The following is a 140,621-nucleotide window of genomic DNA, read 5'->3' on the forward strand; positions in this document are numbered from 1 at the left end:
GATTAAACCGCTAGTTTTTGACCGTATACTGACTGGTGCCCATTACTTCTATTTATTGTAAAAATGTGTTTTCCACGTATTTAGGAAAATTTTTAGGACGAAAGCCAAATTGTCTTCAACCGGACATTATCGACGTGATGCAGGGGCATATCTTGATGAAAAAAATCATCCATAGAATAGAATAATTCTTTTGTTTCCTGTGAAGATATCTTATGGATAATCTACGCCCGAGGAAAACGGCTATAGTGGAACTTTGTTGATGTTTGTGAGCCCACAGCTCATCGTTATCAGCAGCGCGTTACCGCAAAAGTTGGAATATCTATGATAGGATAAATGGTAACAAACAAACTGATCGAAATTATTTTGCGGCGTAAATATTAATCATATCTAAGATAGCCGGATGATCCATAAATCATAAACATATATGTCGCTGTATCGATAACATAGATGTAATAATAATGTTTACGAATAGTAACATGCACAATGTTGAGTGGATGACACTGAAACATATGTTGGATCTTTTAATCAAACATGTAATGGTAATGCCGCGTTTATGAACAGAAATTGCAGAGTGCGCTCTGCATGCGCTTTATGCTAACTTGCGAGTTGAATTCTCGAGGTGTCCAAAAGCTAAAGCCCTTAAACAAGTTAGGTAAAATTTTGGACATACCATCTAGGTAGTTTGATCTCTCAGTGTTGAAGACGCACAGACTTTTATTTTGCCGTTTTCATATTAATAGTACTTTTTTTGAGAATTCAAGACTCCATTGATGCCCCATGTATTGTACGGCGTAAGTAAAAAGTCACCCATTTACATGAATTAGAGTAATGCAACATATCATACGTCAATAGGAACTGAACCGAAAATGTGTACACATGAAAAGAAGTAAAAAACGGCAACGATATTTACCTTATTATTACAGAACAAGTTTTTAGATGCTGTTAAGGTATGTGGGTAAGCCTAGCGAAATTAGCAGCTGCTTTAATTAGTAGATATACCATTAAGTAAGAATATTAATGGTCTTTAGCTAAAAAGAATTCGACTAACTTTTTTGAGGGTCATGACATGATAACCCGAAGGATATCTGAAACTGTTGCAACTTCGTAATAAATGACAATATCACAGAATACTTGGATATCTCTCACGGATCATTTTCTCAGGGTTGATTTTTAGCCATGCCCACAAATCATCATTTGCAACCGCGCTCTCATTACAAGGGACCGACCCAATGAACATACAAGATAGAAACGCCCCGCGTGAGCCGATGAAGAACGTAAACGGGTTTGGATTCGTCACGGAATTACTTTTGCACAAAAACGGCCACCGACAGCGGATCTGCGTGTTCCAAGCTTCGCATTTGATTCCTACGTAACGCGACGCACAAATACTAAATATTTAATAACATATCAATTATATAATGTATATGTTGACATCTATTATCGAAGTTGATGACGATTTGGTGTTCACTTTTTTTCTTTTACGAGTCGTACTTCATTTCTACTTCGAGTAATAACTTGGCTAAGTACGCATAGACCACATAGCATCTAAAAACTTAACCCATGATCGGCTCCTTGAAACCCATAATTTTATTGCGTTTCATAGGAAAACGATGAGCCTAATTTAGATTGTTTAATTTCGTACCAGCGTGCTTTGGTATCCCTTTCAGCTATTCTTACACGGCCTAGTAAGTAGGCTGAGCGTATGAAAAGATTCTCAGCATTGGACAGGTAAAAAGGATGTACACCTGCGTTTTAGGCCCAGTGTCAAATATTAAGTTTGTATGATTCGATGGTTATCGTTAGTATTTTTTTTGATAAAACTATTTTTTGAAAGTCAGAAAACTTATTTATAAACTACATATAATCTTATATTTTAGGGTTATCCTTTTGCCAGCAACATGAACTCATGTATGTCCGGTTCATCTAATATCGCTGTGTGATTTTGCGGAAGCATCGTTGTGTCAGGAAACTGGATCCGATGATGCTGGCTCCGAATTTTTATACACGACCTTGGTTCAGCAAAGACGATGTGCGTGTGATACTTCGCAGTTTTCAACTTACCATTGTTGTTAAAATATACTAAGGAGACTAAAGGGCTAAGTAAAATCTATAAGCGACCGATTGACTTTGAAGGTATAGATGGTTCGTTTTGATGAACAGTAGGACATCTGGCTGTTGGTCAGTCTGACGCGTTATCGTTTAAACAGAATGTCTTCGAAAAATATTTCCGTGATTTGTAACATTAAGATAACCGGTCGTCCTAATACTCATCGAGCTATAGAAGTTGCGTCTTAAGCAATCTAAATGAGCTCATTTAAATATCTTCGGGAGTGTATCGTAGTGGTAGGCAGCTTTAAAATATTAAAGTGCAACTCAAAGGAAATGTCTAAATCTTTGCAAATCTGTTTGGAAAGCAACTCGAGGTTTTCAGCCCCATGCCATCGAAGTGTTCCCAGACCGTGTGATAGAGATATTAAACAGAAAAATGTGGATGGTCGAAATGTTTTTCGTATAATAAATGTGTTGTTAGTAAAAACTAAAGACTCTGTACTTTTTTAGGGCTGCAACTAAATACAGGGTCAAAGTACATATTTCTTTGCAAGAACGCATTGGGTTAAAAAATCCTGTTTGTTCGGACTATCCTATACGGCCCTTGAAGCAGGTCGCTCTCTTATTTTCAACTATTACGAACAGTGTCTTACTTCCTTAGAAAGTGCGCCAAATAACTTCCACCGATAAAGTGAAAATGCGAAGTTTTTATCGAGCAAAACTTCACCTTTCGTTATGAAGTAATTCAATAAAGTTGCAATCGTAACTGCATTAGTAAGTTAGCCCAGCTAGACAATACTGAGTACGATACAGTCAGCCTGACCTGCTGTGAATGATTAAGTGGAGTGTGTGTTTAGAATCGGGCTCGTCAATATGACGTGCAATTACATAATTAGTCATAATTCTTTTGTTGGCCCTTGCTAGTAGTAATCAAAGACACAGTGTCCCAATATCAAGGTAAGTGTTTAGGAATTTAGAAAACTAATTCAAGAGATTTTAAAGCTGCTACTAGAAGGCGACACTTCAGAGTTTTTCCCATACCTATATATATATTTTGGAGTACCTATATGTTTGGTTTCCCGCCATACAGTTACATAACGGATCCGTAAAGGAATTCGGCAATCCAACATGGAATATCACTCCAGTCCTAACAATGATGCATACTTTACCCAGGGTTATTTTCGGATCGTTCGCTGAACACGTTCCTATTTCTCTTTGTTAGTGACCAAAAAAAGACAACCTCTTGTAGCATAAGAATGAAACCTAAACTCGAGCGTGTTAACATGTTCTCCTTATTCGAATTTTTTTAAGCATGTTGTCTTCCATAAAGGTAATAGGCATGCACCAGGATTGAACTGCTTTTGTAAATTTAGGACATGCATAAACTTCAATTTTATGCCGAAGTTCAAACATTCCTAGCCCAAGTTTACATTGATATTTTACTATTTTATCAATAGCCTATCAATACCTGCAGAGGCACTAAGTTAAAGGCATGAAGTTTTTTCCGCATTCCGGTACGGGTAACGTCCCGCTGTGACCTAAAAGTCTAAATTAGACATTCGCTTCGCCCATTAGTCATCATCAACCCCCTACCAATTCACTGAGCTTACTAATCATAAGAACAGCAACGTTACTGATAAGAAGAACATTTCTCACGCTTTTGCCTGTAGTTTCTTTTGTGCTTTGGTGTTGTTTCAGTTGTCTTACCCAGAAGCACTCCTTAGTTCTTTCCAACTACTCATCAGACAAAAGATATCGCATCCTAGTATCAAGAACAATGTTGTGCTACTGTTATTGCGGTTATGTTATTCAGGCTTCCATACCTTCATGCATTCATTCATACATGCCCCCACGTGATGGCTGCTACCGTTGTTGAAACTAAAGCTACACTAAAACAGCAACGGCAGGAGTAGCTACGCAAGTAACAGTTCCTATCGTCTGTCCTGCGAGCAGGCACCCCTGTTTGTCGCCCATTCATGCATCATGCCGCAACAACAGCCGCCCGTCGGCGCCAAGAAACGAGAGACACCGAAATGTCGGTCCGAAAACGGGCGACAGGCGTGCTAGAGACTGGAGGATTTTGCTATGAGGAAAGGTCTGTGCTGTTCGGAAAAACAGCACGAGCTACTACCTCTGCAGTTGCCAGTAAGGACAATGGTGTGCAAGTTGCGAATAGGATGGATAAAACTATATTGGGGGCTAAAGATAAAGGAGAGGAAAACGTGATTTCCATCAAGGGAACGACAGGTCGACAAGGCAGTCTCGTTCTTGTGTGTCGTCGTTTGCCACTGTATTCTGGTACGTTATACCCAAACTACGCCACGAAGAACGGGGGGAAGAGGTTCATTTCGTTTCGTGAAAGAACAGGACAGGGGGCCGGCAAACGCAATCTGGGATACTGGGGTAGCCACGACATACACTGAGAGAAGCTAGACAGGGTGTGTGAGGGGGCAAGAATTCGGAAACAAGGGCAGTCGGCAACATTCATTGTCGGCAGCTGAGTGTTGCGGAGAAGAACGAATACGCAAACACGCGTTCCCTCATATAGAGAAGGACATACCTTACGCATAACCTATTCAATAAAGCTTCATGAGGCAATAGCCGCTATGTAAGAAGATACACCCGCAGCGGAATTGTATACAATCTCGTCCAGTGGTCGTGATGGTGATTGTGGTCGTCGTCTTGTTGCCACGACCGGAAACGATGGTCGCTTCTGGTGTCATCAGAACTCAGGAACCAGGCTCTCCTTCCATAGACGGAGTAGTCAAAGTATCGTCTTCTTCGCCATAGCGTGTCATGTGTAGAAGTTATAGAATATGGCAACTGGTTCATTACCTGATCTATTATCATAGACCACGGATTCCTGCTTTTTTATAGATTTAATGTGGTATTTTACCACTGCGGTGCATGAATATGTTTGCTTTTTATTATTCTCTTTATTATCTAATAGTTCAACTTCTCAAAAGATTTTGTGTACGGGCAATAGGAGGCAAGGATACACTAAAAAATAAGTTAAGGACAGTTTCTACATACAAAACAAAGCTGATTGAAACTTGAATTGACAAATCTTGATGAAACGCACAGATATTTTATAGCTTAACAGCGAGGACAGTGGCCAATGCTTTCCTCGTTGTAAAAATTGTGGACTTTATCAAAAATTATATTCTAGGTCTATATAAGTTGTCTACAGAAAACATTTAGCTGCATATATGATTGCACGTAATTGTGATGTAAATTCAAATGAAATTATTATTATAAATTCACAAATATTTAAAGCCTGCTCCTCCCAGATTACAAACCCTCATATGATTCATATGTCGGTGAATCGAACGCGACTGTCCCTGCCTTTGCATGTCTCATACGGTAAATTTTCGCTAGAAAAGTTTTTATCTACAGACTAGTTGTTGATGTTTTTCACTACTTTTCAAAAAGTCATTGGACCACCATATTTCTTGGAAAACCACTCGATTATATACTAACTGGAAGAAATTCTCATCGACCATATTCCCAATTATATTCTTGCCAATTATCTATTCTGGTAGACACTGAAGCTGGTTTTTCTAGGACCACATTTGACGCGCAAATAAGTTCAGTACTATGAAACTAGGAAAGGTTGGTTAAATACGCACCCAGCAGTGGCGCTAGAGTTGAACACCGAGGTTTCTTCTTCAAAAAACTCCAACACTCACGACACCTGGTGTTTAATTGTAAAACTCTAGTTAGTCGAAGACGCATATATTGACCTTTTGACCGGATCACGAACAAAAAGCAATATCCTTGTCTCAATGGTATTTGATGAATGTGTAATATTCAACTAGACTGACTAGTGTCTAAGTCACTCCGCTAAAGCTAACTAGTTAAAAACAAGTAGAAACACCATATTTAATAAAATATATTTATGCCAACAACGTCGACAGCATAACAGCATAACAGTTAAAAACAGAAACCAGAAACTCATATAAATTTGGGCAGCGACAAGGATTAGGTTCTGTAGCGAAAAATTTATTTACAAGTGGGGTAGATCGTATCAATGTTGCACATATTCACATCTGTTATTCTACGAGGGATTTCTAAAAATTTCACTAACAGAATAAAACTTACCTGTTTGATCTGTTATCATACGTCCTCTATGACCTTTTGGTCATTGTAAATACACCTTTCCCTTTTGTTTTTTGACACCGTTTGGTGAGTGCATCTAGTCCTAGCGTCGTATTTTACTCACGTGAGTTAATGTAGTAGCGATGTGATTCTCAATTCCTATACTTCTTTGATTTCATAACTAGAAAGTACAGATGTTTCTTTCGTCTAATGCAGGAGTCATCTCTTCTTCGGTAGAGGTTTGCATTTGTTAGCAGGTCTTGCACGCCAGCGTAATGATGCCCCAATCCTAACATCACGATTCTCATTACCAAAGTCAAACGACCGATAAGGAACATGAAGGAGCATCCAGTTCGATCGACTCCTAGCTAAATGCACATACGACATGGGCCAAATTTTTAGATTAACGCTTCAGACAACGAAATCTTTTAAGATAAACGAACTTTTCTGCAAAATAGAAATAACAATAACCAGTGTAGAAAATTAAAAAAAAAAAAAAAATCTACATCCGTTATGAACCCTTAACGTCGTCATCCGTTACCGAAATATGCCCAAATGCACGATCGCATCAAAAAATGTTCTCCAGTTGCGGGAGATGATAGCGCGGGCCAAAGCAGATCGGGAGATATTGCGTCTTTGACGTCAGGATAATTAATGTTACGTGAGTAGCATACAAAATATCATCCAGGCGATGTCTTATTATCTGATATTGACCAAGATGGTTCACGGTGGTGTCCACTAGAGAATGACATCTAAATATAATTTTGTCCATTTAACATAGTACAATGACACCCTGTATTTAAGTTTCGAAATAGCTTATGATAGGATGATCTGATATTTACTGAACGGGTGCTATGTCCTCAGTTTGATTATTCCGAAACTCTGAAGGCCCAGGCCAAACGTCGTCTGAGTCATTACTGGTTAATTTGATGTTTGAAAACAACAATTGTAAACTAAGAGTTAAATTGGTTTATTTTAATGAAATCAAGTGTAGCCTAATAAAATGTGGCTAAATGATAATATAAAAAATAAATCAAAATGAGTATTAGGGCTTGTAAAGGGCTCTATTCTTACAATCGTTACATAAAGCTTACGTTGAACTAAAGCATGCGTCCTGTTCCATTATTCCTTTTGCTTTTCATATAAACATACGTAGCATCGCGGGTCCTAGCTAATAGTACTGATGCAACATAAGCTGTGAACACAGTATGATAAAATAAACATAGTTGGATTGATCTTCGTTATACGCAGCCGATCTTTAAGCTCCAAATTAATATACAAGTCGTTCGTTCGCAAAAAAGAAACGCACTATCCAACTGGAGCCTGCGTAGATTCGCCCACCTAAAGTAGAAACAAAAGTGTTTCGTTTGAACGATTAAAACTATATTGGACTACCAACGAACTTATCTTAAAGAAGTCAACTTAACCTGTGTGTTGCTAGTTAGCGGCTGCGTTCTAGCGAAGCCGTAGCTACTTCCTTCCCAAAACTTCCGCAGAGGAAACATTTAGCATAAGAATGTCTAATTTTTGCCTCGTAACTTGTTTTAGAAAAAAACTTCGCATCTACAATCATTGCAGCTCAGCCTACTCAAGTATATGTCTTTAGCCCATCTTAGGAGCTCTTCATTCTTCAGCACATCAATAAGCACTCTTTCCCTAAAAAGATAATACATACATTTTTTTTTTTATTTATATAATGGATCTTTATATCTTAGCATATCTTACATTTTTAAATAGGCTTTCCCTGAACTGTATATGTAAACATTAACACTTCCTTCATTTTCTTTTTTTTTTTTTTCGATAGAATGCATAGTTATAAATAATGTTTTGCACGAATTTTTTGTTATAGAAATAAAAAAATTAATATGTCGACAAAGAACGTACATACTACTATTATATCTCAGCAGTTTCTAGGAAAATTCTGTTTGGAACGCAATTCTTTCCCCTTCTAGATTAGGTTAGCACTTTATCTCATCATCATAGTTAAAGAAAGTGTGGAAAAATTGCCAGCTCAAGAATTTACTATATGTTTTTGATACAAACCTTAGTAAGCTGCCTACTTCTAATGCTGTTTGAAAGACATCCCACCATATCTAGCAGACAAACAACCTGAGAGACCCTGAAATGTGTGGTACTTAATGAGGGACTACTATTTATTTTGGTAATACATAATACATCTTTTTACTTTAATACTTGCGTTTAGATTAGTTTCTGCTGTTACGTTTCTTGTTTCAGGTATGCTACTAGAGCAGATACGTGGGAAAGTCACTGCCTAAAGTGTGTTGCTATGCTATGTAATTATACGAAAAATGCTTGCAGGAATATCATCCAGCATTTATTCAAGCTTTGGCTATACAGTAATGCTGCCCTGTGAGCTTTCGGATTCTTCTAAAATGATGACAATAATCTATTTCATTAACGTTGCCCCTATTTTTTTAAACATTTGCAAAACTGTCATCAGTAATTTCGTGTAAAGCTTCGATTAAAAACCTCAACGTGGTAATCTATTGAAAGAAGCGTTCTGATCTATGAATTAGGAATGAGTTCCTACAAAAGCGCGAACAGAGGTCGTGTGACACTCTCAATAAACTTCCTTTGGTCCACTATGACACTTCCTCGTTCGCGATCGATCCATGCGTCGGGCTCGATACCTATCCAACGTTCTTTTACGCCTTATGCGTAGTATTCCTGATGAATAATATTTTAATTTAAATGCATTTGTTTACCGACTTTTAGAAAAATTGACAATAATAAAAAACAAACCCTAGGTTTCTAATTAATTAATTATGGCCGGTGAATCAAATTTGAAAAATTACTCTTATTCGGTAAAATTTCATTCTCTTTACTGTCTTAGCTTTAGAATGCAAAGGCAGGCATACTATTTTACAACCTTCCAAATGAGGTAGGCCACTTCGAGGTTGTTGTCGAAATCCTTCGTTTAGTCACAAAGGTTAAAAGCTGTGATCATGATGTGGAGGAGCAGAGACACCTGCGATACGACAAATGTCGTTAATAGAAATTCTTTGAGGACACTTATTTATTATATATATTTTGTTGGTATTGTATATTCTATGAGAAGCTTCCGCTCGGATAGAAAAGTATTCTTGTTTTTAAATACCGATATTGAATAATAACGTGATTTGCATCATAAAAAGAATATTAGGTATGCTGCAGATCATGGCTGGCCATTTTCAAGGCAAAAGATAACTAAGTTCTAAATGAAACAGCAGGTTTGGAATAAATAAGCAAGGAAAACGAAAAAATGCCCCATGCTAGACTCTGTTTAGCTTGGGCTTACGCTTTCTCCTTACTGGTCCGCACCAAACCCTTAGTTACTAAAGGCAAGCGGAGCTCGACGTCACGGCGCAAAAGGAACGTCTATTATAAGTTGCTTTTGTTGCTTTCAACAAAGAGTAGTGATCGTTTCTCGGAGATCAAGGTATTACCCCAGCCAAACAACTTTCGTAGTGATAGCTCTATGATGGTAGTAAGCGGAATCGTTTCAGGGAAGCTCGACAGACTTACTCTAAGCCGCAATGGCCTATATATGCAGCACCCATGGATCTTAAGGCAGCTCTCACTCAGCACCGAGAGATATAGTCCTGGAGTTTTTGGCAAAGTAGGTGTTTCCCTCTCAAAACTCTCAGACATTGGACAGCTTAAGCACGAAGTGATGGGGAAATGGGGAATTTGTATTCGAGTCACGAGTCAAGGCCCATGCCTTTCTAACGCGGAGAAAGGGTCAGCAAAAAAAGCGAGAAAGTAATCTAAACCCACTGAAAATGTAGGCGTGAATGATAAAGTATATCTGAACTTGTGCACAAAAAAAATTGTGAGCATTTAGAACATTATGAGGTGATTAGAGGCTTGAGCATAGAGCGAAAGATGCTTTTCAGAAGAGGGAAAATGTCAACAATGCCTGGCTGAAGGGATAGATATGGATACGAGCTTACGAAATCCATAGATTCCGTAGTAGTGTCATAAAAGTCGCAAGGGCCGAAAGCTACGAGGCACTCTTAGCCTAGAATCGACAAAAAAAATATTTTTAAAGCTCTCAACAGCTGAAGTATAATCGACGACGATGTTGCGGAGCTTCCTCCGATGCGTTAAGCCGCGGGTCTGCCGCGAGAATCTATCTTGACCCGCTGTAGTTTTCTGCCTTGCTTGAAGGCATGTTAACAATATTCAAGGGGCCCGAAGAACTTCCAAAGTATTTTTACGCATCTGATCACTTACGGAAGCAGTCGAAACCAAAACTAGCAATCTCTGCAGAGCCTGGCTTAACCGTAAAAACCCAGTAAAGCTAGATGTGATGAAGAAATTCAGAAATTTACATGCGGTGGGCACTGAAAACGGAACCACCTTCATGAGAACCATCAAACGTAATTTAGGTAAACTGTATACGTATATATATAGGCATGTTTTTCTGTAATTTAGGTATATGAGGATCATGGCTGCTTGTTATTTCGATCCCGTATATATATATATATAACCACCTGTAGAAACTAAAAATGGCAATAGACAGTTCATGGTAAAAAGCAGTGCGTCGTATTTCGTCAACACGTGTCGGTTAGGGCGATTTATTTTCTTTTGTGTCCTGTGTAGTGAAAAGGGAGCGTGCGTTCCAAAAAGGTAGCCTTTAACCTTACTTAATTACCCGAACCTAGTCGTGACATCGTTACCATACGCTCCAGGCACGTCTGCATAATATAAACGTAGGGTTGCTTTCGTTTAAAAACAATGGTAGCCCCGATGAGGAAATCTACTCGCATAGAGGAACAGAAACCTGTAACAAATAAATTGTGTTGTGGATCAAAGCGCTTGCCCTATCTGAACTTCTTAACTTTATCACCGCCACAATCGCTGTGGAGTTTTTATGATGTAGCTCTGCGGAACCAGTCCAGTAACTTCTTTTTTTGCACCAAACCTGTAGTTCGACATAATGAGGGAAGTTCTATGGTACCGTCTTAACTCCACTAAAAACTTTCGAACAATATCTTTTGGGGTTAAGTTGAAGCTTACCTTGACTCCATAAATACAGGATACATATGGCTGTCGCGGCATAGCGGAGGTCTGCTAGATCACTTCGACAAATATTCTGCCTTGTAGCAATCATTATAAACCCTATGCATTGTGCTCTTTTATATACAAGAAGCGAGCTAATCCTAACCGAAAACGATGAAAGCGAATTATAACACGGGTTTTTTTACGCTCTGATGTCGGGTCCCGTTTACTTGTAGCAGACGGAATCCTGGCCAGCGAATGGAAAAAAATAGTAAAACGAGTGCCAGAGCATAAGCACTCGCTAAGTAGCACGTCGTATCTTGATCATGATATTGTTTTTTGTTCTCGGTCTTTATTTGACCCAATTCTGCTACCCACTTTGATCGTAAGCCATTTAAAGCCAAAATAACGTCCCATACGGAGAAATCGGCTGCAATGTTATCTCTCCTTGCAATGCTAATTTCGGCTTAGGCTCCTAAGGTTATGATAAAGTGTTTCACAGAAATGATGTGGTTGCTGAAAGGCGATGAATCTATTGACGAAAATAAATGTAAACGTATTTAATGTCAATGTTAGCAATCGATTTATCAGTGTGAAAAAAATTCAGCATGAGCCATTAGGGAGAAAAACATTAAACGGAATGACCGGGTAAAGATTAGCCACGTTGAAATACTGCACTGCAGTTGGATACCTTGGATAGTGAATTACCTATAAGTCAATACTGGTTTTCACTATTGCTACCCGCGATAAACTCATTAAGGTAGAGCTAGATAAACTCATTAGAGCTCTCGGTCTTGACGAAAGCAATAATCGGGAAAAAAAAAAACCAGTAGTAACTGGGAAAAACAATAATCGGTCGCGAAAAAAACACTAAATATACAGAAATTACAGAAGTATCGAGACCAGTTTTGGTCAGGTTGGGCATTTCGTTAAATCGCGAGAAGTGCTGAACGAGGTCTGTGGCAAGAATAACTTTCTGCAGACTGTCATACACTTCTTGTTTTTTCATTTGGAGACACGTTTGTCAGGATCTCTGCTTATTAGAAAGGAGATCGATTGCCAAGTTATGAATACAGTGCATATGTATTTATAGTAGAACTTCCTGCAGATGCCATGAAGAAAAACGTTTCTCTTCAGTCATACCCGTTACTTATAGTGGACAAATTTTGTTCATAATACCACACGCTCGAATAGCTATGGATTCTGTCAAAGTATATTATTTTGCAAGTAAACACATCAGATTAATTTCTACTACAGGAAACTAGCTGTCGGGGTTTTATTTATTCAACTGAAAATACTTACCATTTTTCTATTAGACTAAGGTGATACTTTTCTAATAGAAAGGGACCCTGCACAAAACTACGTTTAGCTGTTTGTAAAATGAGTTACCGAGAGATATTTTTCGTCGTTACGTCGTAGACTATAAACAAGAACTGTTAATAACATATTATTATATCTGATAAAAGTTCTGACCTTGAAGCCTCGTGTTATGTTCGATGCACGAGCAGGAAGAAATGAGTCGTCGTAGATCATCTGCACTTTCCGTGTTCATCAATGATGAACAAATGGTAATCCTCGTTATAATTATAACGTCATTATAATTTCAATATAATGACCTCGAATTGTTGTGGTACCTGGATGGCCGATGTCATGGCAAAGGGCCCCGGTGACGAACGCTATTGCTCGAGCGTTATTGTAAAAACAATAAGTGGTAGTTTTCACAATACGTCCTTTGTCTATAGGGCTGAAGCTACTCACGTACATGACATATATAATAATGGTAGTATAACTAAAGACTTCATTCTTATAGACAGGACAAACATCGATCTCATCTTGATGAAACATTTTACTCGTATGTACAATACAAATTTATCGATATCTTACTTATATCGTACGGCTACTTGTACGAAGTTCTATTTAGAATATATCACAGAAACCTATCACAAGAACGTAGACGGACGTTTACAATTATTTTAGAAGTTGAGTTAAAAAGGCCGACAGTCGTAAAAATGCCTCATTGCGGCAAGTGACCTCAATGGTAATGTAATTGGCCTAAACAATCGAAAGTCAATCGACAATCGAAATATTCTTCAAGAACACATTACTGCATTAAGTAACGCTGATATAAGAATACAGCATGGATTTCGTCGAACAGAAAACACAGAATTTTACTAGAATTATAGAAATATATTTACGTTTTTATATATTTATTGTCAATTTGTACGTTAGGTTATAACATACACACAGGCAGTTACCCTACTATACTATACCTAAAGCAACCTCGCAGCCTTTTTATTCGAACTATAGCAACAGAGCAATTTCATATATAGTAACCGCCACACTCTACAACCCGCTCACATTCCTCAGCCATTATATTTATTTTTTTTACCGCCATAGATCTTCAGGTCCAATGTTGAGAACTCCTCCGGCCAGGCCTCAGAACCTTTCACTTGGATCGTTTTGGCGACGCCCTCTGCTCTGCATGGCCTGGCATTGTTATAAGCGAAATGGATTTTTTTATTCCATAGCCTTGCTCAATCGACGTTACTAGATCATGTTATTACCTGTCTCGTTTCCTTCCAGTTTTACGCAACATGAATAATGGCCTTCTTCACCACCATAATCACTTACGATAATTTTGTGTTCGGATCTGTTATGACGGCTGTGTGTTGCTAAGTGTTTCTTTTTAGCGATGCTGGAAACAATGGAAGTCGTGCTTCCTTGTGCTCTTCATTCAGTTTTTGAAGCATCCATATTGAAAATCACTGTCATTTTCCGATCAACTGATACGTGAAATTACACCAAAGACTAAGTTTATCTGACAACGAATTTCAGCTTAAGAGACGAAGTGCCGTTGACGCTTGGGACCATGTTTCGCTTATTATTGACAGTTTCGACAAATTACCTGAGTATTTTTTAAGGCCGAATTGCCTCGTGAGCGAATAGGCAAAGTGTGCTGCTGCACTGAAGCCATGTATCCACTTATGAAATCGCAGGCCTTTGTAGTCCTCCTTAACCCGTAGGACAGAGCTGTCGAAGTCATCAAATGTACTTAAGAATGGCCTGGCATAGTGTACGTCTAGTCGCAACAAAAGGCACGTATAGCATAGGTTAAAAAAAAGCACAGCGTTCGAGTCAGTTGGGAAAAATAGCTTCACTAGCTACCCCAGACTCGCGTATTCGCTTGAAGGTCTTTCTGCTGTTAAATCTAACATATGGTTGGAATCTCTGAAACATGTTTTTTTACTTAGATTAACTCCTTTCGTGGAATATATGTCGTCGAGAATTTCACCAACTTAAGCATGATAGGGTCAATCTTTCTCAGTACAGGACGGTAATGCGTAACATAATAGAGTATTGACCCAGGTTTATCAGTTTTCGTCGTGGAAGATAGCCGAGTTCGTCGAACGGTTGCCTAATTGCAAGGTTCATAGGGGAGCGATATTTAGATATTCTGAAATACTTTCTATAATACGTATTAGAAGGCTGAACCTATTGGCTGTGGGCATTAGCGACCGTACATGTGATAATTAATAGCAATAATTGATATTCGCTAAGTTCCGAAAGGTGTTATCATTTAAACATAGCCATTGTACTAGTTAATAGAGAATAGTGCTAAAGCTGCTAAACGCACAAGAATAGTTGTGCCAGGGTATTCGATTTTTCTTGGGCAGCTGTTAAAGCAGCTCGGACGCCTTCTGAAGCGCGGCTCGCTCATACCGAGTGGATAGGCCTCAGCGAGCTTCATGATCGTGCCTATTTCATGGCGATTTACATAGCTAGCCTAATAATCTAGAAAAAAAAGAAACAATAGCCTGATAAAACACGTCTTTCTCTATTTGCTTAGGCAAATGCTGGCTTTTCTATCACTAAGTAGTCTTTAAACGTCTCAACAAGAATTCCATACGTTCAGCTTTACATTTAGCTTGTCCATAACGTAGCAGGATTGCAAGCTTAGTGATCTGTCTGGCGTACGGTCAGATAAAGGACTTTTATTTGTGTCTTATCTGGCTTGCTCAGGGAATCCTGCATCTATGCACATTGCAATGATACAGATACGGCATTGAAATCCACTCTAAGTCCAGAACTCGCGTACAGCGCGTACAGGTGTGTATATACATACGACAACAAAGCTTTGCTATTTAATGTAATGAAGAACAGTCGCAATAGGTTTCAACTACGCCAAGACGTACGCTATGCTGAAGAAGAGAAGGACAGATCGAAATGGAGATTCCCAGGATGACGCTGATATATGTGACCACAATCATCACCCGAATAAGAGCACGCCATGCTTCCGTTTTCGCAGTGACATCCAGTCGCGGTCTTCAGAATACTGGGGATCCGACGGTAGAGACGCCCGGTGATCGTGAACCTAGTTTTTCGGCTGTAGGAAGTTAATACAAATTTGATGTTACTCAAGAATTAATATTATTAACTTACGCTGACTGGGGGTATATTCGAACACATGTATGCGCATAGCAGTAGATAGTGTATTGAGTTGGCACCTAGGGAACACTGTGCTTCAGTCACAAACCATATCAACAAAGCAACGGAAGCCTTTATTTACATACTCCTCTCACATATTCAAGAATATATAATACATTAATTGTACACAATGAAGGAGCAAATCATAGGGCCCTTTGCCTCTCTCTTTCTTTGAAAAGTAGAAACGCAGTGATACGGGATAGCCAGCCATATTTGGAGATCTTTCCTTTTTTCTACAAATTTTCCTACAAATATAATAGATTGTGTTGCGGTTACTAATTAACGAATATTGTTCATTATTTTCCAGTACTCATAATATATTTTTCATCAGCAATGAACTTTTACGACTGCAACCTTGATACCCAGTGCCTTAGTCCCAGTCGAGTAAGGTAAATTTAATTATCGTTTGTATTTAATGGAAAGTGGCACAAGCTAGAGGTGCTTATTGCATGCTTCATCTATCAGAGTTGAGGTCATCCAAGATTGGGGACACCACTATTAAGGAAAGTCATTTAATCAATACTGCTCATCTATATCTTCTAGCTGGGTATGTGCATCAAAGTGAATACATCAGGGGCTTAATGAGTAAATTGTTGCACCTGATCCCCCCCTCCCCCCAAAGTATTTTCTTTCGTTTCAGTTAATACTAAAGCACTTCCGTAGATATCTGAGTCTTCCTGATGCTCGGCGAGATCACCTTTCTCGTTACAACTCTTCATCTCAGCTCGTTATTGAGCAGGGAGCATTTACGTGAAAAACTAGATGAAACATTTGCATTCAAGACGAAACTTCAAAACATTCAAAACGAAGCATAGCTTAAACTGAAGGCACAGACTGAATGTGCCTTTCATTGGAGAGTACCTGATGTAAATTGTAGTATGTACGTGCGTGCGTACAGATGCGTTTAGCCAATAACTAAGCCTAAACATTTAATTAGATTTTTTTAATGATTTCGTATTAATTGTAAGAGGTCTTACAAGATAAAAAGGTTGTTGGCCTTTCCTAGCGCCAGTTTAAGTTAGGCCACTGGATTCTAATAGACAATCTCGTGTTTGCTCAGCCTTCGCTGAAGCCACTATAGAAGGTTTTCTGTAATGTGTGTCGTAAGTATATTACATAATGACGTTATCGTCAAAGGTTGCTTGTCAAAAACATAGATACATCCAATGTAATAAACCTTGTCTTAGTTTCCGGAAGAACAGTGCGGACTGCGTTTTGTAATAAAGCAGTTCAACCAAAAATTATTCCATATCTGACGAACATATACGTATATGTGATTATCTACATTATCTTCTAACACTTAAAGGTATACCTTAAAAAAATATATGGTATCATCACAAAAGAGTCACAGTATTTTTTACTAACTAAAATTTGTACTCAGATGAGAACCAGTTTGTCAACCTTCGCCCGTATCGGCTTTCTGCAGGCACATAGTTAGCGGTAAATAAGTTGAAGGATATTTCGGTTTTTTTCAAGTTACTTGACAAAACTATCCACTTATTGATCTTTTCATCAAGTTAAGCATTATTAGTCTAGCAAATGTAGAACCGGCAAGTAATTTTCACTCGGACAAAAGTGATTTTGATACTGCGCACGGAAAACATCAATGAAAACAATCTCCGTCTTTTATATTATACAACTGAATTATAGCGGAGACTTTGTGGAAGTCTATTATACTAAGTTACTAAATTAAGTTTCTAGCTGCTTAATTAGCCGGTGATCATTATTTCTGGGCCGATTTATGGCAGATTATTATTTAGAGCGTAAAAGAAGATCAAATAGCTTTGACATTAACGACGAAAATATGCTACGTGTATAGTTATTGTCTCTCATCTTGTCGGTATAAAGATGACGGTACAGTCACCGTGCTTTCATTTCCAATGAAAAAGATGTTCATACCAACGACTAGATTAGTTACCGACAAATCTACCATTCTAACCAGACCTGTTCCGGGTGTACACGTTAAAGAATGTACACTATGGGCATTTGTGTGTAGATTTAGTCATCATGGAAAACTTTGACGATTCAGAGGTAGAGAAAGGAAAACGGTTCGACGTCAAGAAACGTCTAAACAAATTAACTGAATTATCTCACTGATAGATCACAATACGACAGTTCGCAACAATAACCCTTGACGACCCCTAATTCTCGGCCTTCAGTCGATACTAGAGAATTGTACCTCACGTTGTTGATTTCTAGCGACCGCGCCTGCAGAAGGCTGTAAACGCCAAAGGCCTGACGCCCGAGTTGACTCTCAGTGTTAAACTATGCAAAAAACATGGTCGTCTTATATGACGAACACACAGCTATACACCCGTCTAACTATAAACATTAAAATATTGATGACATGAGGGAGGGGCAAGTGAAATACAGGCACAAACCATGCGCATTGTTAAGGCGCAATGGCTTAACAGCGGTTGTAGGAATTGTCTATTCTTGCAGCGAAAGTGGGTAGACCCAAAGGCCAAGAAGAGGAGAAAATGCATTAGAGGGCTGCAGCGGTGTTCCAACCGTATTCGCGCACAAGCTTCCACGTGCCAAGAGAACGGTATACGATGAACGAACACAGTTGTCGGACGCTTCAGTAAAGGCACTAAATGCTCGAAAGTCCTTCTCAAAGAACAAACCTTGCATTACCTTGTCTTGTCAGGGTTTAAATCCCTTCTGACAGTTGAGCTGAGAAGAAAAACCAAGGTGAGATGAAAAAAAAAGGACACGTCGCCCTCTCCACGGAAACAGGCCTTGACTGAGCAGTTCCTGAAGTCTACTCGCACGGGAAGGTGCTGGTCTCATGATGCGCTTGCCCTAATCTTGCATAATACCATTGATAACTTTAATTAAAATTGTAATTTGGTTGCCAATTATAGATTGGAAAGGGTGTCCCGTCCCATGTTTGTAATCACTGGAAATCTCTATCGATTGTGGTTATATTAATAACTTAATAGGAAAAACAAGAATGCAGGTATATGTAATCGAACAACTAAGTGAATGGATTAAACTGAATCTGCGTTTATCTAGTAGTTATTATAAGTAAACTAAAGTCAACCGGCAGATACCGAAAAAACCTATTTCCACTCATGATCAGGAAAGTCTTAAATTAATTTTTCCTCTGAATTCCGGGTGGTTATACTACACCCTCTTATCTACAGTAACGCTGGCCTATTTACGCTGTATACAAGCGAATATTAACTAAGTTTATTTACAGCTGACTTTAAGGAGAATCGCAAAGCATGCTAATTTGCCCTCAAATAACGAAAACCAGTGCAAAAAAGGGAATTGCTTACCACGTTTGGTCATCTGCCTGGTAAAAGACAGGGTGTTCTACACGTTCTCAATGTCGTATGCTGCCATTCATGAAGGCTAGTTTTGGACTTCTTTTCGAACGCTCAGTTGTTTTCTCTACGCAAACAACTCCTCCGACTCACCTGTGGTATGTAGGACCTGCATCCGTTGCGAATCTAACCGGGACGGGCCCTGCTTGGCTTCTGACAGATTTTTAAAACGGCGCAGCTGCCACACACAAACAGCCCTTGGTCTCAATTATAATTCCTTACTTTTTTACATTTTGCTAACTGTTCTCACTGATTTTGAAATTTAGTAGTCGGATCATACCGCTCCTAATTTCGAACACTTGACTACCCAATTTTATACGACGATCTATTAAAAGCTTCCCAAAATAATTATCGAAGCCAATTAACTCACCACATCGTGCAACCATGCGCAAAAGGGGTGATTGTTATTATTTGAGAAACGCTATTTCGATGCTGAAAAGTACGTCAAGTTTACGACAAAATGTCCGATGTACCACACTTATTTAGAATTTCGAATCGCGCGGACTTATATAAGAAACCTGACAAACAGAAACGGGAGCTTTTATATACCGTGATCACCAATGTGCGCTATTTATTGGATAGCAGAAATGCTTACATTATTTATTAGCATAAAACTTTGATACAACCGATACACCGATATTATGTGATAGTATCAATAGAAACTGGTTGAAGAAAACTGCCGAATTATTCACTAGACCCTAGCTTTACAATACAAACCAACCAACCTGTTTTTGCGTTACGGACGGACTAAGCTGTTCTTTTTTATCTTTGGTTCTTTCCTTCGTAACCTGCCACGTACTGCCTTCCACCTACTCTGTTACTTCCAAGAATATATGCCGACAGACGCACTCTCTAGTATATATCTCAATCGTCACCTATGTGTTCATATTAGGGCGTCTTCGTCTTTTTCGACGAAAAAAAAACCGGCGGACAGAAAAAGAAATAGGGAGCTCAAAGTGACAGTCTACATAAAAATAGGCTCAATGTCAGCTAATGTTGTGCTGTTCAGGTGAGAAGATTGACATTGAGGTGAAGGATGCGCCTGGCAATTCAGGCGTCCTATTGAGATGATGTATCCCACAAAGCGAGTTCCGCTGGCCGATGGGTGACATATGTCAGACCCTCTCTTCTCTGGTGCTCGAAACGAACGCATGGGGTGTTACATTTCTTAAAAAGGATCGTACATTGTTGAATTTCAAGATAATTCGAGGCAATGACGAGTCGCGTCGTTTTCATACTGGCCGTAGACCGAGCGTTGCTCCAAGGAATCACTTTCATCAAGTCAAGCACACACTACCCTTTGCCATGAATGCGACACGTATCCACAGGAGTATGTGATATCCAGGATTACTTTCTGTTATGTTCCGGGCTTGGAAATCCCGTTTGATCCTGTATAGTAGTGCGTAATGTCTAAGAACGTGGAACAGTGGTACAAAGAAGGTGTCAGTTGCGACGTTTGCCTTCATACCACAGAGGTCTTCGTTTTATACAGTAATATAAAATCTGTTTGGCCCTGCCTATTGAACACAAAGCTACCGAAAGGTGTTTTTAAACATGGACAGACGCACCAACTGACGCGCTTCATCAAACAGCGTCCTTTTTTTTGGTATGAACTAGCATGTATAAGTGAAATGTGATTTCTCATTACTTCAGAAAGCAGCTCTCAGTGAATGTTATCGATCAATATTTAACAACAAGCCGTGTCGTAACAGTGACATCCCATCTACTCATTTGCAGATTAACTTAAAGGGGAATCGCAGGCGGTTATGTAGCAGAGGCGTTAGTGGCGCAGTGCGCGACAAGCCACTTTCATTCCTAACGGCTTCCTTATCCCTTTTTAAGGCCTTGTTCTTTGCCGTCGTTGGAAATAATAAACAAGTACAAGAGGAGTGAGCCAGTAAAAAAGCAAAAGTTGAATTAAAACTTCGCTCGCCTCGCACCCAGTGTGAAGTTCCATATGAAACGTGGTGTGATGATGTCTGGCGGAAAATGACGACTGATATCTCCCTTGATTACGCGTACATAACAGAACAAAGTCGACGATGAAAAAGCTTGTCTCTTACACTTCGTTCGCGTGCAATTTAAATACTCAAATGCAACAAATTCCGATTCGTACGTTCGTGCAAGAACACATCCCATCCATCTGTGAACGCTGCTTAATAGCAACGGTACAACCAGAGCACATTGCTGTTTCCGTGACAGGGATGAGCTGTAACGGAACCAGAAAAATACAGACAGTCGCTAGGTTAGACGAAAAAGGCAAAGGTGTTAGTTTTTTTTTAATCGGAAAAATGTCACAAGAATGATTTTGTTTGAGGTCAGAGCGATGATTATAGAAAACTAACCGCGAAAATCACTGGAACGTTTGAAGACACTAATGATGGCACTTAGCGCGAGCGGGACAGTGAGAAAATCACTACGAAGTATATGTAATTGTCGCAACAAGGTCAGGGACTTCGCTCAGTGTGCTTCCATGAGGTAGCCTCGTAAATACTGACATATGCGTGTGAATAAATGGGAATCCTCGGTTCGCACTCGTTAACAAGCTCATAAAGAAGCTGATCTGGCGTGTTCAAGTTCCTCTCCAGCTACAACAAGTTACTACTATAGAACAATCGATAAAGGGGCAACTTCCAGTGACTCGATGCATGACAGCCAATGTGCAACGACAGGCATGTTCGCGAAGCTGCCACAAAAGTCCACCACAATTTTGCAACATAAATCATTCTAGCGTTATTAAACCTGGTAAAATAGGTAAGAGAAAAAGGCTGCATGGTCACCCTAAATAGAAATCGAGTCTCAGTTGGACAACAGTAGCTGTCAAAACTTTACTTACTTGGTAGAACACTGTAACAAGGCTTCGACCTTATGGTTCAGTCCATGACCTCATACTCTTAGCTTAGTCTCATAATAATTAAAAAGCTTAAACAAAATTCTAACTGGTATAGTTAGTAAATGACACTTAAGCGATACAACGTAACACTTATGAAGCGATTTCTGTTTATTAAGTAGAAGAATACGTATAATACATGTAGACAGTGCCGTCTGAAACGGTCCTTTTCTCACCTTAACAGCATGCTTATTCATCAGTTTTGCTGATAATTAAATAGGGCAACAGAGAATCCTTATTCGGTCGGTGCTTTACCTGCTCAGTTGAGCCGCAGCCGAAAGACGAATTAAGTTCGAGTGGAGCGGTAGAGGGCGCGGCAAACGGCCTTTTTCACAGCCGCGTCATGCGGTCACCTCTTGGCCTGTTGTAAATCCCTATCGATGTAACACGTAGTTGCATAGAGTCAATACATTCTATTGGCCGAACAAAAGTCTAAAATAGAAAAAGAGAGCGCAAAAATATACCTCTTCGGAAAATTGACCCAATTCAATTCAGGTTACTGGCTGCGCTATTCCCCTGCTACAGATTGAGTACTTCAAGATTATAATGAATGCTAAAAAAAAAACAGCCACCAAATAACAGGAGCCTAGGGAACAAAGGTCAGGAAAGCTCTCGAGTTACGTAGCCCATCCAGGTCACATACAGAATAAGATGGCAGACATCATGAGGAACAGAATGACAGCTTAAAAAGATAAATATTTGGCGTCAAATATCGATATAATAATAATCTTTTCGGTTGAGTGGGCTTTCCGTCTTATGCGGGCGGGAAGAGGACGACACAGTATTTAGACGGGGAGGCTCTGAACCTGCTAGCTTTGGCAGACGATTCCGTTGGCCGCGTAGCTGCTTTTTTGTTTGGATCAAGCCTCCGTCGTTGTCATGTTTCGTCCCGCTCGTTGCAAGGCCGATACGTCGACTATACGGGGCAACAAGGTTGAATGGAAGAAAATGGGAATCAGGAGCAGTGGCGTGTCAGCGGCTTAGGCGTGGTAGGTAGTGAGGGGTCTTTGGTCGGCACATGGGTTGCTCTGCTATGTATCGTGCGCAGGGCCAATATTTCTCCGTTCATTCCTTCTTTTGCAAAAAAAGGCCTGCATTTCTACGTCACTAGCTTCGCTTAGCTGAGGGCTAGCCGGCTGGCTGATTCGCTTGATCTTCGTCCACTATGACTTCTGCTGCCGACTCCGCCGTACGTTCCAGCTTACGCCAATCTTTTGTAGCATAAATATCTAGCCGTCGTTGCCATCTTGGGATAGAGGAGACGCGCGGACACAGCGAAGACATATGCTCCCACACACAGGCTTCACAAGAGATGAACTGAATGCGACATTTTGTATTCAGGTTGAGTGTTTGTTACGTTTCCTCCGCTTGCCGGCAACGGTTAGCTCATGGCCGATGCACACACACACACACATCCACACATATCACCCTCATACAGAGATACAGATGCCTTTTCTTTTCTTGAAGCCTTTAGTCATCCCTTTTTTCTACACTCTACTGCTCGCCCTGTTGGCCTTTTCTTGCTTTCCTACTTAGTTCTTTGTATGCGCAGCTATCTGTACACAGTGTTTTTCAGTCTGTTGCTTTTTGGCTGTTTCCCGCTCGACGGCATTTTTCGATATTTTCTTTATCCTTCTGTTAGGTCCTAAAAACGAGATGCACACATAATTGTAGGGCAGCATGGACTGACGTTCCACAACGGAATAACCATACGTCCTCCCATACAACGTCAGCATCAACACGTGTGAAACGTATGTGTTTTGGGACAACTCCTCTATTGCAAGACGATATTTTCTCCCCACAAATCGAGCCCTTACTTTTTTTTTTTTGGCTCCTCGTAATGTACACTAGTTCTTTTACTTGGTCTTCCCGTCCGGTAATATTTCTCTGTTTTTTTTTTGATCGGCCGTCAACTCTGCCTGCTCCATTTCAAGCAACGACGATCTATCAACACAACGAAATCATTGTGTTTCTGCCTCTCCTCAAAATTCTCTACTGACTAGAACGTATATTGCGTCTTGTCGGCTTTATTTTTTTTACTTGTCGTCTCGTTCTCTGCACGCAGTTTCGACCGAACGTTCTGATAGAATACGGTCTATCGCATAGAATGTAAATAGAAGTGTTGCTGAGATCTGACAGGTTGCGGTGACGCAGTCCTTGTGCTTGTTATCGAATACATCATCACGCCCTTCCTCCCGTCCGTTCCCGTGCAGTCAACTTTTTCATTCAGTCATCTTTGGCTAGAACTAAGATATGCAGCAATGGTGGGAATCATGAGCAATAGCGCTGTGACGTTAGCATAGACGTATTGCAGAGTATATGCTAAGGGAAAAATAAATCTAAACAAATGCACACGTTGAAGAAGGAAGCTGAACTATACAATTCAATGTGTGCAGTATCAACAAACAGAATTTGTTTGACAGTATTATTCAACCATGGTTTATCATCGATTTACTTAGGTATTATATAATATGTGCTTGTCCGGAGCTACTGGACGAACTGAGAAACTTGAAAGGTAGTCAACTTCTAAATCGTAATAGCTGCAATAAATACGTGGCCACATTACTCACGCATTGACCGACGCTCTGGAAGTTTCCCAATGACTGTGTAGTTGTATCGTGTGGTATCGTACCTAACCTCGTTATCGACAGTTTGTTTGAGAGAATTGACGGTAATTTGTGCTACTTTATCTGTCGTTCTCTTCAAGGCCTAAAAGCAGTTGAGGTCCTGCAGTGCATCTAAATCTGAAATCTATATAAGAACTAGAGCCATCGCTCGGCATTGTTTTCTTCGATCTAGGCCATGATCGAAGCGTAGCGATTAAGTTGTACGTTATCGCTGAAGGAGCACGTTTCGTCGCGTCGATTGCCCTTCAATACATCCGTAGAGCTTTTTCAGAAATTCAACGTGTCTGGCACCATTGATCTTCTACAATTCCGCTAATATCCTCTAGTAAATTCTCCCGATATCTTTGGCAAGTATAAATATCAACCTGCTTTTTTATTTATTTGATATTGATACTGAAGTCACCTTCTCTCCTATTTAAGACTATCTTCTCGCCTTACCTTTGTTTAATCGGCGGTACGTACTAGCCCACGTCTCGTCTGTGGTGACCGTGTGCTCTAGGTGGGTTTTGCCATTTGTACGTATGCAAATAGTCTCTAAAATAAACTACACATGATTCTATCTATTCTAAGCTCGGTGTGTTGTGAGAAATCCGCCTTTTATCTTCGTTGCAATCTTCAATCAATAAATTCTACTTACGCGTTCACTTTTGAAAAACCCAAACTTATTCAATAAGCGTTGATTTTCAGAGGTAAACATTCATTTATCTTTGATAACACTTACTTAGCTTACAGTGATACATAGCTATCGACTTGGCATAGATATTTACTAAATTTCATCTACTAGTCATGCACAATTTTAAAGTTACTACCACTCTTTGGATCCATCTAATAGTGTGGGACAGTATATATTATATTATTGCTTTATATCTTAACTAATTTATAGTGTACTTAACTTCGCTAAAAAACGTATTGAAGTAGCGTGGATGTCAGACCGAGGAAGTGCACTTGTTGACTCCCTGATCGTCGTGGTAATGTCGGAAACGATCTGAAAGCCGGAGGCTCGGGGGTGCTCGAAAGCGAGCATCGCTTTCGTTAGGCTTTAATGAACAAAATCATTAAAGCTGTTCCGAGCTGATAATTGTATTTTGTGTCATGTCCATGACGACAGATCACTACAGCAAGCATCGTCGTTTCATTAAACACATTTTTCGATGTAAACGAATTTATCTGTCACGATACATTCACATTAGACTTTTTATTGTTTCGGCTAGACGATCAGACACTGCCAATCGTGTACTTGCCTGCCTCGAGCATGCAGATTACGTTCCATTCAACAGTTCATTTGAAAATCAGACATTTTTAAGTTTAACCGCAAATCTACGACAGACAGGGCGACGTGCGGGACTTATAACGGTTGAAATTTCGCGCACGTACAAACAGAGTTCGAAATATAGCAAAGCCGGATAGCAAGAAGTATGAGTGGGGCGCTCGACGGGAGCGCGACCGCATTAAGTACTGAGATAATTTCGAAACATTGAAAAAACTACAATTGAAGGAGCAGTTCTTGGAACTGTTCCATTTGCAGGGCGAAGTGAAAAGATTCTATAGTACAAGTTCCCAATTAGCCGACAAAGATATCACTCATTGTTTAACCTAAATACACTGAATCTGGAGGCAGTAATTTTATCAGATACTAACGCGACGATTCGCTGAATCTGTGACAGATGGACAAATTTGACACTTACCTTATAATAAACTAGCGGCTAGTCATTAAATATCTCGTTCACGCTCTTTAGAAAGTCAGCATTCTGCACATCGGCGCGGTGTCCGAGGAATAGGAGCATTTAGGCACAGTCGCACATCATTAACATAGGCCGCGCGTTCTTTGCAGATACGATAAATAAAGGGTAAAGAGAAGCGCCTCAGGAGAATTTTTCGAAGAGCGGAAGTTAGAAAGAAAGTTGTCACCCAACTCGAAATGCCTACGACTATTATCAAGATAGAGTCCGAACGACGGACTTGACACAAAAATTCTATCAGTTCTTACTTAAATATACTCTTGAAGAAACTGCATATACTGAGGGTCGAATGGTACGCCATGCAGCAAGCACGGTAACTGTTTAATTTTCTAGTTAAGTAAGTAGCTACCGTATAGACGAACGTCTAGCGAATGGTTAACTTCTGAACCGAGGGATTTTTTTAGAATAAAATACAGCTATTCGTTTTTTCAGCCTACTGCATTTGAACAACTTGTTTTCTTATAATACTTACTTTCGGCGGCAGATTTTGCGAAGTCTTGGTAATATTCAATAGTTTGTACAAAGTAAACTCGATTTTTTATACGTTTATTGTAGCGCAGATTTCCAAGGTCAAATACAATAGACGTATTCGCACAATCGAGACAGCAAAGATAGTAAGACCGGCCTGTCTGCTAACGGAAAAACAGATCGACGTCACCAGACTGTTTAAGGCCAGCGTTCAAATGATTCTGATACACGAAATTCGACCCTTTAAGAGGACGAAGATCTCAAGACTGAAAATTGAGTTTGATGGAGTTTGTTCTTCGATCTGCATCGAGTGCACTTGGGCCCGTCTCGAAAACTCTGTAGGATAGAACATAGGTCTCGAACAAATCGACTTAATGGCCCCGACGGGTTTGGCTTCATGAAGACGAAGATCGATTGAGGTGTTTCACACCCTTTGTTTGTGGAAGGGGGCTAGTATTAGGAGAACTCAATAAGAAGGCTACTACCAGCAATCCTGAAAGCTGCAATGCTGAACATAGAATACTGCTAGAATGATTACGTAAGATGCCCAGTTTGATGTCAAAGCAAGCCATGGGCCGTCGTTAACTTTAAACAATGTATACAATTTTTGTATACATTGTTTAAAGCTGCTGTAGACGTTTGAGATAAATAAAGGAAGCACATTTACCATTAAACACTAGTAAAGTAGGCTATTCCGGTTAGATTATAGATGTCCAGCTACCTGCACGTATGGTTCACATGTCGGTTGCTCGGACGTTAAAAAAAATCGTACCATATGAGGTACTTGCTTAAAATCTAATTAAAATGAAAAATGATGACTAATTTGCTAGTCAGTAAAATGCCTTTTCACCTTCAAAATGATTACTTCCGTAATAAGAATTACAGACTGAGAATAACAGCAATGCCATCAGGCTCATGTACAATGCGAGAAAATTTCGGTCCACGATCAGTTCATTTAAAAACTGGCCAAAATAATGCCGTGAGGCAATAAAGATATAGTGAAAAAACAAGGCGCAAACAGGACAATTTCGAACGTAGACAACCTTGTGTTACAATTCTAGTTTGTGATTCGAATCGAAGCTTAACCACGGAAAAAATCATATGAATAGAGTCGGCTTACTACAGCTATACTGAAAGCAAACGCATATACTTGTTGGACGTATAACTTTTCGCACATACTTTTATTAACATTTTAAGGTATAAATGAGCTTTTGAAAGAGCCTCAAGATATATACAGAAAATTCTGAAAGCACCTTAGTTCTCAGTTGGTAAGCGCTATAACCGACTTAACGGGCGCGGCTTGTCTACAAACCGTGACAGTTCTCTAAACCGACAGGACAACACACAATAACCCAAGTGCTTTTGTTATTTCCTGCTCAAAACTCCGAACTAATTGTTATTAGACCTGATCCTCGTAGATCTACATTAAAGTCTCTTAGTCGTTGCGTTTCATTGCTAGTCTCGAGAATTGTCGTTCCGCTTATTTTTCTCCATTTATTGAACATTACTGACAAGGACATATTTCAATAGGACAAGTTTTATTGTTCAGGTCGAGAGCGGTTAAATTTGAAAAAAAAAACAATACGTTTCACTGTGACCGATTTGACCATCTCAGGAAGCTGAATGATTGAAACATTCGTTTGATGTTAAACATTGCCGCAGTAACATAGGAACCCCCTTACTTAACTGGTGTAACCTCCGTCACTCCGTCATGTTTCTTGAAACAGGCATGCACCACATCGCTAATAGAAGGAAGCATTGCTTACTTACTTTAATGGCTAACTAGCTTTTCAAAATACACAGTGAATAAAATAGAAATTACATTATCCAATTTTTCCCAACGGTAATTACTCACCCAGCCTGCTCGGATGGATGTATGTTATATGGAAAAATACGTTCGTGGACTTCAGTCAGGCCGTATCAATTTAGCGAATTTACTATGTGTATTTTGCTAATGGCAAATGTGTATGAATAGCTCACGCGGACAGATTGGTATTTAACTCTTCGGTGTAATTTTCCCGATGCAAATCTTATTATCACTCTTCTTAAATCAATATTTAGGATGCCTTTCGAGTACTAGCATCGGAAACACTTCAGCCCAATTCAATTTTTATATATATACATATATACGATTGCATTACGTAAGAGTTACAAGGAAGATACGCGCCGGCGTTTCGGGCGGATGACACGCCTTCGCAGAACACAATTTGCCTAAGTCTTCCAGCTCTTTTGCCTCTGTATCCGCAGACAGAAAGATGAGGCTGTTTCTTCCATCAAAACGTTGACATGTGATATGTTACCCCTAGTTGACTATTGACTTGGTACCACATATATTTTTACTTAATACATGTATGATTTTTTTGGCTAGCGCGGTACAATGCCGCTTCCTGGATGTTTGTTACATTGCGGATCTCCATAGGAGGCCGAGAAGTGGCTAAGTTGCGTAAGCAGGCAAAAGGCAGTACACGGGGCTACGCTATAATTCTCATGTTCACTGAAGCGGCACATTGCATAAAAAGCGGTGATCAGATCGCTCATAGTCCACCTGGTGGTATCCGGAATTTACATTCGAACGGAGTGACCAGCGAGCAGGATCTTCAAGTAGATGCTGATGTCGGAGCAGAACTGGCTAACGAGGGAAGAAGGCAAACGGTGAACGATTCACAACCTTTACGATGAACCTAACAGTTGTTAACTACATTCTAAAGGTCTACATTCATCAAAAATATAAATATATCATTAGAAAAATAACAAAAACTCAAGAAGCAAGGTGAAAATATCCTGACAGATCGTACATATTCGCAATGATGTTCTTGATCTTTCTGGCAATTCAAGCATCAGCTTATAAATATGTCGTCTTTCAAAGTAATCGAGCACCGCATAGAAAACTGTTCCGTTAAAAAGGCACACATCGAGAGCGCGCATGAACCAGTATTCTACTTCAAGCTAGCTAGCTAGCTTATTGAAGAGTTAACTCGAATTTGTATTATACAACGTAGGTGCTTAACCACCTGTATATGTAGCGCGCATAGGGTGTCTCGCAGTGAACAGAAAAGAGGAGAGGGGGAGGAGGAGGTATAGTGTTCATGTTCATACGTGGCGTACGAACATGAACCCTATATTGTCCTTGAGTTTGGACAGGGACGCATATAACGTCGCTAGTACATTGACACACTTATGGCCGATATGAATACAGATTAGGTATTATGTGTTTTTTTCCTCAACGTCATGTACGTTTAGAAAATCACAGCGTTCTGTATCCTATTGTGCTGCATTCACTCGTTATATTAAACCTATAATGATTATTTTGTTACGATCGAACACCATGTATAAATATCGTTCATTGTCCTTTTGTCTGCCTCGTGATACAGATACCTCCATTGTTTTCTCATCGGCTTCAGCTAACTGTACCTCTTTTGTTTCTATTTTTCTGCCTGTTGTTTTCCTAGATAACTTGTGCGTATGCGTACGCAGAGTCACCTTGGATTCGTTCTCCTCGACACCGACGCGTCTTTCGTCACGCAGTGGGTGGATTTATTTGACATTGGTTTCCGATGACCGCGCCACATTTCCTGCTTACCCCTTACCTTGTTGCGGTCTTACCTCATATGCTGTACCGATGCTATAGCCGCCGTCGCCATGCCTGTCTCTGCAACTCCCCTGGTTTGCTGGACCTGAGCAGACTCGAGCTTATCTGAGATGCTTTTTCAACACTACTCCTATCTTAAGAGCTGAAGAGGACGTGATCGGGGAGCCCTAGCCGTCGTTGAGCTATATCTACTAAATTCATTCCTGCTTGCCTATTCATGCGGGGCTTCTGCATGTGTATGAGTAGGACAACCAGACTGAAGTCATCATGAGACCTCCATTTCACGACAACAGTGGCCATCAAGTGGGGCCACGTCCAGTGGTCAAAGGCAGTCTGTCGATGCGAATGGCTTATCGTAGCCAAATGTAGGGCGCTATAAATAGCAAGAAAAATGCAGTCTGCCACTCTGTTGGCACTTTCAACCTGAATCGTCAAAATACAGATAAACAAACAGACATACAAATGTACACAAAAATCACCTAGTAGTCCATCCTACCGGCCTGGTGATAGAGGGATGTACGTCTTGGAGGCAGGAAGAATGGTATTACTAGGTGCACCCCTATCGGGTCACTACTTCGTACTACCTGTCTATATCTCTGTACGTAGCATATAGTAAGCTGTTTTCCGATGTTCCTCACGTTCATCGTACGGGTTTCATTCGCGATTCAGATAGATGACAAAATCAAATTTATCCGCCCTTCCTAACCGAACCCCATCATGAATTAGAACATGGTCTCTAAGTAAAGTTATCCAAGAGGCCAACAACAGCTGACGGTTGGTGTTCATTTGTTTACATGATAATACCTTTCCGTAATACAAGTGCTTTATTTTGAGCAATTTATCTATATACACAGTCAAAAAAAGTCAGAATGTTTCAAGCGTTTAATTACTTAGATAGTAGAGGTTCTAACTGGGATCGGGCCTGTAGGATAGCATTGTACTTTATCTAAATGTCGCGAAGTACATCAAAACAGTTCGAATGTAAACCAAATCAAGGAAAAAAATTGCCTTACTGTATCTCTATTCATAACAGTACATGCAGAAGTAATAAATAGGTTTACCAAGATAGATGAATGGATTTAATAGATAGTTCTATCTTAGGTACCCGTTCCTACTTGTGCGTCAAATGGACAAGTTTAGAATTCTTTCATCCACATTATAACAGAAAAAAATCTCCAATGTGGGTTAATACCAGTTGATGTTAGATTTCTGACAATTCGTGCTTCCCTCGCCAAACGAGTGATGAGCGTGAAAATTAATTATTAATTACATATAAGGCCTTATCCCTTACATATAAGACAAGCTGTGGCTAGGAAATCAGTTCCGTGCCCCCTTAACTTAATGTAAGTTAAAAGGTATCCGTCGTGAGGATCTCGTGTTCTCAGGTACGGTACGATTCTTAGTATATGCGTGTCACTTAGTATAATTATTGATTGTATGAGTCAAACCGATGCCCATGTTACACAAAACAATGTTATGGAACAACAGGGTTTCCAGCTTTGTCTGAGGATCGCCAAATTGAACAATTCATTTGAATCGTCGGTATTTATAATCGATCGCTAGTAGCTTCTCTAGAGCTACCTGCCCTATAATTACACCTGTTCGAAGATACAAGACCTTGTTTTTATAGTAGAAAAAACCTTAGGGGTCATAGAAGGTGCGACCAACTAAGTAAACAGCCCAAAAGATCTTAGAACATGAATAAAAAAAAAAACTCCACTGAAAGATATATTGAAGGCGTTCAAGTATATTAATTACATCTATATAAATATGACAAAGTTAGTCTTGGTTACATCCGAACAATAAGAAGTGTTTTTAGAACAAAGATATGTTTTTACGGCAATTGGGGGCTAACGCATTACGCAGAGACCTAGGTGGTTGCGTGCTACTGTGGGAATTATTAAACTCTGAAGCCCTTATGCTTAAAGCTTGGTTCTAAACCTATCCAAGTATTTCTTTTATTCAGAGCTTGCTGAGAAGGCTGGTAGATTTGTGAATCGAGTCCAGTGATCCTTGTGCAGGATTCTCAGTACTGCCGATCGCGGTAACCTGGCGCGAAACCTTACACTGCTTTCCTCTGACGTAGTCAACCGCACAGCAATGTTTCATATACTCTCGCTTCGTTGTGCCTCGAGCACTCTGAATCTACCGTTGTCTATCTCATCTGGCTGATAAGTTGTTCCATCCTTTTTCTCTCTAGTGCCTTCTTTTCAACTAGTATATTTTTGGCCAGCTGCTCTCCTTTATACCATTGTTTAGTCGTCTCGCAAACGTACTAAGCAAACCCGCAGAAACCGCCGCTCATTTCCAACTTGCATTTACTTATCCGGTTTCACACCAGTTCCAGTGCAAGGCAATCCACTAAAATGTGGCTGGCATCATCGTCGGCATCGTTGGTACAGTGCACCGATATCGGCGAAGGTGCCTGGCCTATTTTACGCTGAAACTATTGAAGCTCTCGCGCCCCATTAGGGGCTAACTGATGTGGAATATCCGTTCCTGTTCGGCCGTGTCGATTTAGTCAGTAATTATCGGAATTATGCCTTTGACTGTGGCTTCTGAATTTAAATGGGGTATCATCTCCTTCTATTTCGCTTTTCTTGCCAGGCAGTCATGCTCACATCCCTCGGCTCGTTTAGAATGCGAGAGGAATCTTTATATAGCTCTCGCCGTTTGTGAACTTTGAAGTCCAAAGGTATCATACCTGTTAGGATCACGAGGATAGTTACTTAGTTACAGCCCTGTACGCCTGCGGGATACAAAGTGCCAAAAATACGCCGGGCCTTTCGAGCAACTTCATGTTCCTTGTGGCCGTCGACGCTAATACGAACTAAACTGAAACTCTACAACGATGGCATGTAAAGCCTGCAAAGCAGACAATAAATTTCACTTCGTCGTTTTCGATTTTCTGCTGCGTGCTGTAGACAGCTTATAATCTAATAACAAGGTCTAAATGCAGAAGTTTTCAACTCGTTGTAGCACACTGCAATGCCTGCTAATATATTGTGAAAAAAGAACGATAGCTGAACCCAAATTAATATATTTGAAATAAAATTTATAGGGTCGAGATCTATCGTCCAAGCTAATTACCACTTATTATTTAAGATCTGAAGAACTATTGCATTAGTCTAGATATCGTTATCAAAATGCATCCCACGATAACCAAAAACAAAGTGGCCATGTTTTGCGGGCCTTTTCCATCGCGCGTGGCTGCCGAAAATCATAACAGAGAAATATAAACGTTCCGGTTAGTACCAAGATTCGATGTGTATCAATTTATTTGCGGTCAGAGAAGTTTATCTATCTAAGGTGACTTTCCCCGTTGGACCTACAGCAGAAAGTTATAATGGCTGAGTGTTTATCAAGTCCTAGACCTGATTTGACATAGGCATGACATGCTCGTTCCATGAGAAGGAAGGGAGGCTGCAAAGTCTTGTTCCAGTCGTTTTTCGGCGGCATCCTTTGCGAAACTTCAAACGGACAATTTCGCCCTGTATACTACGAGTATAGCTGGGAAGGATCATGACGTAATGACTAGACAGCGGCGCTAAGAAGAGCGGGACGTACATAGCTAAAGGTGAAACAAGATGCTAACACGTGCTAGTCGTGATAATCCCTGCTGCTTTTGCGGTGCAGACTGTTGTGTTGCAGAGATTTTTTTACTACAGCAACGAAACTGAGTCCATCTTAAAGCTCCACATTGAAGCCTGGTATATGAAGGTGGATGCCGCAGGACGAGACCACTTCGTGGCACTAACGTGGCGTATGTGCCTACTATAGGGGCACATTACAATTAACAATGTTAAGTCGGCAAACGAATGTGGCTATTAATTTGTAATTTAAAGTAAAACCGCGCCTATTGTCTAAACTTTAATATGAATGGAAGTGATTATGATCTGCTGCTACCATCAAGAGGATGCATTTATCTCGGCATCTCTGCCGAGATCGCAGCGCCCCTTTAGAAACGGCGTTACGTAGGCTGTAAACACCGCCATCTTGACCAATATACGGCTTCAGTCGAACCATGATCTATTTAGGGAAAGCGGAAAAAATCAGCATTTCTTGTTATTTATGACAGTTGCATTATAAATGAGGATTTTTATTGCATTTTAGTGAATTACTAGTTGTTTTCCGATTCTGAAACACATGCATCTTCGTAGCGAATCGCTATGAACATGTAAATAGATCAAAATTTATTAATTCTAATTAGCTATTAGACGTAATGTGTGTGAATGTATATTGTTCTATTTATGGAGACAAAAGGTGCTCGTTTTAATTTTAATAATGTTACCAGCTTATCTAAAAATCTGATATCTCAAGCGCTACGCTTAAAAATGCACTGCTAGGAGTGTTTTTCGGCCGTTTAGGGAAACATATTTTGTTACCGAACAGTCGTTATTCTGTCAAGTCATGGTACGTTCTATTATATAATGGCAAACGGCCAATCAGCGAACTCTCGAACACGTAAATAGGGACAGATGACAACGACTAGAACAAACGCTCGCCCGAGTAGACGCGGTTTTAGTCACTGTTGTCCTCTTACGTTTCCGCTTCGTTTGATATTCGTACAAACATTTACGGAACGTTAAGACACAACGTCGATCCGCTGTTGTGTCTTTTGGTGAGTTCCGTAAAACTCTCAAGACGATACGATGCTATTTCGTGTTTCTAAATATGTTCTTATTGATGCTATCGCTACGGTCACAATCATTAAATCTTCAAGTACGATGCTACGCAGTAAAAAAAAACAAGCATCAATTGGCAAAGCTCATTGAATTGCACATTAATCGATTAAAAAAGGATCTAATTTTTACATCGATTGTTTTTTATCAAAGAGAGAGAGAGAGAGTGCATAGTTTTCCAACAATGCTTGATTTGAAATTAAATATACAGAGCCACTCTGGGTCTTAACGTATGTAGAACAGATGATTTCGATTTGCCTGCAATACTTTCTTGCTGAACTGTGCCCCGGTATGCGTCACTACATGGAAGTTTGCGAAGCAGAACCACGAATCATCGAACATGTACCATTGCCATTTATATAAGATACGCAGATGGGGTCATAATTTACCGAATGATTCCTTTCTGGCCTTCAAAACGGTGTTCGATTTTTATTAAGCTGTAGTATTATTACATTTATGTGTAGGTAACGGTCATGTCGAAACCAATCGCTAGCGTTCTGTATCCGCTTATTCTTTATTATTACTGCCAATTCCTTTACTGCTGTTGTATCTGTTGTAGACTCGGTTGGAAGGGCTGGAGCCCTTATTCGCCTTTCAATAGAATTGTGATAAGAAAAACCTAGCAACGCGCAAATCTATGTCTGCATCTTGCATCTTTCTCTCCGCAGGTGCGTATTCGAAAAGCGACATAAACGGTATCAGCTATAGGCTCATTGTGAACTGTATTATTTGGCTGACGCGCAGAGTGCGCATAGACGAACCCCACTTGGGCAGATAGGTCATAACGATCAAAACCTTTATCGGTTGTTGTTTGTTCAAGAATATTCCGTGAACAAGCAGTAGCTCGCTCTGTGCAGACGCACGAGGCGTTTCAGTTGGTCAGTCGATATCAGCAACGACATGTGCGATTGGAGTTTGGCGTTTGAGCGTCCTCAGCCGTCAGTCAGAGGTAGTGTGTCGGGTCTATCGATTTAGGCAATATACAATTTTCAGGTTAGATAAGTGTTCAAACAATAGGTACTAAAGTCGTGACATTTTAGGAGTTACAAAGCGTTGTAATGGCCAGACGTACGGCATTCCTAGAAAGTCCTTAAGAGGTTTCTCTCGATTTAGTTCGGTGATGTTTGTTTGTTTGTTCTTATACAACTGCTTAAAAGATAGCACTCAATTAAGAATTGTTGCAAAAAATTCATTTATTTATGTAAAATATCTTGAAAATGTATTTTAATTGCATCACGACAAAAATCGTTGGCCTCCAATAAGGCTTCATTCATCTACTTTTCATCCATAAGATGTGCAGTTAATCAGTTGCTTCAGACTAAATTACCATATAATTAATAATGTCTTTAAAGTAGCCCTTAAGTCCGTTTGCACGATCCTCGTTTTAATCAACCTGTTAATTACAACCATCAGCATCATTGCCCCAACATGTCAGGAAACTCCATATATATATATATATATATATATATATATATATATAATGCAGCAGTATACATACATATGTCAAGCTTATGTTGACATACGATTTATACAAAATCGCTGGATTCCTTCTCTTGCCTCATTCCGTGGAACTTTTTTACAATTACTTTAATTTAGTAAAAGTTTAATTTTCGTGACTGTTCAGACTCATTGAGATATGAACAGTGAGCACCTGTGTTCTCAGGAGTCGCGTGCATTACGCCCAGTACCCACTTCCTTTATTAGCTCACCGTTTGGTTTGAACGCTCAAAGCAGCTCAAGTTCCCGGCTTGCGGCCTCCGACCCTTCTCAGAGCTCGTTAAGATGTGACAAACGACACCAAAAAACGAACGCTATCGCCGTTACCGCTATTGTCGCTACTGGAAACGGTACTCAGAGTTAGCAAACGGCAGGCCCGCGATTTTCTCCTTGACACTTTGTCCTTCAAGCAGAAAGCAATGTCTGCCGTAATCCGTTCTGTTGATGCCTGGCAAACTGTGTAACAGCTTACTTTACAGGGCAAAGTGCGCTTTTTCTCTGAAGTTAATTACGTTTATAGTGTATCGTATATTGAATATGACAATTCGACTTGGAAGGCCAAAAAGGACAAACGTACATGGAAGAATTATGAGCGATCCGGATCTAGAAGAGCAGCAGGCTGAAGCGCATATAACTAAATCTCGGAGGCTGCAAAAAAATGCTATCAAAAAAAAAACAAATGTATTCTACACAACCATCGTTTTTGTCTATCTTGTTTGTGTATGGATGTTAGTGAAGGGGTAATAATGATGACTGTTTCGACAACAGCATAATAATAAGTCACAGCCTCGGTGTGTGTGTGTGTGTGTGTATGTGACTAATGTGTCCTATATCTTGGTCCTTATTAACAAAGAAAATAAACAGACAGGAAAATGAAGAAGAATAGTAAGAACCTTAACATCTCACTTGAGTTATACATAGTGTCGCTTGGGTCTGCTGCTGGTCGAGTCCACACGTTTACTCGTTGCCTACGGCGAGTTAAGCAACACTGTCAGTACGAGTACTTCTCTAGCTTCTCTGCGCCACGAGGCTGCATTTGGCTGTCGCAAGTGCGTATCATTAAACAAGACCGAAGAGGTAAATAGAAAGCAAACGGAAACTTTCGGTAGCGTAACCGGAACGTGGCGTTCCTAACCTGCGATGGCCTAACCATGGACAAAGTGTCGTCTCCGGTACGAGAATTCTCGGCACGTTCTGTGTAGAAAGAATAAAAAGGGATAGCAATCGCATGAGATGAACGTTCCAGGCCAGCGAGGCTGATGCTAGTGGTAGAATAAAACATATAGAATGAAGGATCGTCTTCTCGCTCCCCCCTTTTCCGGAAATGAGAAAATGGCGATAGACACACTTTTTGCGTCTGCGAAAATGCCATCTAAAAAGGCAGAGGAAGGTGGGAAACACAATCGTGGAAACATAGTAAGCCTGCAAGTAAGGGTATTATGGAAACGCGGATCCGATGGTCAAGGACACCTAATAATTCGGTTGAAAGGTAGGGGTAACATCGAAATGAGAAAAAAACATCCTCTGTCTATTATTATACTATTATAGACGGGCTCAAACTCACTGGAAGGACCAAACACCTAAGTTGCGAATCGTTTGTACTGTGGTGAAAGGCTCAATAGGTATTTTTAATCGTAACAAGTATCGTAATAACTGCTTTCGTGAAACAGGGTCTAATTTAACCCTTACTACAACTATATACATAGAATCCCTACATATCGCTCTATGCGGGATGTGACAGGACCGATGTTCGTCTGCGTCACAGGAAGCTCCTGATTTTCTATCAGAGTAGCTTAACCTTTGACGTTAATTCAGAACGATGGCAGACTTAACCATATAGCGATTGACAATGCTCGTTATGGTACCATATCAGAGTCGACGGTAACAGGCTTACTTTCCAAACGGAATTTAATAGATACAATTTACATTGTGTAGCCGATCCTGTAGTAAGCTTAGTGGAACGTCAGACGTAGGACGCAACCTAAATTTTCTTTCCATTTAAGCTAGGTAACTACATCAGCGTTATTTGTCGCTACGGGATATTTTAAATGCTTTGTACTTAAAACTACCGAATTTTACATTTATTTATTAAAGAGTATGGTGGCCCTAGTCACCAAGTCAATTTGTGGTTAGAGCTTTTTAGAAGGGACTGACGTCACTCGCTAAACTTACTGTCAACAGATATTTAGTACCATAGATATCCCTCTAACTTCAAGACATATATATGAAAAATACATGTTATTCTATCACGACGCCAAAAGCCATATCAGCGTTGGTTGACATATAAGTATAATAAATATATTTGAAAATACGTTTGGTAAGTTATTTATTTAATATATGACTAACCTTGGAAGAAACACATAGTGGAAAATATAATATATACACAAATAATATTTTTTCAGCAAATCATTTTTAAGGTAATAAACAACTGATCGGACTATCAGGAGCAATTTTTATAAAATTACTCCTCAAAGGTGCGGCTCAAGGATGAGTCTCTTTGCTGCTTGAAGGTTATCTATATATACATACATATATAAACCCTATAATAATAACCTAATATATAAAGTACTAGATTTCGATTGATAACTAGTCTAGTGTGGCTTTTTTTATTAGTGACCTTCGGTCGTATTCAGGCGAGCGTTATATATGTTTGTCGAACTTTCGCTAATTTTTAAATTGTATTTGTTTGCACAAATAACCGGTCCATACGTATGAAGACTATAGAGTTTTTATACTGCCAGATTGTATCACTGCTTTGTTTGCACTGAAGACATTTTTAGAATACATGTCTTTTTCTTTGGGATTATGGGTGTGTTTTACAATCGATTCTAAATAAAAGTATGCCATATGGAGATGTACAATGTATCAAGGAAAAGATGTCCTAGAAACAGCTGACGATGTGTTCCTTAGCTCGTGTTATAAGATACAACCGGCAGTTCATTTTCTTTGTGTGTGTGTGTGTTTCATTTAAGATTAACTTACTTGATATGTAACTTCCAAGTACTTATAAGTAATAGCCTGTTCCACATACAGACGGTTTGTAAATGGTTATTCCTATTATCATCGTACGGGATCCCAAAATGGCCTCAAATAAATCCTTGTCCCAAGCTTGAGAGATGTGCTCATTTATCATGGCGTTTGACATCTAAATCAATCAGTATATAGTCTTGCCTATTTTGAAGCAAAGATCATTTACATTGAGTTAAGAGGTGATTTTTATTAGTAACAAATTCCATCATAACCTTTTTACCGATAGATTTTTGGGCTCGTGCGTAAACATCATTGTTAGGGGGCGAGCTAAATTTTAAGGCGTTATTTGCTATAAAGCTATACTCTGCATCCACGCCTCTACATTAATAAAATGTATATTAATTAGGCCCAGTCTATACACTATTGATAACTGAGCACATCCAATTTGGTTATTACGTATTATAATTAGAGAAATTATTCTGCTTCTTGGCTCATTATATAATACCCTAAATTGCTTTTCTGAATCTGTTCCCCTTGTCGTACAAAGCTCCTGTCATATTTTTCAAATATAACGTATATCATAATCTATATACACTATATCTATCTTACAGCTATATATAGCTAGCTAAATTGCACTCGATGGCAAACCATAGGCCATGTTAGGCTATATCGATCTGATAGGATAACGTTCAGGAAAAAGCAGTCTCTAACGATAGCCCGTATCGAGAGATTAAAAATCAGATCTTTTTAGAGCGTTACCTATGAGTTTCATCATGTATACGTTCAAATGGTGTGATTCGCGTAAAAATTGAGATAGAACAGTAATTAGCACGGCCATCATATGGATTGTTGGACCATTGTCAATTTGTTAAAAACCCTTTTCAAGCAAATGCGACTTTTAACTCAATTGAATCATTTAGTGGTCATCTTGTTACTGAAAAATTTCTACCTTTTTAATCTGAAGATCAAAGACCTTTCCTATATCCTACTTTTTTACAAATACGGATGTTCTTCCTAGAAAAGGAGTCCAGTACTAAAAAACGTTACAACGCAGAATCTGCTATAGCAGATGATGCAGTGGCCACTGAATCAATTATCTGGTAAAAAAAATATACATTTTGAAGCTTATCAGATTTTCATACGTTCGTTAGCAATATTTTGTTCAACTCAGATAGATCAGCTTAGTTCTCAGATAAATGTACATCAAAGATGAGTACATAATGTCTTTTTGTTGTCCATAATTCTATTTGGACTCTAGATAAGCGCCTAAATGATGCAATGGATCTATAAATATGTACAACTTATACTCTGTCATCCACATTATACCACGAAGGATCAGACCTATTAGAAGCTCGCTTTTGTTTTTCTGATACTGCAGCAAATGCTGTACGGGTCGGCCTGAAACGCACAAGTTAGGTAATCGCACGGCATAAGAAGCCTGTTGTTGTTTACCGGCCATTAGTTACACACACACACACACACACACCCTTATTTCTAAGACAGCGGCCCGTTTTTCGACGACCGTTTTTACGTCTTTGCTTTCCAATGGAGCAACAATCGCCGGCAGTAGATGTGGTGGCAAGGAAGTGTTGTTCGTGCAGGTGGGAAAATGTCCCACTTACGGCAAATCTTTGCTAGTCGATGCTTTTTAAGCAACATTATATGCAGACGGACATACTGCGATAAAAATACTCGCCGATGTTCTGCCAAACGTTGCCAGGGCTTAAGCTTGTTTCTTGCATGCTCAGCCCACAAATAGATACAATAGATGGCACTGCCAACTAGCGAGCAATACAGAATCGATACAAACTACTAAGAGACCATTGGGTTTTTCGTTATCTAAATATTACGGGATACTCTAGATCAAATACTGTGATTCGGTATCTGGTTAAAATTGGTGCAGTCATACGAAACACCATAATGTTATGGGGTGTGAAGTTCTTTTGATTGTTCACAAACTGCGCAACGCTTGCCTGACTCTGCTTTTCTTCTCAAGCTCTCATAGAGAATAATTAGCTGATCTATACCGGTTTATATAGATATATCTAGCCTTTGAACTTGTTTACTATGGTTATGCGGAAATTAGCTAGAAATAGAAACGTGTCAAAGGGAACTTCAAGTATAAAGAACGCGACGGTAGGAAAAAAATATTCTCTTGAGGAAAGTCCTATCAAAATATAGCGCACAGACAAAAACAAGGGCTTTTAAGAATGGCTTTTCTAATGCCATCGACACCCTAAGGTACCAATCAACTATTAGCTCTGTCAGTAGAGCAAATGCAATAAGTATCAAGCAAGCTATGACGGTTCATACGTTTCTCTCTTTTTTTCCTCGGAAACAGAGCTAAGAAATACTATAGTACGAAGTTCCTATTTATTTCCATTGAATCAGTCAGCTGAGGAAACTAGTAAAATCATATTGTTTGATATCGTGGTAAGGAAAGCAATGGTTACAGGATGTTGTTTTTTATTGTATTAGATAGGACAGCTGCGTTTCTAGCACAAATGCGCAAACTTATTAGTGGTAAAAGTTTTCAACTAACTTCACGCAGCGTTAACGAGCTCAATAACGTTAGGCATTATCCATATAGACACAATGCACAACGTTGAAAAAGGTAGCGTAAACTATTTACTGTCGTTCAAAATATAGCAGCAGGACTTATATTTATTTATAAAGTATTATGGTTGTGTTTTTTTGTTTGTGCTTTACAGCTGCTTTCTCTAAAAGTTGTGCAATTCTTGAATCCCTTTGCGTATACACTGTCGTTGAAGAAGCGTGCCTATAGCGCCCGACTGCAGCCATGAGGTCCTGAAATAAAATGAGGAATTCCAACTGAAGTAAAACTTAACACTCGTATGACTTCAATAATGAATATATGCACAGTTACGTTTGTTTCGAATGAAATCAATGTTCATACAGCTCTTGAAGTATGCGTAATTGCTTTCTACGAAGCCACGAAAGAACAGTGGTGCCAAGAAATTTCAGCCGTTGAAAAAACAAAAATGTATGGATGCATAAATATGATCATTATTCTATTGTCGACAAAACCCGAATATCCCTAGCACAAGCTGGAAAAATATCACTATATGGCTCGGATGAAAAAAAAAACGAGTGTTTTTGCTTATATATTCTCCTATCGGTCTCCGAAACGGAATGATCAACCTGCGAACTCTCATTCTATACGCAAGGCGAAATTCTGAAGATATAAGACTGACTGTACCCTGCGCCCCCACGTGTGCCTATATCAACTGCGTATGTGGATACGAAAAAATCAAAAGACAATCTGGATGGGCACTCATGTTTCTTTTGTTCAGTGAACCCCTTTGACGCTTCATCATGTTTGACTTTGTTGTTTCGAGCATGCAATCCTCTCTTTAATTTGCATTTTTCTTCGACGGCAGCTTGTCAAGCGAGCTAGTGATCAAAAAATAGCTACAAAGTTAAGCATACGGTTGACAAGTTACAGAAGCCCACGTCCGGTTTTATAGAGCGTGATGATCCAATGGCGGTCCTAGGTCGCTTCCGAGGCGAACTATGCATCTTTTCGGTATGTGTATGCGTGTGCATCTGCTCGTTTTAAGGGCAACGCTCCTACTCCATTTTGCGAACCCGAATTATATTACAACTTGTATTTGGGAGATTTGTTTGTTCCCTCTCGTTCACAGACACTCAATGCTTCATCTTACACTGTGTTACCTTCCCGCTACGTTTTAGTCTCACGTGCCTCATATATGTTAGTGTGTGTCTATACAATATACGTTCATATACACACTGAATATATATCAGGTAGTGCATGAACAAGCTTCTGCTTGTACGATGGTAGGAAGCAGCTAGATTTATCAATAACAGTAACCTGTTTATGGCTAAGCAAGTGGGCACTGGAAGACACGTCGGATGAGCTGGTCTTTCGCTTGCGGGCCGCTCGCTGGGGTGAATACTTACGCTTATTAAGGTACAAAATAAACTAGCTCTCGTGAAGCTTAGTGCCTGTGTAGTAGCAAGCCGACTCGTGTCGGGTCGGCTCTTTTAGCCCATCTTGGCTTCGTTGCTCGATACGTCGTGTCCCGCTTGATGTCATACTGATGTCCTGCTTTTGGAAAGCAGCGGGAGATGGTAGCGGACGGGGATGAAGCCCGAATAAAACCGGCCGGCCGGTTCGCCGTATTGTTAGTGAGCTATGTTTCCTTCTGCTGCTGCGATGGGTGGTGTACAGACGCTTGTCCCTTCGCCATTCTCTTCTTTAGGCACTTTGCTTTTACCGATTTTTGTCCCAGCAACAGAACGCACAAAATAGAGGAAATCGACTGCAGTTTGGAAAAACAACCCGGAATAGATTTGGAGAACGAAGCTTAAGAGAAGGCCTCGTACATCAGACATGCAAAAAAAAGTAACAAAATGTTTAAGTATTGCATGCTTTCATGGGATCTGAACTGACAGAACCCTGGAATGACTCGAGCAGAATTCATTCAGTTAAGGGGTAAGGTCGGTCAATAGCTGGGGCTGAGCTGGACCGAAAATACGCAATACGCGGGACGCGATAGAGCAGGAACAGCGGCAGTAACAATTTGGAATTGCTGTCCAGGAAATGCAGACGAAGCGCAGCGAAACTAATCAAAGTAAAACATTTTCAGAGCATCTCTTGTACCGATCCGTCCAATCTGAGATTGCCGATGTAGCAGCTACTATTACAGCTGCGGCCGCTGGAGGTGCAGTGAAGCCCCCTCCCCTCCCCTCCCCAAGTAAGAAAAGCGGCAGGCACTAAATAAAGTGTCAAATGAACGTAATTCTCTTTCATTCGCTTTTAGTGCTTCGGTTTCTGTTTTTCCCTGTTTGGGTGCATTCGTTAGACAGTTTTCGTTCCTATGCAATATTCAAGAGAGCTACTTGCTATAACTGTGTCAGAATCAATGTATTTTACTTTTTTTTTTTAATAGATCACAGCCGAATTATTTTTTCTAAATAAAGTATAAAAAAATAAAGTATAAGAAAAAGCCGATAATATTGCGATAGGCGATGGAGAGGCTAACGTAGGTACAAATGGAAGCAAGAAAAGATTATTACTATGCAGTAATGTGCTGCAATTAATTTTTTCAAAAAAAAAAATATTCAATTTCTTAATACTGATAAACAGGTGATAGTCCAGGAAATGAATTAAAGCACATCGAGTTCGAGATTTTGCCAGGTATTAAGTTCATAATTAACAGTAGGCTTTTCTACTTTTGATGATTTTGAACGAAGTTATAGATCTATAATTATGTACATGCGCCTTCAACACATCGAATAAAGACCGTTTACTGCTGTGCTACGAACTCTCTTCTGCTTTCGGTATAATGTAGCTTTCTGTTCGTCGCTTTCAAAAGCTTGGGATCCAAAAAGAAGTTGGTCGCTTACTTAAGTGACACATTCGTTGGGTACTTTAACCTACTGGCGAGACTAGTAAAACCGCGGTATTATGGCTCATCCATCTTGTAACTAGCTGAGCCACCGTTAAATATATTAACAATTGCTTTAGAGTAATTCTAGTCTCCATTTACGGCAGCTTTATAAACCCTAAAGGTGGCTCTTGGGGGTTGTCAATGGCTATAACTTGGTACCGTCTGTGTGCCGTGAACAAACAATTGTATCCCTTAAGGAAACACCACTGTTTTTATTGTTAGGTACTTTTCTTAATCTCTTAATGTACTCGAGATAAGATATGAAATCCCGGGTAAGATTCTTCATTCCGTAGTTATTCGACAATTAGTTACATGCAAGGTAAGAACAGCCATGATGCGCTCTTCTACGGATCCATAGCATGGTTTCCCGTATGTGTTAGGCAGCGCCTTCGCATCACTGAAGACACATATCAAGTAACGGAGAAATAACTTTCATCTATTTTTTTGGTACACTGTCGTTTGTCCACACCTTCAGCTTAATAAAATCTCAGCAGCTGAGTGGATAGAGCAACTGTCGCCTTTACTGTATAATATGCACACAAACTGCATGTGGTTTTCTTTCATTAGCAGCTGCTGGAGAGACCATCTCCAACCGTAGCCCCGCTTTTAACGCTACACCCTCTCTCTGTCTTTTCTCAAGTAGTGGCTAAATGAGAGGGCCCATAGCCAGCATTTGATAGGCTATGGGCATAGAGAGGTACGTGAGCGGCGTTTGCTTGGTTTGTCGACAACTCTGAACATCTACCTCCCTGTTGTCTCGTTTGGCCACGACGAGTTCTGCTCTGCCGTGCCTTGCCTAGTCCGTCTGTCTGTATGCCTGGCTGCAAGTAGCAGCGACAACAGCAGTAACAAGTGCAAGAGAAACTCGTAAGGGTCGGAAATGGACCGACCTCAACCCCCGTCATGCTGCTTGCCGCCAGCCTCTCCTGGTGGTGTTCGGGCAGCTGCCAACCAGTTGGCCCAACCAACTACTAATGGAAAGGAATGAGCGAGCGAGCGAATGATGCCAGTGGAGACATTGCGCTGCTAGGCCATGCTAGACAGGCCGGAGCGGCGGAGCATAGAGAAAGCAGCGTTAGTCTGCGCAGGGCACGGAGTCATAAGTAGTAATAGATTGAGCCCTTTCGTCTTTCGCTTTTCCCGATCCCCACAAATCTGCCCGCCAGTTCTTGGCTCGTGGTCTCTTCAGCCTTACAGTGGGTTCTCTTTTCTGACCGAGCCGTTGCAAAAAGAACAGTGACTACTGACCAAGAGCAGCAAATGAACTAACGGGGTCTATCTCACTGTGGCCTGCAGCAGTGACTGAACGAATGCCTCACGCATCAGATGGTGAGTAATCCTCTCTGCAATCACCTGCAAGTTCCTGTGGCTTTCTGACCCTATTTCCAGAGGTACAAGTGGGGAAAGGAGCTGGAAATGGGCAGCTCTGAAGACAGAGGGAGGGAACAAATTTCCCAGCAACGTCTTGCTATCCACCGAAGAAATGTGATTTGATCTGTGGTACACTGTCCTAGTTTAGTCAACACCAATAACGTCTGCATGGCCTGAACAAGTGACAGCTGATTAGTTTAAATCTGGATTTGGTTAGAGGAGTGACAGAAAGGACTAGGTGTTTGTGGTACCCGTTTGTCAACCAACAAGTGTAGCTGACGAAGAGTAGTTACATTGGTAGCCCTGTATCTGCGACTCCTATCTTTACCAGTCGATTTACAGTACAGTGAACCACTGCTAACGACAACTACGAAGTCCACATTGGGAAAATTCGTTATTTTTCTAATCTCGTTTACTTCATTATAGAGCGATGCAATGAGCACTCTCTCGATTTCGTTAATCGACTAAAACGAGTTTTCAAGATGGCCGAGCAGTAACACTGTTGCCTGTCGCTCAGACAGATATAATCTGAATTCGCGGGTAGCAAAAGTTTTATTTGAAGGTGTTCTTCTTATAGTCCAAAATAATTGGGTTTTTTAAGTTGAAAGCAAATATCAAGATGATGCCCTATACAGGCATAGTAAAAAGAAGCAGATGGTTCAACAACTTGTGGATGTTTTCTTCATTTTTCGTGATTATTAAAAAACATCTGCATATGGTACCTGCCTCCCTTTTAACTAAAACTCCGCTCACTCAAAGGCTATCGAAAAGTTTCGTAAATCGCATGGGCGAGTCCGACTGATGAAACCGCCAAATTCAAACTTGGTTCAAGAAGCTATCGCTTCAAAAGGTATGACCTCGCATCTATTAATCTCCTAGGGCCTCAATGCAGTTCAACTGTACCCCCTAAAATACAGCGCCTTCTCACCTCCTAAATAGACTTTCTACCTTCAACCCATATGACAAATGCTGCTTACGATCAACAATAAGATTATCTAGCGATTTATAGATAACGCTCGTTGTCAATTGGTCTGCTGAATTTGCCCCTCCACAATTCGTCAGCCAGGTTTACTATTTCATATTGCAATTATATCATCTGGACGGGTAAAGGCTTCGACAATATCGAGACGAACATTGAGGCCTGCTCTCCTTCAGTGCCTGCTGAAGTGCAATCTCATTAGTTGACCCTGTTCGGGGCAGTTCCTTCACATTCAATTTGATTTTAATTACATTGGCGAATTCTTGTCAGGCCAAGATTGCCCTCATAGTGCTTGATACCCTTCACTGATAGTGGTCATGCCACCTTGCTAGCAAAGGCACCATTGCGCTTGATCAGCTCAGCAATATTCGCTACGTGTGCAAATGAAACATTTTTTTTTGTTTCCAGACACGCAAACTCAAATTATGTCTCTCTGCGTAATCGGCCACTTGCAAAATCGGAACTAGAAGCGAGTCACAGCGAGAGGAAGAACGACATCAGGCGGCAGGATCTCAAAGTGAGTAGATAGAAGATCAAAGTTAATCAAGCACTCGGATACAAATACCACCGACAACGCCCACTATGACCAGACTATGAGGTTTTGCTAGATGATATTATTTTAACGAGTTGGTGCACAATCTGGCTTCTACCATAGAAACAATTCTTTTAGCAAGAATTTAGCTGCTGTCTTTCCTTCAAGTAGGAAAAATCATGTTTCATAAGGTGAGCCTCGATGTGATCGACTGCGATAATTTCTCTGGACTAGCAAGAGCTTCCTGAATTGTAATCCAACATAGTTTTTGAATACGTGCAACAGGCTGCTACGTATCTATGTGTACTATAACAGGATACCGCGGTTTTGTGTGGACAAAAAGAAAGTAATCTAACGTAGTTTTAAACATTTTTCTCTATATAGCTTATTAAGTTTGTGGCAGACATTTTACCGGATACGTCGAACACTTTTCTAAGTGATGGCGTTTAACTGCGGAGAGGACATCTTTCGTTTCCCTCAAAATGAATTAGAGACTCCTTCGGCTCTTCTGGGGATGGGGCTGTGATTAATTGGCCCGTCTTCACTTGGCTACGATGTTGGTCAGAGCCAAAGTTGGGCAAACCATACGAGATGATGTTGGTATTGCTAGTCTCACAAACACCCATCCATTAATATGTCCATTATATGGGAGAGATTTTTTTAATCGTTATTTAATTTTGAACAAACGAGTCAGTGCACATAAAAATCGACATCGAAACGATACGCTGTGTTCGATTGTATCCGTCTATATTCCTGGTTCAATACGTCCATCACAAATACATCAATAAGTAGCATAGAAGAAATGTCAAAGATTTTTTATGATTATTAGTCAATTAGGAAAAAAACTTCGGCGATTTTTAGCTTTTGCTACACTTTGTATTTTGCCTAAATTCGTTTTTAGCAGTTGTTTATTTGATGAAACTGCGTCAGTGACAAACAGCATGTTCGACCCAGCCCTGTCCATCATTATTCCCATCAACTATAGCTGATGAAAAAAAAAATGCATAAGGAACAGCATTTAACGGCATTTGGCAAAATCGACTATGGTCTCTATCTTAATTTTAAACTAGGTTACGAATGGCCGCAAAAAGCGACTGGCGATGAAGCGCAGGCTTCCTTGCGTAGAACTTCGGTCGGTCCAGTCATCTGAAGAGCTCTATGCACAGATGTAAGTTGGTCGCACTCGGTCATCGTTTGCGATGAAGGCAGTGAAGTGTATTATGCTCCAGTTTAGTGAATATGTCGTAATTAACTACTTTACCATATACATATCGGTACATAAAAGAGTCATTTCTACATGAGAGCTGTATAAAAAGGGGATCTTGCACGATAATTTTCTGGGCAAGGAAAGGATAATAAATCTCAGGGGATTTCAACTTGAATAGACCACTTCTTAGATTTGATAGGATATAAAGGGGGTGCTATACAATAATTTTCGGAAACACAGTGCATCTATGAATTTCGATTGAAATTCATAAATGCACTGTGTTTATAAATGCAGAAATTGAACGAAATAAGGCTTTGGAGAAGCAAAGGCTTGAACTTTTAAAATGTATCCAGGTAGAATTGGTTTACTTAAACGATAAATATTGGCGCATTGCACCTTCATGTCACCCGGGTGTGTAGAGTACGTCTCTCTGCTGAGACATCTGCCAGGCTTACGGGATTGATTTACATGTCCCTATTCCACTTATTTGTTGTATGAAACCTAACTAAAAGAAAGTAACATATACAATTAAATGTATTGTGGTAAATTAACTTCAATCGAAAGGCTAAAAAAAAAATTAATCAAAAGGTGATCAAGTAATTTATTTCGAGGTGATGCGCACGTCTGTTCGCTGTTACATAGCTAGCACGACGCGAAAGTGCGCACAGACGGACAAGAGAACGAGACATTATAAACAGGCGACGTAACCGATCCTGACCAACTGAACCGGCATAATTTAGAATGTGACGTTTCATCACGTCTAGAGAAACGCTTACGTATTACTGCTACGGTTACTTACTAGCCAAAAATAGTAGCGCAATATCCGCCATTATCTTTTCCGTCTGTATTACTAAATGACGAATGGAATATATAGGAATGATCCACGTGCCCATTTCGTCTGCCTGTGTAACTGTATAACCAACCATCTAACTAGACGACCCTTCTGTCACTTCTTCAGCCGTTATAAAACTGCTATTTTTGACCGTATGGCCAATAAGAAAGAAAAGGCACTACATCGGGGCCGGCGACAAAGGATTTGGCTGAGTGATGGGGTGAAAAGGGAGGGGGGTGAACACTTTCTAACCATACAGGGACAGTGGTGTAGCGATACCAAGAAGCGGAAGCCGAAAACTCCGGATACGTACGAACAGGTACTGGGAGCAGGCCCAATGGGTGGCAAAAGATAACTCCGGATGGGCAACATTAGAATAAAAGCAATGAAACAAGATTCAGAACACGTCTCGGCGACACTGGAACGAATGCTATATGTCGTCCGCGTGTCACAGAGTAGGCATTGGTAGGATTGCGTAAGGCTTAATGCATGCGTACGTACCGGCGCTTGCCTCAGTGACTAACCATATCCGTCTTGTTTCACCCCAGCGGGCAACACGAAGCGCGGACGATTGCAAGTATAACGCTACTGGAAAGTCGTGACGACGAGAAAAATCGGAAGCTAAAAAGCGACATTTGATGGCTTCTTTGCTGTGATACACGCGCATTGGGAGTTACTTACAATGAATGCTACTGTTATAACTCTCCGTATCCATTTCGTCCACGCGAACCCATATAGTTTGCACACGATGAATTTTTCGCAGAACCCAAGCGGCACACTGATACTCAACGATACACACAGAGGTGACTTTCCTGGGTGTCATGTCAACGGGAAGGTAGTATTTACAGTCTAGTAGTAAGATTTTTATATAATCCTTCAATGACGGTTCTCCGGAACGATCAACGCAAAAACTGTTTTAAGTAGCTTTTATGAAGAATACATTAGGTTTACTCTTAAATTAGTCGTTTGAATACAGAGTAAGCCAGACTTTGCGATCCAACAGAAACGGTCAATAAAATCAAACCTACTTTTCTAGTTTCCAGAGTTGGAAACTAGCAGACATGACGTCCTCGTATATGCAGAAAACTGATTATAAGTTAACAGATCTGTCGTCTGCAATTCGTAGTTATCGACCGGCCAACACTTAAGATGAACTCGTTGCAATATAGCTGCAATCGTACACACTGGAGTATTTTCACCGTACGTTTCCACCATTTTACATTTAAACAACGTTCCTATTAGTCACCTAGACAAGGCTCACTCTGTTCTATAACGTTGAATGAGCATCGTTTTGGGGGGGGGGGCGGGGGGGTGCTCCTACAAAGCATTGAAGTATGTTAGCAAGTTAGTTTTCCTCGTTTTATAACGAACCAGCGACGGTGTCGTTGTATTCGTTATAAAAAGGTATCATGTGTAACTATCAAGATGTTTTACGACTTGGTGGCTGAAAAAGTGCTATTCTCCTCTAAACCTTACCTTCCTTCTGTAGCCTAATTTAACCGATTGGTTCGATGATGGTGGCCTTTTTTTAGAAGGACATTACCGTGAAATTTGTTCTATACGTGAAGCAAGAATCAGCTTTCCAATTTACTAACAAAGATCAACGACAAATGATTTGAATTTAAATACAAGAGATCGTTTTTTTTCAACTCCTCTCCGAGTGGCTTAGAACAGATTCCCAGAAAACTGACTAAATTTTACAATTGATTTCAAGTCAATTGCTATTGGCTTTAATTTATCCTTCTTGACCTTCACTTGACCTCACTTGACTTCACTATAAACCGATACTCGTTATGACACAGCTTTGCTAACAAATGATGTGAATATTGATTTTCTCAACCATTGTTACATCAGTACGACATGAAGAAACAAGCATCGTGGCGAACAAATCCAATTTTAAAATTGAATCCTATATTTCATGGCGCTAGCGTTTGATGGCGTGTTTTGATGGTAGTGATTTGGCAATAAACATCTTCAATGTGTATTCGTTCTATTGCAAATCGTTGCTTGACTATTCTTACCAGGCACATCATGATCTCTTTACTGTTATCCGTATGCAATATTTTTATTGTTGAACTAAGCCACGGAACGGCTTGGTAAGATATTTACTCGGCCTAATGCCAGAATGAAGCATCACTGGGCAACGTGTGAATATTTACTCATTGGAACAATTCGACCAGGGGGCGAATACACAAGACCATCATCATCATTCAACGCGGGTGGTGTTTGATAATTTTACCGACCACCAGCGGATGATTTCAAATTGCCTAAAACGTCCATGTAACAAATTGGGGATTGGCAATTTTAATTTACTCGTACCTGAAAAGGGACAAGTTTACCTGATCATGAATCGCCTATCTTGATTTCCACTGAATTTATTTTTGTGATAATGCTTTCCTCCTCGGTCTCCTTTTACACGACAGTTTTTCTTAACAAGCCCAGATGAATCGCATTCCTTCCAAATATCTCCTGTTACCTCCACTGCCTCCCTTACCTCATATCGGTTGGGCGGCATCTGCAGATAATTATCTTGGTTTATAAATCCCTGCTTATTTCTGTTATTGCCTGCGACCGTGCGCTCATGTGGGCGCTGGCCATAGTTGCACAATAATACAAGTTCACGCACTACAAAACGATGTCTTACATGACTAAATCCCCATGTTTCCTCTCATTTCCTCCATTATCATACTACCCACGATATCTCTCAACTCCATGAACTACTCTTTCCCTTCTTGACTACCCACCTAGGGCCTTTACTTCATAAATCTTCACGGTTTGGTCAGTTGGTTCACGTTCCCGTACATCACTCAAGGCCACCAAAACCAGCTACCGAATTTCCCATAATCTGGAGGTTTCTTCCAGGTAATGAAGCTTATTCAAGATCTCTACTATTACCTATTCCCGTTTCTCCTTTGCCCCTTTATTACAGTTGCCTTCACTTTAAACAGTGAAGCCAATTTTAATTTGCCCGTCATACACTGCCTTAATAATGTTATTGCTACTATTATCATTACTTTTGTTACCATCAGTTTTTCATTCTATTTCTCTCGTTAAGCCCCGGCAACAACTTTCTACTACTTTTAAAGCCAGTTTGTATCAAATATTTTAGGTAAGAATACAATAGGTTAACCTACTTGTTATACCAACGCCGCGCACTGAATATTTTTTTCATTGACTTTTTAGTTAGTTCTTGACACGAATGCTTTGTAGATTTATGGCTGGGATTAACCAGACCCTTGTCCAGTAGCCAAAATCGTCCTTCGTGCATCTTCTATGGGCTGACACAGCATCTTGATACGACGCTCAAGCATCATATAAAGCTTACTATTCGTCAGACTATATAATGAAAAAGAAAAAAAAAACGAAGTAGCTCCCCATACGTCATATCCGCTACACTTCGCGAAGTTCTCAATTAATTTCTCCTCGATTTGAACAAATTTAGCCCCCCGAATCTAGCTATCTAGCTATCCGCTACTAACAGCCAACTTACCGTAAGGATGTTGGTGCGAAAGATAGCAAAAGATAGCATATTTTTCCTTTCATTCGCTCGGTTTTTCACTCATGAAGAAGAAACCAGTGAAATCCCCCCCGCCCTACGCTTCTACCGTATGAACAGAGTATGGCTTGGCTAATAGCTGTCATTTTTCAAAAAGTGTACCATCCGCAGATGAGTATGGGATACAGCAATGAAAGCTAAATGACGAAAATTTTTTTTCGTTGGTACCCTTCTTCCCAAGCGTTTTCGTTTAGCTGCTAGGAATGGCTGCCTAACTTGCCCTTCTGTGTGTTGGGTCGTTTTACTGTTACCACCCGTTTATAGGCAGGCGCCTGCCGTTCTACCAAATGAAAGATTTCGAAAAGACATTTTTGTACGCAGCCTCACCCCCGTACCACGGCGATGCAGCGCCTATATAACCGACGAATTCTCGGCCACGCTTGACGGGACGTGAGCACTGAAAGGAACTTCTCCGAACTTACAATTGTTTGACGCTAACGGGGTGGTAGCAGCGACGACGGCAGAGCTAGCACAAGGAAAAAATGATAAAAATAGACCCGGTGCGAAACGATTATCTGTTCAATTGTAGCGATTCTCATTGTCAGAAATCCGGGGGTGGAAGTTCTGTGGGCGGCCACACGCAAAATTGAGTTCTTGTAAATCTAACATCATGTAGAATTTCGCAAAATGAGCTTGAAATTGTGTCAAATTTGCGTAGTCAGATACATATTCCTAAGATGGCCTAACAGAACTTGAATAGCGATCAAACCTCGCCCTTAGAAGCTATGTCCCGGTCTTGATCGGTACGGGTAGGCCATAATAAATGCTAAATCTTTGTTTGGCGAACAGTACGTTGCCATAACGGTCGAGATAATAAGAACACAGCCAGAGGCAGCGATAGCAGTTGTCTCTTATAGAACAACGTCACAAGCGATTAGAAGGGCTGTTAGAGAACTACTAGTTAACTAACAAAGCAATATTTCATATAGATAACATTCGAAGCAATTGACACTCAACATTTATTAATGCATCTGTATATATCATTGATCAATGGTTCAAAATAGAAGAAAACGCATGAATCCATGGTACTCTGCTTTACTCGTGACTGTCCGACATACGCGCCATAGCCGCCTCTCAGGCAAAAAGGGACTAAAAGCTTATTCCTGACACAAGTTGTTGAAGAATTGCTTACCGGACATGATGGATACAGTGCAGAGTCAGCGAAAGCTAAGTCTATTAAGAGAGGACAATGTGCAGGCTTCTGGAAAAGCTACTGTTATACATAAAAAGCAACCAAAGCCACCAACCAAAGGTAACACGACATTGCTATAAGGCATAAACGTGAGTAATTATACCTGGAGTGTGAGGCTAACATGTCAGGTCCCCTCGTCGATCCTGCTAGATAAGAAATCAGACCTAAATGCAGAGGAAGAGGAACACTATAGCAATGTAGACTGTAGCTGTTGAAGGTATTGCAGCAGCCCTTACCAACACGCACTATCATTGTGTATCTGGTCGACACAGGTCCGAGAAGACTGTGCTGCGATTCATAATCGGCAGCTGATCCATTTAACTTACTCATCGTTACTCAATCATTGCTGATTGTACATATCTATTTTATGTTTTATACTCATTACATACCGAACAATCTTTGTGTTTCTTTATAAATATTTCCATCGCGTATTTGGAAAGCGGGAAAGCCTTGCTTTACTGCGGGATTCAGCCTTTCGAATGCAGCTGACGATTTCTTATGGCATTACTAATAGTCAACTTAGCAAAGAAAGTTATTGCATGCCAGTTCCGGGCGAGTCCATTTAACAGCTTTTCAAAAAACTTTAATCATTTTGTCTTCAATAAGTTTCACATAACACCCAATTAAATTACGGACGTCCCATATTAGTGTGTCACAAGTTATACGTTTACGCCCCCTGTCAATACTTTGTGTGCAATGCGACAGCCACCGTAATTCAAAGTATCGAAATCGAGCGCCACTCACTCGTTTTACGCATTGAGACTGTGAATCGATCGAGCAGTCGAACATGGGCATAGAACTAGAGATACTTTAGCTAGCTGTTGGCCTGCAGCTGCAATAATATTCTAGCGATTCCGAACGTTTTTCCTACAAGGAACAAACTGCGGCGAAAAGAAGGATAAGAAGAAAGCGATGGGGAGTTTCGGTGGCGCTTTATAACGTAGGCCCGTACATGAGTTTCTATATATAGGAGGGAAGCCTAAGAAATCGAAGTTCTATGAAGCGGAGATTTTTTTCAAAGCTAGGCTTTAAAGCAGCCAAAAGAGAACAGTCCGACCTAATGGCTGTTGTCTAGAGGAGAATGTCATTCTATTTCTGTGGGACCTAGTTTTTCTTACTTCTGTTTAGATACGACTTGTTTCCACGACAGGACCTGAGCAATCTTCGTTGCTCCGATAGTCCAAAGCCGGATCAACAGCTTTTTGCCATGAAGCAGATTTGATTAACGACACTGATCCACGGCACCAGATATCGGACAGATGCAGCTTTGAAAACTCAGCGGCATAGGTCAACTGGTCTAATATTCATACAAGGTATGGTACATATTATAGAGAAGTCGGGGAAAGAATATATTGGGTCGAGGAAAGTAATAGCGAGTACAATGTAGACACACAGTATCATGCTTGAATAAAGCTGACAACGTCTTGTCTATAAAACCATATCAATTCAATTTCGACAGGTCTTAAAGCCGTTCCGTTATTATGTATGTTGCATCGTATCAAGGCAAACCAACGGAATTTTACTTTCAAGAGCCATGGGAAAAGCGGCTATTCAACTGCAGTTGTGAAGCAGGTTTAAAATAGGACGAAGTCAGTCGCTAAGCCTGAGCCCACGTTGAAGTCGAATCAATCAACCTTAATAGCGCGATTGGTGTACCCGATCTCAGCACACAGTTATACGTAAGTAAGCAAATAAATTATGACTTTGATAGTTAGAGGTACCTGGAATCAAAACTTAAAGGAAATCTTTAACCAGACTATAGAGCTTATAAAATAAAGCATTTTTTTTGCATTTGATATTTAAACGTTGAGATTTATGACAAAGCTACTTAGCAGATATCGCTATGGGAAAACGTACTTAATGAAATTTCTAAAACTTTTTTTTATGTCCAAAGACCTACGATCAAGATTCGCATGAAAGCAAGACCTTTTTTCATATTTGGTTTTTGTTCAAGGCGTCGATGGGGGTGACGAGATGCTAAAACAAGTTTTTAGTTATGGACGGTAATAACCAAACGTATACTTGACCAAATCAAGCGCCTTAGCAGAATTCAAAAAACATTTTTATGTATATTTGTTTATTATAATCCAAGGTACCTGCTAACCGTCGCACATCCCTGCTATACGTGATTGTCGCGATTGTCCGAACGTACTCGTTTCCTCCGTAAGGATAAAAACATCTCATACACAAAATCGTTTCGCTTTTTAACATTTTTATTAGTGATAATTATGATACTTTCTGCTTTATTGACTGGAAATACAAGTCATACTCGAGATCTGCTGTTCTGAATAACGGCAGTAATTTCGAGCAATTGGCATAACATTAATTGATGGTCTAACAAAAAAGTTGGTTGCTTCTCAAATTCAGTCAAGCTACTAGATTACGTTGATTATTATATATTAATTATATATTATATTTTGTTATATATGCCCAAATAAAATTTAAGCTTGTTTTAGAATATCGCTGGTTTGAAGAATACCAGACAGAGTCCTATTTTCACGTTCAGGCCTTCGATCATACTCCTAGGTCTTCAGTCGTAAATGGTTAGGTTAGGTAAGTCAACTCTGAACCCAACCAACGATGAACCAAAAATGCATCTAGGTTTGACATACTATTGTTGCTAATTATGCTGAATGAACAAATCTGGAATAGATATTAACGAGGGCATATACCTCTTGGCTTTTTCAAGTGAGGCAGTATTCCTTACACACGATACCTGCCAAGTAGCTTTCATATGAAATTCAATTTTAAGCGGAAAGTTCTTTCGTTTTAAGTTTTATTACACCTTTAAGGATTGATCTCAAGTTTTGAAACGTTCTGTATATTTCTAACTTTGATACTCATACATAATAAGTTTCCTTGGCATCTGGCCCTATACATATTTGTTTGATGACGCTGCAATGGGCATCACATATAAAACACCAAAAATAGAGAAACTCTGCTTAATGTTCAAATGCTTTTAGGGTTTTAGGCCTCAGAGCTCAATGATGCGTTTGCAAAGCATATTTTGTAGATATTGAAATGCTTCGTATACCGCTGTTTTTTTTTTTATATATATTCATAGATACGTATAGTATAGTTTAGCACTGTACATTTTGAACGTCGCGGTAGAAAGGCGACAAAGGAAGATAACATGACCATAAACACATCCAAAATGGAGGCACGTCCAAGATTCAGATAACGCGGCCAGACACGCAAGATCAGGACACGTCTTAGCATCATGCGCAAGTGGTCCTCTTGTTAATAGTGACGTTATTATATTTACTATAACAGAAAAGTGTGTTTGTTCAATATCTGAATTACTACCGAATCGCCTTAAAGTTCTGTTTGAGACTTATAGCAAATAGACCGAGAAGTGTATTCAATTTCCCATATATAACATATAATTATTATTGGTATTTTTATTATTACTAATTTTAGGTTAACATGTTGTAGAACGATTCCTTAATGGCTGCTTTAAGTAACATGTCTCACGACTATTTATCCCTCAGCTTTCCAGAAGTGTTGATTTCGCCTAATCTTGCCCAAAAAGGGTCGTTGGAAAAATTCTCAGGGCCGAAAATTCGAAATGGCACAGTCAAGAATAACGTTGAATAGGCATTTTCCAAACGTACACTATTCGTAATACATTCTTGATGGAAACCGAGTTAAAAAATAAAAAGTAAAAAAATAATAATAACAAAAAAAAATCAATTTTTGCCAAAAAAAATAAAGTAAAAAAAAGTTAAAGTTTTTCGTAAAAGTCCAGATACTATTTTCGGCGTGCACTTCGATTGATAACTGTTTAAGATTTGCTAACGGGTAAATGAGAAATACTATTTAATCTATTTTATGAATCGTACGTATGAACAGTTCATAACTTTGATGACTTACCTACAGCGCTATGCCTGCGCGCACTCGTAGCTATACGGCAAAATTCGTAAGAATTAGGTTTACAATGACATAAATCGTCGTTATATAGCGACCCGCCGCATCTAGAAGGCACGATTTCTGGCTCTCGTTTTGAGGAGTCTGCTTAATAACAAGAAAAGACTATCGGGTCTGATGCGTTTATCTCCGAGCTAGGTACGCCAGGTGTCTGGCTGCGTATCAATTTATCTGCTTATTCAACTGGTAAGCGGCTGGTCTAATCGGGGGCATCGAGTGCGGAGTAACTGGCAGTATCGTTTGCTCGCCAACGTGCATCTTCGTATATATCGGTGAGTTCGCTAGCTTTGCTTAGAAACTGGACGCGAGTATGGCTGGGCTGGGTGGCCTTGTCGACTTTCAAGCCCAACTGTGAAAACTAGATTTGCCCGTTGGCCGCAGCAAACAGCAGAGAACTGTGAAGTCTGAGACTGGCGGCTGCGAAAACTATCTTAATGAAGACTTCAATGAATCGAAACAAACTTACAGCAGCGCAACGTAAATCTAGGTCAACAAAAATGACAACAAGCATAACAACTTGTGTAATTGATCAAAGGCAGGAAAGAACATAAAGAAAAGAGAACTAACATAAATGACGGATTTACAAATGTTATGATACATGTGTTATTAAGCCGATGCAAGACTAAACCAGGCAGTTTGTTTACCGAGCACTATATAAATTAAGTGTGGGATGAGATTGAGGAAGTAGCGTAGCCCTTAAAACCGAACATATATATCTATAGTAGACCCAGTTATTTCGACTCCACAAGAGTTTCAATGCCAGACACAAATGTGTATTATTTTTATGTAGACTGCATGTGCTAGTGCAGACACTCCCCTCTCAGTCAGTTATTGAATCTTGTCATCTTTTAAAAACAAATAAAGTGATAACCATTGAGCGAAACGACCGTAGAGCGAAGATCGAGGATGCGCACACTGTCTTCTCAAGTGCGCCTTTCGATTGGTAAGTTGTTAGCATACGATAACGAAAGATCACCGAACAAAAAAGGTATATAAGGTTGCCCTCCGTAGAGACCGTCAAAGTAGCCTTTCTCGCAATACAAACTAGCAGGGAGCTACTTAAACAGCTTCAGAACCAAAAGGCTTACGATACGTATTATGATTAAGCTACGGCTAGCTATAGACACGCACAATCAAGATAGGTGCGTTGTGGGATTTGTTTTGCAAGCCGGTGTTGATTTCGAAGTTATTCGCAGACCTCATTGTATTTGTAATACACTGTCGTTTTATGTCAATAGCAACGTTACTCATCTGACAGATATCGAGTACTCGTGCATTTATATGGTAGCATAAAAATTCACAAAACTCGTATCTCTCTCTCTGTTCAGACAACGATCAGGCCTTAGAACGACTTTCGGTTACAGTCATCCGTTTTCAATTTAACAACCCAGGAATTTAACTAGAATATGGTTATAGAATAGGTTAACTTTACGACAATTTCCTGCATCTCAACACACAAGTGCATTGACGTGTACAGGTTCAGCAGTGATGGCGTTGAGTCGTAAAGCGTTGTGTTGTATTATCTGCAACAATGTGTTCTTAAAAGTCTGAGTTCACGGGTTTGTTTGGTCCGAAACTACTTCCCGGAGCGAACGGATTGAGCTATTTTCTTTGAAAATCGCTCGAAAATACCTTTTTGGGAAAAGCTGTGCGGAAGAAGACGAACTATTTTTTCTTTCTATAGAACAAACTTAGTTTCTGCTTTATAAAGCGTGTCGAATTGATTTCTCATAAAGCGACCGTTTGCACATTTTGACGTCTGAAAGTAATGCCCCATCACTGTTTACAAATACGGCACTGGCTATGGGTGTTGTCCGCGGTGACCTATCATAAAATGTGTGCAAGTACGTGTAACAGTTGTGTTGCATTGGCAAACGTGCTCAGCGTGCGTTACACGATAACAGTATGTATGTATGGCATTGAGGAAGGAACTATTAGGGAATAGCTGGCTGTTATTAGACGTTATAAGCTGAGTAGCCTTTTGCCTCTGTACGGGTAATCGAGTGTGTGATTAATGCTAAAACAATTACGAAACTAAGCCCCGGATAGCGCTCTAGTTGCGCTTAAATGCGAAAATACGATCATGTTGCAATTTCACATAGAAACGTAAGAATTGCAATTATTCAGATATATAATACATTAATTCTCACTTACATTATTGTCTAGCGAAGCGGCATAAACGTGTTTCACTCCAAACGACTTTTACCACGAGACTGATTGAAGTAGTTTGCAGCTGACCTTACCGTGCCGTTATATATTTATATACATATGTACGAGGATGGCTCGCAATCAAATTACTCAATGAGGTATTTCTGAGGTTGAAGAGGTGGTTGGATTAAAAAACGCAAAGGGAAGCGTTGATAAAGAATGTCGATAAAGAGCGAACAGTCAATATCGTCTGGAGGCGATCCGGATGGCTCTATGGCTATCCTCGTATGATAATAGACGACAGTGGACAGTGGGATAATTCAATTAAAACTTGAGGACAGATTAATTTTTATAGATATGTTTTTCCAACGAAATTGTCTGCGTTAATATATTTCTTACGTACAATGGTCCTCTTCCGGCACAAAACCAATATAAACACAATTTGTCGCCGAATGATCAACGAGTTTACATGAGAGACCCTAAACGGTGTTAGCTGTCTATCAATTCACATTGTACATACACGTATGTGGATCCGCTCAACTTTAGAGCTCTTCAGAGGCGCCCGGTGATGGCACTTTATCGAGCATCCGAGGGTTTGATGAAGCTGCTTTTGCAATCGCTCAAGCAGAAACTCTGCGTTAGGACACGGCAGTAATTAGCAGCTGCTGGTGCTGGATTTGCTGATTCTGTTGATCTTATTATTCATTCAAGAAATGTATCATACCATCCTTCATTAACTTAACACCGATTACTCCATAGAGATCGATTGGTATTAGATATCTCGATCGGTTTGCGATCATTTATATACAATCGGTCCTACTCCTTTTTGTGAGGTGTCATAATATCGATAAGCTGCTTGAAAAACTACCACTGTTATATAAGGAGTGAATCTCTCTAGTACGATTACACTGACGACTGGACCTTGACAATTCATGGAATATTGACGCACAATATGACATTTTAGCAGAAAGTCGTTGAGCGGACATTGTCATCCGTCGATACTTAAGACTTGGAGCAACAAAATGACCCAAGTCATAACTTATGCAATGCAAACATTCTGCTGGGACGGGAGTTCGCTATACATCTGCTATATTTTCCCAGACTTCGGCTAATAATCCCATTTGAAATACGTAATGTGGCCATTTGACATCCGATGGGTGTTTGTGAACTGCAGGGCATGCCATTAGGCCATTCGGCCGGAAATATTTGCGCATGAGCCTTGAGTCCTATGAGTCATTATAGTTTATATCGTACACTGCTGTCGTCGATATTCAGACCTCTAATATCCACTGAAAACTCACAGTTTTGTCGAAAGGCATTGTATCAAATATGTCCAATAAATATCTGTCTAGTAAAATATTCTCTTTACTACACACGGGTTGCTACGGCGTTTAGCTTTCCCAGCCAAGGATTATTTGGTCTTAGCAGTTATCTATGTTTGAGAGGGCGATTAGTTTTGCCCCGTGTGCGAAAGCAAGTCTGTGGTCATACCGGAGTAGACTTAGTCAGTCTTCGGTGATGGTCTTTTCTACGGTAGCATTCTTTCAGCAAGTACTTGACAGTCGTAAAAAGTAGGTAGACGAGTAACTTGTTTATCAAAACTTAATCGGTAGACAGAATGGCAAGACTGTCTGGGCAATATTGATTGGAAATATTTTTGAAATGTTTACTACTCCTTATCGGTAACACGCTCACAATCAGATGTACCTAAAATGAGATTGACCTCACGCAGCCATTTTTGCTTTTGCGTCGAAGAAGCACTAGACTTCTACCTATACTTTAAACAAAAAAGAATCAACCTTACAGGTTGATCCGATTCAGAGAGGCATATGATGACGAACCCATTTAGCTGCAGGAGGTATAGGCAGGCACGGACAAGGTTCGCGCTATGCTTGTCACGTACCTACTCGAAGACGAATCAATAAATTTGCCGGGTGCATACATTTTTCGGTTTGCAATCAGCCTCAACACCACTGTTGTATCGAGGGGTGATCGTTTCGCTAATTTACGGCACCCCCTAACAGCTAAACGATACGTTCGCATTGCTGTAGAAGTCTGTCCTGGGCAATGAACATCTTATTATCTGTGTGCATACAATAAAAATAAACGAGAATGTTGTGTGACATGTTGAACAGGCTGAGAGCTCTTAGACTTGATTGAATGATATTATTTTAGATGATCTGATTGTCTTCTTTTTCTCTGAACAAGACGATAGTGAGGAAGCTGCCATCACTGCAAAGATGTCAGTGGGGGGCGTGAGGGCGGATGCACTGGCTGAGAACACTGTATTCAGCAATCAGAACAGCTCAAATAAGATGCACTATATATGGCACCACGGGCTGCGAGCTTGAACGAAAAAGCTTTTTGGTAATCGAAGGTTGTCTTTGAAGCCGCATACGCGTGGATACTAGTGTTTGAAGTGAGCACGTCGGCCAGCCGAACGAGATATTGATAATGGAGTATTAGAACGGTCATATGAAGATATTATTATATAAATATACCTACTATAGTATTGTTTGATGTAGCTGGATAACCAGCCTATCCGACTGACTGGTTCATTGTAAAAGCTAACAAGAACTGCTAGTGATAAGGATAACAGGACAAATAATTTTCGTCCGTTCAGATTCAAGGCTAACTGAAGTTAACTAGATACTATGCAGGACAACGGTAGCATTCAGAGTCCGCTTAAGATAGGGTGATCATGACTAGAGTAATCCGTACTTTAGCTTTGGTTGTGTTCAAGTTCGCATCCTTTTTATCGTATAAGGCCGCAGGAAGCGCAATTATTTCCTGTATTCTTGCCACGCCGTTCTGAGTTGAAGAGCATTTGATTAGATATTTACATGTATAAGACGTATGTATATTCATTGGAGTAACCGATAAACTCTGATTTTTGTTAAATATTTAGTAAATAATCCGTCGGGAATATACGTACATTCAAACGAATATTTCCACGGAGCAACGGTTCACAATGCCAGCACATCTTTGCTAAACTTCAAAAAAAAAATCCATCGACATTTATTTAGACTAATTACATCAACGAACTTCAACAGGCACACAATTTTCATGGTTTTAACACGTATTAGATACGATTAAACGGAAAATCGAGCATGGTAGCATTTTTCTTCGCTACGATAGTTGTAAATTCGCTTTTGTTGGGCTGAGCTGCAGTACAAATTTTTCAGAATGACTTGTCTTCGAAATACCCTGCAGCGTTTATTTTTTAGCTCCTCGTGTTCATTTCGATCTGCACTCTAATAGGTGTCAACGTAATGACCCCCTTTCGTCGCAGTCATCGTGGATCCCTTTTCAACGTCTGCATATGACTCGAGCTGAACAAGACATTGTAGGTTACAACATATCTTCTTCTTCGTTCGGCCCCACCTGTGCTCTGCTTGTTTGGCCTTTTACAACATTTAATTTACATGTCGCCTCGAGAAAAATTTCCTCTACGATCGTTCCTTTCGTTAGTCGTACTACCTCCTACATGCCCTCGTAACGTAGCTGACGCTGTTGTTCTAAAGGGTGCATTTTGTAGCAGCCGTTACAGAGACGAGAATCGAGCATCTCTCTAACGTCAGCCTGCCCTATTTTCCGCTCGCAACTCATTGCAGTGGCTGGTAGTTGTCGTGGGGAACACCTTGATCACCAGGCCCCTTTAAACACAGCCTGCTCTGTTAACAGATTTCTATTGCCTTTGGCTTCATCCCATACCTAATACAGCATACTTAAGTACTAGGATCGAGGTGTTGACAATGCCTGTCGTGAAGGGTTCCCGCACAGGCGAGTATTTGCTATCAGCGTCCCATGTCGTTGTTGTAAGTAGATGCCGCTTTCGTCGTAGAGCTTATCTTATTGCTTGTTTACTTCCTTAGATTGTCCTGTCAACAATCCCTAGCCACTTTCGATACTTGCCTTTCGACAGTAATGCTGTAGTCGTTCAGATGTGACTCTTCGCTCACTAAAAACTGAGCCGGTATTCATTCACATCTATATAGTGTCTCTAGTTCTCTGGTTATTTTTCGGTAGGTCAATCTATCCACTGCTATGGTAATCAGTTCTGCCCTGGGGGCCATTATTAGCCCGATCTGTGTTCATTCTGTCAAAGAATCTAATATAGCTCGGGCTTTTTTTTATTTTCAACAAAGTTTTCATTTAATTGTCAGAAAATTCGAAAGCGATAAGACATCTTGATATTTTCATGGTCCACCTCGCCATGTATCTTTGGTGTCTCCCGCACATTTTTTTTGGTAGATTTTGACATGGTTGTCAGTGCGTTTCCATATGTTGGGTTGAGCACGAAACGGCCTTCTTCTAGCCGTCTAGATGTTTCAAACCAGTTACACACCGACAAAAACTAAACATCTAGTTGCCTGAATCATGCAGCCGACTTTCCGGCCCATATTCTTCTCTCTTTTGCATATTTTCTCGTTTGCTTGAATCTTCCTGCAGAAATATGAGGCCCTTTCCGGATTTGACCTCATTGTGAGAATATCTACTTTCAGAACTGTTAGTAGTACTTCGTATGTTATGGATACGGCAACCTTAAATAAGATGTATAGCAGATCTAATACTCGAGTCATTATAAAGTAAAAAATTAGAAAAATCCCACATTGAGCGAATACGCTTAGCCATCGCACAAAGTAATCTCCCGCCTTCAATTTTATGTTGGCTGTTCCTCTTCCACTTCATTTTAAACTGCTTTGTTTCACTATCAATTTTCAACATAAATATAACCTAGTACGCTCACATATGATAATCATATGGAATTCACATATGGGCAGTAAAAGCAGGCATCGTGCTTCAAGCTAGTTTGAATAACAACGATCACCTTCGCAACTCATTAACTTGTCGCAAGATTTTAGCGATGTACGAATTTGAGAACTAAATATATATTATCAGAACCCAGCATCTTGGCCCTGCGATGAGTATAAGGGATCATGTGGTAAGTGAGGACTTCACTCCGATCGCGTAACTACTCTGCACGTTTAATGTGGAGTGGTTGGCACTGAAGCATGACTCGACTACAGAGACGGAGGGAGAACAGCTTCGCTGCTCTTCAATTAGGGCTTTCGTCGTTAGGCTTTGCTTTTTTTATTTTTCGTTACTTTGTTCAAATCATGTCCTCTTTCCTCGTTTCTAAACGAACACTCGTTTGGTCTGACCTCCGCTACGCTGCTGCAATGTCTCTATGTAAACAATACTTCTCAATTCCTGTGTTGCACTTCTGAAGTCAGAAAGCTTTCGATAATAGCATCTCATACGATCGTTACAAAAGCCAGCGCCGAGCCAAGAGACTCATTTACAATAGGATCTATCATACGTATGGTATTGTTCAATGTTTTTGAAGCATTAAAGCTTTGAAGGGTCCAGTATTTAGAGAAGCACGAAAATTCTAAGCAGAAAAGCGAAGGGGATGGACTAGACTACTTGGCAAAGGCACAAATCACATGCTCTTTCCCATACAAATGGACGAAGTGTCCGCTTGCTTTTCTGTTAACCTCCCATGCGCTGCTAGGGGAAAAATTCATACGTACCTTTCAAAGACGTGATGAGGTTTCTAAGTCACTGGCTTCGTCTATTGATAGACAAGTTAGACTCGGTACATATTTGTCGTTGTTAAAATCAATAAAAATCCTATTTGTAAGTAACGTTTAGAAAAAAAAAAACAGGCAAACAGCTAAACATAAGAATGAAAGTCACAAGTGTGTCTATTATTTTTTCGCGTAGGATTTACGGCAGCTCTGTCGCATACATTTGTCTCATAGTAGACCTCAGCTCTACTAACTGGTTCATAGCTTTCTCCAGGCGCGTTGTAAGCCACTGTAAACTATATTAATGCGAAGCTGTTGCCACTTTGATTCTAGGCTGTTTTGGCCTATACCATAATTTTCATTCACAATTACTTCAATTGTCCTTACTTTAGCCCTAGGTTACAATGAGGTAGCATAACGTGCTAACGGGTTTCTGGAAATCGTTACCTATTTTACCAAGTTTGAAAAACTCTATTAATAGTAGCATGTTTTTCGCTTAACCACTTCTTTGATGCGCTGTATAATTGCGAGAAAACAATAACTTAAGTGCTACTTTATATAGGGGCAGAGCATCTCCTGTTTACTTGTAGGAGAATGTATGCTTGCCCTCTGGAGCCAGTTACCGTTGCTTATGATCAATTACACTTTGTATTAATAGACATATACTTTAAACAGATACATTGTATGAATTCGATTTTGCATTTTTTTCTTATTGCCGCATATGCGCGAATTTTCGTTGTAGCAATTTCAGGTTGATCCCATACAACGATAATGCGCACTAGTAAAACTGGGCTATTGACGTCTGCTACAGGTATTTTGGCTGCACTCTTCAAATGTTTACGGTGATCCATAAGAGTTCTAGATTATTTGAGGCCTGCTTTCGATATCGTGCAATATCACCGCTTTGGCTTGAATAGCCTTATCGTGCGGAATACAACGTTCCGATGGTCGTGTCCATTGTCCATCTCGTGTGGCAGTCTCTTGTCACTTCAGTGACATGTATATTCTACCGATTCATTTCATGTGTCTTATCACAGCGACTTAACAGGTACCTTTCTCGTTCTACCATATGCGGTCATTGAGTGTGTCAAACGAACAGGATCTACTATCATATCTAAATCATAATGTCTTCATAGAATAATGACTGTCCACGAATCAAGTAGCCTCGCGTCAGAAACCTGTAGGTATTATACCGTGACAGGTTGAATTGTTTTTTTTTTTTTTTGTTCTTTTTTAACCTAAAAGGCTCGCGAAAAGCTTTATTAATTGATTAGAACAATTATGCAGTAGGAAACTAGATGGCACAATTTAAGTGTCTCACATTTGTTCAGTAACGGAAACGAATATCAACTCTTTCCATCCGTGATTCACCTTTACCGCAGCTTCCCAAATATATCCATTCACCCTTTCCAGAGAAGATCATTCAACAGATATATAACGCCCTTAACGAGATATGCTATAACTCGAAGGCCTTTCAGCGCTCCTAAGCGTTACGTGTTTTACCGTAGATGGCGAAATCTAAGTTCTCATCTAAGTAGTAGTGTGATCTTAGGCGTAGTCTAAGTTCGAACACGGGCATAAACACGCTTGTTTCGTGCTGGGAGCCGGCCGCATGTCTGATGCAATGCCTAACGGACATAAAACTCAAAACATTGAGAAATATTGTAGTCTAGGATAGCACAGTTTGTATATTATTGCTTGGATTGCAGTAGTTTTTGCAGGAAACACCACTATTTTTCTGGCACAAGAGTGCTCAACGTCAAGCTGAATCGGGTTCCATTTAATAAAGAAACAGACCATTTATAACTTTCGTAACTTAATTATCTATTGTGTTAAGGAATAAATAGTAGGAGGTAATAGGAATAAATTAAGGGGAATTCCTGTGTGCAGCCACGACACAAAAAGCTAGTTAAAAGAAAAAGATTATAATGACATATATATATATATATATATATATATCTATACTGTGGATGGCTGAAAGCTGCGTTGCTGAAATTGCTAGTTGGCATCAGAGTATTAAGTTCATTAGAATAATGTTCACATCAAGCATTTGAAGGACAAAAATATATGCAGACTAAATCCACCAATGAGAGCTAACGGCCCGTCTCCCTAAGACCAATCAATGCTAGTCCTTGAAAAGCAACTTTTGTCGAAATTCAAACATTGTAGCTTAAGGTTATCATGCATGAGTCGGTTTTGCAGGAAGCTGAATGCGCATGCCTTTTTCCATACTGTAAGGGAGCGATCAGCGCGAGGGCTTACAGGACAACACATGAAGCATTCTCCCAACCAGCGTTACCAAAACCGAGATTTAAAAGCCTTGGAAAAGATGGTATTGTAGAAGCCACTCTATGCAATGGTCGGCGGGCTTTGACGAGCGCGTCGCCTTTCTCTTACATCCCTACGCTAGAAGGGTGCATAAAAAACTGAGGGGACACCAAGCCCGCTCCACTGCGCCTCGAACACATAAGTACTGACTCTGCAATCGCTTTGAGAAAGTTAAGTTCAACTGACTTTCTATCGGTCAAATTGCAAACGAGGCCCGTTCTACCTGGTAATTGCACTACTCTACATTTGGCCAAATCCCTGCATGAGAACATACGTCGTGTAGACAAACATAGAAAAAATATCACGCGAACGAAAAACGCTTGCCAAACGGAACCATAGCTTTGTTTGTTTGAAATAATTTCCAGTGAACAACATTCAAGAACAATCGAACTCTACCACTGGAATTAATTCAACGTACAACAACATACAGATCCGCTAAGTTTTCGCGGAGTTCGTTTGCAACAAATACCTGTCTTATATATATCTACTGTCAAGGATTTAAGGATTTCACCTCCATAGAAGAGACTACATCACAATGCTAAGAGCATCGAAAGTTATTGCTAAAAAGTAGGATAGTAATAGCTCTATTAGTATTTCAATCAATTAGTGAGACAAATTTTCACCTCGTAAGCGCATGATCAAACAAATAGTACAGTTTTCTAGAACCGGAGGACATCAACGCTCCAACGGAGACGTAACTTAAAAAAGCAACTTCGACGACTTCGGGATAACAATTATGTTTACCGAGGAAACGTATCTTGCCTCATACTTTCCGCATTCGTGTCTCAATTCGATGCCTCAAGCCCCTGCAAATAAACAGTGCACGTGTCTTCTCATTATGGCTACTAATATATTTATCTCAATTAAAAAAAAATAATTCAGATGTGAGACATGTGCTTAATTGCGTAACAGGAAATACACAAAATATATGGTATTTTATTCAAACTAATTCGTGCTTCCAGGGTCGCTCCCACCCTAAGTTGTTGATTGCCGCAAAAAACGTACTTACTCTGTTTGGTTATTACTGCGTTTATTTTTCTATCTGTTTGAATTTTCGTTCGATTGACTGTAACATGCCACCTAGTGACGGGCAAAAGGGTCATGAGAATTCTGCACATATTTATTCTATAGCACGCAAACGGGAAACGGTGAGCGGACACAACAGTGATAACGCCAGTTACGCTGCTGGTTACGGCTATCGCGCGCCTGGACGGATCCAGTAGTACAATCTATTGCATTATTCCGTCCTTTATCCGTCCTACCTGTGAAGCCAACAGGGGCAACTCATCTTGGCATCAATATAGCTCAAACGGTAGAGTGAAAGAGCTGGATCAGCGACAGGCACCGCATTTGTACGAAAACTTTTTTCTGTTTCAAAACTCAAGTCCGATGCGTCCGTAAGCCTCCGTCGCCTGAAGCCTGCCCGTGAGTGCATGGCCCTTCTATTTACTACTAAGAAGGTGTGCGTAAAGATGAATTTAATTTTCTGTTCGCCTTCGGAAAAATTTTGAAAAGACTAAGTAAGCAACTACGTAAAACTGGAGAAGCTTAAATAACAGTTGTTGCCTGTCTTTCATTATTTTATAATTCTTCACTTTTATTCATCTTGTATTTATATATATCATAGAACAAAAAGTTTCGTGCCCACACGAAATAGATGTTGCGTTGTAACAAGGCAAAGCGATTAAGAGGAGTTTAAAATAGGTTAACTGTATGAAGTCCTGAAAGATACAATCCTTGTCCCACCTTGACAAAATGTACTAAATTGACTGTTATTTTTATAGATACAGATATTTTTCGATGACTTAATGATGATTTTTCGATGATAATTTTTTTCGAGATGTACGCTAATAACATTCATATAGTAAATGTACGTTGGGACCAGAAGGATTTACGTTTTACGTAAGCCAGTAGAAATCTGGAAAGCAACCTTATGAAGGCATCTTATCGTTGTTTGATCAAACATTCAGCCACGCACCCGAGATGTATAAATGACGAAAAGGCCACTTACGTTCGTTTCCAATTTACTATCAGCGGTCTAACTTACAACCATCATTTCACGAAGGCTAAAATGCCGTGTGAAGCTAATTTTATGTAGTAATTTTTATGTTCTGGCGAGCAGCATTAATAAGGCACCATCGATGACGAAAATCAATGACCCGCAAATATCAGCTGTAATTATGAGAATGCGTGACTAGAGAGAAAGAAGTATCGGTGTATATTAAGATTAAAGACGCAATACATTAATAAGCTGTGGGGTGTTGTGAAATACATTTATAAGCCCCTTTTGCCCGCATCAATAGATGAAGAGGAAGCCGTCATTAACGGATGTGTTTTCACCGACTGATTCGTATGTCATGATCTTTTTTTAACGCTCCTTATCCCAGGTGCTCCTTCCCAGATTCTCCATTTAACTACAGATACTTTCGATGTTTTGAACATAATTATCAGTTACCAATGCCTGGAAGAGCGAAGCTTTAAATTCGGCTTTGCCTCCGCTTAGTTACTATGCCAGTACTTCGAATTTGATCTATAAGCATTACAGCCTTTTTCGTTGTTTCAGGCGGTACCAGCATTGCTCGGTCATTTTTTTGCCCCCATAGCCGTTGTTCTCCCGCTCAACTAGCTGCACTTTTTCCATGTACAGCAATTTCTCGACGACCATTTTCCGTTCGCAGTGTGCTTTGATCGCATTCATGCTTTCATTGGGATGAATACATCCATTCGTGATGAATTTTGCCCGCTGAGACAAGTTCTCATAAGAGAGAAGAAGCCATGCAAGACACATAGAAGAGGGAGTTCCAGATTTAGATCTCGCAAACAATGTCTGCTGAACTGCCCCCGGTCTGTCCTGCATGCAGTCAATGGAGAACTGGCGGTCTGTTTGGATTTCCCTTTGACAGAGTCGTCGGTCTAAGGTTTTCCGCTCTCAGATAGAAGACGGAAAAAGAATTACAAAGGAGTTTTTAATTAAATTTTGTACGTTTACTTATTCTTTATTAGTTAATCTTTATACACCCTAGTGTATGCACGTAGTGAACCAGGAACTGGAGCAATGAAATTAACGAGAAAGGGGTGTAGAACGACCCCTAAATGGAAGTATCTTCATCGAATAACAGAGTGACACGATGCTACGTGAGAGAAAGCGAGCAAATATTGAGGTTAGATTTCGATCGCAACGAATCGAATAGAGTAAGGCCATGGCGACCAGCTGTATCCTTACTTGATAGCCGGGCAACGCTGTGTTACTTCTACTAATGACAGTTCGTGTGCTTATTAAAGAGTTGCTAGATCTGAGATTACTCTACAGAGTATAAAATCAACAGTAACCATGCGTCTCTGGGCATGTTTTTTGTTAGAAAGAGGCACCCCCTTATTAACTATAAAACTAGCGCTGTAAAATGAAAAAAGCCCTAAAAACTGCAACGGAATAACATTGCGGACGGGGGGACGTGGGCGATAACATAAATTTCAATGAGAATTATGCATTATAGAAATTTGAAAATGTGTCAATCGGAAAATATACGCCGATTCAGAATACTACTTCAGGCCGTGTTTGTGAAACAAAACCCCCAAACGCTGTACATTGAATGTTTGACTTCAATCTATAGCTAAATTGGTCAAGTAGAAACGGATCGCTAGCAAGAATTGAGATTTCAAGCGTGCTGTCAATGTTCAATATATTTAAAAACAACGCGCGTTGCAGGTCTGTGCGCCAAGTAGGGAAGTACGTCTTTGGTACATTTAAAGCTACACGAGCTCTTGAATGCTACGTTGTAGTAGTTTTGTAGAACTACGGAAATTGAGCTTAAGCGAATCTACTTTTAATCAAAATAGAGCACGTGTGGTCCACCTGGCCAACCTTTTTTTGCTGTTGGAAGACAGGTAGGCGTAGGCTTCTTCGGTGAAAAGGTGAGTCCTGACTAATTTGTCTCTCGCGAGCTACGTTCATGGATCTCGATGTGGTACGATTGCAGAAATGATCGGCCCCTTGAATCTTGGGTTTCGATAAGATGAAATTAGCGAGGCCATCTGGTATTTTCATAATACGGATTCAGTCGCTCTACTCTATCTAAGCTAAAGTAAAAGTTAGCGGAAAGAAATACACAATAGCGGTTACATAGGTGCGAAAACATCATTCGTCAACTTCGTTCGTATTTGCTTTTACTAACTTGATCGTTAAATTATGGGTGCATTCAAACGTGTAAAGGAACTATAATTTAATTTAAGTGCTGTTATTTTATTTCAAGTAATCCAAGTTCTGGTTCAAATTTTAGTTATCTATTGCATGCTGTGTTCTTAATTACAATAACGTTATCATCAGTCATTTGTTTTGTTTGCTTCTCTGCGTAATTTCTCGGTATTGTCGTAGCAACATCAGTGCTAAGCGTCGCTTTCTGGCTCGTTTGTTTTTGCCTATTTGTCTTCCTCTCCATTCGACGGTATTCTTTTTACTGATATCGGGGCATTTCTTATTACAGACATCCCCGTTCCCTCGTCGGTGATTCGAATCCTTGGGAAAATTGAGCACCCAAAAAGAACATAAGCAGCGAACGATAGCATCAGCCTCGACAGCAGAGGGCGCATAAGGACAGAGCAAAAAGAACCAGAGATCGAGAAAGCATTTGAAGTTTCGATCCAACGACTCTTATTTTAACGGCAGCGACGAGAACGACATAAGATCGGCTCTCTGTGGTTACCGAGCCTTACACATAGAGTAGGAAAGACGACAGGACCGCGCAGTAGAAGAAAAGTGCATAGCTTTTTGTAAGTCCTGCCTTCTTTCTTCTCTCTCCCTATTTGCCCCTCCCCTTGCTCTGTCTTTGTCCCTGCTCGCCTGCTCTTTTGCGGTGCAATGGCTGCCGTCGTCAACACTACGGCCATCACACCAGTATCATCATTGCTACTACTACAAGTACTACAACGATGACTACTGGCGTTAGTTTTCATGCAAAACCGCGTCGATAGCGCATCCAGTCCTTAAGGTCTTGTCTGATCTAGTTTGCAACGTTGGACCGTCGGCTCGCGTCTACAAAGTCCCGAGCAGGGGATGTTTAGTTAGGGAGGCTGGCGGTGGTTCAAAAACAATGGCATTAGAGGAAGCGATAGAGTAGGAAGACGAAGAAAGAGGATGTACGCGGAAGACCGGCCCGTTGACTTCCCTAAACATCGTGGTAAAAGCGACTATAGCGTGGGGGTGACTGGGCTGAGTCGCGCCGGGCGAGATGGTAACGGTCACGAGGAGGTCTTTTCCTTTTCAAGCGATAACAACAACCCCCATTATCCCATAATGACGGTAGCGGTACGAATGCGGAGTTAAAGCCACAACGGATGATTGTCTCTGCGTTGGTTGTGACTTCGGCTGCTACAACCAACGATAATGCCTCCGTCGTTTCGTTAAGATGCATTGGGCAAATAGGGCAAAGTAGGAGGAGAACAGGACAGGATGAACCCAGTAAAAGTGGCCCCCTTTAAAGAGAACGGGAATAGAGTAAACGCACGCAAGAGGGGGACTTCAGGATGCCGAAAGATAGTCACAGAGAAAGCGAAGCAGAATGGGCGGATGCGAACAACACTTGGCCATTGTTGAGCTCTCTCAAAAAATCTCCCACTTAAAAGAAGGACGAAACGGAACGCAGGAATGGCGTGGTAGTGGGCGGAAACACGGCAACACTGAAACTAAATGAGGCAATACGCTGGGCTGTATGAAACACACGAACGACGCAAGGGTGAACCAATTACTGTTTTAGGGATAGCGATTTGGGAAGGATATAAAGTACATACACATACACACACACACACATTAATCAAAAGCCACACCAAACCAGCGTATAATTTACGGTCTGCTGTCACTAATCTGCTTTTTCAAGGCGAATGAGAAAGCTGGCTGATGAAGAGGAGAAACATAAGCAGAAAAAAAAACACGTAAAGCGGCAAAAAATTGATAACGCGTCGTGACGGCTTGAATTAGTCTAGGCTCTATTTCTCACAGTGTTATTCATTGCCCGATAACAATTAGGCTTGGGAGGGGATCTGGAGAATCGATACAAATGAAATGTTATAGGACTTCACTTTAGCTATTGTGATCTGCTGAAGCCTATAATTTTACAGTTATATATATATATCGTTTTTGAATTTTCGATGGTATTTATCTTAAGACATCTCTGTGTATTTATTGTGCGCAAACAAAAATACAAAAACTAAGGTAACACTTTTCTAAACTAATTATGAAAATAAGCGATCACAATACCCACAGCGGATGGCCTAGCATGTATATACGTATTCTTTTATGACGACAGAACATGAACTTCCTCAAGTCTTTGAAGTGTTAAGTATCTCAGAGAAGGATCGCTTTTGGTTAGGATACATAGCGTCCTGCCTCTGCAACTATTGCCGAAGTGACGTGAATCCTTTCGCGATGTTTTGTAAAAATGCTGTTATTTTTTCTGGTTTGATGCTTTTAATACATCATTAACATTATTTCTGGTGATATCTGTAGACACTGTGAGTTACTAATTATAAGTGCTAACCTAGACTCGTACAAGACTCGTATCATTTAAGTCCTGAGTTTACGTATTCCAATGTTGGCCATTCCGACTAAGTGTTTTCACTAATAGTACAGTTCTTTGCACTTGTAAATATTGACTTCTGGGTTTTCAATTCATCGTGCAAATGTGCTGAATTAGCCATTTTAAAGCTGTTTCAACTATTTCACTTCCCTTTCGCTCACTCAAGTCGTGGTCTATTGGGGGCATCATTGCCGAACGAAACCCAGGACCGTCAAGCCGATGCTGCTAGTGATGCTGGTGGGGGATAAGTGGCAGTGGTGGTTATAAGAGAAGCCCAGAGGGTGCAACTCCGGAACCCTATACCGAATGAGATCGTCACGATCGACTACGGAATCAATCGGATTACTTTTCTCTCACTCTCTCTACTTTTCTCTATTTCTCTCGCAGTGAGGGGGAAGTTGGGTTCTGCTTTTCGTTTTTTTTTTGGAGTGCCCTTTCGGGGGGCGCATTTTCGCTCTGCTCCTTTTCTGTTCGTTGGTTCGTCGTTGTCTTACGTCCGTGGTTGTGGTTCACCGCTTTAACAAGAACCCCGCGTTCTATCGTTTATTGTGAAGGGAAGAAATCAGGTTCGGTCGAACGTTTCGATGCCCTTGCGGTAGTGCCAGCTTTAGCGTCAGCCCTAGCTCACTTGCCGGGTTCACCATCGAATTAAGGCGCGATTTACGATCTCGTTAATGAACAGAGCAAAAGCGGTAGAAACGGCAGCAGAGCAGGGAAAGTGCAAGGAAGTGTATGTGGAGCGCGTGGCGGGTTGGGGTGTGGGTTAAATCGAACGAGTACCAACTAGAAAAAGAATGTCAGGACCAAGGAAGTCGTGTAAGCGTTTTCGCCGTCTCAGTTCTTGCGAGTTGTCATGAGAATGGTTCGGGATGACGGACGAATGATATCGAGCGGAACGGTGGCAGCCGACTTCATTCTGGGTCGGTTGCTCCGAGGGAGATGAGTACTGGCAGAATCCTCTAAAGAGGGAGAAAAAACGAAGAGTAGAGGAAAATAGGGAAAAGAATAAGCACTAAGACTAAACCAGAGAGAAAGGGGGAGAGAGAGAGAGAGAGAGATAGGGGGGAGGGAGAGATACTATAAAAGCAGGAATAATAAGGCTAAAAAACATGCTGAAGTAATAGCAATCTGCTACATAAGTGTCGAGCCTGCTACAATCATAGCTAAACAAGGGCGTCCGAGGAGACTGTGGTCGCCATTCTAGAGATTCTGTAGATGGAAGCACGCCAGAAAAAAACAGAGCGCTAACACGCAACGTTTAGAGACCAGGTTGTCCCACCTTATCACCACAGTGGCAAAGAGCACGCTTGAGGTAAAAAAAAACGAAGCTGAAGGATAAACCGAAACACAGAAGATTAATGCTATGATAGCATGTTGTTTACACTGTTATGACCTTGTCGGTCGTCGAATTTTCTTAGATAGCGGGCTCTGCTGTCAGGTGTTTATTGTCTCTGTTTATTGTCTGCAGTATATCTCTATGTGAGATAATATGAACAAAAATAGCTTAGAACAAAAAACAACAAACTACTAATGTTTATCAATCGAGCAATATTACCGTGTGGTCATCGCGATAGCCAATAACACTTTCCTTTGCTAAACATAGTGAGATATGATGGAACGTTTAGCTTTATCGATTACTTGAATTGATACTCAATGAATTTTTTTATTTGAATTAATAGAAAAATATTTTATTTATATAGTATTTAGTTATATAGCACATTCAGTAATATATTGCTTTTTTTTTTTTTAATTATAGATAATATATGTATGGTTTTAATACGTATTTCTTACAAATAACTGTTTAGTCAGCGGCACATATTGCTTTGACAAGGGTTCCTTAGATCTGATAATATAAAAAATTCCTACTCGAAGCGATTATATTGCAGTGAGTACAAGTCGCATTGTTTCTCGCTCGTGGCAGTTACGATTCAGAGCCAATTTGCCATCTCATACCCGTTATCTCACTGGAGATATCTGCAAAAAATTTTCCTGTCCTATCTGTGATTATAGGTGTTCACGTCCATCTGATACGCTCTGTCAGCACTAAAAAGATGAGGCTGGAACTATTTTACGTTGCTTAAATAACGCTTGTATTCGTTTAGCGTTTTATTTGCGAGTTATACGTACCAGGACCTCCAATATTGCCGGCATCAGATGAATATATGACGCTATGTATCAGAGCGGTGAATAGTTAACAAAAGTTGATACGTTTACTAAGTTGAAATATATATATATATAAGTAAGTAAATGCTTATAGGAAAAGGTTACAAGCTTAGATGAAGAACTAAATTAGTGGAAAAATTTTTTACCATACGAACAACGTGTCAGGCATGTAAAAACCTGCATGTCTTCCAAGCCTGTATACTGAATGTGTTTTCTTCTTTTTAAATCTATTTGAGCGTCGTTGTTTATTTAGTATTTTTAAGAGATAATTTGTATCGAGCCCAAGGAATAGTAGCATAGCGGAGTTTGTTTCAGACCTTTCCGATCACAATTGCTCTGGGGAAAAAACCGCGTGTATTGTGGTAGCCTGTTTCACGTCCTGTCACTAAGGCAACGTCTCATTTCGGATGTAGTCGGTAAGGGCCATTAAGGTATGGCCATGGATCCATCAGGCTGTTGCAGCAGATAGAATAAACGTTCAGCAGACCGAAAAATTGGCAAATCCTGCCAGTAAAAGGTGTTGAATTATTAAACTAGCTTAGTAATTTTAGCAATGTACAATATTTGCAGTAATTGTAGATACGATATTTTGCAGCTTCCCTTTGTCCCGCCTCTCCTCATAGTAACTCGTAACAAGTTTGTGTTTCTTTCTGCTGATCTGCAAACTGTCATCCCATACTTTCTTTGAAACCTTCGTAAAAATCGTTAAATTTGGTGCTAATCAAGAGGTGTTCATATCTTATATGAGCCGTTATCTGCAAAATTGTAATCCCAGCTTTGAACAGTGTCTACTAGCAATTCCTTGTCACATCTAAAAAAAAATCCACAGCTAAATATGCGTATGTCACGCGTTCGTTGATCTATGAAAATTGATTTTTTTAAAGTAAACTTCCAGTTGCTATTGACTATATAAACGGCTTCGTTCATTTTTCCGCTTGACTTCCGCGAACTTTTGAAGCCAATAATACGATAATAAAGTATAGCCTTAAGTATACACAGCCCGTTCGAACATTATTTCAATTTTATTATATTTCCTTGAAACTAACCAGATATGTGGCTGAACCCTATATATATGTATATATGGTCTTTACTCAGAGAGTTCTTGAAACAACAAAAGCCAGAATATCGCCATTTATTTAACCCTATCTAGAATTCAACCTAAAGGTTATTTCACATTTTTGCTTGATGGATCGTCATCCATCTAAAGCCATTTAAAGAGCACGCAATCCCTCTCGCTCTGCGGAGAACGCCAAACACAAAAAGTTCGCAGTCGATCGCTTGAACGTTACTTTTCTAAATAGAGCTATTATTTATATCTAGTAAGGGATCTCATGTAAAATCTATACCTCATGATAAATATGCAAGGGATAGAAGGACATGTTGTCCTGTTTCGACTACCTACAGCATGATCATTTTATCGTAAATCCAACTATACTCTAAGTCCGTCGGTATGAACACGAGTTTGTAGTTGATTAGGTTTTTTTTAACCCTGGCCGCATTCGGTTTTGCTTCATTACTGTTCCACCATAGAATCGCTTCTATTCTATGTAGATAAATAGTCTTCATTTAACTAGCTAGGCCTCTTTCCTAATGTGCGTAATACAATGAAAGAAAGACCCCTTTTAGCTAATGTCACATGTAACGTGCCTTCAGTTTACGTCATAGAAAATAGGAAATTCTTGTGCGGTTCTTATGAAAAGCGGAGACGATTTAGAAGTTTATTTTATAAAAGTTTCCCATAACTGGCTGGCTTGCCCCTAATCGCAATAACAGCACCATTTTTCGATCGTTTTGGTTATATTTTTTTGCGCAGTTATGTGTCTAAATTTGTCCAGCTAGCGTGCTTCAAAGCAGCCCTGTTCTTACAGTAATAGATACAGCAGCTTGTAGAACGACTATGGCATGTATCTCCAGTACATTCAAAGCATGCGACGGAGCAGCATAAGATGCGTGGCCGTAATTCAACAAGACAACACGTAAGCAGAATACAAGGGTATGATTGGAAGTACGAACTATAGTAATGAGGAATGAGCGAAAGTGGAGTAAACAGCGTAAATTGTAAGCATAGTTAAACGTTTTTCAGATCACCGTTGCTGTAAATATGAGTCTGGAGGGCCAATCCGAGTTACCTGTATGTTATTTTTAGCTATATAGAGTATATGATAGATATAAACCAAGTTTGAGAGCTAGATTAAAAAGAAAGTCTTGCACAAAATATTTTTGTATGCTTCATTATATAATTACAGCATTGAGTTTATTGGAAGCTAATGTTGGCTACTTTGGCCGGTAGGAAGTTACGTATTTTGCCTTTGTGCTACATAACTGCTTTTTAAGTTAGGCCACGCTAGACCATAGTTTGTGTTGGTAAATTTGAATATCTTTTCATAATCAAAGGGCGCGTGAGTAAGCATTGGTGGCAAAGTACCATTTTTTTTTATCTATTTTGGCAAGGAAACATGGAGGCATCATGAATGCATCCAACTAAGATGCTTTCCCAAGTTATTTACTGGATGCTATCGGTTTTTAACGCTTACATTTGCTTTCAAGTGCCACTGGCAAGCTTTGCCCTTCCGATACCTGATAACCAAATGGGCAGGTTTTTGAAAATCTGTTTAACGTGAGTTTCTTAGATATTGAATCCTAAATTCTTACGAAACATGTACAGACAGTCATTTTTTCAAGTATCTCTATATACCCGCATATGTCTAATATCTACCTATATTTTTTTAAGGACACGAAGGAGGCAATCATTTGAACCCCCTTTGACAACGAAATTTTCAACGCAACAATCGAGAAATAAGATGTCTGAAGCGTTAATGTTAACGCACTGTAGGATGAAATATATTTAGTTGAATCTTTCGCTCAATTTGACGTTTACCACGCAACTTATTTATGAGAATTTGATTTCTGCGCCAAAATTCTGAGACTAATTATTTAGAACGAAGTTGCTAGAGGTACACTTACCACGACGAAGCTATATTTAATGAATGTATTAAAGTATTTATAATACTTATACGTGTATTCCAAAAAATAATCTATTGTTTGAACAGCATAAAAATAAAACAGCTACTGCTGTTTCTTAACGGCGAGAAGGCAGAATTATCTTTAGTACTTTCTGCTAAATGCCCCTCTACAAGTACGTACAACTTATGGGTATCCTAACACAAACCCAATGTGTACCGACGAAAGCTACCAGTATCTATAAAACATGTCTTCCATTCTGAATCTAAGAAATCTCAAAGCATAAATAACATAACGGAAGCACATCAGAAGTTTTTAAGGTCTAATGACTTTTTTTTAGCTGCCACCTATATAATGTACATAAGTTCAGGTAACTTCGGTTTGCTAATAAAATTATAAGTGTGTACCGCTTAAGCTTGCTTCATTTGAAGTGGACGACGTATTTTAGACAGGCAACTGTCGCTTTGTATTATGGATTATTTCTGCGGGCGCTTGGTTGTTCGTTCCGCAGAGCGGGATGGGGGCTTCTCTCTAGCTACGTATCCTGATAACAGGAACAGCAGCCAAGAACCCCGGTAGCAAAATGGGCAGGGTGAAAAAAGCCTGAGCGTATTAACCAGTACGGGAGCTGTGATACGGGAACTTCACTTTGGCGCGAAATCAGTAATTTCCGCTCGTATTCCATCTGGCAACTGAACCCAGCGTTTGCGCAAAAAGTGGAAGTTTTTGGCAACAGTATCCGTAGCACACGTAGAAGAATGAAGCGATACTAAAGCTTACTTTTTTTTTGCGAAATTTACTCTTCTCTTGAGTGAGCTTTACGGGCTAGCAAAGGAAGACGCCATCTAATACAAGTAAAATATCCGTTGTAAGTGGTATAGAGTATCGCTAACGAGATTGCTCATCAGAGTTATACGATTGCACCATTGGGGAGTTTGGTCAATTCAAGAAAGCCTGAAGAAGCGCAGCAGCCAACAATCAGCACGTATCGTACGTCTAACTATGTTAGGCCACAAGATAACCTTATAAGTAAAATGGCGTGTGGACTCTTCGTAATAGTCCAACGATGATACTACTACCCTAGTAACTAACAGTTCATGGCATTATTTTATCTATTTTGCTAATTCTATAGAAATTCCGTACTATCCCTTAGAAGAGCGCCTTTTATGGCAATAGCACACAGAAGTAAATATAATATTATCTATGTAGCGTATGCTCGAAAATTGCGAAAAGCTGTACAACTCGTTTAGCTTATCTCGAAAGGACATCACGCACGTAGACGTCTTCTGTGAAGAAGATGTACATTTTTTTGTACACCTCAACCTGCACGTGCTTCTTGTATGAAATTCTAAATAAAAGATTATGCTGTTTTTCAGTAGTCTGTGCTGGATCAGATTCGTTCTATGCCACATTCCGGTTCTTAGGTTGCCCCACTTCCCTAATTGGATGTTTGTGAGCACGACCATTAAATGAAACAATCATCTAATTCTTCTCGGAAAATTCTAAATTCCAAAAAGTGGGGCAATACCTATTTGATTGTTAAATAAGTAAGTCTTGCCGAAAAATTGACATTCTATTGGGTCTTGCGATTCGGTCCTTTCTTCTGTCTTTTAAGTTAATTAGTTCACACTTAACCATTTCGATTACGTCAGTGTAGTTGTTGTTCTTACAAGAAATTCTAAGCTCCTCTTGACTCATTTCAAACAATTCCATAGCCTGGCTATAGGCAATTCACTCTAAAATAATCTTTAAATCCTGTTAATGTGTAAAATGTAGTTGATGCATATATATATGTCTTCTGGGCTACATTTCGAGTCGTTTATGGGTTGGCCTAGAGCTGAACTATCTGGTAGCCAATGGTGATAATGAGAAGTGTGCTTACTCATGCCTGTTCGATGTGATTAAGCTCACCTGAGCGACTCGTATCAAGCATTACTGTATTCGGTAAGCGACAGTAACGAATGCGAAAGCCATTGCCAGGCCCTTTACCATAGGAATTGCGTAGTCCTTGACACGTGCGACTCCGTTGTACGGGGTATGAGGGTTCCTCCAATTAACGATCTTCAGATTTACACTGTAGCAAATGTAAGCGGGTCTAATTTGTAACATCTTGTCAAAAACGCCAAACAGATAGCCGTAGTAATTGATCAATCTCATTTAAGCTACTGTAACAAAACGAACCTATTAAGGCTAAGGTGTTAAACTGAAGTAATCTCTACGGTTACGATTCTATACGAGATATTTAAATAGGTTCGTTCACTGTAACCTTTCATAGTCATACAGTGAGCGCCAGGATTTAGCGAAGTTACGAAGGTCCCACCCTCATGTTAAAAGAAAGACTATAAAAGTAATCCTAGTCATTAGCGGCTAAAGGTCCTCCTGAACGTTGCACCCATTCGCAGTTCACCGCTTACCTGAACCCTCCAAATTACTGCAAAAAAACAGTACGGTTTAATTGGCCCGGAGAATAGAAACGATCAACTTTTGCGACGCTTAACTTCAATGGAGGACATAGAAGTTTTGATGTATTCCTCTATCCAGTTAAAGCGTGAGTTGGGGTGATGGCTTAGTTCCGCTAGACAATTTAAATGCGGATCGCATCAACGGGTACGGAAGTGATTACAGTCGTGCGTGGGAGACTGTATTTAATATTAACTGGCGTTCTTTTTATGTTTATATTTATATGGTCTAATCCGGCATCGGGTGGAGCGTATTTGTCAAAGTGTATTAAATACATCCACCCCACGCGGTGTTTACTCTTAGCATCTGTTAAAGATGTTGGTTGGCAAAGCATTTTTATTGCTATTCTAAAGCTAAACTCGATTGATGCATTGACTAGGTATTAATCTTTGCGAGCCCACAATAGAATTCTCATCGATTTATTATATGTTGTTCTACTGAGGTCGATCCCCACCTATGGAACGGTAGCGTAAAATAAAACTTTCGCTCTAACTGAAAGTCTGAAAAACGACCCATAGGATCTACATAGACCTATTCTGTGCAGGGCACGGAATGATGGCCTTACAACAACGGTTCATATGTAAAGCAGTATATTTTACTTTTAGGTGTTTGTGGGTCGAGATAAAGGATCTTCCGGATCAATCTTTGCCCACTTCAGAGCCATCATCAAGTACTATCAGTGTGTCAACAAATAGGTGTCAGCGTTCACTAATTGTCACCAAATTTGTTTTCAGATTTCGTTTCTAATAAACATAAGAAAAGGTATATATTTACTCGTGCTAGTCATTTTGGCGACAGAACGATGTTATTATAAAGTATAATTACATAACAAAGTAGACCTTTTAGATATATGTCTTTTAGTTTCATCAAATTGACGCGCCACGTATATGTTTTTAAGTTCGAAAAACTCTTCCCTTTTTTTACTTTATTTCATTTTTAGGCTCAGCTTTAAACACCTGACGAAGATCGAAACGTGTTTCACACATTTTTATTATGCCCTATTGTTGCAGTACTCGAATAAGTGCCAGCAATGGTCTTCAGGGAAATCATTTCTGGCTATAGATGGTTAGCTACTGCGTCTGCCAGGCGAAGGCGCCCGTTTAATTTTGTACTACTGGAAAAATAAAGTTCGCGTCTATGATCTGTTGAAAAACGTCATAGCAACGCCGTTCAGATCTATATGGGTGAGATAGTGTGACATTTCTTTGTCTTGCTCTACGTTTTAATTGCCATCTTAAAACGAGTGCGGTGTCTACACACATCTGTGTACTTGGGTAACATCAAAACAGAGGCCTGAGGGCGGGCAATTCGACTTGAATCAACGATGACATCATTCACCGTGCCCAATACATGCATAATGATTTATATGAATCGCTACATAAGCAAGCCTTCTCGAGCGGTATTTTCGTACTTGATAAACGAGATATATGCTGGCAACAGAGGCTAAAGTTTAACTGATCGACTTATCTCCCTCTCGATAATTTTTTTTCGTTCTTCTTCTTACTCTTAGTCTTGGGCTCATCAGCAAAACGCATTACTTCTTCCTTAGGCTTACCGTCACTCCTCTGTAGCAGTTGTTCAACAATCCTTGAAACGGTTTTCTGTCTTGGCGCCCTTCCCAGATCTCCGTTCGTCCTTCCATCTCTCGGCTTCAGGAAAATTTCCCCTTTTTTTTTTTATCTGAGACACTTCCCGCCTTCGACAGATTACCGGACTCACCCATCGTGCGTCTGGTCGACTAGAGATACCGACGATGCTCTGACTGGACGCCAACATCATCTTTGTGGACGTCGCCATCTTCAGAATCCAGTATACTAAGAGGCTAGTGACGCTGGTGACCCTCGCCGTAGTGTGTTTACCCTAATGTTTCGTGTCGCCGCCTAACACGGCCACTCCTCTCAGGGAGGGTATGTGCATGTATCTGAATTTCCTCGTGTCATGTTGTCCTTGTTCGTTGGCTCGGTACTCAGCCACTACTCCCTCGCCTAGGCTGCTTTGTGCCTTAAAGGATGCTACCATACCGTACTCGTTGAGGCATTGGCAGAGGTGGTGGAGGCCACTTCCTGTCCATCTTCTTCTCTCTAAATGACCCCCCTGTTCCAGCACCGAACCCCGAAGCCGCTCTTACGTTGCGTTATCTATCCATGCTACGCCGGCCACCAGGCTAGGGCACTCGGGGTAGCCAGCACCGTTTCATCTTCTACCATTCCGTCTTCTAAAAATAAACGCTATCCCCTATTTCTCTCTCTTCCTCTAGCGCACTTGAAACAGAGAGACACGCTTCTTCGCCCCACGGCTTTTTTTGTTCTTTGACATCGCTCGTTTAGCATATTTTTAGAAATGAGTGTATGATCTCATCGAAACAGACAAAGTGCCAAAAGTGCGCGAAACCAATCGCGCTAGCTTCATAAAAGCTCCCTACGTGGTAAATGGAGGACGGTAGTCGAACGTCGTGTCGTCCTCCCGTACCACCTCCCGCTCGAATGCTTGCATTGGGCACAGTTAGGTATCTTCGAAGCCAGTAACGAGAAGATAACAATGAGTGGGAAAAAGATCATCGTTGCCTCATAGATCTGAATGCAGCAGAACGAAGAACGTCTACAAGGAACCTTAAGGCAAGGCAGCTTATAAGTACTATAGGAGAAGGGCTGCACATTCCGTTTGAAGCCGCACTGTATAGACAAATATGTCGGCTAGTAAATGGACCACAACAGACATCGTAGACGATATGGATTGCCTTGATGTTATAGTATTACACACCAGTGCAATCGATCGTGTTCAATTAAAAGACTTCGTTTAAGTATAATAGTAAAACGTACGTTCGTCGACTTATACAACCTGACGCAATTGTACGCGAGCAGTGTTAGATAATTAAAAGACGTACGAGCCACGTTTTGCTTCGATTTAGAGAGATGATTTCAACTCAGCTCACTCGTTACACACATCTATATAGCTATCTATAATTCTAAAAGTGTGACTGAAATGGGTGCGCTCGTATTTTCTAGCTTAGCAATAAGTAAATAGAGCGAGCGTCTTTAAACAAATGACTGAAACTCAATATTGAACGAACTTCATCATGTAAATTGCACTCAGCTGCTCTGTAAATAATAATCAGAAGGAAATATATAAATGCCACCCTGTGTTTTAGATGGTCAGCTACTGTCCTTAATTAATGCCCTGAGTAGTCGAACTTTGATTATCTATAGAAGGTAAGTCAAATTTCTTAGTTTTGATGACCAAGAACGCACGCACGCACGCACGCTTGGCTAAATACACGTCACGTTAGATGAAATTTGCTGAGAACAAAGATAACATTAGTTTATGTCCACTCTGCAAAGGCTCGCTATCGGACGCTATAGGTTAATACACCAATAGCAGTGACTCTGTAATCGCTTCTCCGCGCCAGTTGCTTTCCGTACGATTTTTTCTACGAACTGTCTTTTTCGTCATCGGAATGAATGAGCTTGCGCAGGTTACACACGGCCTAGCAATGGAAGGCGCTATGGAGACGTCCCACATCGGCTCAGAAAGAGCAGTGACAGACTACCAAGAAGCGCAAATACTTCCGCCAATGTGCGTGCCTGCATACGTTATGTCATTTTTATGACGTTTCTATCGTTAAGACCAGTGTCCTGCATTCACGCCCTCACAATAGTTGTGCCATCTCTAATTGTGGTCGTGTGTGATGCCTTTATAGACCGGTCGAAAGCCTCCGTGCAGCAGTGAATGTGTTTGATAGATCGACTAGATAAGAAAAGCCCTAGGATTTCAAGAGCTTTACCCAATATATTTATCGAGAAGCGTCTAAACTTGCTTCCGTACTGTGTTTGTTTTTTTAGTTGCGCTGAAACACTATTTATTACACAATGGGATACTAGAAGGGAAAATGGGTAAAAAAAAAATGCTTATATACGTGCACGTGTATATTACGCAATACTTCCCTGCTTAATAGCGCGATAATCTTCAGCGCGTAGTGGACGAGCAATAAACATTACGAATTGTCTTATTCGCATGTTGCGATTGCACAGTATTTTTTTTTTTGTACAAGTGAACAGTGGAAAATCATTTGGGGTTAACTGGAGATCGATTTGGCCCATTGACCCAATCGTTAATGAGCCACCTGTTTCTGGCATCTTTCAAAGTTTCCATGTGGGTAAAACGTTAAGTCTTACGATCGGATACAGCCGATTAAAGAAAAATGTAAAATGTTTATCAAAATATGTCGCCATTACAGCTGTCCTCTGCATGCTCAGTAATTAAAAAGGAAAACAAGGAAATAAAATACAGGCTAAAAAATCATGATCATCAACACGATGTTGTATGTGGCGTTGTATATGTTTTATAAGGCAATTAAGCGTACTATGTAGCACCACGAAAGATAAGACGAAGAACAGGAGAAGTTTTTAGGCATCACCGACACCGCCCATATTAATTCCGCAGATGAGGTCAGAGGTGAAGTTCGGACGGATAGTTTTCGTGCTTAGCCATACAACGAGGGTTTGGATAAAAACCAGATCAGTTACGAACACGTTAGCACAGCACATACTGAGACGAACGACGTGGGAACATGGCAAATATATAGAGATGAGATCCGACGATGGAAGCTAGCCACAGGAAAAGGAAACGCTTATACAAGGAGTGGACAGAGGATATGCTAAAAGGTCGTTAACATTCAAGCCTAGCGCCGATAGGTAACAAAAGGCCACGTACAACCTATGTACAACGTACATAGAAGAACCCACAGGAACGTTTCCCGTCGTTCTCAGCAGTCGGACGCCCCAGCCACGAGCCTTAAGTTTGAAGATCGTTTTTTTTTTTTTGTATTGTTTAGCTTTGTTTATATATGTTCGGTATGACCGGATTCTTTGGTCTCTTTAAGTAGGCCAATAAGCTCAATAATTTTTAACAGTAGACCCACTCGGGGGTATATAGCCCATCGCCAACTTTATTAAGAGCCAAGCAAACGTGTAACTTGTGACCTACCTAGGTGTTAGATATTCATCCGAAACGATGATCCTTATGAATTTTGCGTGAAGATATGATGTGAAAAAAACTTAATTTATCCGAGAATGGATAAGGTAAGACACCGAGTTTTAATGTAGGCTAGAATAACTCAAAACATGGATTGCTTGTGTAGTAAGATACTTCAGATATGTGCAAATTATTCTTTTACGCTCTCTTTCCTATCTGATTCTAAACACATCCGAATGGTTAAAAAATAAAGTAGAGGTCTCCTTTAATTAAAAAAACAAAGAAACGGAATGCAATTAAATTGATTTTGTTGATTATTTCAAAGGTCATACAACAGAAGGTGATTCGGCACTTACTAAAAGGCTTCATCGTTGCGGAGCTTAAGCTAACTAAACACAGTGCACAAAGACATGAGAAAAAAGCTTTCTCGTAGCCTTGGAAAAATACGTTCTGCGACAAAAGTATCCATCTTTGTCTATTAACAGTCGGGAGCAGTACCGGATGCAGGACTCAAAACATTTAGCTTTTGTCTTCGTCGTTGTATACTTTTCAATTTATTTGTATCGTCTGAAAGGAAAGAGCATTGCCTCCTGGCACTTCAGATTCACAACGAGAAAGTAACCAATCAACTGATCGCATAAAGCGACTTCGACACGCGGAAGCGTAGCGACTAGTCGGCAACTGAAATTCGATGAAAGATTTTTTGCTAGCTAGTACTCCCCAGGTTTCATTTACATCTGCAAAATACACATTTGAAAGGAAAACTCAATGTGTCCATTGTGCGAGGATGTGATCAATAGTACGATTTTTAAATCTTCTGACAGATAGTCAGGGAGTCATTCATATACAGTTGTGGGACTACGATGATCGTTGTGGAGAATCCAGATATGATCAGTTCCTGCGTACTCATTCAAGAGGGTTAGAAAGCTCTGGCGAGGGGGGCGTGGGTGGGGGTATTGTTCTATTCACTTCAGTAGTACTCTCAATTCCTTGCTGAAGTCGAGAACGAAACGAATACTATGGTAACGTCTCAATATGGCCCTCTTATTTCGTTCTTTTCTGGTTATTGTATTTACAGCTTGCCCGATATTTTGCTTTCGACGCCTAACGACACGGTTGCAAATTTCAGGCAGTCTCTGCATTGCACCATGACACCAATGAATATAAGCGCACGTTGCCCTGGCCAGTTGCCCCAGCTCTCTCTAATTTAATCTTGCCTTTACACGTCGCCTTCGGCATTCTATGATTGCTTTTTCAATCTTATCGGTGTTTATTTAGTATGCTCTTTCGTTGCTTTCTCATACGCCGCCAGACCAGTGAGGACAAGGCGCACATGATGTCAGTACCAACTATATGAAATCGACCAATAAATAACTCATTGACTTAGTCAGTCTTTGCCAAAACCTATATGACCACTAAACATAGCTAGAGTCACCTAATAAGGTTGCGTCCAATCTCCTGCGTCGACATATCCTAAAGGCTTCATCTGTTCACCTACTTCACTGCACTATGTGGAAGAGTATTGCAATTCATCATATACGCTTAGTTCATTTTGCACACCTGCGAAAACCTAAACGCTGCAACAGCAGCCAATAGGTGTTAATTGTCAAACATTTCTAACAGTTAGATATAGTAAACATTTACAAGAACTTTAAATGACACTTTTTGTAGCACTAGAAGCGATAACGTACGAGTAAAAAGCATGCACGAATCGTCCTAATGCGAACTATCATATAAGCATGCCCCGAGCACACAGGATAACCCAAATTGCAAATGAAGAACCGTTTTGTCTACTATCGCGAAACACTTCAGGATAGCGCAAATAGCCTGTCAGCATAAAGAGGATCAACATGTACGGTCGCTTCCTCTATACAAGACTTGAAAACACATACAGATCACTGACAGTTTCTGAAGATTCTGTTTCTAGGGTGGAAATTGTTAAAAAATGCATATGCCCATACACGACAAACCGAACCTTTTTGGTGACCGAACGTTTTGTTAGGGTTTCGCTAGTGGGATTTAGGATGGGACGTACATGACGTTTCGGAAATGTACGATATGGAATGACTTTTATTCCACACTACCTAGTTCCTTCATTTATCATTCGTTGATTTACGCTTATAAACAAATATTGGTACTACTAAGCACCGATTTAACTAGATTAGGATTCAGGAGATATTTCTTCCATAAATCTCCTATGCGATATTCATAGACAGTTGTAGAATGCCTCATTTTTTCGTAATAGCATGTTACGTTTCGAAGTTCTTTTCCGTAAAGGGCACCACTGGTTGGCACAACTGACACACGTATAATAAATTGCTCGACTAAGTATCTGTAAATGTCTGTTGACTATCTAACAATCCAATCAATGTTTCCTCCTTTCCTTAGGTTTGTCGGTGTTTCTTACCGGCGTTCAGAAGTTACGTGAATCGTCCGCGTTGTCGCACCAAACAAGCAGTGTGACATGTCGGTGAATCTGAGTCCCCCTGTCGCTGCATAGACAGTATGCTGTCGTTCGATTTCCTGTGTTCCGCATTCATCTCAACGTTCTCTTTGGTTTCTTCTTTGCTCTGATTTTCCATTCCACCCGTAGCAGCGCAGTCGTTTTTGCCCGGCCGCGTTGAGGCGTGTCGTGGAGACATGTACGTTCCACCTGCTCCCTTACAAGATGGCCTTGGTTAGTACATTTTGTGGCCTGTGGCAAAGACATCTTGTCGAAGCGAATTGCCCGCTACGCTCCATACCATTAACGCGTGTCGCAACCCACAACAATCGACCTGACCAGAACGTCTAGCCCGACGTCTAAGCGCTGTTTACGCAACGCTGAACGAAGAATAATGACCGCAGACGAGTCATTTTTAAATGTGGCTGGCCGTGGCAAGCGAATAAGCTTCACGGTGGACGCGATGCTTGCTAACTGCACAAATTTTCAGTATAATAGGTTTGGATGCGAAGGAGGGGCGAACGAGGCGACATAAAAGCCCGGAGAGAGGATTCAACCTAAATAATCCACAGGATACTGCTACAGCTGGTCAATGATAATCTCGCCTGAAAATGTTGTATTGCTACTTTTTAACCCTTGTTAGCCCTCAAAAAGGTCTTTTAACATACGGAGTAAATAAAATTGTAATAATTTCAAGTACTTTAACTTGTTTGATATCAAAAAATTTGTATAGAAAGAAAACGTCAGCTTGTCTGCTATCTATGCCATATCAATGGCCAAATTCTAAAGCTGAAGATCACACATGTTGCCTCCCAACCCAAATACTATCCGAACGGAATTAAGAAGAAATCAAAAGAAGGGAAGTAATCCGTGAAGTTCGGCTAAAATCTGACATTCTGACACGCTGGAAGCAAGGTGATGGTCCTTCTTCATTGAAAAACAGATACCCTATGCAGTTCAAACTTAGCCGGACATAGACCTAATCTGAATTTTCGATATAGCGCTGCATAGCAACTTTGTGTCATAACTCTGGCAAGAAACTGTTCGAGTGTACTCATGTATCGTCTGCTTTTCTAATAGGCAAAGCAACTAGCTTAGAAAAAAGGTTTTGCATTAAAGCTACATTAGGAGTTGGGAATAGGCAGACCAACAAATGATTTTTCACACAACTTTGCAGAAGTGATACTTCCTCTAATGAAGGCCTGAGTGAATAAGGCGCCAGTCAAACTAGGAAGGGCAAGACGGAACAAAATCTAACAACTTTTTTTTATCGCCGTCACCAAACAATGCCTATTCTATTAATAACTACACACTGTAATTTAACGTACCCTACATCTTTCCATAGCTAACACAGTAATGGGGCAAATCAGTGGGGCGGCGGCCAAGGCCAGGAGCAAAAGTAGCAGCATTAATAGGGATGTTACGTCGAAATCAGCATTGACTAGAACTCACACCATCAAGGCTATCAGTACATAAGTTCGTAACGCGAAAAATAGATATGATTATTACTATCATTATTATTATTGGACACTGGTTACGGGCAACCTGCTCTATGTAGGCCAAGCGCAATCATGAAATATCAGCCTAGCATAGAAATGACTTCGTTGGTTTGATGCTAGGTGTATGTTGAATTTCCTTGTAAATTTTATGCACCTATATGCGTAGCTGGAATGAATCGCGGGCACGATTTATGCACCGACCTTTAGGTTTATTCCTTTTATCATCAGGTGCGACGCCCCATTTAACATCCGCATCCAAGGAGGTTCGAAATGTAGGGGATGCCCCACATATTTGCAATCTTCTCATTGACATCTTGGTAGTTTATCAGCACGTAGACTATTAGGTAAGCTTCGGTCCTACACAAGGTTGAGGTGGTGCATAGGTTAGCCCTTTTCAATTACTATCGACCCTTAGACTAACAAACCAGTTTCATCTCTATGACCATACTAATTATTCATTTACTGAGCAGTAAGTGAAAAATATGGTGGTAGAAACTCTCACTTTGTCTCTGTGCGAAAAATGTAACAGTTGCTTAGTTTTTTGGGGGGGCGGGGTGGGGGAGGGGGGTGGGGTTAAAGGTTAATACATTCGCGGGCCATATTTTACTGGTGAGATATTCGTCTGGCATTATGAGATTTTTATCTAGTAAGGCGTAGACCTCGTTTCATCTTTTCATCGTTTCAATCTTTGTTTCTGCGGGCAAATCCAAGCCTGCAGAAACAAGATGTCATTTCAGTGGCCTCGTCCTAGTCTATATTCCTGTTAAATTCACCAAGACAAAATGACTCTGTCTAGAATTAAAAGCATAGATACGCTTATAACTACTAAATTAATGTAATGCTTATCGCGGCTGACTGGTAGACATGCTGCGGCTGTCTATAGCCGTCAACCAATAGGTTCGGAACTACATACAGAATGGCAAATATTTTATATGTTTTTACCTGCACACGACTACACAGATAAAGTTTTATAAGCATTTACCCCATTAGGTAGATGATCGAGTTCCATCAGAGATGAATGATTCTTCTACACTTAGAAAAGGTTGTTAGTACCAAATACCACAAATAATTAAAGCAATTAGATAGATATATCGAACTCCTGAAGGGCTTCATAGATGTGTGGCGCTATCACACGCTGATGAACGACAATGCGCAACTTCATCGCAGCATTGACCAAGTAATAACCTGAACTTTTCTATTATCCAGATTTTATTTGGCGTAATTTCGATTGCCCTGTGGCAGGCGATCGACGGTTTGGCGTGTGAGGGCAATACATCTAGTAAATGGCTAGATATCGCTGTTCTACATCATATAACTTAAAAGTTAACTCGCTAAATAGTTCCGGAAAACCGAACAGCTAATTTCGCTAGGCATAGCTTAAAGCTTAAAATACATCAACGTTTAACTTGAAAGTGAACTAACTGACCAATTTTCTAGTGCGTGCATACGTTACGGAGCAGGTTTCAATCGATGTTTCCAGCAAAAAAGTTACGTCGAAGGACCCACGAATTATCCTTCCTTATAGCAGTTTCTGACATTTAGCTATAACAATTCGATGCAATGTGAGAACTATTTGCTATTGATGATGTCTTAGGACCGATTGATGAGATCATACATAGCTAGAGACGCTTTGGTCGGGTCAGTATTTCTCTTCGAAACCGTCGCTTACACTCGAGTAGCTCAACATCTGTAAAAGAAACTGTGTATAATTTAAAAAGGTCGACGAAATATGTTATCTATGATAACCTATAGGCTCATCTATAGTACAAACTATGATATGTGATATTGTTTCCCATTTCATTTTGCTTATCTCTCTAACTTGGCTCGTAGCTATTCAAGGAAAGATGACTTGCAGTTTGGTTTGCTATATACGTTGGTAAACCATTACCATCTACTTTCTCAAAGAAAGAAGCCATCTCTATCAGTTGGACAGGTGATCTAGGGTACGGTACCGCAGCTTGTGATAAATGTTTTCGTCGTAAAGTATTCTACCTCCGCGTTATGGCCTGGTCATGCACAGGACATCACGACGTTCAAGAGAGATATTTACAGTCGTCAACTGCTGACCACGCTTGAAAAACTATTTATATAATAATAATAGCTCCCCATCGTCTTGTCCATATCAAAGCTGGCCGGCCGTGTCTGCTTTTAAAGAACATAAGAGAAGTCTTTCCGGTTGTAAGGGCGGAATACAAATCAACTGACCATGTTTACCAGCGTAACTAAATCTAGCTGACATGTATCGGAAACACCCAAAAGTCTTTTATCGTGTCGATATCCTCTTTTCAATCACATTTATTCCCACTACATAAGTTGTATAATCGTTTCCACTTGTTCTCGAGGCCAACTTAACCGTTGCAGTACCATCCCATCGTAGTTTTAAAAAGTTGTGACGTTTCGCTTTAAAGTTTTTACTATAGGCCGCTTTGAAATGAGTTCATGTTCGCTTATTTCAGTTGGTCCTTCAGTATCCTCATTATATATCAAAATAACTCGCTTGCGTGGCTATGACGCGGCAATTAGATGAATTTAGGCTCATTCGTTGCTTGGCTTCCGATGGTAAATACACCCAGAACCTTTTATGATGTTTCATTTGGTATGAAATGCACTAGAGCTTTTTTAGGCAAGCCCGCCGAATGCCAAGAATTCGAAATGGTATTGGGCTCTTCCTTGGGCAACTGCCAATATATTTTAAGCAGAAAGGGAAATACCCTAGTGAAGGGCTCCGTGGGTTGTTTGGGGCGCAGACTGGGCTGCTCTGGTCTGACGATCTAACGATCTTCACGTCATTGGCGTCTATGCCTCTACGCTCTACCACCCTTGGTAAATGCTCATTACAACTATGTCAGTTATGATGCTAGACCTTAGCATTAACACACATGAGGGATGCCACAATTCACGAAAATAAGTAGAACGAGCTAACGCTACTAGTCTATGGGCCTAGAAATAGAACTGGTTATGAAAGCTGAGCCGACTACTCTAACACAGGACCGTGTTCTTGAAAATAAAGAGAACGAATACAAATAATGATAACATAGAAGGGGGCCGTCTGTTGCTGGCGTATGGTATATAGTTTGGAGCACAATGTTTCGCAGCCACTTGAGACATAAGACGACCGCACTGCGCGTGTATATTCAAATGTTCTTCTACCGGGTGAAGCTAGTAAGAGATGCTGTAACTGTTGTCCACTCCGCAGCACTTCATCTCGTTTCAGAGTTCGTTTCTATTGCCGCCAATAACATACAAAAACCAATGTTCCGATAACAAATAAGATTCTTACCTTGTTTAGTTACCTTACCTTGTAGTTAGGCGTGTCACCGGAAGCGCCCATTACGGCACAACTGAGGAGGTATGAGCGAGCTTCAGAATCCGACGATGTGTCCGCTTTCCGCTGTGTGTAAATGGCGCTATGGAAATGAGATTTCTCAAAAACTATTCGACAACAGCAATTTGGTAATCGTTGATAAAACTGTGAAAAAAAATTTACTAGTAACAACGGCAAGTTTCCCTTAGCAAATTAAAATTAGCAGCGAAAACTGAAGTGATCAGACCCAGGGTACCTATTCTTTATAAATGAGAAGGGGCAACAACGCAAGTGCAAGATTGTTTTTGTGTAGCTTCGTTATGAATATGCATTCTACTACCTAAAGGAGAAAAAGCGAAAAGACATCGGTGTTTTAAGCTAACCATAGGTAAAAGAAAGAAAGAAGGCATACGATTATCAATACTTATTTTGGAATAGTAACTCGTTAACGTCGTACGCAAGCGTTTCTGTTTAAATAATATAACCTATCCTAACTACTAAAGGTGCCGCCTATTGTTTTGAATTATCACACAGCAAAATTCACAATCAAATGGTAGCAGTAAAAGGGGCGAAAACCTCCCGCCTGTAATGAGTCCTGCTTAGACGTTCTGTCCACGTGTTTGATAAGCTGGCGCTTTACCTCCGCTTTACCGATAAGATTAAAATTAGCCGAGCACACTTTCAATCTGTTTGCTTTGGCTAGGCTCACATTTACGTACCAGTTTTTAATACTGTATAACTTTTCTTCAAATTTTAGTAGCACCAGTACCTGTTCAATCGGCAATGCTAAAGAAACGTGTGAAAATAGGGCCCTACCACAAAGGAAAGCCCATAAGCTGGCACTGAGTCAAGAAAAATGATTTGCTTAGACCGTAAATTTAACAGTGCATGCATACACACCCCCATCACCAAAGCATATATTTAACATGCGTATTTAGCAGCACGTGAGGTTGGTTAGAACGGATAATCTGTGAAAACTCGTTCACCCATTCAGAGTACCACTTGCAGAAGACTTCTAGCTCATCATAGCTAAGATCCGTTGCACAACGGGCCACAGCTCACAATCTTTCAGTCAGTTTTCCGGCAAGTAAATCGGTAGGTAATGGAAGGAGGCAGAAACTACCCCCGAAGGTCGCTCGTCTATTCCTTCACCAGCTGATAGATTGTTTGCAGATGTGCAAATGTAGAAATGCTTCCCGGCCGTTCACATTTCGGCTAATATGTTATTTGCGCCATAGTAGACGAAAGGTAAAAGACAACTGCATGGGGAGAGTTAACGGACTAACACCCGTACGTGCGTGATTCGCCTTGTGTATATAACATGCCTAACGCTGCCTATAGGCGTACAAACATATAGCTAAAACAACATAGGCATGATTTAAGGTTTTCCAGGTATACAGTGTTTGTGCAGCAGATACTTAGGTATGTCCACTGTTGTGTGTTGGTAACATATTACTCCAATACGTTTTCACTATTTGAGTAAAAACACCGAGTGCGCTGTCAAATTTCGGTTGTTTTTCTATCATCGAAAATGTTTAACGTGTTGCACGTTTTTCAATGTATGAAGGCGTAGTCCGTATGATACGATTGAGAGGATATTTTATACTGTGTAAAAAATTCTCTCTATTGATTGTAGGGAAGTAAATGTTTGAAGTTCAGAATGCGGAAATCTTTATGGTGTCAAACTTGCCTTAATAACACGCCGATGCCTTCTACCTGGCTATTGTAAGAAATCGCACACATGAATAATTAAAAAAAACCTACATATTTCATAACGGATTTCTATTCCTGTAGCTTTTTAGTTTTCTGTGCTCTTTGTTTTTTCAATTTACCTTTCTTTTTAAATCTGTAGATCGTTGCCCAGCTTAACGTGCGCTTGCTTCTGCAGATACTGTGTTCCGTTTTAACACACTTGCATTGCTGACGGCTTCGGCTTTCGCCAGCCAGTAGATTGGGGTGGGATCGCTGCACATTCCAGAGACCCCACAGCCTGCCCATTTCTTCTCCCGCTCGAAGCCATCGATGTAGTCTAAAGCAAAGCAGCAGCGGCGGCGGCTCTTACCGGCACTGCATCGCACAGACCGCGTTTCGAATTGGGGCTCAACGATAACAGCCCTCACCCAGCACCTCAGTAATCCACCAATGGACGTTAAAGTGAAGTACCATCGGAAGAGAAACGACTGGTCGCGAGCCACATGCATAGCGTAGGCGTACGTGGTCGTGAGGTTTCAACCACTAGTATCGGGGCCAGGCGTCGTCAGCCTCAAGCAGGCCTTCCCTTCTGTGCAGACAAGGAAGACCCCCACTGTTGCGCAGACGCTGCGAAAATTGTTGTATGGGTTATAGATTTTGTGCTAGCACGATAATGGGCATTTTGTTTCACCTGCAAGAACGGCTACACATGCGGTGGCGGTGGTGAAAGTAACCCGGACGTTATACATGGCACCACAATATATTGTACGATGCAAACGTACGTAACCGTTGTATTGAAATGTCAATAGCAAGCGCTGTGAGGATAATTGCACGGATGTTGATGTTGGTATAGTTCAGGTTTGCATGTGGATAGGAATAATATGGCTGCTACTGGACATTTCCCGCTGAGATTACAGTTTATTTGGTTCCAAAGCGAGAAAGTGCGCAAGCTGCAACAAACGGTTTGTGTTCGCGCGCCAACCCTAAAAACTAGAAGAAAAAGAGTTTTTAGCTGAACTGTTTAATATTTAGATGCATGAATAGTTAAGTGGCGTGCTATGATGGGAAGTTCGCTACCAGAAACCGTGGAAGAGCATATGTGGAGCGGCACCCTGTGCGTTCATACGGCTTGGTCAGCTGTGTAGCACTCGCAGACACACGTAGTTTTAGCTGCAGTTCGCAACGTTTCCTAACCTCAAGTAACAACACTATATAATAACTTTACTTGAATAATTACACGTAGTTGTTACTCTGGACGTAAGTCATCATTCGCAAGTGACTAAATTATACTAGATTCAAAAAGGCAGCAACGATTTTATCTACGTACCGTTTGCGACACTCTGAGCTATATACTGAATGTGGATTTCCGACTACGATACTGTCCTAACTACTCATAGCTATAGTTCTAAGCAGAGAACAAACTCGAGCCATGTTATTTCTCTTCTACGATTACTCGTCTAGATAGAAGGGCCATTTTGTCCGATTATGTCATTGTTGTGAACTCTGAAAAGGTTGACTCTCTTTCTTTCTGGAAATTATATAGGTCCATGTAGCTTTCAGTGAGTATGTCTTTGTGTCCTTGTCTACTCTGTAGTTCATTGAAGCTTTGATCCTGCGGGCGTAACCATTTACAAGCAGCTCCTTTTTAGAAAAAAATCAGAATGATGTAGTCGTACGGCGTTTTATTGTTGGAACGCCAACGGCCATAATACATTACATGTCCTGCATAAATCACTTTCGCTTCAAGTGGACAATGCCCCACGTTAGCTAGCGTTATCCGTTGCTGTTGCTGTCGGTAGCGATGGTGGCGCTTGACACGGACATCGAGTGTTCTATTCTGCAGGACAACAAAATTGTTTGCGCCCACTTCAGCGACGGACCCAGTCCTATTCTATTCCGCATCCTATCCCTGCCGTTGCGTCTCGTTAGAGAGGGGGGGCGCGAAATCCTTCGTGAGTGTCTTTCACTTCTGTTTTTAGCCGATCTAATGCATTTCTGTTTCGCTGGTGTTGCATAATGGACGACGCCAAGAGAGAAAACACTGTTACAAAATGTACGGTTATGATAATTAAGCGAGTCTGTATACTTCACTTCAGTGCTTCTGCTATCTTTGTTCCCTGAGTGGCAAAAAAGTCAAGGGAACAGAAAGAATTAATTAATATTGCTGCTCTTGCTGAGGGGCGGAACAATGCAAGGTAAAAACTTCTACCTTATCTCGTTGCATATCGGTTCACTCTAATAGGGTTTACATGTTTACCTGTATAATCTACCATGTTTAAAATAACTAGACAAAGCTGGCTGGTTTAAGCGCTATCATAAACTTACATTTACAATGCTTGCGTAAACTAATATAATTGACCGGTCTACCAGATATGTAATGACGCACTTTTCACTCGCTTTGCCGCTGCCTATGTAGAGTAGAAGAATCGTATAAACCCGCTAAGGATTGCGTTTGCATTGTGTACGACCACCTTGTTATCCGCGTCATACTTTTCGCTGCTCACAAACTACTGAGTAAAAGTGGCGGTAGCATGGTGTATAAATCGATAATAAATAAAACAATAAAATCATTGGTAAGTCTCAAATAAGCCCATAAACCCGATGTGGACTATTCGAACCATCTTACGATATTAGCTTTGGTTAAAATCCTTATGCCATCATATGGGTGGCATAAGGCAGCACATAAAGTTTACTACGCCTAGTTATAAAGTACATAAATGTACATTTCGTGTTTGGAATGTTATCTCAAAGGAAGTTAATCAATGGGTCTGATTGAATAAAAAACGACCGTTTCATATCGAAGAAAGCGCGCGACAACCCTTACCTATTGCTTAGATAAGCGCTTTGTTTTATTTTTACCCTCCGTTTCCTTTGCTCTTTTTTATCTTCATTTTATAATTGTATCTATAAACTTTTGTACGATTTTAAATGCCCCAAATAATCTTATACCTGTAATCCTATTTATTGTCACAATCAGGCTGTCACAAAATCTGAATAGCTCATAACTGTAAACTAGTTACAGCAGCCCAAAATGCCAACCTTTATTACAAACTCTTAGTAGGTTGAAAACATAGATCATTCAAGATACTGCTATTTCACATTAACTAACTAGCTGAACGCCGTGTTTTTCTTCTGAGATGCCGCATATGTTTTCGCTGATCTCGCAGGCTAACTACACCTGATTGGTAGGTGCACATTTATTTTGGGGGAGCACTGCGGGCCTGTATGGTACGTCAAGGGCCATTTAGGCAACTCGAGATAGAGCTGATGAGTCTCAGCGTGACCTCTGCTCATTTGCGACGAGTTGGTACCTGCTGATCATTCTGGTAACTAGGCGAGGAAAATCCCCAATGCACGTTTCTTTTCCATTGACCATCTTTAACTAGCGCAAGTTTTTCTCGCCCATTGAAAAGTACAATGAATGTATCTGATTTAAACGTATCAATAAAACGATGTCAGGATTCATTTTGTGCGAAGCTCATCATAAAACCTTAAGCGAGACCGCGATGATTTCAAGTCTTGGGCCTCACAAAATTTCAGACTTCTACAAATCTATAAAAAATCTATTCAAATGTGTTTTATTCGGCGGTCTGATCTTAGCAATGGCTTCGATAGGGTTTAGAAAGCCTCAAGACGTTCAAAATATAGAGCAGTGTTTCAATGTTTATCAGTAAGTAATCCAAGCTTTGGGCAAATGGAAGTCACATTACATTGACAGCTTCAAAACCGAAGTCATTGTCGTTCGCGAATATTGATTGTTTATATGCATAAAGCGGAAACTTTTAGTTCCCTAGTAAGTAAGTGGATTAGTAATGAGCTCTCCCTCAACAGTCTGTATCCTGTATTTTAACTTGCATATTCCTACGGCCGCAACGTTCATTGAAGCAGGCTTGCAAGTAAAAAAAACATTTACTTTTGCTGTGGGGCCTATTTGTATCAGCATGAGCATCGGTTTATTTGCTGGATTCGCATATGATAGCTATTTATATACCACAAACTGTAGTTACAATGTCAGTAAGCTCTATTCGGAGAGACACGTACGAATGAGAAATATACAGAGAAAGAATAAACCGTTTACAAGAAATCTGTTCCGACAAAGACGAGCAAAGTATCGACAAGCGGAATTGTGTTTCCATTTTAAGTAATATATATATATATATATATATATACCGATCTTTAGACATACGATAGCCAAATAGTCAAATTGAATGTTTTCAAACTTCCGCCGTCAAATAGAAACGAAAGGAGGGTTGAAGACTTTACGATTTCTGACTCCCAGCAGAGATTCTCAACAATTTTTCACTCTGTTAAGATGAGGACAGTGGCGGGTCGACGCCGACTGAATACCCTGCTGGGCCTTGTTAGCATTCTTTGACTGCCTTTAATATAGACCGTTAGCTCGTTTCCTCTGTAGCAGTCGCAGGCAATGCGTCACTCTTCATTGTTGGTAAGGGTGTGAAAGGACCCAGGAGAGCCTAGAACCTTAGGATCCTGACTGCCGTCTAGTTAGACGAGTCACACGAAGGTCAGAGGAATCGTTTTTAATCATCTAACGGACAATCCGGCACGGCTGTGCTGTACATTGCGAAGTGCTTACCGGTTCAGTTCTTACGGTATGCGATGAAAGACCTAAATTACTCGACAACCCTGGGCCTAACCTTGTAAGGAACATCCGACAACGTAGCCCTAACATGAAAAGACTTACGACATATGTACGTGCCAAGAATTCAGTTATTTGTAGAGATGAAAAGTCAAAGAGAAGAGGCAGATGAGGAGTTTGACTTCTCATCCATTTTGGTCATTGTTACCGTTAGCAAACGACGGGCGACGCGCGCAATCACATTGGACGCAACGAGGCTAGTAGTTGATCGACAGTGGTACGAGCAGAATTTCAATTGGCGACAACATGAACATCGTGCCCTCATCAGGATCCATGTCGTCGTCATCATCATCACCGTCGTCGTAATCGTCATCATCATCATCATCATCATCAGTCCGTCGATGTCCGCGGCCTCTCACGAGCGGCCGAAAATATGCGTCGCCGTGAACGTCTCAAATAACTGGTGTGTGGATCCTATTGTATGAACCGTAGTATAAAATGCACGCGCGTAGTGAATAAAACAGCCTGCTTGGAACAATTACGCTTGAGCTCTGCTACTGTTATTGACAGGATTTCCTGCCAGATCTTGAGCACACATTGGTGTGCAGAATTACCAGTGATAAGAGTCTCCTTTAATAGATAGAGAGCTGAGCTTCACCGCACCTACACGACTCTTTTTTTTGCATCCTCTGCGATTTTATATGTTTTATTTAGTTCTATTCATATGCGTGGCGCGGGTATGCTTTCAATGAACGCCTTCTTTGATTTGTACAAAGGAAGACCTTATAGTGCTATAAAATAAACTATTGCCTGCCATAGCTAAGTAACTTCCATCGCAAATGCCAACTTCCGATCTCTGCTAACGCAAACCTGAAGCAGCAGAACAATGGAAAAAAATCATAACGTAAGTAAGCAAGGAACAATGTTATTTGAAGTTATCTTCTATTGTGCTCAACATACACGCTTTATAGCTAAATAGACTCATTATTCTGCGTTCTGCCGGATAATGTAAACCATATACATAAATTGCAGACAAGGCGTTCAGCTGAGGATATAAACCATACACTAATACAGGTTACCGACCTTATTCAATGGCCCCTTCAATTTAGGAAACCCTACCCTAACGTTTTGACAATCTGCTGTAAAATAATGTGCAAAATAATTATACACGCTTGGTAAATATGTGACCAACAATCAAGTGTATCTGCAAGGCCAATGCTGGTCATTTCCCGTCGACTGCTTGTCCAAATCATACGAAAGTTTTTCTTAATTGGATCCTGTTGAGTCTTTTATAAATGGCCAGTGAAAATAATTTAACCATTTTATATATACGCTTCTCAGATGTTTTTATTATAAACGAACATCAGTTGTTTAAGAAACTCCGCGACGAGTGGCTCGAGCGACGAGAGTACAGAAACATCTCTTAGTGTTGTTTTTTAACAGGATAAAACTGAAAATTTATAACACGTTTCATTGTCTTCCAACGCAGACTATGCTCTTAAATCCATGCAGCTTGATTCAATACAAATTATTGAACAGGTTAGCGGAAATCAGTTATGGGCTGAGGCCCAAAACAAATACTCTGAAACGTATGAGTACAAGCACTCATCACAGATCAATAGCGTTTCCCTTGGAGCGTTAACTTTAGTGAAGCACAAAATGCGCTACTGTATAAATATCGTCCAGCACTGCAAAATTCTCTTCTTTCTTGCGCTTTACAGCGTCTTGCCTCGTATATATACGGTGGCCAAGCCTGTTACTTGAAGTTCCCTTGTTAGGTTTTGTAGAATCTCTTCAAGCTGCCTCTTTGTTTGAAGCCACGTTACCGCTATAACAGCTTATTTTTGCTAAATGCCATTTCATTAAGTTGATATCACTAAGAGCGTTGCCTATTCGCTAACTCAGCTGAGTGAGTGGTTGCCGATTAGGTTTTGATGCCAGGACAACTTACCAAGGAGCCCTAGTGGAATAATATGGACACGATTTGTGAAAAATAAATATTGACTCCATAATCAAAACGATAATGGTAAGCAAGCAATGGTAGCACATATCCGAATCTTGTTCAAAGGAGTTTCATCCAAACCCGTATTGGCTAGAAAGCTTTTTGGCTCTAGCCTTTACGACTCGTTCCCTCTATAATACAACAAAAACATTCCATAGCATATCAGGTAATAACAATTGCAAAGTTTACTTTAATTAAAGTATAACCTCTAATACCATCTCAAACGTACTTGAAAAAGACTTGAAGATAAAATATTGATACGCTTTAGCGTTATTTCCTGTAAACAATATGTGGAGATTGCATGATACTAGCAGTCTCACACACAAACAAACACAAGCCAGGCTCAAAGTTCTGAGACACACCGTCGATTCAGCGTGCCAGGCCGCTCCTCGTCACAGCTAAACATCACGGACTTGTCATAACTGGCGGCGCGTTTTCGGCAGGCAGCTACGAGTCGCCCCGCCGCTTCAGGCGATTTCTAACCAAGGCTAAATAGTCATTCACAGGCGCACAGTTTCGATTTGACACGTAAAAAAGCTACAGGGATAAACAGGCAAACCGGCCGCCAGAAAATAAAGCCTGCCGATCTTTCTCTACCGGTGCCACTACCAGTAAAGCCCAACGTTTAGACAGCGTCGAAGGTAAACACCTCGGGCAAGCGTCTATCAATCAACCACAAGAGAGCAGGGTTAACTGCTGTCCTTTGGACAATTCTTCTGAAGGATTTCTTTAGTTGCCTCACCAACAGTTCGTGTTTGTTTACACAAACGGCGAAAAAAGGGGACATGAGACAAAAAATGACATTCGCTGAACAAGCCAGAAGCCCTCCTTTGCGTTCTATTTGTAAAGCGGAAAGCTCCGTATAGCTCTGACGGTATGGATCCCCACTACGGATAATGAGCAACTAATTCTATGGATGCAAAACAAAACGAAGGGAAGTAGTGAAAAGCAGTCGTTTGAAATTAATCAACTCGTGCCTACATAAGAAAATATCTGGTGTTATTTTTTTGAAAAAAATATTGACCATAAGGTGAATTGCACCGAAATAATGATACGACTTTGGTGTATTTCAACCCATATTAGGTAGATAATTCATGTGTGCCAAAACCGTACGAACAACTCGTTGCGAAGAGATAAAATTCTACGATTGTTTCATGCATATAAAGGTTGGTATTGTGCTACTCGATAGTAATTTTCAAAAATAACAAGCTTCATTTAAGGATGGCTTAATGGAACGCATTATAGAATTTCCATAAGTACAGGCAAGCTTGAAAAATCGGTAAAATAAGTCAAAACGCCCCGCTAACGGAAGCCGAGTCAAGGTAATTGCTCGACAAATGTACACTCAAATCGTGGAAATACAACCCTGTGGGGGGGGGGATATTTGTATGATGTGACGCAATACGCTCGCTAAACGTAAATTCCCACGCTTTTCATGTGTGGGCTTAAATGAGGGGCAAACTGGTTACTCCGTACCACTTGGACGCGAGCGAGCGACCGACCGATTCGAACCGGAAGCGCTTCCTTCCCAAACACTCTGCAGCTCCAAACCGCAAGCAGTTTTGATGTCCCTGTCGAAACTTGCGGTTCGTGCACCAGTCTGCGTGCAGCAACTCGCTCTCTTTGCCGGAAGCTTAGCTGCAGTGATTTATGAAATGGTATATTTATGCCCAGCCCAGCCCATGGAGCACTTTCTTGATTTTTGTATCCGATATATTTATTTAATTGAGAAAACGATCATATACGACTTCTTAAAAAGCTCTTTTTATTTACTAATAAACTACGCGTTCATGTAGAAACGTGTGCCACAAATATCCGTATTACCTGTACTCTACCCACAGGAAAGGTCTGACTGTTTAGGGTGTAGAATGTGTTAAATTTTTACTGTGAGAACAGTCGCTGCTCGGTCGAAGCATCTAGTGAACTTGTGTTCGTGTCATTTTTCCTTTCAAATTCTGTCCAGTAACACTCTGCAATAGTGAGATGATGCTCCTGACGCTCTGCGATCGTTTGACGTATGTATAGCATTCAGAAAACGCTCCCAGAACTCGCTGCTAGTTAATATCTTTGCTGTATCCCTGGGCATCTTTCTCATTTATTACGATTTAGATATCGTTTTATACCTCTAACCCAGATTAGAATGTCTGGAATAACTCTGCTGCTCTCTGGAACAATCCATTAGAATGGTCACGTAAGCATTTACCGAATACGATAGCCAGTATTGCTTAAAGTGTTCTTGACCACGATTTTGTAATAGAGCGATATTTTAGCACCTAGTACGCAGCGGTACGTCAATCGATGCTATATGACAACTTCGCCTACGAGCAAAACAAACATACGTGTATTTATAAAAGTTCGTAAGTTTTTCTTTCCGACAACCGAACGACTTGGCAGAATTCCTCCTGATGCTACCTAAACATGACCAAGACGATCTATTGATGATGTTTGAATCGGCCACGATAGCACACTGTAGAGCATCTTTCTCAATAATCCACATAACATGTTTCCTTTCCAACAGCTTTTTCTTTCGGTCGACCAGAACTAAGCACACGAATCGCATTCCCTTTTTCCCCGTATTCCCACGAGTGGCAAAATAGCAAACAACAATATTTCTTATCGCATTTAGAGGGACCGTCTTCCTGTAGAATGCACTGCCACCGAGCAGTGATAAGAGTGGTAACGAGCATACGCGCTCTTGACCACAGTCATCACTGAGCCCCATATCGTATTGTGTAACACATTGATCGCAACGGCGACACCGGCGGTAGCTAGCCTGTATAATATATCAACTTGTCACTTAGCCAATATAGTATCTTACCCACCTCTGCTGCTTCTTTTTATAGAAGCCGTTTTCCCTTCGGCCACTGCGTTTTGGTCCCATTGTCGTCTTCGTTACCATCTGCTGCTGTCGTCGGCTAGCGTTACTGCCGTTATTGGTGAAGATGGCATCTTTGTCACGTTCCCCAAAAGGTTAGGGTATGCTCAGAGATGTCAATGTAATCTCGAGATCAATTCATTCATGTCTAGCGACCAGACTTGTCCAATATTTGGGACATGCAACAGCACAGATAGGCTAGCTAGGTGACGTTCCCTATAGGATTCGGGAACTATATCGTCGCTTGTTCGCCTTGCGCAGATTATGATCAGGTTCGGTGGCTTTAGCTGGCCGTACCCTAAACGCGATCGATCTAGAGTAGGAGAACATCGTCGGCGGCTATAGAAGTACACGGCTGTGTGTACGGCGGTATACACAGCCGTGTACTTCTTGCTTATCTTCATGCTGATAGTGATAATGGTATTAATAGTAGTATGATAAACTAATGCGCTACGATAAGTTATTGCACATTATAGAGCATTCTCCTGTCGCGTTTTGGAATCCATTAAAACTAGCTATACATACAAATTTATTTACTACAAGAGCTAACAAGCTTGGCATGCCAACTGAAACTGGTCGTTCCGTAAGTGTTTGTTGAAATTTTAACTTGATACATACACTGTGCGCTGTCTGAAAAAGTCAATTGGAACTAATGGATCAAAAGTTATTTCTGAACAAGCAAGTATCTGAAAATGCTATTGGGCTAACAGAAATATAGGCACGATACCGCAGAAAATTTCAAGCAGATCTATAAAATTAACCAGCCGAAAAAAAAAAGCTAGAACAAAGCATTAAAGAAAAACCAAACTCAACTAGTGAGTTTGGTGTCGGTACATCAGGTGTCCATCGCATCGTTTTGAGTAGGAAAGTTACATTGAAACAATGTCGCGTGCCATCAATGAAGACGATACGGATCGATAGAAACCATGCGGCGAGTAAAACCTCTAAAATTAGGATGTGTAGCTTTCGTGGGCTTTAGTGGTTGGAGCAAATTTATACTGAATAGCATTACTAATCGACAAAACGATGCTTACTGGACAACTATTACACATTAATGCTATATAAGTTTATAAAGGTTTACATTTCAAGCAAGGCATTGATTGGACTATTCTCTTTGATAGCACAGCGAACGGTTCTGGATCAGGTTGCTAGACAAATTCGCGCTCGTACCATAGTGAATTCCTTTAACAAGAAGGAGCAAGGAGAAACATACCTTGATGAGGACCTTCCAAGCAGGTTCGTTGAGCAAGCGGGTCCCAATGAACGCTTTGTACATTTTCCATACGTGATGTCAATCGATTTTTTTTCGTGACCTATCTACGCGAGAACAGCGATTACACTGGAACATTTAAAAGCCACAGTCAAGCAACAATGAGGTACAACGCTCAAAGATGTGTTTCTTGAAGTTCAAGAATCAGTGGCTCGGCCTCGTTAGCACTGTATTTACCAAAATGGTAGTAACTTTGACCATCTGCGGTAAAAGAGGTATCTACACATTTTATTACTTAGATAATCATTTTATGTCATTACAGATGAAAGCTATAATAATTAGAGTGCGTATATACGTTTCGGGACGTTTTGTTAGTATGTACTTTATCTACACACATGCGCTGGATAGTAGCGTTGGGCTGAATCCGTATGTACACGATTTTTTTCTTCATTCTTCGCTTGGTAAGTATGCTACCGTAGCAAAAATATTTACCAATATATAACAATAACAACGATGAATTCTGCCATTGTTGGCAACATCAACTGTTGAATTGTTATGATAGCGCCGTATGTTAGCCTATAATATAACACTATCATACGCTCTTGCCCTTCCAAAAAACAACACGACACACGCATATGCATAGTATAGATCTCACAAAACGTACATGTCCCAAGAAATAATTGCGCAAATGTAGCATCGCTTAGGAAAGAGTTCCTGCAGGACTAACCAATAGCCCAGCGCCTAGCGGCAACAGATTGAGCCTACCGAGTTCCGCTCTGGATTCATCGAGTTCGAGGCTGTCAATTTAGCCAAAAGAAATCAGCTATTTACTATGCCCAGTGAAGTGATTGCGAGAACTAATTGAATTGGCCTGAATGCCTCACTATTTACGGAGCATACTTATTCGTTAAGATAACAATAAACTAGTAAAAATAAAAATATACCTATAGCTCTGTAGAAGAATTTCTTCAGAAGCATTCTGCCGCCTGGACAGTGCCCACGGCTAACCTACAACGTCACCCCATAAGACACGAATGACCAATACGACCCCGTACTTTGTTGAAGACTATCAAAGCCGACCAAGAGGGTATAACAAAGCTATAAACTCGAATCGTCTGTTGAGCCATATTCGATTGCTGTTGCAATGTGCCATTGAGACATTCAGAGCTATGTTCAGTTTCAGAGTAAGCGATAAGCCCGTTTGAGCCTGTACTGCTTAAGCATTCCTTCATTCGTACGAAATCTTATACCAAACTTGTAGTGGAACTTCATAGAACTGCTTATAGTGGATGCTATGGAGAGCTGAGGTATCGCTTAACACACACTGATCGTATATTACGCGTCTGCGATTGTCAATACGTCTTATTTGCAGTAACCGGGTTCAAATAATATTAGAGGCCAGGCAGAAAGGGGCTTACCGGTACTTAGAGCATGATAGTTCATTATGCTGAAATGAAGAACTTGTTCAACATGGAATTCACTTTTGGCACTAAATTCAGAAGAAGCAAACAAATAATCCGGTAATTATTTACAACCGAGTTAGTTGCTTGAAATGAAGTCCTGCTTTAAAAATAAGTTCAAACGACACAAATAAAAGATACCAAGAAGTTTCATATTCACATATATAAAAGCTAATTCTATAAATTACGTAAGTTAAGTTCATTATATGTATAGAAGCATATCAACTTCAGCAATTGTCGGGCATAGTGTTCGATATTTTTTTTATTATAACTACTTAGTGGAAGGTAACTTGTTTCAAAAACAATACGGTCCGGCATAACACAATAGAAATGATCTTGTTGAAATAATTTTGTTGAGCAAAAAAAACGTACTGTGCATCGTTCCTGGGTTACTCGAGTTTGTTCTAATGAAACTATTTGTTCGACCCGGCGCCACCTAGCGGGATGGCGGCGGCCTGAAAACAGAAAACCGTTCCTTCCATTATTCACGTGGTAAATTGCTTGCCAAATACTGTGATCAAAGTGTAACTGCAGTGGTTAAAGACCAAACGCTTAGAAAGGGCTACATTCTATATAAAGCCGACTAACGAAAGGTAGCCGGTCTCCGAAATAGTAAATCCTTCTATTCTTCGAGCTAGTTATAATATGATTCCTATATGGGACAATGTATTTATTTACGCTGGGATTTGGGCAGGAAATCTCTTTTGCAGAGCTCGTTTGTGATTTTGACCTTACGCTTGCCCTCAGTTAAAGCTTTTTTTTTTTTTTTTTTTTTACCCATCCTTTTAAATGTATGCGTTCCACAAAACAGTTACCCTCATACTCAAGGCAAAACATGTATTAGTTACTGCTCACCGACCCGTCTAAGGATTTTTACATACATTGGTCAATATCAGTCTTACTGTTTTTCACGTTACTTAGGGCCAAAATAGCTAATATGTATTGTAATATTGACAATGCGGTAATTCATCTTGTGTTTAATTATGTGCATGCTTAGTTATCGTCCCCTTCGTAAGCATCTTCTTCAAAAGGAGCAGAAAAAACAACGACTGAGTGAAGGTAGTAGTGCCATTAAACAAGTTTCTGTTTGTTCTATGACGTGTTGAGTTTTGGATACGATGAAGGCACAGATGAATGATTTAAGGAAGAGTGTTCCTTAAGACATATGCTTCGAACCAGATGTTCTATAAGCAGGAGCTTCTGAGAATTTCAGGCTCTAGATAAAGTAGTTTTCCTAGTGTGATGAAATAAACCGCATCCTGAGATACCGTATTTTGAATCTCAGATATTATGAGATCCTATGTAAGAGTTCCGTTTCTAATTTACTTTGAATGATCATTTCAGTAGTCGTTCGGCGACTGAGAAGTTACCATTCGAACATTCGATTATAAGTTGAAGACAGATCGTCTTAAAATAACGCATGCTATGTGGTGCAATCATTTTCAGGAATCAATAGGCCGAATCAAAACTTGAAGTAGGCCCCTGATGACGTGCGTTTTGCACTTCCTTTGTCTACTCAAAAATCAGCAATGCGCATCGTTTGCTTCCAATGGTGAAGTGCTTTTCCTGAAGTGGAGACCGAAGTTCAATTCACTATCGATGCCATCGTCAAATAACTTGGATAGACCATTAAACTTTCTATCTGTCCAGCTTCATACACAATTCGACAATCCTTGTCGCTTCAAACAGCAGACAAACTAATACTAGCAAGAATAAAAGTAATTTTAAACGCCTAATTATTCTCAGAAAGTAGTAGATGTTGTATACTCGCTACAATATACGGTACTGACACGCGTTTGATTAACTCAGATTAGAATTATACAACAGATACATTCGATATTGAGGCAAAGTTTCGGCTAAAGGCGATTAATTGCCCTATTCTGGAACGCGAGCCTTCCGAGAGTTGGCTGGAAAAGAAGATAGAGTTTTTCGCACAAAATGTCAGTGTGTGGTCAGTATTTTATTGGTTTTCTTCAAATCTTCTTGGTGCGCCCGGCGACCTGATAGCATGTTTGGAAAATCACTAGCATAAACAGGCGAAAGGGCAGCAAACGTCTCGAATTTGCCGTACAAGAGTGCCTCGATTCATTTTTAATGTATGCTACCACCGTAAAATCTATGCAAACAAGACCTGCTGAAGTCAGACCAACAAATACAGTTTGGCTTTAGCTTAGTAATTATAGCACAAGAAAAATTAATTAACTTTATTACTTATTACTCATATAAGATTTTCTCGACTCCACCTAATGTAACTTAGATGAAGGCCCTTTTGTACTGAGACAATATATATATATCATCAAGTTAATACGTATTCCATGTACGTGCTATAATTACAGTAACTTTCTAATTATGTTGGAACAACAACAACAACAACAAACCTGCCTTAGGCGTAAGACAGTTTTGGATGACAACTTAATTTCCGATTAAGCTAAACTGTTATGTATTTATGAAATTGAGTACATTGATTGATCACTCAGTCGATAAATTGCCCCGTTGGCGGGCATCCAAAGGACGTGAAGATAAGCAATGATATTAGACGGCTCGATTTAATTACTGTAATCATATATACAGGTTGAAACATATTCTGTCTCGACCTAAAATCAAAACTTACTTAAGGCAGATCGGGTTCTTTAATTGTGCTTCTTTCCGCAACGACACAATTTGACTCCTACGGTTTAGGATAATTGATTTCCTTTGGTATAGTCTGCAGTACTACACAGAAGTTTTTATTATTTACGAGCGGAATTTTTGATGGTTTTCTTCCTTACAGGCTAATTCATAACTGATAATCAAGGTGCTCAGAGGGCGATTTACACGATATGGATGCTATCGGCTTTTTGCTTTCGTAGCGGCTATATAATCAGCGAGTCAGCTTTTTTTTTTTTAGAAATAAAGTAAACGTTAACTTACGCGCGTATGGTCAAGCGGCTTTATCCCCATGAGGAAAGCGAAATGGCTTTGCCGCTGTGGTTACCAACTCATCGGAGGGGGCCGCCTCTCCCTCCTATTATTTTCCACCTACTCTCAACATTGCTAATACATAAACGACGCCTAAACGCAACTATCTCAAAAGCTTACATGTATTATGCACCCAACGGTCTCTTATTTGGCACAGTTCATATCCCGACACATTAGAAAAGTGCTTGAGACCGAGTCATTTATGTAGGGCAGGTCAATGGCGTCCTTCTAACAGCGCACGTGGTCGATGACGGGACATTTTTACTAATCAAAGCTGTGCCATGCACTCGTACTTTTAAGGCACTTCATAATCAGCTGTGACAGTCGTACTTTCAAAGGGTCGTTGTTAGGCAGTGATACAGCCTTGAATGTTACTTTTTGAGTGGCGCGTTTGGATGACAAGGGGAGTTTGTTAAGCACGAAATACGGTGACGGACGCCCGTTGGAGGTAGGGCGCCCATTAATTTTCAAATGTCATCTTCCTGGTTACTTACGAAGAAAGATAGCGCTCATCCTCGTTGTTCGAACGCCAGTGTCGAGCTCTTCGAAGAAGTGTGACATTTATAGAGATCATCCGTCATACTTTTCTGGAGTTGAAGAAAAGCAGGAATGAGCATAGAGGAAAATGAATTAAGACTGACCCCGGGAAAGAAAGTAAAGAGTATAAAGTAAAGAGAAAAATGCAATGATTTATAAATATAGCTTCTATTGGTATTAGCATACACAAGAAAATATCATATCATAAGTAGTCTAGTTGAGTTAAATGGTAACTTTGTTTGTTTATACAGTAATATAAGAGGTGGATGCTTCAGGCTAACCAAACATTTCCTCAGTATGTAGTACTTTGTTACAAACAACGCTAGATCTAAGTGAACATTGATATATATCTAACACGCATTATATATTTTCTTATATATAGTAACGTCAGAAAGAAATAGTATAGTATTCGGTAACAAGCACCATTAACAGGCTGTAAGGGCATAATAATCTTTACACGTTAGTCTAGTCAAAAGCTTCGGTGTCGGTGAAATTTAAAGTAAATTGCATCCTAAAACTAGAGAAAGTGTATCGTGAGGTTCAACGATCGTTCATTTGATATGCTTAATATGTATGGATAAAGCAATATTGTGTTCTGCAAGAAGAAAAATTCGCACAGCTGGCGGAGTGACGGTTAGAGCAACTTGACGAGCTCCGCAAACCAGTATGCTTGTTGCGTTCTTTCAAAGAATAAGACGACGATACAATATGGTGGGAGAAAGACAGCCTTTAAATGCATCAAACGACGCTTTCAGGGTAAACTTCCCCGTATCCGCTTGTTCCGGCCTGCTTCAAATCACTCAGTTCTATAAAATCGTTTGTCGCCAAATCCCTGAACTTCTCAGGCGAAACTATCCAAATCGCCTTTTAGAATTATAGATACGTTTCGCGTGTTTGGGGCAACTAGACTTCAAGTGAACTCAACATGCGGCCTCAAACAGTTTTTCGTTCTTCTGTTAAAACGACTAAGTGAAATTCTATTCTCGTCGCCTCGATCAGAATCGGAGCTTTCGTAAGATGCGTAAGGCTAATAAGATACCTGTACGTCGCACCGCCTTTGAGTATGAACCATATGCGCCTTAAGTGGATACGCATCTGCAACGTCGAAATCTCTGCCTAGCCGTTAGAAAGCATTCTTAAAAGTCTAGGTTTCACCGCGTCTATACCCCTAAAGAACTGTTGAAAAAATACTGCCGTATGTATAATGTCGGCCATTTTTTTCCTTGAATATAATATGTAACAAAATTTGACCTTGATGCTTTACGTTTCTTTTTCACGAAATGTCTGGTTATCGTTGGGTAAAGGTAATTCAATAGCCACATTGTCCTATCTATCATCTAATCTCCAAAATGCTGGATCACGCCGCTCAAGTCTTGCCTGCAGTGTTAGCTGTCTTTAGGCTTTTACGTACGCCCGCGTTTGCTCAAACTGGAAACGTTGATGACATACGGTCTTATTAGATACGCCTTTCTGCGATACGATAGCTACTTAATCTAATCCTTAACAAAGTTCTTCGTGTCGTCAAGCATACCTTCATGCGGTTGGCCGTAGCACGAAACAAAGGGCGTCTAGACCCGGCTTCCAACGTGGACAAACTCACGCACTTCTAATTTTAGCAGGCAAACGCCTGACCGCTAAATCATTGAAGGATCATTCACCCTCCCCCCCTCCCCCCAACCCGATTGAATCATGCAGACGTGCACAGTAGTGTTTACAAACCTGCATGCGTATTACTTTACCGATTCGCTCTTTTACTTAGGTGGAAATTGTCATTTTGATTATTCTCTAAGTTTAGGTAGGAGCATGATGGCGTCGATAACGACGGTGGTCACGACCTTGACGGGTGATCTTTACAGCAAGATGGGAGAAAGAAGCTCATTGTCCTTCATTGTAGTGTGGATCTGGCCAATGGTACGAAACGGTGACTCGACAGCTTTACTCAGCGTGCGCGTTCTCTCTCATTCCTCTTTCTTCGCCTCATTCGCCTGGATCGTGAGCAATTCTGCGTCAGACAGTGGGGACAGCAAACGCTTCTGTTAGTGTGCGGTAGGCCGGGCGATTGTTTCTCCTACTTTTTCAAAACCTCCTCTTTCAAAACGCAAGGACATTAATGGGCCGAGAATTGCGTCGAACCGAAAGGGAGGATCAATCGAAATCCTTTCATCAATTTTCATTTTGAAACACTGTAGGAAATATAACGAAGGAAAGATAAACAAGTACAAAGAAAGAACGAGCAAGTAAGCAGACAGAAAACTACGTCTCTTCGTCGCGGACAAAGTTAATCGTCGGATTTCAACGAGGCGTCGGCTGCAACCAGAAGTAAAGGTCCACGGAAACGGTGTGCAAGAGATACAGGTTGCGGGTTCTCAGAAATAATATCTGAGTTTTTGCAAATCGGTTGAATTTATCGGGTGACAAAGCTCTTTACTCACAGGGATATCAGAAACCATAATAATGGCCAGATCACTATACGGAATCTGCAAGGTAACAGTAGTAATAATACTTAATAAAACGATTAGGCTTTCTTTTTGCGATACTAACATATTAATTTTTACATATAATAATAATAATAAATAATTACCGCATTTGTAGATAACTTGGCTTATTACTAATATCAGATATACGCACTATTTACACAGTTTGATTAGAACATCGTTGTCTCGCCTGCGTTCTCGTTGAATTACTATTCGTTTTCATATAAAACCTTTCGAGCGCTATTCCCTGTTTCTTCGGTAGGGCATTTTGCTAGCCTATCGCTAAAATATAATAAAATCGCTCTGCTATAAAAAGATTGTAATTCTGGCCCAAAAAGTGTTAAGTTGTTGATTTTCCTCTGATCTATTGTCGTGCTCCCGCCTGTAAACTCAAGAGAACGCTTGTTAGAAGCCTGTATGGCTAAGAGTATAAGTATAGCATCATACTTTATTTTTACCGGAACACGTTAAGTAATGATTACTGATTTAACATCATGATGATATATACATAATATCGATGGTCGAAGTGATATTGACTCCTCTTTAAAATACAAAACTATTTAGCTAGCCATTAACGTGAACACGCTCTACTATTCTAGTTCGATGTCTATCCGTTTTTGTGGAAATTTCAGACCGTAATGTCACCGAACACGCACAAAATACTGCACTTATTTGAAACTTTTTCAGTAGTCAGAAAAATTTGGTGATTGCAAAATAAAAATTTTCCGACTTTATAATCTGCATAATACTTGATAAATAGAAACTGCAACAGGCTAAAGTAACTACTAAAAAGCTCACAGTTGTGTTGCGCATGCTACCACCTCACAACCCCGTAGAATGTGTTGAAACAGTTGCAATTCCACTTGTACAGGTTATTTATATTATACACTCTGTTTGAGCCACAAATCTCACACAAATCTGGCGATAGGTACAATCTCTGGTGATAGGTAAATGAAATTTAGCACAATTATTATAGCAAGAGCTTTATATGTAATCAATATTTACTATAAAATAGCGAATTATGAGTAGTCTCGCTTCTCTTTCGCAAATTATACTCGCCAGATATGTTAGAAGTTTTCTAGGGCTACTTGAACGTAGTTTACATTTACTGGTCAGTCTAAGAACTAGCTAGATAGACAGGTATCACCTAGTATAGCATTTGGTACAGCTCCCGCCCTCTGTCGTTCGCTCCCAACCCACCGGAGTCAATGCCCATTTTAGCGATACCCAACTTTTTCCGTAGAACAGTACGAGACGGATTAAGTCAGCATACAAGCACAGATGCCTTATAGTGCACCACAGAAGACGCGACTGGATCTAGCCGGTAGTCAAACTGTGTTGTGATCTTTTTCTTGCACGTACGTGTTTGCACGCGCGCACTTACATACCTAGTTTGTTTGCAGCATATCAGCTGTGGCGAGTGCTCAGAATGCAGCTTAGACTAGTGTAGTACACAGGCGTTAGAAAGTATAGAAAAGAGAAGGAAATATTGCTAGGAGATTCCCCGGAAGCTCGCTGGTTTTCGATAGGCCAAATGGTGAAATAAATGAGAGAAAAGCCATGTAAAGGCAAAGAGGTCTGCTAGCCGGCCATCCCTAAAGATACACATGGACGCGGTCTAGCTGTTCCAGAAGACACAGAGCCCACCTATTTCGGTCGCCTATTTCTTTAAGGGGTATCTATTCTGTTGAAATCGTAAAAACAGGCACAACCAGAAGTGATAATACGTCACTTCCTGTCACAGTGAAGCTTAGGCACACTAGACAGAGAGAAAAAGCAACGAAGACGAAGTATAGGATCGTCTTTGTCGTGGTAAAATAAGGAACAGGATCGCGATGCTGCAACGACGGTAATTTACGAAGTATTAACGTACATAAAAATGCGGTAGGTAGCCAAAATAAGCAAAAGTAAGATAACGAAGCTGACGAAAAGATAAGAAATGCTCACATACGAGAAACAACGCCAATAGGATGAAAGGACAAATCATTTACTTCGATTGACTTCAAGAAGCACACCAATTAACAATGTGACTGCCAGCAACAGAGCATCTGTTTTGTTGATTTCTACACTCGCAGGAACTAGTTCGTGTATCGTTTCTGGGACCGAAGCAAAAACCGGTGCTATCGTCGAGACGTTATCCACCTGTCTGCCTCTGCGTGTCCTCCTCAATGAGTTCGATAATAAGTAAACGTCTTTTTCATTATTGAGTAGATCAGTCAAAAATCTTTTGGGAGCTTCCTAATTTAGGTAAATCACCGTCAAACGTATAGTATTACTCTTTCTGTAAACGCACCAATAACACTGTAACTTTTTTTTATAACGCTTTCATGGATAGCGGTTTCGTTTTTCTCAAGTACAGGTCAAGATTTAAAAACACATTTGTTGTATTCACCTAAAAGGGCACTTCAAAAGAAGAGACCTATTAGTATCGTTTATATGCTAACCGTAGAGACATGATGAAATGTTTGTTAGTATTTGAGCGTCCCTATCCTTTGCTCTTTTTAGGTCTCTAAGTTATGCGTGTTTCGGTAAATTTAAGTGAACTATTCCAATATAGACGTGCTAGTTTTTGCTGGGATACATTCAAAACATAAACTGGATATAGAGTGGAGTGGAACGCATGCACTGGTAATGTGGCGATGTTAAAGCATAACTTGAACCTAACGTAAACTATTGCAGGCCTGTGTAATACACAGGAGCAGTTCGCAAAGAAAATACCCACATTGTCGATTGATTACTGGAAGATGCCTTTCGAGTTGAAAGTTTCAGTGTCCGCTCAACGTAGCATTACCTGTATGGGATTAATGGATGCTCTATAGTCGAAACGTTTGCCTGACCTTTTCGTCATGAACGAGGAATGGGTATATAAGGACGGCAATTTCTTGCAATATTGCTGTCCTTATTTACATTAGTATGCAGGCATAGAGTTCCTGAATATACTTTATTAGTCTGTTCTTGGTACCGCTTGGAAATGATAACCTTGAGGCCAATCAAAATACAGCCTAACGCACGCGTCGTTGAACCTTCAAAAAAATTCTAAATGGTGACAAAGCTTCACTCGCGTCTTTTTGTCTCAAATACAGCAAATAATATATAAGCTCTCTTTTTTTTTTCACATGCATGTTTTTTTTTTAGCTTTATCTACTGGGAAAGGAGATATATAGAACGTAAATAATTGGATACATGTAGATGCAGCAAACTTTCAACGCACTCTCGTACTCTATATTCAAGCAAGCGCTATGGAATGATTAAAGACAATAGCAGCTTAGTCATTCGCTTCAAATCCCTGGCGAATTCTGGATCACAAACGTTTTTCGAAATTATGTTGTTTGGTTTTATAAGTTCGTATCAAATTGGACCTACCGCAGCAGACGATCGCAGCTTGAATACTCAGCCGCCTATCCTAAGCAAAGTATTTTCGAAAATTATCTCATTTGTGTATAGCATCCCTCCATCCGTTCCTCTTCAATCCAGGTTATCCGATTTCATTATCTATTCCATAGCAGAGCTTTTTCTCCCCACATGCGTCGATATTCGTTCGGTAAGATTCCTCTTTGGAATAAAGTATGTGAACGCTTGCTTCTTCTTAATATGGAGCCTATGACGCGCATGTCAAACTCATTGTTGAAGCTGGGTGAAGCCGAAGACAGTCAATGATGTCGTGATCGACGATTTTCTAGTGAAAAAATATGTAAACAGAAACGACGGAGAGAAACGCAGCTTTCTGTTATATCAACTGCTATGGGATGTCACTATTGTGGGCATTGGATAGTAAACCACGTATGCGTTACTCGAAACACGCACGTGCACTGCAGTGAGCCCAGTGTGTACAGTGAGCTACATTGTTTACGAGATTTTCCACAATATACAATGTGCGCAGAGACATGCTCATCCGGGCTATCCATGGGGAATTCGAAAGGCTGATTTGTACAGATCATTAGCTTGTGGCTTGCAAAAGCTTATCCCCCCCCCCCCCCCCATAGAGGAATAGAATTCAGTACAATGAACCGGGAGTTGTTACTGAAGTTCAATATCACGCACAACCCCAGGCGTATATCTTCCTCAAACCGACAATGAGATGGATCAGGACGGAAAATTAGCACATCGGTCGAAACTACAGATAACGAATTTAAAAAAAAAATTAATTCATCTTAATATTTAATAATTTTGTGCGGAATCGCAACCATGTATTACATGCACACCTAAAATATGCCTTGCGGCCTGCGTTCTTTTGCATACATAATTGTAATGTCCCACACGGGACCCGAAGTTGGGCGGAAGGGCATATGCACAAGGTGTGAGCTATCGTAGACCTCGTGTAAAACCCTTTGGCTATCAGTGGCCGCAGAAAACGCTAACACAATGCTTCATTGTTTTTCGGTTTAACAAAATATTATTTTTAAGAACACATCACTTATCGCCGCGAGTCGCTTCATTATGGTATAGGATACAATAATAATAACAATGATATTTCTAATAGTCAAGCATAATGGTTCGTAGGAATCGTAGAATACTGGGATCGCTGGAATATTGTATGTAAGTTCGATGTGTCGCTTATCAAAATCGCGATAATTAACTGAAAGCACCGTTTCTTTTAGGCTCCTCGGCTCGGGCGTAAACCTCAGTTTGTACGGAGATGCGGCCCAGTGGCACTGCAATCGCTGACTGGTACGAGCTGCATTTAGTCACTGTGTTATGGTTCCTATTATGATTTGTGGGCATCGTAAACGAGTTACTATCGAAATGCTGCGTATAACGACCCTATTTGCAACCCAGCTTTAAAGACACTTGTTCGACAATGTATATAGTCTCCACGTACCGTCCGCACCAAGCGGTTGATTCGCGTCCTGAAGTATTGTTGATCCGTAATCGCGAACTTGTTTTCGTAGCATAGTGTGCGTGTGTGGGAGGGGTAATATCGTATAACAGAATATCCTTAAATCACGCCTTCTTCAACCAGCAGGCATTCATTTGTCACGTATAAACCACAAAATATTTTCACGAAAAATTATGTTCCTTTTGCAAGAGAATCACTACTTCCCACTATATAGCTAATACATACCCTACATCTATCTACACGAAAGCTGGCGACATCGTCAGAAATCGTTCATTCATTAACATTGCACTAAACACTTACGAACAAGAAAAGACGCCACCGATAGGAGGCGCTACTGGTTAGAATGCATATCCCTTGTACGGTAGTTGGGTATGAAGGGTCTGTCATCTGATAATGACCGCATGTTTGCCCTGCTCGTATCTATAGATTTTGACGTACAAAAATGCGCTCGTCTGTACACTTTGTTCAGCACGGACCGCCTTGGCTACAATTCGGGCGCGCGATTGTTTACTGACATATTGAATAGCCTTTATAATCACAGCCTATGACATGATGCTAGCGAACAGGGCCCGCGACATCTAGACTGGCGATTTACCCGTATGGCTATATTAAGTTATGTTCACTGGCACAGGATGCGTTTTCCAGAAGGTACTGCCTTATGCAAGGACACAGCAGAAGCATGAAAGCGGAGCACACACGCTTGCCTTGTCACGGCACTAGCTAATTATTCCAGTACTGCTGAAACGGTCGCGTGTGCAATGTATTGATTTTGCTATATACGCCTGCATATAGACCTTAACAATGGAGGCGGAGCAATGATTAATTACGTAATGTCATTTTTCTATCTAGGCTCCTAACGCAATTACCGCTATCGTCGTATCAATATATATTGAGGAAAAGGATTATAGCAAGAAGAATCAGAATGGATAAGGTTCAAATGGGCCAGATTTGTGGCCCAGTGATAGGGCTGAACGACGTAGGAACTTAGCTAGGACTCCCGTATTATACTAGAAGCAGCTCCTAAGACGCCGGATCGTAAAATAAAATCTCTCAAAATTGCCAGCTCAGATTCCCCATCAGTGTTCTCGATAAGAATTTGATGTGACATAGAGGTTAGAAAGAGCATCTGTATTTCCTCCGGATCCTGTGTAAAAGCAAGTATAAACAGGAACGTGTCGGGAAACTATAATAGGGTTTTACTCGTAAACTGCGATTATGGAAACTACATCTATCTACTTGGCCTTTACTGAAGCTTAATTCATGTAATTTTTTTTTCGTTGTTGCCTAAAGCTTCGCCTGTTGATAATAGAGTATCATTGTGACAACCGGGTTGGTAAAAACGATATTATCGTGTAAACAAGGCTTCATTTGTGAGCACTGTAGGGCGTATGAATCGGCCGATAACTCTCAGAATGTAGAAGGAGGTGCGATAGCATCGCACATATCAACTGCTGTGGAAGTAAACGTGAATGAAACTAGTCGATACGTGAACTTGCTAGTCGCTGTCAAAGAGTCATCGTGAAAATCAATAAACTGAGAGTTTACTTAATGGCCATGGCGTGTCTCCCTGCATATGAGCCATGTTTGACAAACGACCTTTCCAGTGAATTATCTAAACATGTAACTTTTGTAGAGACTCAATACGTATGGGGATGAGATAAGCATCCTCTAGTGGTGGAGAATCAACGTAATATTCAATTTCTCCACATGCTCCATATGATGATCCAATTTGATAGTATCATCAAATTTGATTTAGCGATAACATTTTATGTACTACGGTTTCTGTACATAGGGATTTAATACAGACTTGATGGAAGGCTGAATCAAATACTTGCGACCTTTTCTGTTTTAAAACGAGAAGACCATTGAGGTTTGATGATTTTGCATCACACGTGTGCGCTGGTGGTGACAATAGTAAAAATGCTACTTACATCGTTATATTGTAAATCAATGATGTCAGCCAGCACCGAATAGAAGCTAAGCTTTTATTATTGCTTTCGGTGGGGTGCCGTGGTTTACTTTCCCCTGTATACATGCTGATGAAATGTTTCGACCTAGTTTGACGCAGCATTATATATACTTAGATAAACGATTAGATATAAGCTTCTTATAATAGTAAAAGCTAAAATCATGTACGGCGCCTTCTCGATAAGAATGAATAACAAGATATTTGTCACGGTTTAAACGATCCACGAGTACGTCAAAGCTACGATGACAGTACACCCTCTCAGCGCTTGATAATGCTTCAACATGGCATACTTATCGTGCAATACGATTATTGTATTAAATGTATTATGCTGAAAATCTGCTTGAAATTCATGTGAAAATTATATATGTAAAGCTTGCGCTGAAAACTATTTTGAGTTAAGTGTTAGTTTGAAGGGAAAAAACGACGACGTTATGGCTCTGGCCCTCCGCCGATCAGCAGAAAGAAAATAACAGCTTGTTCCACAGCGTTCCCTAGCATCGTGTGTTCAGGCGTTTCTACATATGTTACGGTACCTAATGGTAACAGACTGGACCGTTCACCACGGGGGCACGGAGCGGCGGTTAGCACATGACGAACGCAGCGAAAACTACTACGGGCATTGATTTTCGAACCCCTTAGAAATGTTTTCGTGATAATCATCTGCGAATTAGCTGTCACTGTACAGATAACAAGTGTAACAAACGGTGTAGCTAAAGATCCTGGCAATAGCAAATACAGAGTAAGACGCTCGATGGTATCCTGTTGCATCGCAGTACAACCGTCATATTTCATCTGATAGATCGAACATACGATTGCCAGCTGAAATCGTGTTAATCTTTCGCACAATATGCCATCGTGTAGAAACAAACATTTCTATTGCTGTCTCTTTGACATACAGTAGCCGACTGCGAGTATTTTTCTTGTGAAAATGCGCCGATTGCTCGAATCTTCTGTTCGCAGCAGGCCTTATTTTTATTTAACGGGTTTGTGTCTGACCTGTCTACAGCTTGGATTCTTCCAATAAGCCTGTCGCGTTTCACTACTTATCGAGGTGACGTTTCAGCCGCTTCGGTTGCATTTAATTAGCGGAAAGTAGAAGTTTACGCTCGCGCTCAATTCATAAAGCAGCTATTTATTCGCAGTGGCACGAAGAATTGCGAGCAGACATCATTTCCAGCACTGCCCTTCTCAGAGGAACTGCGACAACGCAGAAAAGAAATGAAAATGACAATAGCAGCACAACAGATAGAACGCAAACGAACACGGTTCGGTATGGTGCAATGCGCAACACGTAGAATGAGCTACGGGATGACCGAAAACAGGGCGACAGAACAGGAAAAGGGGGCAAAGGCCTAGAGCGCTACGTTGGCGTTTAAGCCACTCTATCCAAATCCATTGTGTCCACTGCGTTCCGCCTCGATTTCATCCGTTTCGCTCGAGACAAAAGCTTTCCGCTTTTGTCTCCGAATAGCTCCGCTCTTGACCACCGTCCCCCCCATTCGGCTGGCCGCTCTGATCAGTGGCCACTAAGCGGTCCGTGACTCCTGGCTAAAGGCAAGGTCAGCATATCTTCGTTCTTTTCTAGTATTCTAAGAAAAGTCGTTAATTACTACCCGCTTTATTGTTTTCAGCCGTTTATAGATCACATATTTGCTGGCCTAATTTTTACAAGATGGCGGCCGTCACAGCAGCGGCTGCTTCGCTCAGCTTTTCGCCTGTACACAGCCAATTAGACAACAGCCAAAGACAGCACGAAGTCTATAGGACGCTACGTTGTAACCTAGACCACCGCAATCATGGACGAGGATGGGTGGTCTGAAGGAAAAGCGCAGCGTTTTTAATCCAGACCCTGTATCAAAACCGAGCGTCGAGCCGAGAGAAAAGAGATGCTTTTACTGGAAGCCAACGAAACATAATTTCAAACCAGTAGCCAGCCTGAAGATGGCTTTATTCTTTAATGTGTTAAAGCAAACAAAGCGTTGCAATTTCTCTCAGGGCTTTTCATGATAAATTTTCGTTCCTAGATGATACTAGATTAGTAGAAATGTCTTCATTCAAACGTGTATTTTGTATGTACAGGTCAACAACAATAGTTGAAGGTCACGGTGACTACAATGATCTATTAAAATACTCCGCATTATATCGCTTATACGAGTGAACTTACTAAAGTAGTTTGTGTACCTAAAATATCCAAAGTAGATCACGATTTAGCAGCGAGGAATCAAGTACTAGTATGGGACATATATTCAAAGGTATAGCCCCACGAGTAATGCCTATCAATTGCCCATTACGATCATCAGATGTAAAACGTAGGATCTGAAAATCGCGTTGAACGTACGGATTTGTTTCACCTGTCCCAGCTGAAATAGCCTAATAAGCGCTGCTAGGACAGTGATAGTCACAAAGTTTACTTTAGTGAATCCCTGATCACTTGCCGAAATGGCCATTAATGCACTTTGCCAGTAGGTTTGCTGTTTGATGCACACAGCATGTACGAGGCTTGTAGTGCCCAGCTATAGTTACTGGAAACTATTTGGAATAACTGCTATAACTGGAAACATGCTTGAAGAAAATGTCAGTAAACAAACTGGGATTCTTTTCGTTCACTTTCCTTGAGGATTCAACTACCGATATACGGTCTCGGGAATGTTTTCATTTACGATGGAGGATTATGGGCAGAAAAATAAAATTGTTTTGAATTGAAACTCGTTCCTAAAGCTAGGTCAGGGCGTTCTGACGAATGGTCACATTATTTTACATCAAAGAAGCCACTTAAATACATATTCGTACTTGGCTTGTTTAATGCAAAACAGACATCGAAAGAAATTTGTTCGAGTGTCGAGCACTGCCCTATGGCGCTGCACATCACAGTGTGGATAATGATATGCAATCAAGATAAAAAATATCCTTAAATTTAAGCTAGCTAAAAGTCAAACCGTTGTGAAGTAGTTTTGCTAGCCATGCTAAACTTGATAGGTTCATACGCCAACTCACACGATCCGAAGGAACTGCTCGACTTGTTTGCGCAGAGGCTTAAATTGATCCTACAGCAAACAGTCTTAAAAAGCTATAGACGGACGTTGGTCTGGAAGAGGATCCATCGAGGATATGACTGTTCGGTGAGTTCACACGCATCTCTGTTTTTACTATATCGGAATGTCTGGGTATTCAAAACAGCGTGAGCAGATTTATAGTTGTTCGAACGAGACGTGGCGGCCTTCATCGAAACGGTTTATCAATGGAGCTCATTTAAGGTAGTGACACCGACAGCCACGGTGAGACCGCTGCCACTGGGAAAGCCGAGCCTGAGTTTCTTTCAAAGCTAGATACATTGCGTCGGACCATCAAAAAGGATCTGAATTTGCTTACGGCGTCGCCGGAAGTGAGCGTGTTGCTGGACACCGTTAGCCCTTCTGTAATTAAATCAGATAATTTTTGTTCCACAAAAAGGAAGGTCAACAGTAAGGTTGAAAAAGTAGTACAATCTTTTAACAAGAGACGTCTAAATAGTGACTCCGGTTTCGAGACACGGCGTAAATAGCATGTGCGAGGTATCTTCGGGTTAATCAAGCTTAAGGTCGACGTTTGCAGCAAAATAAAATAAAACCCGGCCAATGAACAAGTTTTGTCAAATAAAAGTACCACTGCATCGAAGCCATCCCTCGATGATAGTACACTGATACACGTATGACGTTCGCCATTGACTCAAACCTAGGGATGCCCCATTGAATACAACAAATCTCCGAAGATCAAACCACCTGTATCAAGACGGACGTAGTTACCAACCAACTACAGAAAACTACTCATTGTTCACACATGCCGGACCCTTCGGTCATACACTGTTACAATGGCTGCTCTCGACAGAAGCACGTTACGCGCTTCAGAAGCTCGCTTGCCGACCAGGCCATCGTTACAAAGGGAGGTTCAAAATACAGCCTTTTTGAAAATATAAGTTTGCATAACTTTCATAGGTTCATATGTAAATTATTACTGGAGAACTCGTATAGTGTAGGAGAGCTTTTCAGTCACTTGGCGAAGCTCCTGTTCTTGTTGGTGTTAGTTATGTTTCAGATGGCTGAAATCGGTTCTTTTGAAATACTGTTTACTTTTCATTTTCTTTGGAATAGTGTTTGGTATTTCAATACCGTATACGGTTTGTAAGACATTTGACCTCAGGTAAGGTGACCAAGGTCAGGTTTTAATTTCGGAACGCATTACAATTATATTCGTAAATTTTTATCCCTTGAATATGAACAAACTATTCAAAGTGTTTTTTTGAGGTAACTAATTTTTCACTAGATTGGTCGAATATCTAAATTAGACTGCAGCCTCCTGATTTTTTTTATATTTGGCGTCAAGATATCTATTCCTCATGCCTTACTAATAACCAAACACCTATTTGTAGATCTTTCGTGTTATATTAGATACACTTGCTCCGCGTGAAATAGGCTTTGTCCTAGTGGTCATACGTAAATAGTATTACTCAAATCTTATTAGACGTAACGGATTTTAAGTATCTATGATTTGATATATCGCGAAATTTACAGATAATTTTCCAGAGAGGTAGTCTTTTCATTCTAAATTCAATTTACTTATCTAAATAAGGACAGACATCTTATTCTATATAAGAAGTGCTTTAAAGACTATCGCTTTTTGGTTAGATTCTATGGAACTTTTGAATCTCGATACCTGTTTAATATAAATTTAAAAGATCAGCTATCCGTGTCATCGGTAAACGTAAGCACGCCTTTGTTGGTATCGAATTCATGATTAAGTGGAAATATCCACGAACACTTACTTCAATAAAAGGCTTTCTATGAACAATGGACAATTGACATATACAGGGCAAGCCACAACTTCCAGTATGCTGGAAGGTACTTCTGGGGTAGCACTCATTATTCATATGTAACTGTACTAACTTGCGTTATCACACATTGTGCCCAGTAACTAACTTTTGGTCAAAAAATGTTTAGTCATTTTAGAAGTTTAGAGGTAGCGGTAGCCTAGCTGTTTCTCAAGTACCGGGGGACACTGTCAAAATCATGCCAGTTTTCAACGTCTTCTTCGCTATGACTTTTCTGGCTAGAGTCTGCGCCCACTTCTTCGCGGCCAGGAAAAGTTTCCGCCACAAAAAAAAAGAGAACAGGACATCTCTTTTGTACTACCAAGGCACTGCGCTCTGGAAGATGTCCATCTATAAAGGGTTGCCGGATACGACTTCAGTTTTCTGAGTTCCTTTCCTACTGTTGCTTTGGTAAACTTCTTGAATGAAGGAGGCGCTTGTAAAGATAGGGTTCAATATGTTGTTTCAAGTTGATATCAGAAAAAGGAGCTCGCATGGTAGGTTATAGCCTGCAGATACTCGTAGACGTTGAAGGGACGCTTGCGGAAAGGACGTGAACCGCCTATGACGGGCACTGAATGGAGAGATCCATCTACTACTAGATATCTCATGCGTCTATTGTTATACGCACGTCTGTTGCCTTGCTACTTTTTTTTGGAAGCGGCACGGTCCTAATTTTCTAAGTCGATAACAAGTGTCCCTGAGCGAAGAGTGCGTTTCGCCATAAAAGTCGAGTTTTACAACTTTCTAATAGGATCTATGATGATGAAGCGAAATAGAAACACCCATAAGGCTCAATATCCCATAATATCACTTCATCGACTTCTTACTGACGTCGAATTGCAGTCGTCAGATATAATTCATCATCTGCAAACACGGGCAAAGGTGACTGATCGTTGAAAACTTCGAAGGATGCAACGAAGCTTAATTTTTTACAAACTTAATTTCAGGCTAATTTTATTCATGTACACAGCCAGCTAAATACATTACAATACACGTATGTTTAGTACAAATTTTATTACAACAGGATCAGATTAGCAATCTGATTTAAGCGCAAAAGAAACATAAAAAAGTCAAAGCCACCGCGCAATATCAGATAGTTCTCATATTAGGAAACTAGCTTATATCGAACTAAGAACAGTAAGGATTCTATAAGCATAGCGGCCGGTTCAGCTACTTACGTCTTCTCAATCCAGTAAACAAGGCTATCAGTTTTATAGCAGATCTAATCTACTGAGTTTTTCGAAGTAATATTTTATGACCCGGCCTACGAGTTTTGTTACAGTGGGGAGCATGCGGTTCACAACATGATCCTATAAAATGCTAAATATATGCCATAACAAAAAAAGTACCAGTTACTATTTTCTGCTCTAACCAACGGCTATCTCGTATTCTTGCCTTGCCATCTATCGTACTTAATCGATAGAAATTTACCTGTCAAAGGAGTTTTATACTGAAGATGTCATGCCTCACGCAAGCCGGGTTTATGCTAATCATATAAAAACATAGGCTAACATTTCATGCAGCCCGTAACCATTCGGCACGGGTTCTTTTGCGTACTCTCCTCCTGCTGTTATAGTATTTGGATCGTTTCTGATATTTATTATCAACAGTATTATTCAGCCATGATATGGCTAAATAATATACTCAAAGTAATTATGAGGAGTGGAAACACTTTCCAGTCTTGACGGGGCGTAAGATAATGAACGGCAAATAGCTATGTCGTTATTGAGCTCGTGCAGTTGTTTGCGAAAATAACCATTACATCCAGTAAGTCTTTTCGTATGCAATGTCTATTTTGTCTTCATACGATCCATGCTAGCCATCAGTGAAGGTGACCGCTGGAAGTATACGGCGGAGTAAATTTATGCAAATACCTTTGCCGGCGAAACATTGTGATCCAAGCTAGCTGCTCCCAACGCTTAGATGATGTTAAAACAAGCCTGTTAATCTGGGGTGTTTCCTAGAACACTACTGGCTAAAGGACACTTACTCTCAAAGGAAAGTTGCAGGTTTATTGGGGTAAGTATAAGACGCCCTCTGGGAGAACACCAATACTCTGCAAGATAAGGTAATCTATATTGTTTATATAAGCTTTTTTTAATTTTATATTTATATTTCATTTATCTATACAAATTTCAGACGTTCATGATAATCATCGTTAATATTTTGGCTGTCTGTCAAACGTTGTTTGTTATTATTGTGATAAAAGGTTCCGAGCGTGAGATTTTTCATTCTTTACTGGGGAAAAGTGTGTACATGTGCACCTATTTTGGCTATCACGCAAACATTTTCGCGTCGTAGCTGTTTGTTCAGTTATCAGAACAGAAAATAAAATGACTTGCAGTTGGGTTTATGATGTAAAGTTTAATAGCAATGTTTTTTCCCACCTATAAACAATAATAAAATACTAGCTGTTCTTGTCCCTGTAAGTAACAATACGTTGTAGCCCAATTTTTCTGCCCGATCGTTCTGCGTCATAATGGAGATAGTGAAGCAGTTACGCGTTGAGCATTGTGTTGCATTTTGCACAACGGATCGGCCGCGACAGCCATGCTTGAGGAACAACGATAGAGACGTATTTAACGTCCGTGATAACGAGCGGGCGAGCGTGTGTGGGTCGTATGGTACGTATCTCAGTTACATTAAGTTGAGGACAATGAAACTCAAAGGCCCTGACGGCGTGCGAACACATTATCCCATTAGCTAGTTCAACATGGCTATGGGGCAAAATAACCCGGAGCAAGATGCCGTTAGTCGAGCCAATGACAGATAAAACCATTTAGAATAGTTCATTCATTATGTTACTGCCACGCGACTTGTAACGCTATACGATTTAATTGATTCGTACAAGGCTAGCTTTACTTTGCCTTTTCTAGATAATTAACTAGAGTAATCGTAATTAGCGATAAAACTCTGATCGGCTTCTTTCTTACGTTGAATGTAGCCGTTTCCATTGACGACGTTTCGAGACGTAACGACATCAACTTTCTCTCATAGATCTTTGCTTCCATCAGGATGTGCCCGAAGTCAACTGTGATTTTTACAGTGATTTTTATAGTTCAAAACCACGCAAAAATCATTATGATCGTTTGTTTCGGATCGGACGCGGAAACCGGAGGGAGGGAGGGAGGGAGGGATAGAAATTCTCCTTTTAGTCGGCGATCATGTTTACGATTTACAGAGACAGTCATTCCGCTGCACGAATAGACTAACAGCAACCAGCGAATGATGTCTGAGGTGCGAGAATAGCAAAGATTATATCTAGTCATCACGGTTTTTTTGCGATTAAATTTGTCCAGTTCATCTGTACGAGTTAATTGACGGGGAAAAAATGACGATGCTCGGGAATGCTAAGTGAAGACAACTGTGTAACCTTAAGGCGCAGCTAAATTTAGGTTCCAAGCGTACTGATATACGCAAACAAATTGACATCCATATTGTGCACTACAGGTAGCATTTGCTCAAGGCCAATGGCATTGAGTGATTACAGTTGTCGAACAACAAACAGTCAATTCCTGGGAGTTTTCTCTGATTCGAAAATTGTAAACAGATACATGTTTTGCCGATAAGATTATACCAGAATTATGAAGAACATAGTTGACTACTTCCGTAACAATATACTCTTTATACTCTGTTTCAGAGGGGTAAACCGTCATTCGAGCCGCTTATGACGAGGGAATCACGGAGATGAATATACTTTTTAATGGTTAGTGTTTGAAAGTACAAATTAAGTTTGTGCCAACTGAAGGCGCACAGTTGCGTGCTTAATGAAAATGTAGGAACAAGTATAGAGTGGCAAACATTTCCAAAAGCCGAACACAGGAACGTCGAGTATCAATTTGTTAGTATCATATGCCTATTCGCGTACCGTTTATCTATGAATAAATGATCTATTGACCAGCGCATAGAATCGATTCATCCGCCTCCTGGGATGTAACGATGACATGCAAGCAAGTAATTTCGTTACTTCTAAATAAAAAAAAAATCAGGCTCATTCAACTGTCATCTAACCGTCATCGATTAATTAGAGCAGTTAAATATGAGTAGGTGTAGTTCCGCACCGGAGTACCGCATTGTACTATGCTACGCTTTTAAGTATTTGACGAATCTATATTAGTAACGTTTGGCGCATTATTATCCGCCGTAGATTATTCTAATTATACCGTGTTCATAAAGTAACTAAACTATTTGCAGTTGGGCAGCTGTACACCTGCGGATGTGCCTTAGGGTTTTGTGTGGTAGACACCCGTTCTTATAAGAACGCTAGCGGATTTCATTAAATAACATGATCGTTATTGCTACCCCATATTCGTCGACTGGACTAATGTACCGCGATGACAATCTGCGACACCGTGCTACAAACAGAAGCTTTTCGATAGTTGCTCTACGATAATTGCTATACATCGCCACAGGATATGAGGTCTGCCACTGTGACAGACACATTATTCTATGTGTCTACAATATTGTAAACGGGTAGACGAGTGTATGGTGTTATGTGCCCGTGTGCACCGTAAACATAAATTGTGCAGGACCAGGATGTCAGTCATAGATCCCGGTTTGCAGGATATTGATTGGCGTCTTTTATAAATTTGTGTTTCGCCTAGTTGCCGCCGTCAAAATTGTGTCTCACCTCTACATTGTTTCAACAGACTCGGCGCCTTCATACCTCCGAAATTGCTGCATTTATTTTGGGTGCCCATGGTCTTTAAAGCCTGGACTTTCCGTTCAGCATTTATATGGCGCACGTCCTCCACTAGTTCTTTTTTAACAGCCATAGGTCCCACGGTCTCTTATTAATGTGTATATATCATTTTTTTTTAATATAGAACTCATTTATGCCTCGACTGCCTTACTTTAATGCTAAGCAATGATTAGATTCCGTATATTGAAAAAGATTTTGTTCATGCGGGCTGAATATTTTCGACTTTTCTGTAGAGGGACAAATAAATTCTTCTAATCAGTCTTTCCCTTGACCCCACATAAGTAGTAGCCTTCAATGATACGATTACGGTACAGGGACGCTTTATGGATTCTGCTTGGAAAGTACTATATAATCAGATTTACCATTTTCCTTCGCTGCTATTACCGCTATTTCTACACTTTTCTGCACAATTTTGTCATTTAATCTTCAAGTTAATCAGTCAGCGCAATGAGAAAGATGCACACAGTGGTGAAGCACGTTACACCTCGCCAGATCGCAAACTCCATTGATTGTAAATTGCCAAAAATTGTAAATTGAATGAGGTTAACTAAAGTATTGCCCGTGTCGACATCGGAACGAAGTAGCGTTGTACGGTCGGCCATAGTATACATGAAGGGTCAACAAATCCAGCTCAGCGGGTGCGCTTTGTCCGTGTTACCCCATTTCTGTCGACAAGGTGTCAAGAATTGGCCAGTTGCTCAGTTTATCATGGCGGCGCATCGAAGTTGTTGACTGAAATGGGGCCATCGTCTATGCTAATACATAACAGAATGGTCTGGCGGCTATTTGACGTTGGTTAATTCGAGACTGGCAATAAAATCTGCTTGAATGGGGCACATTCGGCGGTGCCACAGACATTATTACACTTCAAAATTAACGAGGTACCCTGGGACAAGGATGCAACTACCTACAGTATGAACACGTGAAGACCGGGTCCTGTATTTATGGGAAGCGAAAGGCTTTATACTACGAGCACAACGTCCAAGCGAACAGCTGAGATCATCCGATTTCTGTTCGATATGTGCTTAAAGCTATGTTTACATCTGTAGCAAATTAGTCAGGATGGCAAGGACATCTTTCTTGATTTTGATACGAACGTATTCCTTAGTGTATAGGTCGGACTTGGTTACCTATACCCCTTTTATACTGACAGTGTATTTTTTTATTCACGTATTCAATTTGGGCAGCCCAATAGCTGATAGGTCTATGTGGTTGCAGGTTCATTGGTCGTTCTAATATAGAAATTTTTTTTTACATTCTACGGTAATCAATATTATTACGAAATCGCTCCGTATATGATCACTTGGAAAAAGCTTGGGCCCAGCTTGGGCCCGAGTCGTACCGATTGTAGTAGTACGGTCTGTCGAGACAGGCCTTTCATTATCAATAAACGTAAAATTTTGCCATTCGATAGTTCTGGGCATATTTGATAAAAGTAAGTACTGATTTGAAGACAAGAACATTTTACCTCACCTTTTACCCTATACGTACGCCGCGGGTATGTCGACATCTGCTTAACTTCCTCTCATGGAGATTGGAAAAGCTAAACGCAAACGCAGATTGCGTGCTGTACGATGGCTCTGAAATTCTCTTTTTTCGCTTTTCTCTGCCAACTACATTATTGTTTTGTTGAATCATTTTCTATTGTACGATGCTTAACTAAGATAATGGGCAAACTTACGGCTTATAAATTTAAACACCATATACAGTTAATTGCATATGGTTCATTGTCTCAAGATAACAGATTACCGGTGATACCGATTCATGTCAAAGACCTTAATCTTCTTCTTATATTCCTGATGCTTTAGTCTTCATGAAGCTTTCATTAAATCGCACGTATTTTGAAGAAGAACATCGTATCTAGAATGTTTATCGTATCAATAAACAGAAACCTCACCCTACCCACTATTATATGAAATGGTGATCTATTGGACAACACTTCAGGCAATTCCGTACGTAGTTAGAGAGACGGGCGTTACCAATGGCTGATTATACGGTAGCACACAATGCAAACAACGTGTTTGCGGTCGAGTTACAGGGGTTGTCTGATAAGTTATTTCAGCGCACTACTAGCTTCTTTTCATTCTTAGTAGATAAAGTTCGGTAACTTCCACTGTATCTTGCTGATGCTGTTATATTGTGTATACGGTACTGCGCATTTCAAAGTTACGTTTCAGCGTGGGTGGTAAGATACATGTCTACGTTCAAGACACAGCTCGCGTGTGGCCGGGGGGTTTACGACGTCTTCTGTCCCCAATTTGCCAACGCGTCCCGTTGTCAAGACTGGTTGGAGATATGCAGTCGTCTAGGGGAAAGGTCATTGGCTCAATTCGGCGCACTGTTCGGTGTTTGGCCATACTGGATTTTGTAGGTCATGTACAGAGTTCTGAGACTTGGGAAATCTAAGCTGATCAAAACATATGCACCTGTACCATCTAAGCTCCTTCGGGAAGCTTTACATTCGATGCTCCAGATGATGCAGCCCTGCGAAGATTAACGTAATGTTTTTCCTCGTTGCTGGCCATGGATCATTGAAAAAATATTAAGTAATAACAAAAAGAAGACCGGATGGCTGTTAGCCAACAATGAGCGACATGTTTGCTATCATATTTTGCAGAGTAAAATCGTGAAAAGAAGAAATTATCCTTGTCTAACGAATTATAATTCTATTTGGAATAGTTACTTAAAAGTTAAATAAAAATGCCTATTTCGTGCGACGCGAAGGCGATGTTCCTTATGAGCTCCAATTAGCAGTTGGGCATCCATACCAAATCGCTTCGAGCTAAAATGGGTATTATATCAGACTACTTTTCTATTTGATTTCAAATACGTTATTTGTCCTTATGCTAATTTGCTTTGCTATATATCCGTAGCAGCGCTGTATCCGTTATAGGGGCCAAACGATCTCCAACGATGGTTGTTTCAAAATTGATGCCTGAGGTGGTATGACAAACATCTGTTGAGAAGCTTAGTTAGTGCGTCTTGATTCCGTTCGTTGTCAAAAAGAAGTGCGTTTTTTTTACTTATATTTTTTTTTTACTTAACGTTCGTTGTTCTACAATGCTTCGTAGCGATGCAGCGGTAGTCGCATTCGATGGAATTTCCATGGAACACGCCGAAGCTGAAAATCAGTACTGATTAGCTTTATGATGAAGTTCGTCTTGGCCGTTACGGTAATTTTCTATCGATTCGGTTGACTCCTGTTTTCCCCCGTCTTTGGTCGAATCCTACGTTGCCTTTGTATGTGGGTTGGCATAAATGTCGAATGTTGTTTAAGTAGAAGAAAGCGTTATTGCCTTCGATTCATGTACAAGGGGATGAGAGTGGGTAGAAATCAGAGGAGGAACGCTAGCATCCTCTGTGGCGCCTGAGCTACGACTGTGTCCTGTCCACCAACGGCTTATCTCATTGGTGACAAACGACTTGACATTACATACCATTTGGCCAGATACAATATTAATTTCTCGGGGCTCTGGTAAGCCTTCCAGTTGAGATCAACGTTTAGTTATTACCAAGCATGCAGAGGAAAAAGACCAGAATGGAACCGCCGGGCAACATGCGAGAGACGGAAACTTATTGTCAGTGATAGAGTTGTCACCCGACTGAGTGGGGATAGGCCGAAACGAAGGGAAATTAATAATGGGAAACTGGCTCTGCTAACTAATTGAATGACTGATCGAATTGTATATCACCCGATTGAGATGAGATTCGATGGCTTTCTGAATCCGATATAGCTAATGATAGACAAGAACATTCTACATTTGGAGGAAGCAAGGGCTAGGAAAGTGCAGGGAAATAGCTTAGGCAGAAACCATGATCCGTACATGACAGTTGTACGAAATGGTATAAAATGACCTAAAAAGCAACACTACCCAAGTGAATCGCGAACGTATATATTAGGTTAACCGATTTATTCTATCTAAATCTAAATAGACTTAAATCAGCACATATAATTGATGCCAATCAGTGTGATTCTGGTATGCTCAAATATTCCACAAAAATGATCGAAACAAACCTTGAAACAAAGACCTTTGATTCCTTTTTGTCAGCATGTGTGTCGACGAAATAAATGAGACTTAATAATTATTACGTTTTTCTAATTAAGGTAAAAAGGCGAAACATCTTAGTACTAAATTCACGCTCTTATCCCTTTCCAATTGCGATGGCAGTGGTACGGTATTGACGCCACATATCATTAGTTTCGAGACGCGTCTAGATTGCGGCTGTGATTTTTGACGAAAAGAACTTCGATCAACGTGAGTCAATGACAATGGAGGTGCGCGTTATCGCTCTCCGGGTATGTCACATACGAATCTTCGGGTACGGAAGCATTTGCGTAATAGCTCCGCCTGTGTTAATCGCGGTTGCGTACTTGTGGGTGTATGTAATATTGCTCGGAGATGGCCCAGATAGTTCTATACTGTACCAACATGGGTTTTAGATGGTCTAGCCCAGAAAGGTCTCCTAGGGACTGGTTATCTTAGATGGGTTGGTCTTTTTTCCTCTAATGTGACTCAAGGCAAGCTTGGATACCTGAACAAGGCAGACGCCCAATTCTGAAAAGGAATAACTATAAGAAAAGCCAATAACCGAGAAGCCGACAACTTGGGCGGAAGTTGTTCTTGGCTATCATAGGAGATTCTTTAATTGTGCCTTATTTTCATAGCCATAACTATTGCATGACTTATAATAATAAATGACGATGCTATGTCCTTATAATTAAAAAATAGAAACGGAATACTTTGCTTTTATGGAGGTACAATGTCTATACAAATATCTTTTCACCACACTCCACGATCCTTTAACTTGAGCCTATACTAGGCCACTTGGTGTCCTTATTTTATAAAATGTCTTCCATGCTCTATTTCTAAAAACAAAATAAAAAGAAGTATAGTTTACTACTAAAATCCATGATTTCGTTGTATTGCAGATGTTTTAAGTGTCTACATCAAACTTGAAATGTTTCTACGCATTACCGGTCAAGCTGCAACGAACAAAATGTATATATAAATAAGCCGAAGTATAACTATTCATGCCGTAGAAGACATCCTCCAATGCGTAGCGCTTGAACACGTGACGATTCATTTGGAATAAGACGCGGTTCACCATGGGAAAAAAATTTCCAGAATTGGCAATAATAATCATGCTGTAACACATAACGTATTTATAATTACAAAAAACCTAGACCTCGCATTCAGCAAAAATCGCTCTTTTTTCATTGAAAGCAAACGGGTAAACCTTGAACACAAAATGTTTCCTAGCAGTAGTACTGCATTTTCAGTTGAGTGCGCGAAAAATGCAAATGTTTTACTGGAGGCGTCTTTAAATAAACCCTGTATATCAGAGAACCATGAACGGACAAAGATGTGGTTAAAAACAAAGAAAAAATATTAGGTTGTTTTTAATAACTTCTCCATAGAATCCCGGGACAATTTGCATACATATACTCACAGGAACTTTTTGACCATTATGTTTTTCCGGCATTCGCTTCTTTGGTTCTTTCTCATGTTTGTGACATCATCCCACTCAAAAGATTCGGTCCATCTGATAAGGGGTGGTTCCACCCATGTGTAGAACAAGCCAGGTTGTCCGAAGGCAGATGAAATTGTATTCTGATGCTGTATAGTACAATAATACCCGCTAAACCGCTATTATGTTTACTTTTTGAATCATTACTCCGAAGTAAAGGAGGAAAGAGCCGCCTGCTTTCCTTTATTCTTCTTATGTTGTCCGTTTCCTGATGCTTCGGTCGAAGCCTCCATCTTGAAGGTCTTTCAAATTCTCCTGCCTACTGCTTAATGATCCCGAAAACGGTTGTTCTTATCCTCAACCCTATGTCAATCCAAGCTTATAATTAATAACGTCCTTAAATATAAACCAATAGACAGCTGGCAGCACATCAATACGCTATTCTCAGAGAACTTCACAGTCAAATATAATGCAGCGTCCCCGAACTGTTTCATATGATACATATTATGCATACCATGTTGCGTCTTGCTATGTTTTTCCTGTTTTTACTTCGCACGTTTAGTACTAACCGTGAACAGTCAATACATGCATGATGCACTAGGTGAGGTTAACATTGTCGTTGTCATACAAGCTTTACAGGTGTATACGGTTCACCGATCTACCTCCTGTTCTTAATTATGGTTGTCTTGTAACTATTTCCATATCGTTGCTGTTCTGGCTGTCGTCGATAGATCCAGTCGGACATAAAATATGGCTCCATTATTTTTTTCGCCAAAGGATTGCAAGGTAACTGTTTAGCGAGCATGAAGACTGGCTTAGTTTAAACAGTTCCATGTGCTATAGCTGCTCTAATTGCTATAGGTCTTCGAATCATAAGCAAGATTTGCCGTTCTCTCTAGACCTATATTTGCCCATACCGGGACAAGATACATAGTTGCAAATTCTGTCACTTACACTAAATGTGTTTGGAAAGGCTTCTTATTTTAGAAGTAGGTCGTGCTGGATTAACTGTTATACCGAGTGAGCCTTTTGCAGCGTATTGGACATGTGACCTTCTTGTCAGGCCAGCACTTTGTATAAGCCTTAGATACTTTACCTGATACTTTACCTGCCTCTAGCGCAATTCCTGCAACTTTGCAACTTCTTCTTTTCAACAATGGATTATCTTGCTATTTTACGGTGCCAGTCGGTCATCCATTCACGCAGTCCAATATAACTTTTTATTTTACAAGGGTTTTATTCTCCTTTTCTTCTAAGCCTTCTTCAGAAGGGGCTGTTACAATTAACGCTAGATCGTCGCCGATTGCTCTCCGCGTTGTATTCGGTGCATAAGTACCGAATCATAAGTGACGTTTTATAGATACGGTTTAAAAAGACTCCCCTGTGCGGCTTCCTCTTTGGTCTTCTTTGTCAGATGCCAGCTTCGAGATTCCTATCGTCTAAATACAAAGGTATTATTCTTCTAAGGTAGTTTAGGATATTTACTTCTTCCACTGAACCTACTGCGTAGTTCATTCAAGCAGTCGAACACCGGGTACCAGCCGAAGCTTTGTAACGTGATGGCAACTTTTTGACCTGAATGTAGATATCAAACTTCAGACTTATAGGAGACATTTTATGAACGAGAATTTCAGAACCAGTGTATGACAACCGAATTAATTCGTTTTGTTAATAAACTATGACAGGCGAATTTATTTTTATGAAAACGAAGTTACTAAATATTTTTAGCGAGAACATCATATTCATATGTTGCTGGTTCATGGTTTGACTAAACGGATAGGTGGCCCCTGTGTGTTTTTAAGTTTTTTACTTTGTAGAGAAACGAACACTTTCCTTCAACATGTCACGTGTAAAGTTCCGGCAACTGTGATAAAAAATTAGATTTTTCTTACAGAATATATTAGTGAGGTAAAATTAGTTCATCCACACGTAATAGTCAGTGGACTGATCGATTAAACATACAAATAGATATGGATATTAACTCCTTGATTGATTTACGATATATCGTAAGAGTTTGACGAGCGAGGTACACTAATGCAAATGGACTAGTGTTTACCGCGCAAATATCTACGCTTAACATCAAATACGTAAAAGCGCGCCCCCGTAGAGTCTGACGTGATGAATGTGTCTACAAGCAATAACTGTTCTTCAAGTTGGCTTCATACGGTGTAAGGTATAGTATCCAGAGTTCGAGAGAATAAGCTCCAAGCTTCAGGTTCGAGCCCAGACAAAGGCTGACGCCTATATGTGCTTCATTTCGACCGATCAGTTCCATATTCAATCCAAAAACTCTATTTATTAACTTGTAATGCTGAATTATGTGCAATGGAACACGCACCGTTTTCAGACCTTACGCAAAACCTTGTACTTAGTTTATTTGTGATGTACGTCCTATGAACAGACCAATATAGTTTATAAGACATTCGAGGTGCTCCGAATAAGTAGATGCCGAATGGAAGCCTTGAGCATGTATTTGTCTGTAATAATTTGACCACTCAGCCGACCAATCCTCCAAGACTTTTCATTGTGACCTTCCACTTATCTATTAGAGTACGAAAAATCTGAGTTAGCGAACTTCTCCATTGTATTCTTATGGAGACGTGTTGTATGTACCAAGCTATAGATATCGAAAAACAAACTCAGAGTCCTAAAGACCTGACGAAATCTCATCATTTCAAATCAAATGTACCACGTAGTATTTCGAAGTAATTGCATGTTATTTATGCATATTCTAGTGAATAATAGTTATCTTCGCGACTGTCCGTGGTATGAAGTCAGTTTGCTAGGATGCGTGTGAAGTCTTTAAACAGAGACGTACGAAACTACCACAACCGTATCCATTGCCCCCTAACCTTGCATAGACATGAATGGGAATTTGATTCAAACGTAACGATAAATGCCCTTAGAATAATATCTAGTCAGTTCAAGTCCGGTCCAACTGAACGTCTAAGCTTCTGCGGTAGTAAATTATGATTTCGACTAGAAATATTTGAAGGATTCTACCCACTGGTGTACATGGCACTACATAACGCCGAACTCCTAATTGTATCCTTTTCGACCACTTTTAGAAAGAAACCGCTGAATGTTATTCATGATATTGGATCTGGAGACTGCTTATTTCAGGAGGGGCAACAATAGCTGCAAATCATTGGAATTAAACTTCTTATAACCTGCAATGTGGTGTTTCAACTTACTAGATAGTTGTACGGCTAAAGAAATTTTACCAATTAATTGATATATGTATCCCGCTAGTCTTGATCATAGCCCCGAAATCGTCGACGGCAGACTACTGGAGTTGATTTCGAGCATCAAACGGGGCAGATTACTTCTTGTGGGGGGAAAGCAAAAATATCAAGAGGCGTGTGTCGTTTTGCGGGCAGTGGTAAGCACAGTTAAGTTGGCTTTGTCAAATATTCTAACGTTTTTAACTACATTAATGCTATAAAATGACCGATTATATTTCAGGTGTTTAACATGAGATGCGAAATCGGAAATGGATTACTGGAATTACAGAAGGGAATACTTTTAACCACTACGCCCTACGGCCCCGCAAAATGTATGGGACCATTAGCGATGAAGCCGCTTTTCATTTTTCAATAGAGGGTGTTTCAAAGGTTGAACAAAAGACTAAGATATAATGTCACATATGAAAAGTATCCAACGCTTAGCATCGTAAAGTTCGCCTAAGTCAAGACAATTCAATAGAACTTATAGGAATGGTTCTTATAGGTTCCTGAATGACTGTCCTTTTCGAGATCACATATACCTCTCTCTTGCTGGGGTTAAGTTTGATGCTACTTTCCACTGCAGCCTTATGGTCAACGTATAGCTTAACGCATCAGATATTCAGCTAGATATTACTGCCGTAGGCCGCAGAAGTTGTGCCATCTATTTTTTCACGGAACTTCTGTTCGAGTTTCCTGAAGTGCGACGTACGGTTCTGCACCGAGCAACACTTCTCATTAAGTATTATATTTTTAGCTAACATAGTCCGAATTATTAGGTGCTACGCCTACATTCACGTCCAGCTAAATATACATCCATGCTTTCCAATATGATTAAATGCCGCCTAGGGTACATATTAAAGATCGGAAGTAAATCATAAGGGCTATTGGACTGATTGCTACATATATATATATAATATATATA

The 140,621-nt window shown here is 40.4% G+C and overlaps 2 long non-coding RNA genes across 10 annotated transcripts; both read left to right on the forward strand.

Annotated features, from left to right (window-relative positions):
• The first annotated feature begins 35,646 nt into the window (after nt 1-35,646).
• On the forward strand, nt 35,647-115,350 carry LOC111260112 (uncharacterized). 9 transcript variants are annotated; one of them, XR_002680091.2, is made up of 6 exons: nt 35,647-35,912; nt 47,624-47,732; nt 55,994-56,213; nt 58,600-58,733; nt 113,971-114,659; nt 115,282-115,350. It is a non-coding gene; the product is annotated as an uncharacterized LOC111260112 (long non-coding RNA). The 9 variants fall into 9 exon arrangements; XR_015310892.1 differs by lacking the exons at nt 113,971-114,659; nt 115,282-115,350 and adding exons at nt 42,142-42,977; nt 72,953-77,402; XR_015310893.1 differs by lacking the exons at nt 113,971-114,659; nt 115,282-115,350 and adding exons at nt 42,142-42,267; nt 72,953-77,402.
• A 12,709-nt stretch (nt 115,351-128,059) lies between these two features.
• On the forward strand, nt 128,060-136,353 carry LOC111260114 (uncharacterized). Its single transcript, XR_002680094.2, has 4 exons — nt 128,060-128,320; nt 128,732-128,925; nt 129,942-130,007; nt 135,934-136,353. It is a non-coding gene; the product is annotated as an uncharacterized LOC111260114 (long non-coding RNA).
• The last annotated feature ends 4,268 nt before the right edge of the window (nt 136,354-140,621 follow it).

The sequence above is a fragment of the Varroa jacobsoni genome, unplaced genomic scaffold (genome assembly GCF_002532875.2).
Source record: "Varroa jacobsoni isolate VJ856 unplaced genomic scaffold, vjacob_1.0 scaffold_401, whole genome shotgun sequence".
NCBI classification, from domain to species: Eukaryota; Metazoa; Arthropoda; class Arachnida; order Mesostigmata; family Varroidae; genus Varroa; species Varroa jacobsoni.